Source organism: Limanda limanda, chromosome 17 (genome assembly GCF_963576545.1).
Source record: "Limanda limanda chromosome 17, fLimLim1.1, whole genome shotgun sequence".
Classification (NCBI taxonomy): Eukaryota; Metazoa; Chordata; class Actinopteri; order Pleuronectiformes; family Pleuronectidae; genus Limanda; species Limanda limanda.
The window spans coordinates 21,678,933-21,796,204 of NC_083652.1; the positions used below are offsets into that span (position 1 = coordinate 21,678,933).

The 117,272-nt window shown below is 46.6% G+C and overlaps 5 protein-coding genes and 1 long non-coding RNA gene across 8 annotated transcripts; 3 read left to right on the forward strand and 3 right to left on the reverse strand.

Annotated features, from left to right (window-relative positions):
• Nucleotides 1-6,891: 6,891 nt before the first annotated feature.
• Nucleotides 6,892-9,923, reverse strand: LOC133023587 (uncharacterized). Its single transcript, XR_009683068.1, has 2 exons — nucleotides 9,769-9,923; nucleotides 6,892-7,815 (listed from the first exon to the last, which is right to left on the reverse strand). It is a non-coding gene; the product is annotated as an uncharacterized LOC133023587 (long non-coding RNA).
• Nucleotides 9,924-23,012: 13,089 nt separating this feature from the next.
• casc3 (casc3 exon junction complex subunit) lies at nucleotides 23,013-30,271 on the reverse strand. The gene is made up of 11 exons (XM_061090500.1): nucleotides 30,086-30,271; nucleotides 29,007-29,031; nucleotides 28,703-28,758; nucleotides 27,984-28,274; nucleotides 27,574-27,722; nucleotides 26,375-26,548; nucleotides 25,345-26,249; nucleotides 24,862-25,035; nucleotides 24,594-24,692; nucleotides 24,339-24,505; nucleotides 23,013-23,911 (listed from the first exon to the last, which is right to left on the reverse strand). Exons 1-11 carry the CDS (start codon nucleotides 30,269-30,271, stop codon nucleotides 23,765-23,767), a joined length of 2,373 nt encoding a protein of 790 aa, XP_060946483.1. The 3' UTR covers nucleotides 23,013-23,764.
• Nucleotides 30,272-30,753: 482 nt separating this feature from the next.
• On the reverse strand, nucleotides 30,754-33,332 carry LOC133022976 (histone-arginine methyltransferase METTL23-like). Of its 3 annotated transcripts, none has more exons than XM_061089888.1 (5): nucleotides 32,532-33,332; nucleotides 31,849-31,953; nucleotides 31,543-31,780; nucleotides 31,341-31,425; nucleotides 30,754-31,095 (listed from the first exon to the last, which is right to left on the reverse strand). In XM_061089888.1, the coding sequence occupies exons 1-5, from the start codon at nucleotides 32,634-32,636 to the stop codon at nucleotides 30,927-30,929; spliced, it is 702 nt and encodes a 233-aa protein (XP_060945871.1). In that variant the 5' UTR covers nucleotides 32,637-33,332; the 3' UTR covers nucleotides 30,754-30,926. The 3 variants fall into 3 exon arrangements, with proteins under 3 accessions (XP_060945871.1, XP_060945873.1, XP_060945872.1); XM_061089890.1 differs by lacking the exon at nucleotides 32,532-33,332 and adding an exon at nucleotides 32,482-32,525; XM_061089889.1 differs by lacking the exon at nucleotides 32,532-33,332 and adding an exon at nucleotides 31,995-32,470.
• Nucleotides 32,904-38,098, forward strand: jmjd6 (jumonji domain containing 6, arginine demethylase and lysine hydroxylase). Its single transcript, XM_061089886.1, has 6 exons — nucleotides 32,904-33,323; nucleotides 34,747-35,135; nucleotides 35,551-35,837; nucleotides 36,803-36,938; nucleotides 37,400-37,532; nucleotides 37,948-38,098. The coding sequence occupies exons 1-6, from the start codon at nucleotides 33,195-33,197 to the stop codon at nucleotides 38,077-38,079; spliced, it is 1,206 nt and encodes a 401-aa protein (XP_060945869.1). The 5' UTR covers nucleotides 32,904-33,194; the 3' UTR covers nucleotides 38,080-38,098.
• Nucleotides 38,099-59,778: 21,680 nt separating this feature from the next.
• Nucleotides 59,779-99,864, forward strand: LOC133023774 (caskin-2-like). Its single transcript, XM_061090849.1, has 20 exons — nucleotides 59,779-59,903; nucleotides 73,463-73,514; nucleotides 79,801-79,898; nucleotides 80,306-80,451; nucleotides 82,766-82,861; nucleotides 83,290-83,420; nucleotides 83,690-83,798; nucleotides 84,230-84,338; nucleotides 84,578-84,672; nucleotides 85,999-86,116; nucleotides 86,543-86,716; nucleotides 89,274-89,404; nucleotides 92,919-92,982; nucleotides 93,240-93,337; nucleotides 93,527-93,637; nucleotides 94,752-94,853; nucleotides 94,934-95,072; nucleotides 96,141-97,769; nucleotides 98,847-99,159; nucleotides 99,368-99,864. Exons 1-20 carry the CDS (start codon nucleotides 59,810-59,812, stop codon nucleotides 99,462-99,464), a joined length of 3,906 nt encoding a protein of 1,301 aa, XP_060946832.1. The 5' UTR covers nucleotides 59,779-59,809; the 3' UTR covers nucleotides 99,465-99,864.
• A 2,591-nt stretch (nucleotides 99,865-102,455) lies between these two features.
• On the forward strand, nucleotides 102,456-111,575 carry mvp (major vault protein). The gene is made up of 16 exons (XM_061089555.1): nucleotides 102,456-102,521; nucleotides 104,053-104,223; nucleotides 105,104-105,299; nucleotides 105,643-105,766; nucleotides 105,993-106,124; nucleotides 106,237-106,331; nucleotides 106,453-106,689; nucleotides 106,871-106,996; nucleotides 107,907-108,116; nucleotides 108,275-108,708; nucleotides 109,009-109,153; nucleotides 109,234-109,445; nucleotides 109,589-109,705; nucleotides 110,245-110,371; nucleotides 110,454-110,642; nucleotides 111,282-111,575. Exons 2-16 carry the CDS (start codon nucleotides 104,060-104,062, stop codon nucleotides 111,393-111,395), a joined length of 2,622 nt encoding a protein of 873 aa, XP_060945538.1. The 5' UTR covers nucleotides 102,456-102,521; nucleotides 104,053-104,059; the 3' UTR covers nucleotides 111,396-111,575.
• Nucleotides 111,576-117,272: the final 5,697 nt, after the last annotated feature.

A 117,272-nucleotide genomic window follows, 5' to 3' on the forward strand; every position in this document is an offset into this window, starting at 1 on the left:
GAGACTGTGCTGCTGGTCCTTCACCAGGTTCAGCTCCCTGAACGAAAGCACAGTCAGCAGATCCACATCCTGGTTCTCTAAACCCTCTGCCCAGTCCAGAGTGAACTTCTGCACCGAGAAGGTTTTTCCAACGCCAGCGACGCCGTTGGTCAGGACGACTCTGATGCTGCTCTGCTGGTCAGTGGAGGCTTTAAAGATGTCGTGGCACCTGATGGGAGTGTCGTGGAGGATCTTCATCTTGGAAGCCGTCTCAAGCTGCCTCACCTCATGTTGAGTATTAACCTCTTCATTCTGTCCCTCTGTGATAAAGAGCTCAGTGTAGATCCTGTTAAGGAGGGTTCTACTTCCTGTTTCATCACTTCCTGTTTCATCAGTTCCTTCAGTCACATGTTCACATCTCCTCCTCAGACTGAGCTTATGTTCATCTGAACCCTCCTGCAGACCACGATCTGCTGAAAGACAAGAAACAATGTCAGACACAGAGAATCTGAGAATCTGCTGATTGTTTTCATCAGATACAGAAAAACTACAGAAAATAAAAGCTTTTTAACTTTGTGCTTTTCTAACGATGTTAAATGTTGATGCTGTATGAAGGAACAAAATAAAACCACATGTGCTGTTGTCAGAAGTGAAGACATCAGCAGACACATGTACAGTGCTGCTCTGACCGGCTGTCTGAGCTCCAGCTCCTGTTCTGGATCTTTGTCCACACTCGGGACAGGAGGAGTCTCCTGAAGAACCAGACTGGTCCCAGTATGAGGTGATGCACTGTCTGCAGAACCAGTGTCCACAGCTGGTGGAGACTGGATCCTTCAGGACGTCCTGACACGAAGCACAGCGGGACGACTGCTCCTCCTCAGGAACATGACTCCTCTTCCTCTCCCTGTGAAGACATGTCCTGATAACTCACATGTCACAGTCACAGGTTGTCATTACTTCTGTCAAGGAGGTTTTGTTTTCACCCAGTATGTTTGTGTGTTGGTTGGTTCGTTAGTGGGATTATAAAAAACAATTACGATTACCAGTAAACTTGATGGAAGGTTGTGGTCTGTGAACCAGATCGGGGGGGGGGGGGGGGGCATATTCAGAGGACTGATGTTTACCAGTGTGTGGAATTTGGTGCAGATCCAAATCAAAATGAGTCTCTAGTGGATTTCAAAGTGGTTTCATAAGGAGCGTGTTGGTTCTTGGTGGAGGTCTGAGCTCTTTGAGTGATTCTGAGAGATTAGTCACCAACTTCAATGAAGCTGTGTCCTAATGCAGGGGCCACACTAGAGGAAACTAGATCCTCTTCAGAGCAGGTCACAGTAGAAACAGTCTCTTACTCTGTGGGTGAGGGTCCAGGTTCATTACTGAAGAGTGGAGGAGGATCCATGGACCAGTCACTCTTCAGAGACAGACAGCTGGACCCTGGAGACTCTGCTCTCAGTCTGTGGTCCTCACCTCTGCAAACACAAACATGTTTTTATTCAGAACACATCATTCACTCGTTCATTCTGTGAGGATTCAGTTTGGAGCTTCACATGTTTGTAGCAGGTCTCTTACTTTGTGTGTGAGGGTCCAACTTGCTTTGAATTGTCCGTGCCCATGTTGCACCGGGCCGGCTGCGGCTCAGTTGTGGTTCAGGCCGCGCTGCTCTTCTAGATATTCAAGGTCTGGTCTATTTCCTTCTGGTTCTGCGCTCAGTTTACAGCAGAACTCAGTGAAATGATCTTTCACATCAGTTTCAATGTTTATCTGTTGAAAACGTCACAAACACAAATATTTGCAACACTTCCTGTAGCCGACCCATTTCCAAAATAAAAGTACTGCAGCGTTTCTGTCGACCGAATCCATTCATTTTTATTGTGAAATAGATACATGGTCTCTCTCTCTCTCTCTCTCTCTCTCTCTGTCAATCACCTGATTTATTCAACCAGTTTCAACCATTTCATTGAGAACATTATTAAATGAATAATATGATTATATGTTTTAGGGTACCAGTCAATAAGAGTGTGCTATTGTACAAGTACAATAATAAAGTTCCCTTTCATGTAATATTAGTTTATGTAATTTGTAAATCCACCAATAAACCTGCATAGCCATAAACAAACGTTGAATAACAAAGTATTTTGGCAACTTGAGCATTTCCTGATCTACACTCAAGCCAATCAACTACATTAAAGTTAATTAATAGAAGCTTGTAAAAGTTCCTGTGACCTTCAACCCCCGGCCACTAAGAGAAGGAAACTCAACATCTAGTATCATGTTCACGTCATAAAGGCTGGAAATTAATTACAGAACTTTATAGACAGTAACACTGACAGCACATCAGTGAGTGAGTGTGTGTGTGTGTGTGTGTGTGTGTGTGTGTGTGTGTGTGTGTGTGTGTGTGTGTGTGTGTGTGTGTGTGTGTGTGTGTGTGAGTGTGCTTGTGTGTGTGTGTGTGTGTGTGTGTGTGTGTGTGTGTGTGTGTGTGTGTTTGTGTGTGTGTGTGTGTGTGTGTGTGCTGTAACGTATGATTGTGAAAACACGTTCTGTTATTAAACACTTGATGAACAGATGAAGATAAAAAGTGAAACTGTGAGTAAACTCTGTTAATTTGTCCTTTGAAGTTTCTTTGTTCCAGACCAGCTGCTCACATCTGTCTCTGGGATCCAGTGAAAAACACAGACTGTAAAATAATATGAGTGAATAATATAAATGTAGCTGAACACTCACCAGCCTCAGACTTCACGTCTCCTCCGTCTGCTCCTTGAAGTTAGAACGAGCCTTTCACTGGAGGCTCCTCCCCCTTCCTGCAGTTACTGGAAATCACATGACTCTGTGCGTGTGTTTGTGTGTGTGTGTGTGTGTGTGTGTGTGTGTGTGTGTGTGTGTGTGTGAACCAAGGGGGGTTTGAAGAACATGGAGCTTCTTTACTACACTTTGCTTTTAGCTTGACTTTAAAACACTAATGACATCTTTAAAGAGACCAAGCAGGAGAAGTGACCACGAAGAACAGCTTGTTTAGGGCAGACTCTCCGTTCTCAGCCACGTGGCGCCCCCTGCTGGTCTTTGCCTTACACACATCTGTTGTCTCTCTCTGCGGAACCAGTGCTTATTCTGATTTATTTGTTCTTAGGGGGAAGATGATGATGTCAGACTAAATAAAAAACGAGTCAATTTTAAAATAAAATAAATATCGTGTATTTACATAATGGAACATGTTAATCATAGTTATTGATCTATGTTGTAACAAGGTTGTAATACAGAAAGAGAGATGGTGACGAGTTGAACATGGAGCAGACTCTCTGAATGTGTGACCACATGAGGGTGAAGGAGCTGAACGGACGTGTGACACTTTGCCAACAAGAATAAACTTTGGGGATCATGTTTCTTTACAAACAACAACATCCAGCCGGGGGGGGGGCGGGGGGGACAAATGAAAGTCCACTTCCTGTCCAGCGTGTGCGTTCACCTTGACCCACAAGTGACTGCCTCAAGTAAAAATGTCTGATATTCTATGTGTGGGTAGTCAGAGAGGTCCTGAACACAGTCATATCAGTCTCTCTCTGGAATTATGGTGCAAATTATTTTCATAGTACTTTGAAATATCCAGAAATTAGCTACTTGAAGCAGAACATGTGTGACTTTAATTTTGTAAAATGTGTTCATTGATACAGTAAAACTGCTATTCATAAAAATGACACAGGTAAGACGATATATAATTCTTCTGAATATAATCCAATCAATTTTACTTTCAATTATGCATTTTGTATATGCTCCATGTCAACAGTTTATTTTGAAAACCGGATGTTCTTCCTCTAACTTCGAGTACTCAATCGCTCGCTCCCCGTTCCCGTTCTGGGCGGTTTGGATGCGTTTACCATAAATATCAGTATATGGGAGCAGTTGAATTTCAGTGTCGGCTGATTTGACCAAAGAGTTGTGAGTGTCGGCTGGCTTGACCGCAGTCACAGGTGAGGCGTCACGCTGGTCTCCTCAGGTTCGCACCTTGTCTCTACTCTAACAAGAAGAAACCAACCTGTGGTCATTTCATGTTAAACAACCCTTGTTTTTATCATTTGAAATATAGTCAAATAAATGTATTCCTTGCGTCTGTTTTTATTCTGCTGGATTCCTCTGGACTGAATCTGTGTCACCTGGAGCAGAACAATCCAGTACCAGCACTTTGAAGATGTTGTTCCAGACCTGTGAGGTGGTCGGCCCTCTCCAAATGGTTTCTCCCACATTAGCAACAGTGGAAGCAGATTAAACAGTTTATACATGTTCAGAGGAGACAGGGGGAAAGTTAAGGCCAATTTATGCCTCTCCGTTTCTTCTATTACGGACAGATAAGACCGCCCTATCCGTCGTGAAACGCCCTCTCCGAGTGCTTCGTACAGCTTTTCGTACACGTCTGATTTTTCTAACTATCCGTCTTCATGTTGGAGACCCGACGGACCGCTCTTGGCTGTGATTGGTCCGCGAACGACATCATTTCCGTATGACGTCCTTTCCGTATTTCCGGACCTCAAACTTCCTGTTTACTTCCTGTTTACTTCCATGTAGCATCAAACCCAAACACAACTATGATTCTACGATTAATGTGACGTGTGTGTTAAGCCAGCGGAGTTGTCCGGCTGACGGTGGCTCGTTAGAGCACTGAGGGCATGTGTGCACGGTCACAGACGGTTAGAACGAGCTTTCAAAACGGCGCTAGCAGGCTAGGCTAGCGGGCTAGGCTAGCCACCATGCTAACTGCGGTGGTAACAGTGCATAACCCCGCCGTCACGACTTTAATTCCACTTCTATCATGACACTGTTTCTATAATACCGCCAGGTTAGAAGCAAACACTGGGTAGTAGTTAGTGTCGGGAGTCCCTGCTGACTGTGTGTGGAAGCTGGGGGGGAGCTAGCTCCGGGTAGCTTCTAGCTACATGTAGCCTCAAGCAGATTCAAGCTGTGGAATCAGCAACACAGTTCGGAAACAAGACCGGGGAACCGCTGCGCTAAGAAACGATTACATCAGCATCTTGACCCGCTGGGTGTCACTTTATTTAGTTCTGTTAGTTGCCATGGTTCAGTGTGTGGGAGGAGCTAACATGTCAACAGAGACACGTGGACTTCTTCTTCCCAAATGGGGTAGGCTTCTCTGAGCTCGTCTTCCGTTGCGCCACCTATGGGTTTGGCGGTGAATTTTTTCCGGACGTAGACTGACGGAGAAGTAAAAATCAAAAAGAGTCTTTGCCCCCTGTTGAGAACTCTCCGAGAAACGGACACGTAGTAGTATATAAGAGCCTTTAATGGTAATAAAGTCAAACTAAATACAATGAGAGAGAAAGAGAGAGAGAGAGAGAGAGAGAGAGAGAGAGAGAGAGACAAAGTCAGATTCAGATTCAGATTCAGATTTTATTAATATCAGTGAAAATAGCAGACTCAACGAACAAGCACTCGTCACCATTCGAAGTGTCTGGATCACCAAGGACGAGATGTTTCCACCTGTTTGAAGAGGAAAGAAACGCTGAGTCATGATTCCAGTGAAGTCGGTGGAAGGATGTTTATTGAGCATTAAAGCAGAGACAAGTAGAAACAGAACTTTTCTCTCTGAGATGTTTTTCTTCTCGTTACATCTGGTTTGTCACAGAGGAAATGATCCATGTGTTTGACTCATAGACTGAATATAAAGGCTTTGACTGGGATGTGCTTCTGTTATACACAGCGCCACCTGTGGGTCAAAAGTAGAAAAGCCACCACCGCTCTGCACCTGATGCAGAAATGAAAACGTCCCATTTTTAAGTTTAGAGTTTTGATCTTTTGTGTCAAAGACAAAAGTCTGATTTTAAACTCAAAGTGATTTCATTGTGTTGAACTTTGTGTTGAACTAAATCAATTTGTGACGTGAATCCAGGAACTGTGATGTTTTCAGATGTTTGTTTGTTTTGTGATGTTAGAATCCGGTTTGTGTGTTTTTCTTGGTGATGAAGTGAACATTGTGTGTAGCAGTCAAACAGTTTGTCAACATGTGACTGTTGATCCAGAGACACATAACCCATGTTGATGTAACATAACAAAGACAGGGGGGGGGGGGGCAGAAAAAGAAGAAAAAGATGAAAACACATTTATTGTCAGTTAAAATCTTTATTGATCCTCTGAGTGGACGACAACGTTCAACACACACTACACATCTTCATCCTCTTCGTCACAGTGAACTGTCGGGTCAGCTCAGGTCAAAGGTCAAACACGTCTTTAAACAGCAGCTCGCGCTCAACACAGGAAGTAGATTCATAAAAAAAAATAACCACTAAGGAACATCCAATCAGAACAGTCGATCAACACACCATGAACAAATGAGCTGAACCAGACTGACACTGCCCCCTGGTGTCTGGCTGCAGTATAGGTCATAAACCTCCTCCTCCATGTGAGCTGATGGGACATGGACATAAAAAAATAATCAAAGACGTTAAATATGTTTGTAAAAGATGTTTCGGTCATTTCAGTTCTTATCTCACTGATGTCTGTTCAAGTGTTTCTGATCAGTTTGGTTATAATATATTTGACTTCATGAACACTGTTGCACTTGCACTGCATTTTAGCTTAATTTATTTATATATATGTATATATAATATTTAATAACGAGATGGTGGTGTGTTATTAACAGTCTGAGTCGTGTGATGCTACGATCCATCACGACGCCTCCTCAACCCAACACGTCCATCATTCATGAGCTCACCTCGTCTGGCGGAAAGACGTTCAACTTTATTTCAGAAAGAAAAGTTTACAAAGGGTTCTTGAATTATAACCCAAAGTTCAAAAGAACAGTGACGTTAACGTAGTTCAAAATAAAACTTACGGCATCTCAAACCGACAGGGAAACAGACGAGAGCGGCCTCGGTAAGCTAACCATGGATACATCCCAAAAGAGAAAAGTCTGGGAGGAAAATATAGAGTTTAATTCTGCGTGGACAGATTCATTTGCTTCCACTGCCAACGATGCAGGTTTACCTGTATATGCTTTATGTGGCGAGGAATTGGCAAACAACAAAAAATGTAATGTTTAAAGACAATTTCAGAGCAAGCTCACAGCATTTGCTGAAAAGTATCAAGCTGGAAAGGAGCAAAAAAAAGCATAGTTCTGTGTTTCATTTATTTCAAAGTCGGCCTACACATGTATTTTGCTCTCCTCTTCATAAGAGTTTGGTGTTTTCCTTTTTTGTAACATGTAAAAATAGCAATAAAATGTCAACAGTTTATTGTCGTTCTATAATTTTATAAATGCAACAAACTATAGTTTTTATATATATCGTACAACTATATATATATAACTTTATAACTTTGGAACTTTAAGATCATAAACAAACATCTACACAGAATGTGGTTCTACACACATGGAGACATACTGAGGGACAAAGGTGGAAATTAATAAAGACAAACGTAAACACACTGTATGTGACTCTATAGAGGGTTTATATATTCTGCTTGTGTTGTGTCATTTCAATAAACACATTCTTCATGTGAATAAACACAACCGGGGCAGGAAGGTTGCTGGTTTGAATCCGGTTCAGATGGGTCTTCCTGTGTGGAGTCTGCATGTTCTCCACGTGTTTTCTCCAGGTGCTCCGGCTTCATCTCACAAACACATGCAGATTAGGGGTTGTGTAGATTGGAGACTACACACAAGCTGCTGCTGCCTCAGCCTCTGGATCCTCAGGACACAGCTCAGCCTCTGTCCACACACACTGTCCTCTTCACACTCACCTCCACTAAGACAACACACAAGACCGGGGGGTCTTGTGTGTTGTCTCCAACCTGTTAGTGTTAGGGTTATCTCTCTGATCTGATCTCCTATCCCACCTGTTGAGAGAAGAAGACATCAGTGTCACAGAGACTCACTTCATCAGCTGTGAGTAGAAAGTCCAGTAGAAAGAGCAGCAGGGACTTCAGTCCTGTTCAGAGGTGGAGCAGCTTCCTCTCTGCTTCATGTTCACGTGTTGGAATGAACACGCTAAGAGCTCAGTGTGTGTCCTCTGCATGTCAAAGTGCAGAGTGGACACCTGAGAGGTGGATTTACTGCTGTTACAGGTGAAGACATGTTTCACTGTGTGTTGATGAACATCTGCTTCTGACAAACTGGGACCAGATGAGACAGATGGACCTCAGCAGAGGTTCTGCTCTGTATAAAGAGCTCCTGGTTACCATGGTGATGAGGAGAGGCTTCAGTCCCACTGATCTCAGAGCTGTGACACAGATCCACCTGATCAGTTCTTCACTGATGAAGTGAGAGGACAAACTGTCTCAGATCAGATGAAGACGACACCGTCTCTGTCCCTCGTGTGAGGCTGTCAGCTGTGGTCCAGCTTGTGTAAGTTACAGCGCCCCCTGGTGGCAGCTGGTAAAAATATATTACGTGACCACGACATAATAACGTGTGAACGAGATAAATAACTCGAGGCCACGAGATCTGAATCTGTTGTTTACTAACAAGAAGAGTGGAAGAGAAGAAGACACTCACTGTCTCTGAGGACACACTGCCTCTGAGGACACACACTGTCTCTGAGGACACACTGCCTCTGAGGACACACACTGTCTCTGAGGTCACACAGTCACTACGTTTACATGATGGCATAAACCCGATTCCGGCTGAAGCCCGGTTTCTCTATCCATGGGGGGTTAACTGCTCTATCTCAGGGTACATGGCACTGAGAAATCCGACTCTTGTCCGAAAGCATTTCATACCCCGCTACGATAGGTGGCGCTGTTTTCATTACAGCTAGTGGTGATACAGCCATTTCCGCTTGACCTCGTCACCACTACAAACAAAAAACAACAACAGCCTTCAACTCAGCATGCGTTAAAGATGACGAACGGAGAGCAAGGTGAAGCTACGTCCCTCTACATGATGTTGTGCATGTTAACTCTAGGAGTACTGCGAATGCGAACGGCGCATTTCCGGGTCACGGCCAGGGAGGGAGGGGGGAGGAGGGGGGGCAGGATCTCAAGCATGCGCAAAGACGTCATCTCCAGTTGTTGTCTAGCTTCCAGAGTTACATGCGCGCGTTGTCCGATATACAGCCAAATCCGATGTACTTATCTGGGGGTGGTTATCCGACTTCAGTCGGACACAAGAAATCTAGATTTGTGGAGATACATGAAATGGATCTTCGATTGAAACCAGACAACGCCAGAAATCGGGTTTCAATCGGACACATGTAACCGCAGTGACTGTCTCACTGTCTCTGAGGACACACACTATCTCTGAGGACACACACTGTCTCTGAGGACACACACTGTCTCACTGTCTCTGAGGACACACACTGTCTCACTGTCTCTGAGGACACACACTGTCTCACTGTCTCTGAGGACACACACATGGACCTGTCTCCAGGAAGCTGACTGAGGTCATCTGGTGTTTTGTGGACAGGATGAGTCTGGAGACATTGAGATGTTCTGGGTGAGTTAGAGATCAACTGAACCAACCAGACGTTGATTTAAACGTCCCTTATCCGTCTCTTTAAGGAGAGTGTGCACCACACAACAGTGGAGAGTCACTGTGGTCAGTGGGCGGAGCTTTGAAATGGGTTGATCTCCAACTTAACCTGGAGCAGGCTAGCCATTCATCAGAAGTTACCATGGTGATTTACCTCATTAAGAAGTGGACGAGCTTCGTAGGACTGAAAAAACTAAACCTGAAGTTAACCTGATAACCACAAACCTGCTTGGTAGCACAGACCCTGGATCTGTGATACTGACTGTGTTTAGTAAAATACTGATGAAAGCAGCGTGGACTGACTCCACCCATCTACTGACCTCAGAGTCTCCAGTCGACAGGTTGGACTCTGCTGTAGATCAAGCAGCTCCTTCACTCCTGAGTCCTGCAGGTCGTTTCCTCTCAGATCCAGTTCTCTCAGATGAGAGGGGTTTGACCTCAGAGCTGAAGCCAGAGAAGAACAGCTGATATCTGACAGACTGCAGCTCCACAACCTGGATAAAGAATAACACTTAACTGTAAATTGAACTAAGTTCATGTGTGAAAATAACAGACACATATTCATGTCAGCACAGACTCATAACACGGAAGATAAATATGAAATCAGACATTTTGGACTAAACACGAGTCCTGATTCAGTACAAATATATTATTTGGACCCGGTCTCTGTCCTGCAGATCAGTTTAGGAAATCCAGAACTAAACTCAGTGTTTTAACAAGTCGCTGAATATTTAAAATGTCACAGATTAATTAATTAATGGATTCACGTTTTGGATGAAGAGGAATTATGTTAATTTATGATTAAATGAGATAAATTGTGAATAAATGCTGTTTTATAGATATGAGATCTACAAAAGTCAGTCAGTGAACTGACCTCAGAGTCTCCAGTCGACATGTTGGACTCTGTAAAAAACCACACAGCTCCTTCACTCCTGAGTCCTGCAGGTTGTTTCTACTCAGATCCAGTTTTCTCAGATGAGAGGGGTTTGACCTCAGAGCTGAAGCCAGAGAAGAACAGCTGATCTCTGACAGTCCGCAGCTCCTCAACCTGGATAAAGAAATATGAATATTAGAATGTGTCCTCCTGTTGTTGTGGATCGTCATCATGTCAACACAGACTCTCAACATGCTGCTGACCTCAGTCCAGTCTGTGACCTGAAGATAAATATCAGATCCGACATGTTGGACCATTGTTTCATTCATCAGCTTCTTCTCTGTGTGTTGGTCACTGAGCAGGTTTGTGTAATTAAACACTGTTTAAAGTAGGGACGGCTCCTGACATCACTTCCTGTTTGTTTCTATACTTATCAACTGTCCAACGTGTTTCAATCAGAATGTGTCTTATTTTGAAAACCTGAGGAGGACGAGTGCTCGGCCTCAGTCCACATGTTATTTACTGACACTTTTTCAGTGATCAGGAGCAGGTGAGTGCAGGTGAATGGAGTTGATGAGGTGGACGTGACTGACAGGCTGGGTGAGGGACAGATGACTGAGGGACAGTGAGCAGAGCAGAACTGAGACAATTTAAATAAATAATGACCCAATAAGAAAGAAAGTCTGAAAAGTGAAGAAGGATTTAAGGACCATAGAGACTCCAGTCGACAGTTTGGACTCTCCAGTCCAGAACACAGCAGCTTCACTCCTGAATCCTGCAGGTAGTAGTTTCCACTCAGATCCAGTTCTCTCAGATGTGAGGGGTCTGACTTCAGAGCTGAGGCCACGACTTCACAGTGAGTCTCTGAGAGGAAACAATCACCGAGTCTGTAATTAAAGAAAATATCAAATCTGTGAGAATTAAATCAGAAAACACAACATTCATACAAAACGTGATCATGTGACCCTCACCCTGGTAAATCCCCTCTTTGTTAAAAACTCCTCAAGAGAATCCTTTCAGATTTGGTTCAAGCTTTATTCAGACTAACAGAGGAACTCATTAGATTCAGGTGTTCAGAGGTCAAAGGTCAAGGTCACAGTGACCTCATGTTATTGTGAAGCCAACATGTCAGGAAACACACACACACCCCACACACACCCCCAGACACCCCCAGACACACACACACACACACTCACACACACAGACACACACATCCCCCCCACAAACACAGACACCCCCCCACACACACACAGACACACACACACGCACACACACACACACACACCCCCCCACACACACACACACACACACACACACACACACGCACACACACACAGACAAAGACACACACAGACAAAGACACCCACATCCCCCCCCACACACACAGACACCCCCCACACACAAACAGACACACACACACATTCACACCCTCCCTCCGACACACACACGCACACACCCCACCCACACACACACACACAAAGACACACACATCCCCCCACACACACAGACACACACACACAAACACACACCCCCACACACACACACACACACACTCACACACACACACAAATACACATCCCCCCCCACACACACACGCACACACCCCACCCACACACACACAGAAACACACACACGCACACACACACACCCCCACACACACACACCCACACACACACACACACACACACACACAGACAAAGACACACACACACAAAGACACACACATCCCCCCAAACACACAGACACCCCCCACACACAAACAGACACACACACACATTCACACCCTCCCTCCCACACACACACGCACACACCCCACCCACACACACACACACAAAGACACACACATCCCCCCCACACACACAGACACACACACACAAACACACCCCCCCCACACACACACACACCCTCCCCCCACACACACAAATACACACCCTCCCCCCCACACACACACGCACACACCCCACCCACACACACACACACATACACAAACACACCCTCCCCCCCCCACCACACACACACACTCACTCACACACTCACACACACACACACACACACACTCACCGAGCCTTCCTGCAGTTCCTCACAGCTGGGATCAGTCTCAGTCGACCCAGGTATGACGTGTTGAACTTCTGCAGGTCCAACTCATCCAGAACCTCCTCTGACATCTGCAGCATGTAGGCCAGAGCTGAGCAGTGGATCTCAGAGAGTTCCTCCTCTGATCTGTTCTCTGACGTCAGGAAATGTTTCATCTGCTGATGAACTGAGTGGTCGTTCATCTCAGTCAGACAGTGGAAGATGTTGATGCTTCTGTCAGGAGAAATGTCAACACTCTCCATCTCCTTCAGCTTGGTGATGACTATCTGGATGATCTCTGGATTGTTCTCTGTCCGACCCAGCAGGCCTCCTAAGACTCTCTGGTTGGACTCCAGACTGAGGCCGTGAAGGAAGCGAACAAACAGGTCCAGATGACCATTTGTACTGGTGAGGGATTTCTCCATGGTTCTCGTCAGGAGGTCATCCAGGGAGAAGGCACTGTCTGTTTTCTTACGCATTCCCAAGAGGGTCTTGAGTTCTTCTGTGTTCCTCTCGGTGTAACAGTGGAACATGTAGACTGCAGCCAGGAACTCCTGAAAGCTCAGATGAACAAAGCAGTAGACTGATTTCTGGAAGATGACACACTCTCTTCTGAAGATTTCATTACAAACTCCTGAGTACACCGAGGCCTCTGGGACATTAAGACCACACCGCTCCAGGTCTTCTTGGTAGAACATGATGTTTCCTTCCTCCAGATGTTTAAGTGCCAGCCTCCCCAGCTTCAGGAGAACGTCCCTGTCAGCCTCCGTCAGCTGCTGTGGAGTCGTCTCATGTCCCTCACCGTACTTGTTGTTCTTCCTCTTTGTCTGAACCAGCAGGAAGTGTGAGTACAGGTCAGTCAGGGTCTTGGGCAGCTCTCCTCTCTGGTCTGTGGTCAACATGTGCTCCAGAACTGTAGCACTGATCCAGCAGAAGACTGGGATTTGACACATGATGTGGAGGCTCCTGGACGTCTTGATGTGTGAGATGATTCTGCTGCTCAGCTCTTCATCACTGAATCTCCTCCTGAAGTACTCCTCCTTCTGGGCGTCAGTGAAGCCTCGTACTTCTGTGACCCTGTCAACACATGCAGGAGGGATCTGATTGGCCGCCGCAGGTCTGGAGGTTATCCAGACGAGAGCCGAGGGAAGCAGATACCCCCGGATGAGGTTTGTCAGCAGCACGTTGACTGATGACCTCTGTGTGACCTTAGACACAAGCTCCCTGTGGTTGAAGTCCAGAGGAAGTCTGCTTTCATCCAGGCCGTCAAAGATGAACAAAGGTTTACAGACAGCGAGCGTCTCTGCCGTGAGCTTCTGTAACGCTGGATGGAAAACACGGAGCAGCGTGAGGAGACTGTGCTGCTGGTCCTTCACCAGGTTCAGCTCCCTGAACGAAAGCACAGTCAGCAGACCCACATCCTGGTTTTCTAAACCCTCTGCCCAGTCCAGAGTGAACTTCTGCACCGAGAAGGTTTTTCCAACTCCAGCGACGCCGTTGGTCAGGACGACTCTGATGCTGCTCTGCTGGTCAGTGGAGGCTTTAAAGATGTCGTGGCACCTGATGGGAGTGTCGTGGAGGATCTTCCTCTTGGAAGCCGTCTCAAGCTGCCTCACCTCATGTTGAGTATTAACCTCTTCACTCTGTCCCTCTGTGATGTAGAGCTCAGTGTAGATCCTGTTGAGGAGGGTTCTACTTCCTGTTGCATCACTTCCTTCAGTCACTTGTTCACATCTCCTCCTCAGACTGAGCTTATGTTCATCTAGAACCTCCTGCAAACCACGATCGGCTGAAAGACAAGAAACAATGTCAGAGACAGAGAATCTGAGAATCTGCTGATTGTTTTCATCAGATACAGAAAAACGACAGAAAATAAAAAGCTTTTTAACTTTGTGCTTTTCTAACGATGTTAAATGTTGATGCTGTATGAAGGAACAAAATAAAACCACATGTGCTGTTGTCAGAAGTGAAGACATCAGCAGACACATGTACAGTGCTGGTCTGACCGGCTGTCTGACCTCCAGCTCCAGTTCTGGATCTTTGTCCACACTGGGGACAGGAGGAGTCTCCTGAAGAACCAGACTGGTCCCAGTATGAGGTGATGCACTGTCTGCAGAACCAGTGTCCACAGCTGGTGGAGACTGGATCCTTCAGGACGTCCTGACACGAAGCACAGCTGGACGACTGCTCCTCCTCAGGAACATGACTCCTCCTCTTCCTCTCCCTGTGAAGACATTTCCTGATAACTCACATGTCACAGTCACAGGTTGTCATCACTTCTGTCAAGGAGGTTTTGTTCACCCAGTATGTTTGTGTGTTGGTTTGTTTGTTAGTGGGATTATTTAAAACAATTACGATTACCAGTAAACTTGATGGAAGGTTGTGGTCTATGAACCAGATCGGGGGGGGTCTGAGCTCTTTGAGTGATTCTGAGAGATTAGTCACCAACTTCAATGAAGCTGTGTCCTAATGCAGGGGCCACACTAGAGGAAACTAGATCCTCTTCAGAGCAGGTCACAGTAGAAACAGTCTCTTACTCTGTGTGTGAGGGTCCAGGTTCTTTGCTGAAGTTTGGACCTTCTCCCATGGACCAGTCACTCTTCAGAGACAGACAGCTGGACCCTGGAGACTCTGCTCTCAGTCTGTGGTCCTGACCTCTGCAAACACAAACATGTTTTTATTCAGAACACATCATTCACTGGTTCATTCTCTGAGGATACAGTTTGGAGCTTCACATGTTTGTAGCAGGTCTCTTACTTTGTGTGTGAGGGTCCAACTTGCTCTGAAGTGTCCTCGTCCATGTTGCACCGGGCCGGCTGCGGCTCAGTTGTGGTTTAGGCCGCGCTGCTCTTCTAGATATTCAAGGTCTGGTCTATTTCCTTCTGGTTCTGCGCTCAGTTTACAGCAGAACTCAGTGAAATGATCTTTAGACCAGTTTCAATGTTTATCTGTTGAAAACGTCACAAACACAAATATTTGCAACACTTCCTGTAGCCGACCCATTTCAAAATAAAAGTACAGCAGCGTTTCGGTCCCGAATCAATTCATTTTTATTGTGAAATAGATGCATGGTCTCTCTGTCTCTCTCTCTCTCTCTCTCTCTCTCTCTCTCTCTCTCTCTCTCTCTCTCTCTCTCTCTCTCTCTCTCTGTCTCTCGCTCTCTCTCTCTCTCTCTCTCTCTCTCTCTCTCTCTCTCTCTCTCTCTCTCTCTCTCTCTCTCTCACCTGATTTATTCAGCCATTATTAAATTAATAATATGAATATATTTAACGCTCACGCTTTCGCCGTGTGACACACGCTTTTGCATGTTTTCACATGAGATGCAGTACAACTACAAACTGCAGTTTAATTTTGTTTCCAATTCTTAAGCACTGAAAATTGTTGAAAAATAAATTGTTATTTGAGGTTTTTAAATAAAACCAACATGGAAAACCAAATGTTAAAACTTCCTTCTATCCACATGCACACACACGCACACACGTAGGCAAGCGTGTGCGTAGGCACATCAGTGGGCCGCGGAGTACTTTCTAGTCAGAACGGTGGTCCCTGGGACAAAACCAGTTGTAAACCCCTGCTCTAGATACCAGTTTGATCGTCTTCTCGGCGCTCCGCCAAGGCCGATCCGAGGACCTCACTAAACCATCCAATGGGGAGTTGCGATGTGTGTGGGCAGGGACTTAGTCAACACGAGCACGTTCCCCATCCATCTATTCCCTTTAGAATTATCCAGGTGCTCATGCAGGAGTTCGGTTCAGTTCAGTCTTTAGTATTCTGTCTGAAATTTGGTAGCAAAACGAGACTGTGTCCAGTGATTTTCTCTTTTCTGTACTAGCACTGTGCAGGCTGTTAACAAAAGAGAAACTATCTCATTTTGTGTACATAGTTTCCCTTTGTTGAGTTATCATAAGGGGCATTGTGTATCACTCCTGCTACTGATGAGAGGTCCATGTTAAGTGATATTTACAGAATGTTTTAGTGGTTATACTGTGTTTTATTAATGTTCTTGGGCAGACACAAGAGGCACTTGTTTATAATTGATTCTTTGTTGTCTCTAGAAGTTCAGATGCGCTGGTCCATTACTATTTGGACCTCAGCATCTAGGGTTCAAAATTTGTAAAATTATACATTATATACCTTATTTGCATATTGTTGTTTTCATTTTTCAGTCAGTTGAGATAAATCTTGAGGAGAAACTTTTTGGGTTGTTTTGTGTCTCTATAGTACGGAGCCCCCAGGGGGCAGAGGGGAAAAAAATGATGGGTGAAAAAAAAAAAATAACGGACTTTTGCGAGATCTCGCAAAACTTTTGCGAGATCCCGAGAAAGTTTTGAGAGATCTCGAGATACTTTTGCGAGATCTCGCAAAAGTTTTACAAGATTTTAAACACCAGCACTGATCCGATCGGTCATCATCGGATAATATCTAAAAAATACATGTGATTATCAGTTTTAGTGAGGAGGAACAGAGACAAGCATACACACACACAACCCCCCCCCCCCCACAAACACACACACACACACACACACAGAGTCTCCCATGACAGACCCTGCAGTCAGTATCTCATAATTATGAGATACTAAGTCATAATAATGAGATGCTAAGTCATAAGACTGTGTGTGTGTGTGTGTGTGTGTGTGTGTGTGTGTGTGTGTGTGTGTGTGTGTGTGTGAGATCTCGCAAAAGTATCTTGAGATCTCGCAAAACTTTCTCGAGATCTCGCAAACGTTTTGCGAGATCTCGCAAAAGTTTTGCGAGATCTCGCAAAAGTCAGTTTTTTTTTTTTTTCAACCCATCATTTTTTTCCCCCCTGTCCCCTGGGGGGCTCCATAGTATAGGACTACTATAAAAAGCACTTGCATTTTTAATTTTGGTACTTGTGCTTTTACTTTTGATACTTAAGTACGTTTCAACACCAGATACTTTTCATACTTAAGTATTTTTAATATGAGCTACTTTAAGACTTTTACTCAAGTCATTGTCTGGCGGTTGACTTTTACTTTTACTGAAGTACCTTTCAGGTAAGATATCTGTACTTTTACTCAAGTATGGCTTTCAAATATTTTATACACCACTGGCCACAGGCCAGTACAACCTTGCCCACAGATCTTAATAAATGACTAACCAGCTTCTGATCTGCATCTGATACCTAATTTTTAGTTATTTTTGTCATGTTTTGATCCATTGTATTGCTTAAAAAGGCTATTGTTTAAGCACTTTATTTGTTGCACTTTTTTGTTTGATGGAACATGTGGTGGGAGGCTTTGAATAATGAAAAATATTTATCCCTAACTAATCTTGTGTAATTTTTTGCTGAACATAAATCATTAACTGCTCTTAAGAATGCAATTATTAACAATATAGGTTAGGTTTCAGTTAAGAATTAGTTGAATACCATTGTAATCAACATGTCAATCAACTATTAATAAGGCTATTTTGTGGTACATAGAGTCATTGAGGCACAACAATAGTTTTCTGGTTGAATGTTCAGCTCAAGTCTAGAAGGCCCTACAAGTCATGATCTGATGAACATGAATCAGAATAAGTTCAGGTATTGCACATCTTTAGCATACCACCCAAAAATCTTCACAGAATAGAACCAATGTTGTCCATCTCCAGTCTGCCGCCCCTATCAATGACTCTGTGCCCCACAAACCACAAGAATGCACAACATGGGCACAACGCCAAATTAATTCCTATTCCCTGATATTTGAGCCACCAACGTGTGTGGCTGCGTGCGCGGCAAAAATTTGGTCACCCCAGACAAAATCTCACTCCAAGGTTTTTTGAAAAGTTGGCAGCTCTGGTAGCATGTCCGCGATGTAGCCTAACCTAAACCAACTAACTTGACTTCGCACTACGTTACCCATGATTCATCGCACACACATGTAGACCAAACAAGCAACGTACTCCAGGTGTCTTCTTCTCTGGCCAGTGTCTCGGCTCCGAGCCGTAGCGGGGAGCTCCGCTCACAGGTTATCTTTTAGCGTCTTTTCCCACAATACCCAGGTGCACTACGTCAAGTACTACACTTTCCTTAAAGGGGAAGGCCACACCTGCAACACAACAGCTCTGGTCTCATATACAAATGGCAAGAGAAAGAGACGCAGACTCAGCAACTACAGCCGATGCACCTTATTATTATCTGAGGGATCTTTACACACTGTCTGATAAAGATTCCGACAGTAAAGGCAAGGGGTTGTGATGGATACAGTTCTTTAAAAAACAAGTTCAGTCTTTTATTCTCACTTTCCACCTTAAAACTATAAAATGAACTGAACTATGAACTCGTTCAGAATTTAAATGGTGAACTACAAACGTGAACTATTCATGTTTACTTGTATAAACTGAACTTTGAACTAGTTCATGAGAGGTGTGAACTTGCACAACACTGGTACTATTGTACAAGTACAATAATAAAGTTCCCTTTCATGTAATATTGGATTATGTCATTTGTAAATCCACCAATAAACCTGCATAGCCATAAACAAGCGTTGAATAACAAAGTATATTTGCAACTTGAGCATTTCCTGATCTCCACTCAAACCAATCAACGACATTAAAGTTAATTAATAGAAAGTGTAAAGTAAAGTTCCTGTGACCTTCAACCCCCGGCCACTAAGAGAAGGAAACTAAACATCTAGTATCATGTTCACGTCATAAAGGCTGGAAATGAATTACAGAACTTTATAGACAGTAACACTGAGAGCACATCAGTGTGTGTGTGTGTGTGTGTGTGTGTGTGTGTGTGTGTGTGTGTGTGTGTGTGTGTGTGTGTGTGTGTGTGTGTGTGTGTGTGTGTGTGTGTGTGTGTGTGTGTGTGTGTACTCACACCTCAGCCAGTGAGTCCAGAGCTTTACTGGGATCCACAGTGAAGACTCTCCACTGGTTGGTGACCACTGCTGAAACGTATGATTGTGAAAACACGTTGTGTTATTAAACACTTGATGAACAGATGAAGATAAAAAGTGAAACTGTGAGTTCACTCTGTTAATTAGTCCTTTGAAGGCTCTTTGATCCAGACCTGCTGTTCACATCTGTCTCTGGGATCCGATCACATGACGTCTGTCACCAGGTGTGAACTGACAAACTTAGAGTCATGTGATCAGCAGACGGATGTTAACAGCAGGTGTGAGAGTGAGACAGGAAAACTTTCAGAAAGTTGTGTTCACACTCACCTGCTCACTTTCCTTCCTTCTGCTCGTCCAGGTGAAAATGGAGTCTGACCGCTCCCTGTTCTCAGGCTCCTCCTCCTCCCTGTGGAACCAGTTCACTCTTGAAAACAAACAGTTCAAAGTCCAGTTCATACGCATGAAGATGAACTGGTTCACAGTTCATGTTTTATTGTGGTGTTATGATGTAGATAACAAACTTAGGATCATGTCCTTAATTAATAATGGACGGTGTGGGATCATGAATCCAGATCTTCACTTTCACACTGAGTCCTGACTGGGAGCGTCTCCTGGGACTGAGCCGTACAATGTGATTCATCCTGATGTTTAAATGAGCATCAGAAACTCTGGAGTCAAACACGTCTTCATCATGTGAACACGATGAAGACGTGTTTCCTTGAGATCGGTCTGATCCGTCAATAGTTTGTTAAAATGTGGAAAACTCCCAAACGGCCCAATGAAGCCTAAGCTCAAACCCATGTTTCCTCCTTTGATTTGAAGGTTGTTATATTTGGTGTTGGAGCTGAATGTGTGACTCCATCTGCAGAACTCTGCCACGTCAGGTCACATTTATACAGTCCAGTCACAGTGTTGGTTTATAGATCTAGAGAAATACAGCTGCATTGTGATGCATCATTTGACCTTTGTGTATTTCAATAATTGCTGAGATTTGCATCCCAACAGTAACAGTAGTGTTTGGCCACAAGGTGTCAGCAAAGAGCCAGAGTACCTGGCTGCAGACAACATGGTTTTACCATCAAGTCTAAACTGGATGAACTGGAATTCCACCATAGAAAATACTTTCTATGAAAAAATAAAATAACTGACTCTCTGGGTCCGAGGCTGAATTGTTCTTTGCTTTGCTTTGCTTTCCGTGTCTTGATGATGGATAACCCTGGTGGCTGATGGACACGAGAAACACAAAGATCAAATGAAAGTCCACTTCCTGTCCAGCGTGTGCGTTCATCTTGACCCACAGGTCAGGCATCACGCTGGTCTCCTCAGGTTCGCATCTTGTCTCTACTCTAACAAGAAGAAACCAACCTGTGGTCATTTCATGTCAAACAACCGTTGTTTTTATCATTTGAAATAAATTCAAATAAATGTATTCCTGTCGGGGAAAAAGGATCCTGATGCTGCGTCTGTTTTTATTCTGCTGGATTCCTCTGGACTGAATCTGTGTCACCTGGAGCAGAACAATCCAGAACCAGCACTTTGAAGATGTTGTTCCAGACCTGTGAGGTGGTCGGCCCTCTCCGAATGGTTTCTCCCACATTAGCAACAGTGGAAGCAGATTAAACAGTTTATACATGTTCAGAGGAGACAGGGGGAAAGTTAATGGTAATAAAGTCAAACTAACTAAAATGAGAGAGAGAGAGAGAGAGAGAGAGAGAGAGAGAGAGAGAGAGAGAGAGAGAGAGAGAGAGAGAGAGAGAGAGAGAGAGAGAGAGAGAGAGAGAGAGAGATTCAATCAGGAAGTGAGACTATTCAGATATGATGTCAAAGTAAGATTAGTGAGTAAGAAAGCAAAGTCAGATTCAGATTTTATTAATATCAGTGAAAATAGCAGACTCAACGAACAAGCACTCGGCACCATTCGAAGTGTCTGGATCACCAAGGACGAGATGTTTCCACCTGTTTGAAGAGGAGAGAAACGCTGAGTCATGATTCCAGTGGTGGAAGGATGTTTATTGAGCATTAAAGCAGAGACAAGTAGAAACAGAACTTTTCTCTCTTCTTCTCGTTACATCTGGTTTGTCACAGAGGAAATGATCCATGTGTTTGACTCATAGACTGATATATAAAGGCTTTGACTGGGATGTGCTGCTGTTATACTGCAGCGCCACCTGTGGGTCAAAAGTAGAACAGCCACCACCGCTCTGCACCTGATGCAGAAATGAAAACGTCCCATTTTTAAGTTCAGAGTTTTGATCTTTTGTGTCAAAGACAAAAGTCTGATTTTAAACTCAAAGTGATTTCATTGTGTTGAACTTTGTGTTGAACTAAATCAATTTGTGACGTGAATCCAGGAACTGTGATGTTTTCAGATGTTTGTTTGTTTTGTGATGTTAGAATCCGGTTTGTGTGTTTTTCTTGGTGATGAAGTGATCATTGTGTGTAGCAGTCAAACAGTTTGTCAACATGTGACTGTTGATCCAGAGACACATAACCCATGTTGATGTAACATAACAAAGACAGGGGGGGGGGGGGGGGGGGGGCAGGAAAAGAAGAAAAAGATGAAAACACATTTATTGTCAGTTAAAATCTTTATTGATCCTCTGAGTGGACGACAACGTTCAACACATACTACACATCTTCATCCTCTTCGTCACAGTGAACTGTCGGGTCAGCTCAGGTCAAAGGTCAAACACGTCTTTAAACAGCAGCTCGCGCTCAACACAGGAAGTAGATACATAAAAAAAATAACCACTAAGGAACATCCAATCAGAACAGTCGATCAACACACCATTAACAAATGAGCTGAACCAGACTGACACTGCCCCCTGGTGTCTGGCTGCAGTATAGGTCATAAACCTCCTCCTCCATGAGCAGATGGGACATGGACATAAAAAATAATCAAAGACGTTAAATATGTTTGTCAAAGATGTTTCTGTCATTTCAGTTCTTATCTCACTGATGTTTGTTCAAGTGTTTCTGATCAGTTTGGTTATAATATATTTGACTTTATGAACACTGTTGCACTTGCACTGCATTTTAGCTTAATTTATTTATATATGTATATATAATATTGAAGGAGATGTTGGTGTGTTATTAAGTCTGAGTCGTGTGATGCTACGATCCATCACGACGCCTCCTCAACCCAACACGTCCATCATTCATGAGCTCACCTCGTCTGGCGGAAAGAGGTTCAACTTTATTTCAGAAAGAAAAGTTTATAAAGCATTTTGTGAATTATAACCCAAAGTTCAAAAGAATAGTGACGTTAACGTAGTTCAAAATAAAACTTACAGCATCTCAAACCGACGAGAGCGTTAGAGTTGAACAGTTTACTGGAAAAGATCAAATAAACAACGTTTCCTCAGACATGTGAAACAAATACAGTCATTTCACTCCTGCTTTCACTAGTAATAAAAAAAAAAAGAAGAACAGTATTAGAATCATACAGGGTCGTGTCAAAAAAGAACAGAAACGAACATAGCGCAAGCCGCTCATCTTGTTGCCGTCGCTACTTCTCTAAATGAAATCCATCGTAACATTCCGAGTCCCTGCCGATGTGTTTTCTATCTGTTGCTCTAGCATCATTAGAATATGTTTGCTGCTCTATTTTATCTGCTTCTATTTACATTTAGGTTTTATTTACAGCGGCGATTAACGGCCCCGCCCACGCAGCAGCGCCGGTCAGACATTGTTTGTGCAACGTTTGTGTCTGCAATTGAATTTTCTCCAAAACGACGTTAAGAAGAGTTCTCAACGCCGCCCCCCCCCCCCCCCCCCCCCGTGTTCCTCAGTGACTGTGCAGCTGATGTCTGAGGCCGGCGGACGGACGGCGTGCACGGAAACAAGGCGGCGGCAAACAGTCGATTCCATTAAATTAACCCGGATTTCTGCTTTGGCACGTCATGTGACATGATGACCTGTTGACCAGACTCGAGTTCTTTGTTCTATTGATGAACCTGTCGTCTGTTTCATTGAAGGACCAGTTTCACACAGATGTTCAGTTTACTGACAAAGAAAAACGATAGAGAACCTGGACACAGAAAAGTCTCCACGATGACAAAAAGGAGAAGTCGCTCATAAACCCATCAGGAGATCAGCAGGTGTTAGAACGCGGTGGAATCATCAGCGAGGAACAAGAGCTGAATTCAAACCAGAAAAACAACCGGTCCACAGATTCTGGCGTTTGTTCTTCCTTGTTCACGTTTTCTATCGAGACCTCAGAGAGCGAACATGTAAACACGCCAACCGTCTGTTTCCTCTTTAACGAAACCAACGCTGTGAAGGAAACACAGAAAATAACTCGACCAGACAAACTCAGAGCGGTTGTTTCCTGGTCGACAGTAAACTTCAGGTTAAACCGAACTGGTCTGATGTCGACTCCGAGCGGCTCCACGTCCGCCGGCTTCCTCTGGTTTCTTGAATGTTGCTAAAAAAACACATCGGCTGGAATGAGCCTGTGTGCCGCCGCCATCACGGTCGATCTGCCAAACCGCCACAGGGTCGGAGACAGGGGGAGGGGGGTCACTCTGAGGCAAAGGGCACCTCTGGCGGGGGGGGCTTGACAGTGACGGGCTGGGACGTGCGGCGGGGGGGCGAAGGCTTGGGCTGAGCCTGCTGCTGCATGGTGTCGTAGTACGTCACACCTCCATAGGTCACCTGGGCCTGAGCCTGAGAGACACACACACACACACACACACACACAGTAGAATTAGCACAATGTGGCTGTGACTCGACAACATGTTCCTGATTCACACGATGAGGTCAGAGCTTTACTGTCTTTACTGTGAATCAGTTAAAGACTCAGAAGTTAGCAACAACCAGAGTTTATCTCCAATATTCAGCAGGAAACTTTGAAACATGAAGAATTCTGAACAGTTTGTGGATTTGTTGGAGCAGCAGCTCTTCTGGTTGAGGAAGCAGAGGATCATGGGTAATATCCAGCGTTCAGTTCAGCTCAAACTGTGGTTCACATCTGTAGAAACAACTCAGTCTTTTCACTTCGTCGCTCACAGACCAGCAGAGTTAATCCCCACGTGTGGCAGCAGGGGGCGCCGTTCATCAGTAACAGTTACATAGAGACAGTGGTAACTCCTACCTGTGGGGTGGGGTACATGGTGGGGTAAGGGAAGGTCATGACGCCCGGTGGAGGGTAGAAAGGAGGTGGCAGGAGTTGCTGCGGTTGCCCGGGTGACAGAGACACAGGTGGGCCGGCGTAGAGGGCGGGGTTAGCGATCGGGGCGCCTGATTGGTGTGGGTGGAGACCTGGAGACGAGTGACGCACAGAAAATAAAACACTTGATCACAAATAAATCAGCTTCTGAAACAGGTGAAGAAAACTGACGCCACTGACCCGGGTGGGGGAGGTGCATCTCAGGCTGCACCAGCATGCCTTGTGGTGGGATGGGGGGGGGGCCATCGCCATGAGCATAGATCGGCCCCTGGTACGACACTGAGGAAGAGAAACAAGTTACTAAACACAGAAGCTCTTCAGTGACCTCTGCTGGTGAGAAGGACAAAGTACAACTCGGTCTTCAACAGGTTTCTACACAAAACCTTCACTTGATTTTATAAACTTTTAAACTCTTCACACAAACGTATAAACTTCTTCTTCATCTCACTGGGTTCGTAGTAGTGTCCGTCCATCACTCCCAGGTGCATGGGCGGAGCCGGCTCAGGGACGGCCCTCTGGCGTTGGGAGGAGTAGCGTTTGGCCCGATTGGTGCCGACGCCCATCTCCTCCATGCTGGAGAACTGCGGCGGCCCCCCGGGGATGTGCAGGGGGCCGGGGAGGCCTGCGGACAGAGACATGATCAGCTGGGACTCGGGTTCCGATGGTTAATAGTTGCTGTTGACAGGAAGTGCGCTGCTGACATGACGTCGTGGTATCGTTTGTGTTCAGCCGGGTCGGGAACATCTGAACTCTTAGCTAGGTCTCTGCTGCTAGCGCTCACTTCAACATGGAAGCAGCTTCACCTCAAACATCTCGTCAGGACGTCAGGAGTCTTTCATACTCAGGAAAACCTCTGGTGTCATGTGACTTCATGTTAACAGATGAATATTTGTTTCAAATCAAAATGAGGAGTGAGAACAAAGTGACTCACCTCTCATCTCAGAGCTGATGTACGAGGACGGACTCCGGTTCCAGCTCTGTCCGGCCAGACTGAGTCGAGCCACGTCTGCGTCCAGCTCGGTCAGCCCCCCTCCCCCTCCACTTCCTGTCTGACTCGGTGCGTCTCCCGTCCAGCTCCTCCCCCCGGCGCTGACGGGGGGGGAGTTGTTCCCGCCCACTGTGGTCTCGTCCACAGACGGCTGTTTGCTTCCCAGGTCAGTGGGCCGAGAGCGAGTCCTGCGAGCCAGCGCGTAAGACTTGCGCTCCACCGGCCGCTCTGTGGGAGGAGAGGCTTCCCTATTGGCCACTGATGAGGATTGAGGGGAGGGGTCAGAGGAGGAAGCAGCCGATCCGGACACAGAGCGCTCGGCTCCGCCCCTTTGTTCCTTCTGCTGGCGTCGGGGTGAAGCAGACTGGTAACCGCCAGGCTGCGTCTTCACAGCGCTGGAGCTCAGGTCCTTTTCCTCAACACCTGATTGGCTGGTGCCGCTGTTCTCAATGAGCAGGTAGGGACCGCCCCTTCCTCCACCACCACGCCCTCCTCTGCTGACCACACCCCTGTCGCCTGCAGGCTCCGGATAAGCTTTCGGGCCCTGTCGCTCTCTGGGATGCATCTGGGGTGCGTTCGATTCATCGTTCCTGTAGTGGGATTGAGGTGGGTGGTGCATCTGGTTCTGGTACGAGGGTCTGCTGCGGGGGGGTGGCGGTCTGGATGAGTTGTTGCTGCGCTGAGCAGAGGAGAGAGGGACGGAGGAAGATGATGTGGAGGTGTGGATGGATGAAGGTGGAGGAACTCCTCGGTTCTGACCTCCACCTCCTCCTTGCCAGGATCGGACTGCTCGCTCGCCGCCCCCCCCCTCTCTCCAGCGGTTGTCTCTGCCGGGCGACACGCTCTGTCTGCAAAGACAAGACCACGACTCCACACGTTGAGCTCCTGCAGGTCAAAGTGGCCTCAACCCTCTGGACAGCCACGTGTTTTAATATATTTAAGAAATGCAAGTTTTCAGGACGTAGTTTCTCACCTTGGCCGGCGCTGTCTGTACGAGCGCTCTCCTTGGCCGCCGCCGTTTCTGATGTCATAACCATAGATGGCGATGAGCTCCTCGCGGCTCTTCGGCGCCTGTTCTTCCTCCCTGAACTTGTCGTGATTCCAGCGACCCTCGTCTTTCCACAGCTTCCCTTTCCGACCTTTAGGTCTGATGGGACACAAAGAGGACACGTGGGGAAGTTAAAGGCGCATTCCGCTTTAAACTTTGACATTCAAACATTTCACCACTCAGAAGTAGAGTTGGTGAACGAGCAGCCGTCACACGGTGAAGTCGTCAAAACCACAACTCAAACAAAGTGAGTTAAAACGGTTGTTTGTGTTGAATCTCATGAAGCCAGTCACTCTACACAAAGCAGAAAACCAAATGACCTGTTGGTAATTAGTTTTTTATCTTAAGCTTTATCAAATCTGTCAAAACGAGTAGGGGTGTCACGAAACCAAAAATTCAGTAGTCGGTGCCAATACCAGTAAAATAACACGATTCTCGATGCCAATTTCTATACCACGGTAAAAAAAAAGTGCATTCTTTGGATGTTGTTAATGTCATATACGGTAGTTCAAGGTGCTTGCGCATCTACTGAGGGTTATACGGTAATTGTCGTCGCATGCGAGTGATGCTTTGTTGTGAGACACGTTATGCATTAAATGATAATGCCACGGTCATCTGCCTCACGCCGTGTTTACACCGGACGCTGAAGCCTTAAATAACAGCTGGCTCCCATCCACTCCAATGTTAAACCTTTGTGCGGGTCCCACCGGAGCCTCCGGTGTAAATAACCAAGTGCCGGCGCGCTAGGGATTAGCGCGGCGGCGTTGCTTCCGTGTCCAGTGTAAACCCGGCGTCAAACGCAGAGTACTCACATACACAACTCTTTTTGGCTTTTTAATAAACAAGTCGAGGTGGTGGTGGCGAACGCTGCAGCCGCAGTTGCCGTCTTGGTTTTCTGAATGTAAACGTCGACTGGCGCAGCACCGATGCTAATGCTAAGTTGCTAACAGCTGGCATCGAAGTTCACGGTGCTTCAAAAAATGGGCATCGTCTGTGTTTTGTTATGTTAGTATCGACAGGTATCGTAAGTATCGGTTCTCGTGACATCCCTAAAAACGAGGCGATGTAATGTCACGATTGTTGTCCAATGATGACCTTAATAATAAGGTGGCTGCTTCCTGTACCTCTCCTCCTCCTGAGCTTGACCTCTGACGTCGTGCTCGAAGAACAGACCCTTCCGAGGGATGTACGCCGGGTTTTTTCTGTCCTCGTCATCGTCAAGCTTTTGACCCGGTTTCCCCCCCACTTTGGTTTCCGGGTCGTCTGTGGACTCCTGCACAGAAGAAGAAGAGAGCAACCGTTCAACCGTCGGTTGGCGACCAGCGCGGAAAAACCAACATCACGACACAAGCGTTTACTCGTAACCGTGGATTTGGACGGGAATGCGTCGATATGTAGCACAGTTTACATTCATCTTTTATTCGAGTACATAACAGTGGAATCATATTTTTAATTAAGGACCAATTGTGTAACTCATACTGAACATTTGCAGAAGTCGTGCAGGACATCAAACAGTTTGAAGCCGTGAGTTCACCTGTCCGTCTCCGCTCTGTCTCTCTCCGCTGAGGTTCTCCTTCTCCTCGGCTTTGCTCTCCTCCGTCCTCTCAGACCCATCCTCCCTCTCTGGCTCCTCCTCCTCCTCCCCCTCCTGCTCCTTCTGCTGAACCTCCTCCTCCTCCTGATGCTGCTCCTCCTCTTTGTCTTCTACCTGCTCCCCCTCCTCTCCCGGTGCCGGGTCGCTGGGCGCTGGAGGTTCTGACTCGCTGGCTGCTGCTGCTGGGGCTTCTTCTTCGTCGCTCTCGGCCTCCTCTTCCTCCTCCACTCCCTCCGGACACACAGAACAGGGTTCAACTTTTCAAAGATGCCACCAAAGACACACTTGCGCTTTATCAACGACACTTTATTTATTCAGTGTACATGTTTATATATTAATAACATTTATGTTTTGGTCTGTTCTGTGTTTAACATCAACCTTGGACTGCAGATGGAAATTAGTCTAAGAGCCTCTGGTACATTTAAATGAACCAGTGTGCTCATATAAATAAAGTACCAGTGTCCCGGCTTCACTCTGCTTCCGGGTCATTTCCCTTGGAGACACCTCATCACGAACAGAGCGCCCGGTCGGAACCTACACTTCAAAGCCTTTTACAGACTTTTCTCTTCTACACATTTCACTGGAACTGTGGGAAATGAGTGACACAGGTCTGAACCTCATAGAGCTGACGTCAGTTAGTTAGTTCGTCTGTGATCTACCTCTGAATGGGAGCCGTTGTCCTCAGGATCTGCACTTTCGTAGTCGGACAGGACAGCTGAACAAGAAGCAGAGACAGAGAGACAGATGAGTGCAAGAGGACAAACAGGATTCACAGCATCCGACCACATTTGTCTCCAAATGACGTCACCAGCACAAGATGGCAGCGCCTGTGTCTGACACATTTTGGCGTCTGTGTTTATTTACAGTCAGCAAGAACAACATGCTGTCTTTTAGATTCTGTTTATTGATCCAGCAGTTTAACAGTTATGCAGGTTATGGCTGTGGAGTAATGAATATATTTACCTTCTCCCACTCCATCTTCACTCTCCTGCAAAAAGATGGACAACAAAAGGAATTAGAGATTAAAACATTGGATCAAAAGCCAAATTGATTGAATTGACTCATTACTTTAGCTTGAAGACATTTGAGGGGAATTGTCTGTATATTTTATTTTGCACAATCATGCGTCACCTTCCCAACATCAAGGAAGGAAGTGAAGCGACTGAACGTTCTCCATCGCTGAGCGACTGAGGAAAACCTCATTTCATCCTCCTGGAGCGTGAGCAGCCTCACAGACCCGACCTGGCTTTAACCAGTCTGAAGCTGATGGTTTTATATTTGATTTGAAGGGAAATCTTTGAGCTTTGTTAATGAGACGTGAGTCTGTTTGATAGAAACTTTTATACTTTAAGTACATTTGAGAATCTGTACTAGATACTGTTCTGCAGTGAGGAGGTTGAGTCAGTGCTTTGACACCAGAGTCTACTGGAGCACAGATGAACATGTGACTGGTGTCCACCAGTCTGTCCAGTATAAAGCCCACAGGTCCTCTGAGATACACTGATCCATCACAACCAGGAGCTGTGACCTCAGGTCCACGGTACCTGCTGCGGGACTCAAGGGGAGCCTCCCCGGGTTCGAGCAGCCGGGTGCAGCTCGGCCTGTCCGGCCTGGAGGACCGGCAGCCTACCAGGAGACAAGCCGGAGACAAGCCGGGGACAAGCCGGAGACTACCCGGACACAAGCCGCGTCTGACCGCAGAGCAGGCGGAGCCGGTGGAATGGCCGCTGCTGTTTCCTGTGTGAACTTATTCAACTGGCGCCAACTCGTCCGGCTGTCCCCGGGACTCACGTCCCTGATGTGGATCAAGAAGTGAAGAGCAACCGGTTCAGCTGCGAACTAACTGACCCGGACTCCTCCGCTCACACACCGGGCTGCTTCATTAGGGACTACCGGAGGATTCCTCCGTGCACCGCGGGCCTGGAGGACCCGACCCGGGGGGAGGTGCTCCTTCCCGGGGCGGGTGTCCAGGCTGCTGCCGGGGACACGGAGCCAGCGGCTGGCGAAGCTAACGCTAGCTCCTGCAGCTAGCCGCTACTCACACATTCAGACTCCGCGGTGTTCTTGGCCTCGGGTCGGACCACCGGGACCTCCGCCGGCTCGGGCTCCTTCGCCCGGCTCTTGGTGGTCGGGGAGGCCGACCTCCCGCTGTCCGAACCCGAGCCGGACCCGTCGTCGTCCTCGCTGTCCTGGGACGCGCGCCTCCTCCGTCGCCGCCGGTCCGCCATCTTAGGACTCGAATGGTGGAAACCGGAAGCCTCAAAGCATTGTGGGTAGTAAGTTCTTCTTCACTGGTGTTTTTAAGGCTGCCTCAGACTCAAGTTTTTATCTACTGCCACCTGCTGGAGTGTAAACGTCAATGTCACTGACATTATTTCACCAGATTATATATTTAACACATTTTAGTAGAAAATCTGAAAAACTTTAACAATGATCTTTTGCTTCTTTGATCCTTTAACCAAGAATAGAAATACACAGAATAAATAGAAATAAATAGCAAAATATATCATCAAGAAGTATGTGCATTAAACTGCATTACACTGCAATATTAGACTGCATGGTTTAGCATCATCATATTGTGTTTGATTTTTGTTTCGGCAGCAAGTTTAGTTAGAATGACAAAGCATCTGCTGTGGTTCAAGACGCTAGTACGACATCTAGTGGCAGTGAATATTATATTTAACCTTTAAAATATCATGAAATACGACAGTTTGGGATTCAAAACATTTTAATCGGGATTCATTTTTAAAACACATTTTGAGAAACATATTAAATGGGATCTGCAAATAAAAACTTGACTCTTGACTGTTCTCCTGGGCGACGCACAGAGTCGCTCATCTGGTTATTTCACCGGACCGTCCTCTGGGAGACACGTTGTCCTCTTCAGTCCAAATCCCTTGTGTCCAGTGTGATGATCATCATGTGGACGCTGTGGCTGCCCGGCAGAGTCGATCCGGCCAGCTCAGATTTATCGGCACCAAAGTTTTCCAACTGGATGTCGACACAGTTCATGTTCCATCTGCGGAGCAACGGCTCAATCGACCAATCAGCGCTGAGACAGGACCAAGAGAAGGAGTGTAGAGGTGAGGCATTGACACAGAGCCAAACTGAAACCAGCTTCAAACACAATCACATCTGTTATAACAACTACCACAGAGACATGTGGTTAAAATCAGTTGTGTGTTTTGTTACTTATTGTTTCTATTCATTTATTTGTTTGGTTGTACTTCATTTTATTATGTGCTATATTCTATTCTTCCAGTGGCCTCTAAGGCCCACAGATCCTCACAGGTTCACCTTCTCTCCTGGTACGTGGTCCAGAACTGTGCTCTGGGATTTTTCCTCAGAAGAAAAGCAACAGTCACGAGAACGTCTTCGAAATCTGAAACAAGTTTCAAATGTTCGCTTAGTTTTGTGAGAAATATTGCATATTATATTGGACATAGTTTTCCTTTACAGCTGTGGTTAACTTGCATTCAGCTGTTGAACATGAACCGACCTCGAGGCTCGTAGAACACGTCAGATCCCAGGATGAAGTCCAGGTGAGGCAGCAGGACGAGGTCCGGGGACACCTCCCCCCAGGTGAGACCCACCACGACCACCTCACGGAGGCCGTTCGCTTCACAGCTGCGCCGGCAGTTCTCCAGACACCGCGGCGTCCGGGCGCTGTCCGACAGAATCACCTTCGCACCGCACCGCGCCGCCACCGCCCCGGGGAGACTCACACCGGCCCCGAGCTGTGGACAGAGGACAGGGCTTGAGTTCATGTCTGAGCCCCGGGACATCCAGGTGAAAGCCCCCCCACCTCCAGCACTGTGTGGTCCTTCAGCTCCTCCCGGTGGGTCCACAGGAACTGAGCCAGCACCACCGCACACGGCCACACGTACATGCCATACTGAGGGTCCAGGACCTGAGAGACAGGGGGACAGACCTCAGGACAGGGGGACAGACCTCAGGTACAGACACTGACAGACATTATGACGTCAGTTGATGGACATGTGGACAGACCTCAGGACAGACACTGACAGACATTATGACGTCAGTTGATGGACATGTGGACAGACCTCAGGACAGACACTGACAGACATTATGACGTCAGCAGATGGACATGTGGACAGACCTCAGGACAGACATTATGACGTCAGCAGATGGACATGTGGACAGACCTCAGGTACAGACACTGACAGACATTATGACGTCAGTAGATGGACATGTGGACTGACCTCAGGACAGACATTATGACGTCAGCAGATGGACATGTGGACAGACCTCAGGTACAGACACTGACAGACATTATGACGTCACATGATGGACATGTGGACTGACCTCAGGACAGACACTGACAGACATTTTGACGTCAGCTGATGGACATGTGGACAGACCTCAGGACAGACACTGACAGACATTATGAAGTCACATGATGGACATGTGGACTGACCTCAGGTACAGACAGACTAATGACGTCAGCAGATGGACATGTGGACTGACCTCAGGTACAGACACTGACAGACACTCTGCGCTGTTGTCTTCAAACGTGAACACTTTATAAGCTATGCTAGCCTCGTTAGCTTCGTTAGCTCCCGCGGGATCCATCGCTCCATCGCCGTGTGAATCGACCTCCTCCTCGGTCAGTGATCCGTGAGGCTACGGACGCATTCTCCTGTAGAAACATCAGCAACAGACACTTTGTCTGTTTCCTGTTTCCGCGTCCAGCCTATTACAGGACGGCAGCTCAACAGCCAATCAAATCGAAGTATACGCCTGGCGGGAAGGCACATTCCACCCTCTGACCAATCAAAGCTCTGCTTCCTGAGCCTTTGAAGCCAATCAGGTGTGTACTGTGACACATGGGCGTGTCAGTAGCAGAAGCATCGTGTGTGCAGGCAGCTAGCTGTTGTTAGCTACTGTTAGCTGTTGTTAGCTGCTGCTAGCTGCTGTTAGCACTCTATCATTAAAGAGCCCCTGTGGTCTGGGCTGTGCTGAACAGGTTTATCAGGTTGAAACCGCGGAGCCGCTTCTGCTCCGTGGAGGCTGAGCGGGTGAGAGCAGGCGGCGAGCCGGCGAGCAGCGCAGGCTAGTGGATGTGAGCGTGTGGTAGCCCCGGGTTAGCTTCACAGCTAACGGAGACCGCGACACAAGCCCAGAGGAGGAATGAACCATAAGAGCAAGAAGAGGATCAAAGAGGCGAAGCGGAGCGCCAGGCCCGAGCTGAAGGACTCGCTGGACTGGATCAGACACGGCTACCACGAAACCTTCGACCTGTCGCACCGGACCGTCAAGGTACAAGGAGCCCGGCGGCTGAGCTAGCAGCTAGGCTAGCAGCTAAGCTAACAGCTAGGCTAGCAGCAGGAGTGCAGCTGGTCACGTAGGCACCGGGAAGAGCTGCGGTGTTGCGACACATTCTGTGACCCCGAGAACTTACTTTACATCCAATGTTGTGTTGGCATCAAAATACACTTTAAAATAAAATGTGTTTGAAAGATAACGAGTGAAGATTAAATGTGTTCATCACATTAATGCTTCATCGAACACATCCGAGAGTACATCCTAGTTGTATATTAGGGGTGGGAATTGGCAAAAATGTGACGTTTCAATAGTATTGCGATATTTGGGCCACGATTCAATAGTATTGCGATACTGCAAGTACTGCGATTCGATTCTGCAATATATTGCGGTTCATGTCCCCCATATTATTCAAAGGCATTACAAAAAATGAGGAAAATAAGACTGCTCAACTCACTTCAAATGTCACATTTAATTCTGTGAACAACATTGTCTTCTACACATTAACTGAAGTGCAAAAACGTTGTCCTTGAACATTCAGGACACAGGACCTTTGTCATTATTTTCTGAATAGGAGACCTCTCACATGAACACTGAGCTCAATCATATAAATAAGAGGAACCTAGAGCTTCAATCAAATTGAGACCTGCAAGGTCATGACCCAAAATGTAGAATTAATTTGGGAATATTGGCATTTTTGTTCAGAAAAAGGAGTTGGTCAACATGCTCAGATGTTAAAGCTCCTCTGGGCCGTTACTATATCTCCTGCAGTGAAGAACATCCTTTCCACAGACACACTAGGTATCTTTTAAACTCTGAAACTCTCCTCGTCATGCTTTGCCAGCCAGGGGCTGTTACATATATAATTGTAAATAAATATTAAAAAAAAATCTCTCTCCCTCACTCACTCGATATAATCGCGGGCGCAAAATATCGCGATACTGAACAGAATCGATTTTTTCCCCCACCACTAGTTGTATAGTGGATTTATCATCTGCAGCATAAAGCGGAATACGATAACAACTGCTGAAATATAAACAAGTACATTAACTAAGTATTTAACTTCATTCATTTTAACATACTCATATTTAGTTAGATGTGTTTTCCTGCACTTCATCATTAGAACTAACGTGGTGCTGCAGGGATGGATTCACTTCTGTTCACATGATGTCACATCTACTCCGGTCAATCATTGGTCACAAACCAACATGATCACAGCAGCAATTCCACATAAAAACTAGTTTGTGGGATTTAATTAAATATCTGTCTAATATCCAAGCAGCTGTAGATTACGTGTGAGGTTCGTATGTTAATGATTTATCTTGCTGTGATTGTTCCTCCTGCTCCCTCACCAGTTCTGTAGTACTCAGTTTGTGCTCTGACATTGTGGACCAGTGAACTGATGTTTGCTGTGTTTCAGGACAACGTGGAGCGTGTGGACACCCTCCATCTCAGCCCTGAAGAGTTCATCCGGCGCTTCGAGCGACCCTACAAGCCCGTCGTCCTCCAGAACAGCCAGGAGAGCTGGCCCGCCCGAGAGAAATGGACTCTGGAGCGACTCAAGCGCAAGTACCGCAACCAGAAGTTCAAGTGCGGGGAGGACAACGACGGCTACTCGGTGAAGATGAAGATGAAGTACTACATGGAGTACCTGGAGAACACCAGGGACGACAGCCCGCTCTACATCTTCGACAGCAGCTACGGTGAACACGCCAAGCGCCGGAAGCTGTTGGACGACTACCAGGTCCCCGTCTTCTTCAGGGACGACCTCTTCCAGTTTGCAGGAGAGAAACGCAGACCGCCGTACAAGTAAACACCAAACCTCTGTGTAATCTGCCCACGTTCATATTTATTATCAAAGACATTAACATTAATGGTGACAATTACTTTAAATAAATATATGAACATGGACACAAAAACACCCAGTTTTATACTGACACATGAATAATCCTAAAAAACACTGCAGTAGAAATGTTCCTCAGTGTCTTCTCACTTCCTGTGATGTCACTTCCTGAAGAATCTTCTGATGCTTCCTATCTTTAAATCTTATAAAACCTCAGAAGTTTGAACAATAAATTCACTTTCCTACAAAGACCTGTAGACGATGATAAAAAGTGTTGAATTTAAGTGAAGTTTAAAAGACTACTTATATTGAACTCGTTGAAACCTGCAGATCCGTTAAATGGCTCTGAGATAAAGTGTGAAATCGTTTCCTCCACCACAGATGGTTTGTGATGGGTCCGGCTCGCTCGGGCACAGGGATCCACATCGACCCGCTGGGCACCAGCGCATGGAACGCCTTGGTTCAGGGTCACAAGAGGTGGTGCCTGTTCCCCACCAACACGCCCCGGGAGCTGATCAAAGTGACCCGAGAGGACGGAGGCAACCAGCAGGACGAGGCCATCACCTGGTTCAGCGTGGTCTACCCACGCACGCAGCAGCCCAACTGGCCGCCAGAGTTCACGCCGCTGGAGATCCTCCAGAAACCCGGGGAGACGGTTTTTGTTCCTGGTCAGTGAAGAAACACCGTTTTCTGTCTCCATCTTTATTTAAACTCTGTTCTCTTTTACAAGCCAACCATTCAGAAACCAGACTGGTTACCTTGTACCTTCTCAGTAGCTCAGCACCTGCGTGACCTAACGGGCGTGTGGACTGAAGGGACAGAGACATGTGACCACATGCAGGGACACGGATATGGCCTCGATCCCCTTAATGCCAACAGAGCTAATGTGATGAGCACAGATTAAACCCTCAGCAGCTCCTCGTGCCTCGGTCCAGGATCTGGACTTCACCTGTGTGACTGCAGATTAGAACTTGGTCACAGTGAGGACAACACGTGGTTCTGAACAGTTAAATGCAGCTTAATGTTTTAAAGATAGACGTTTGCTATTTAACTCACCAACCATGTTAATTTACATAAGACCCTTTTCATAATCATAGGTTAAAAAGTCTTTAATTAAAAAAAGCCTTGATGGTGTCAGAGCTTCTGACTCTTCAGTTCAGTCTGAAGCTGAACATCAGGTGTGACCGGTTCCTCAGAGCCGAAGAGGAGTTCTGGGTCTGGATCAAACTGAACCGGGTTCTGTTGCTTTGCAGTGAAAACACTTTGGGTAGTTTTGGCTTTTGGATCAATCACAGGAAGGAGAGACAGAATTAAACCATAGAAGAAGAAGAGGTCCTCACCTCTGACGATATAATGTTTGAACCATGAGGACGTTCAGTTGGTGCATTTGAACTAGTTGAACTATAGATGTTTTATTTCTGTTATTTTATTTTGTTCTGTCCACATTAAGTTCAGTTTTACCTGCACTGTTGAATTTAAATACAGATGTTTTGTCCTGTCACACGTTTCAACCTGAACCAACAAAGTATGAAGCGGCTCTAAATATCAGATATGATTTATTGTTAACGTCTGATTTCCAGTCGTTGAGTTATGTCCCCTCTGATGTTAATGGTAACCAGCTGTGTGTGTGCAGGTGGATGGTGGCACGTTGTTCTCAACATGGACACAACAATCGCCGTCACTCAGAACTTCGCCAGCACGACCAACTTCCCCATCGTGTGGCACAAAACTGTGAGGGGCCGACCCAAGCTGTCCAGGAAGTGGTATCGGTAAGATTCATCTCCGAGTCACTCACAGCTTCAATGTGTTGTTGATAATAGCTCGTCCATACCGGCCCTCATCACCAGAAGATCTGGAATCTCCTTGTGTTTCCAAGTTGACGTCTCCTCTTCTTCATCCTGAGATCTTTGTGTTCTTTCAGTTTCACGTCCGTCACGTGTTAGAAACCTCATCCACGAGGACATGTTACACACACTTTACCAGGAAGCTGCAGGAGAAGATCCAGGACATGTCCAGAGACACTGACTCAGACATTTGATCTCACAGACAGAACATGAGAGGAACATGTGAGGAACATGTCTGGAGCATGTCAGAATCGAGTTCAAAGTTCAGGGAAGATCTGAAAACCGCGATGAGTTTAAAATCGACAGTTTGAGGATGTGTCCTGATTCTTCTCCATCCGAAGTCGTGTGATTTCACAGGCTGACAGTTTGTTGTTTTGTGGTTTCAGTATCCTGAAGCAGGAACGGCCCGACCTGGCGGTGTTGGCAGACGAGGTCGACCTGCAGGAGTCGACAGGCATCGCCTCAGACAGCTCCAGTGACTCTTCATCATCGTCCTCCTCCAGCTCGTCCGACTCTAATGTACGTGCTCAAACACTGGATCTGTGAAGACAGATCTGTGGATATTTATATTAACGTCATTGCAGGTGGTGGAAGTGAAGGGAGATTACTGAGACCAGGACTAGTTAGTGGACACAAATGTCCCAGAGGACATGAAAGATTAAATCTAAATCTATCAAAGAAACTGTAATGTAAACACAAGGTGTTGGATTTGACAGTGAAGTTCAATTCACATGCACATTTCCATTTAAACACGACGAGGCGTGTTCCTGCCGTGTTTGACCGAGAGTCTGAAACTGTTGCACAGTCATCAGCTGTCACGTCAGCAGTGAGTGCAGCCAACAGGTGCTCACATGCGACACGCGTGTCCCGTCGCTGTAACCCAACACGTCTGTAGCATGATGTAACAGTGTGTCCGTACACTGTGTCCCTGCAGGCGGAGTCCGGCTCCGAGGGAGACACCATGTCCCACCGCAGGAAGAAGAGACGCACCTGCGGCATGACGGCCAACGGAGACACGAGCGGACAGGACGACTGCATCAGCAAGGAGAGGAGCTCGTCCCGGTGACGTCCCGCCTCCGTCCACCCCCCCCACCCCCCCGCGGGGACGCCTTCTCCAGCGGCTTCAGGTTCAGTGTCTGAATCCCAGAGGGACAGCCATCTGGCTGCCTTTAGAGCCAAGATGGCTGCCGCTGAGAAGCAAGGTGCAGATCAAGCAGGAGGATGGACACCTGCCACCATTGTGCTTTAAACACCAATCACGATTTTGTGTCTGATGTGTGAAGACAAATTCTAGCCAATCACAGACAGTTGTTGTTTGGAAGGTGGGTCTTTAAAACTCTGCTGTTTCCTTTTGTGAGCTTGTGCTGAGACGGAGAGAACGGGACGTTTCCGCGGGTTTTATTTAAGAATTTAATCTGTGGACAAGTTCTGCAGGTTAAATCTCTGAAGTGGTTCTGAACGAGATTATCTGTGCACGTAAAACTTTATTAAACTTAACAGAAAACATGTTAACGATGACGTCACAGCAACAAGTGTAAATCAGAGAATCTGCAGCTCAAGAAAACTCAATTTTTTTCCTTCAATTGGCCAAAAAAGGACTTAGAGATTTTAAAAAATTGAATTTATTTCACAAAAATATATTTCACGTCATGAATTAATTTCTGTATCAGTTATTGTTTGATTTGATGGTTTCTCTAGTGGTTTTTCAATCCAATACTTGAAGTCTGACTGACGGGAGTTAAATTCTGCTCAGTTTGACAATAACAACATTTAAAAAGTTACTAAAATAATGATTAAAGATAATTTGATGGTTGTCTGTCGTCTGAAGCTTTCTGTAATATTATAATGTAAACACAATCCTGGTTTTACGGTTGAGGAGCAAAAAAACATAAAATCACGTTAAGTTAATAATAAATCAACTTCGCCCCCTGGTGGCTGACTGCAGTAGAGCTCATAAACCTCTTCTCCTCCATGTTAGCATATGGGACCAAACAAAAAAATCTAAGTAGACGTTTAATAATTTAGAACTATATATTTAAATTGATAATTAACAGCTATCTAACTGATGTTTGTACTGTTTTTGATCAGTTTGGTATTAATTAGGTATTTGATGATATAAAATTAGGCTGACACATAGTGACTGACAGCTGAGACTGACTCCTGATTGGTTAAGAGCGACTCTTTGTCTATAGTATGAAATCTTCGAATGATCTTTTTTGTAAAACACCGAGACATAAAGATCAGATATGGCAGCAGAATAGTTGAGGAAACATGAGAGAAGAACCACTCGTTTTCAGAAACCTGTAAAACGTGACGTCATCAACAGTCGGAACCGGAGGAATCTTAAAATGATAAATGACGGAGGTGATGGTTTGTGTTGCACGTGCCAGCTGATGTCGTTTCTGTGGCTTTAGACTAAAGTGCCTATAAAGTTGGTTGTGGGTCTGTGTTTTTACCTGAGTCTTGTGTAACGGAGGCAGAGACCTGCTCGTCACACGGTTCCTCCTCCGGTGAAGCTCCGTGTGGGAAGAGGTTTCACTGAATGTGTGATTGTTGCTGCAGATTCATGTTGATGTGAGGATGAGACCCGGCTGTGATCAATAAAATCTTTTGTAATGACTTGAGCCAGTGTCACATTGTTTTAGTGACGTTTTGTCAGCCGACCTGTTTGTGCGTCTCTGTGCCGGAGACACCTCGTGGCTGCATGTGTCCACATGTCTGAACACAGTGTCTCAGCCACGCCTGGAGGGAGCTCGTTCAGATTTGGTACAAATGTTCATTCAGACCTAGAGAAGAACTGATGAAACTCCTGTGGTCAACGGTCAATGAATGTCCCTATATTAAGAGAATCAGAATCAGAAGTATTTTATTGCCAAGTACGTTTACACATACAAGGAATTTGCTCTGGTTATTGGTGCAAACAATGAACATAGAAACATAAAAACGCAATAAATACAACATGCATAGGAGAGCAATAAAAAATGGGAAACCAGTATATATTTACTCACTGTTTACTTCTTATTTACTCACTTTTTACCAATATTTATACAAAGTAACATTTATTTTGAGATAAACATTTCTGAATAAAAATATATAAAAAGTGAAGTAAAAAGTGAAATGCTAAATGCAAAACAGTTAACAGTGTCATATTGCAATATGCAATGTAATGCAGTATAATATAATATGATATGATATAATGTGTTAATTTAACACATCCTAGAGGTGTGGGGGTGGAATAAAAGTCCGAGTCAGGTGGGGGTCCCGGGCCTTGTTGATAAGACCAACTGCAGTCGGGAAGAAGAGTATTAAGAGTACATATAAAGAAACTGTGTTAAAGTTAAACGGTTGATTTAAAATGTAACTTCATTTTCTTTATTATCAGTCTTTTGGGCTTGATTTGTCCCTGACTCTTTTTTATTTTGAAAGGTCAACATAAGCCTTTCCTGTAGCGGCTTTGATTGTGAAGGGGAAGCGGATGTGTGGTCGGATCAGCTGTTAGTATGAGTGCGAGCAGTTGAAGCTCAGTGTGTGTGTGACAGCAGCAGGATCAACACACACTGACACACACGGACACACACTCTCTCCCTCACTCACTCATCATGGACCTGGACCCGAGCTTCGTGGTGCCCGCCCTGCTCTTCACCGCCGGGGCCGTGTACTTCGCCTCGTCGCTCCTCAGTAAGAAGCTCCAGGCCGACGCCGCCGCCGCTGCCGATGCCCGGAGCAAGAAGCCCCAGGTCGGCTACGGAGACATCGTCCCCCCGTCCCGAGCCCTGGGGCGGCCGAGCCCACCCGAGCCCGAAGTGTCCCCGGTGTGTCCAGCCCCGGCGGAGGAGATCCGCGTCGTCCCGGTGAAGGTCAGTTTAGATTTATGATTATTATTGATCAGAAGCTTGAATTAGTTGATTAGTGAACAAAACCAGAAAATCACATTTAAAAAAAGGACTTTAATTTATATACCTGTTTTAAAACAAAAACTTTAACTAAATATTGATTAATACATCTTTCTTATTCATGTATTACCTGATCAAATTAACTGAGAAGCAATCATTTAAATCAATAAACCTGAGATGAGTCAATTCATCGAATAGTTTTTTAACAAACTAACAAAAGGATAAAAGCGAATTAATCTCAAGTTCACTTCAATTAAACTTTGACAAGAAATCACAGTTTGACTTCATTTCAACTTTTTTTTACATAAATGATTTTTTATTCAAGACAACTGTGATTTCTTGTCAAAGTTCAGTTGAAGTGAATGTTAATAACTTGAGTTCATTGTGTTGCTCAGACCTTTGTTGAGTTCTGGTGTCGGTGTGAGAAACGAGTTGTTTAGCAGGTACGAGTTCAGTGATTCTCACGTTGATGAAACCTAAGAGAATTCTTAACATCTTGTTTTCCTATTAACAATATTCTTGTATTATGGGTCAGCCTGGTGTCCACACATGTCCAGCCTCGAAACCAGAACCTTCTGTGAACGCTGCTTCCTTTTACCTTGAGAGCTCCAGGTTTGATGGTTCCCACCTTGTTGGACATCAGGCGTGAACGGTTCCTCAGAGCAGGAGTTCTGGCTCTGCATCAAACTGAACCTGCTTCTGTTCGTTAACAGACGCTTTAATGATGTTACCATGGCAACCAAATGAAGCTTTATTCAATTCCACTTACTTACAATGGCACATCCTTATAGAACTTTGTAGTTAGGGCCCGAGCACCTCCGGTCCGGTGGGAGGCCCTGTTGAAATTGAAATGATGACTATTATTATTATTGATTATTTTTCCGACTATAGAAGTGGCTTTTTGAGGGCTTCAACGTGCTCAAAAAGTTGCTAAACTTTGCAGTAAATTAGAAAGTGGTGAAAATGTACGTATTCTTGAGTATTTGGAAATGGGCGTGGCAAAATGGCTCAACAGCGCCACCTGGAACCCAACCCCTAGGTTTCCACATAACTGATTTTCACCAAAATCGGGACAAAGGTGTAGTTTTGCTTTATCTTTGAAGAAATTGTACTTTCTTGATTCTTGTTGTTCTTGGTTTGTTCCCTCGGGGTTGATGCACTTATTGTGAGTCGATTTGGATAAAAGCGTCAGCTAAATGAAATGTAATGTAACTGACCACACCCCCACGTCAGATGGCGTCTACAGACCAATCAGAGTCAAGTGTAGGTAGACTCCGCCCACGCAGGTGATGACGAGAGGACGTATCTATTCAGACTTAATTCTTTAGTCCCTAAATTACAATGTGAAACCAAAACTACCAGATCAGATGGAGCTGGCTCTGACGCCCCCTGGTGTCTGGAAATAGTTAGTCCGTTGACCCCGATGTGTTGGATCTGTTTGACCTTTGTCCACTTCGAGCTGCGTCCTTTAAAAAGACAGAGGAATGTGCTTACTGCCGCTGAACATGCTACGGTTACATGGGTCCTATATTTACACATGTTGGTGGTGTCACATGTCTGAAATGGACTGTGGGGGAGGGTGTGTCCCCTCCACATGACGTTTGACAGCTGGGACACAACCCTGGGCTGGACGAGTCTCTGATTCTTCCACAGTGTCTTCAAGTCTCTGATTGTCCCACAGTGTCTTTACCAGAGCAGTCGTCCTCGAGCGATGGACACAGTGTCTCTACATGTCCTCATATTAACGAGCTCCACTGCTGGTGTGTTCAGAGTCCCGGAGGTTGAACCACAAAGTCTCGTCTCATGTTTTCATCTCAGCGTGAATCTGAAGCTCTGACTTTGTGGATTTAATGTTCAACCACCTGATCAGAGACAGTGTTTGTCTTTTGTCCCGACGGCTTCCTCACATGTCTTCTGGAGTCCCTGTTGTCTCTGATGTGTTGAATAAGAAGTGAGACCTTGTGAGTAATGATCCGTCAACACGCTGTCTGCGGACACGGTGGTCTGAGCCAAATATAAAACAGACCTTTTCTGCGTCTGCAGCCACACCCTCCTCCTCCTCCTCCTCCTCACCTTCCCCAGCACGCACACCCCTCAGCTGTCGGACCGCCGCCACACTGCATCATGGGACATTGTGACCACATAAAGGACGCCTGTGTCTGAAACACAGAGTCCTGTTGTTTAATGACTGAAGCTGTGACACAACATCAACGCCGCTGCTTCGACCTCTGCTGCACAAGTGCTCCTCCGGGGTCTGCAGCCTTATTTAACGTCCTGGGTATTTAAAACCTGAATTAAATCTGTAAAACCTCCGTTAAAATGTAAATCAATAACCATAATAAAGCATAAAATAACTGAAGTAGTGTCAGAAATTGAATAAATACATAAATGTACATTTTTCACCCAAATGTTGGGAGTTGAAGAGGTTCACACTTCCTGTGAGGAAGGGGGGGGGGGCTGTAGAAGAACTCTCATGTTTCCTGCAGAGTCAGTTTCTGAGTAACTTTATTTCTGTCTAGAACAAACTGAACCAACGTCCTCGTGCTGCACATGAAGGAGCACCGATGTTTCCATAAAGTTCATAATTAAATCATCAAAATGTAATCATCTAATCCTTCACAACATAATCTGATTACATATAATAATTATTACCTCGCTTTATTCTGATTATGTAATTCTGATTCTACGTAATCTGTTTACTATCCAGCATTGCACAAGCGTGATGTAAGTCAGTGTTTATTTAATTTGTTTTTCATCATCAGAATCAGGGTTTATTGCTCGTTAGGTTTACATATAAGATCAATTCTCTGCATAGATATAGAAATATAACAAATAGCAAACAATATAAAATATTAAAATAGTATAATCACTAGAGAATATAGAGTTTGACTGATCACATTGATGGTTCAAGTAAAAACGTGGATGAAACAAATGTCCTGAGGTCTGAGGACGTTTGTCTCATTTGGACGATCTGTTGGTCTTTAACTCTTAATGATCAAATGTCCAAACTGTCTCCTGGCGTCTTGCTGCTCACACACTCTCACGTGGACGACCCTGCAGGCGCATCAGCCCTCAGTTTGGCTCTTTGACATTTATGTTGTTAGCATGTTGTCCTGTTCCTTCTTCTAGAGTTACAGTCCGGAGTCTGGAGTTGGCTCCGCCTCCGGCCGGGCTGCAGCTGAATCAGGTGGAGAAGACACTGAAACTGTCTCAGAGTCTCAGGACGTTCGGCTCATCTGGTGGATGAATCAGTTTCAGATTCATGATGTGATCGGACTTTTAACTGTTCTTCTCTCGTTCTTTGAACGTGACTCACGAGTTGCTGCTGTCGGTTCAGATCCATATATGGAAACATGCGAGTCGGAGGCAGCTGATCTCACACATGCGTCTTCCTCATGTTCCACATCCCAGAGACGACAACAGAGCAGCAGCAGTGTGTGTGTGTCAGGGCCGCAAAAATGAAGTTGTGTCTCTAAAGTTAATTTGTCATGTTTCCAAAGTGTGTTCTGAGGAACATGTGGGAACATTGAGGCGAGGGGCGGAGCCTGTAGAGCAGCAGGAGGCGGGACATGAGGTATGAACTCTGAGAGTCCTGTCATTGGTTCAATCAAAGAGGCGACGCCTCACAGCTGAGAGGAGAGGAGTCTGTTTGATAGAAGCTCGGCCTCAAGAGAACTCTGGTTCTGTGATGTTAACCACGTCTGGTTATTCCTTCCCTGTCTCTATCTGAAGGAGACGTTGAAGGAGACGTGTCCCACACGTCAGATTCCAAACAACCGATTCACTCCGAGGTCACAGAGACATTTACTCTAACATTGTGTAGTGTCGTCATCAGCAGAGCTCGCCATGCTGGGGTCTCGTGGTGTTCGCCTCAGGCTCCTCCACTGGAACCACTTCCTGTTTAGCGTTTGCTGGACGTAGCTATGACGTAGCCAAGAGTTTTTCCATAATTTGCTCTAATGCTGCTTGTTTGATTCAGATCATGAGGAACTGACTCGAGTGCCCATCGTCCTGCTGAGTCATGAAACGATGAGTCAGCTCTTGTGTCTTAAAGACACAGGAGCTGAAACCAAGTGTTTGAGACAGAGGCTGAAAAGAGGAGCTGCAGCAATGGACTCGATGAGGAGAGTGGTGACAGAACTTTATTATCACAGAACTTTAATCTAACAGAACTTAATTCTAACAGAACTTTAATTATCACAGAACTTTACTAACAGGTAGACGACATGTTCATCGGCCTATGACCTCTGACCTCAGAATGAACCCTAATGACAAATTTTTCATTAACGTGAATTAATTTCCAAATACATCTGAATATGTCTTGGTTCAGTTCAGAGTATTAGCAGAGGATCGTCTGAGCCATGAAACATGTCCTTTTTTGAATTTTCTACTAAAGTTGACATGAATTTTAGAGACACAGAGTCAAATTCAAATCAGTTCAGAAAACATAAGTTCATAACCCACGTGTGTTTGTGTGGAGAGACCAGGACTCTTGAGAAAAGACAGGTGGGGTGGACGTCTCAAACACAGATGTGTGTGTGAGTCCTGAAGAGGTTTTGTTTTGTGTTGATGTCGGCGGCAGACGGCGGCTGCTCCTCAACGAGGATCTGCTCCTGACAGCCACCGTGCCCGAGGTCAGAGGTCAGCGTCCTGGTACCAGAACCTCTGTGCTGAGTGGGTTTCACACTCATCCGACTCCTCGTTACTTTCTGACCGAGACGTCAACGTCACATTAACGTGAAACTGAGGTTTCACAACGTGTCACACAGACTCACAATGCACTACACAACAAATAGATGATGATAAAAATCTCCAAACAGAAACTGAACACGATCTCAATAACTCACTGTTTCAAAACCTTTTGTCTTTTCAGGTTGAACCAGAACCAGTGAAAGAATCAGAACCCGTCCCAGAATCAGAACCCGTCCCAGAATCAGAGCCTGTCCCAGAAACGGTCCCAGAAAAAGTCCAAGTCCCAGAGACAGTACCAGAACCAGAACCAGTTTTCGCACAAGAAGTAGCTGCTGTATCAGAAGCTGTTCCAGAGCCAGAACTTGGGCCTGAACCAGTGTCAGTACCAGAAGATGTCCCAGAAGCAGAATATGTCCCAGAAGCAGAAGATGTCCCAGAAGCACAATATGTCCCAGAAGCAGAAGATGTCCAAGAAGCAGAATATGTCCCTGAAGCAGTTGAAGTCCCTGAAGCAGTTGAAGTCCCTGAAGCAGTGTACGTATATGATCCAGAGCCTGTGGTGGAATCTGAACCAGTACCTGAAGTGGTCCCAGTGGAGGAGGAGTCTTTACCTGAGCTGATACCTGGTTTTACAGAAGGAAACCTGCTGACTGAGAGAGAATCAGAATCAGAACCAGAGAATGTCCTGAACAACGGTAAGTCTGCTGCACCGGATCAGAACACACACACTTCTATCATATACAAATCTATACACTTCAAATAATCCGAAGATCAAGATCACAGGAAAAATAACGTCCGAGCGATCAGCAGGTTTATTTTCATCTGATACACATGAACTCTGTGTGTGTGTGTGTGTGTGTGTTTGTGGTGTGTGTGTGTTTGTGTGTGTGTGTGTGTGTGTGGAGCTGGAGCTGCTATTTGTTTTAAGAGGATGAAACTTAATCTTGATCAGTGAAGCTGCTTTAACAACAACAGCTGAATGACAAACGGATTAAGTCCAACCTCACAGCAGGTGTGTGTGTGTGTGTGTGTGTGTCTGTGTTGAGAAATAAATCAAATGAATTGATGTCAAAGTAAGATCATAAATCATGTTTTCATCAGACTCTTGTGATGTTGTAAGTTGCTGACGTGACTCGTTTGTTTCAGACGAGGCTGCAGCTGAAGATCAAGTCAAGTTCACACCTGGAAAGAAACAGAGCAAGTTTGAGACCCTGATGACCGAGGAGGAGACCAAGGAGGAGCAGAGGTCAGTTCACTGTCACTCTTCATCCTCACTGCACTCACATGACGAAGAGGATGGCGTGATGCTCGACTCTCAACACGCTAACGCTCACAAACACTTCCTGTTTTATTTAGTGTCTCCCTCGCATGAACTTAACTGGTTGAACCGAGCGGCTTGAGCTCGTTCAGGGAGGAACATCCGTCTGTCTGTGTGTCTGTGTGTCTGTGTGTCTGTGTGTCTGTCTGTGTGTCTGTGTGTCTGTCTGTGTGTCTGTGTGTCTGTGTGTGTGTCTGTGTGTCTGTGTGTCTGTGTGTGTGTCTGTCTGTGTGTCTGTGTGTCTGTGTGTCTGTCTGTCTGTCTGTCTGTCTGTCTGTCTGTCTGTCTGTTTGTTTGATTAAAATGATTTAATCAAACATCAGGTCCTTTGATTCTGTGGGACTCACAGGGTCACATGATCCACTGGGTCACATGATCCACTGGGTCACATGATCCACTGGGTCACATGTTCGTTTACTCTGAGTTTTTCAGGAGCAGCAGAGGAAAGAAAGTTTATTTCTCTTCTTGTCTCTGAGTTGTGTTTTGGGACCAAATGATGTAACAGAGGAATTCATATTTCATCTCAGAGTGAGACACTTCCTCATTCCTTCTCCTCTCTGTAAGTTTCTGTAAAGTCCGTCCACCGTCTGTTACCGTGCCGACACGGTGCTGCTCACCAGGGCTCCGCCCACTAACACACATCAGCAGCGTCCAGTCGCACCAATATGTTGTATGTCATATATCTAAATCTTCAGGATGCACGATTACAGCTGTCAATCATCACGTCTCAGCCTGTTTTCATATCATCAAATAACTGATTGAAACCAAACTGAACAGAAACTTGAACAAACATCAGAGAGAGAAGAACGACCTGAAATGACAAAAACATCTTTACAAACAAAACAAAATTTAACGTCTACTTTCATATATTTTAGTTTGATCCACGTCCCATCTGCTAACATGGAGGAGGAGGGTTTTATACTGCAGCCAGGCACCAGGGGGCGATGAGGACCCTTCACTTTGGAGGAGCCGTTCATATTATCTCAAATCATAAATAAATGTGGGAGCAAAAAGCTAAATTTGTTGAGAATAAAATCCTTTCGTCTCTGATCGGATTATAAAACGATTTCTTCTTAATTCACGACTGAAATCTTTGAATTGTTGCTCCAGTGTTTCATGTCTGACTTCCTCCACCTTTATCTTTCAGGATAGAGCTTACAACCGATTTTACTTCCCTATAATCCACCTCCGCTGAGTTAGGACGAGATGGTAAGGAGACGTTTCTCTTAAGTATAACCTGACGTGTTTCCCAAGCCTCCACCCAAACCTCCACCAAACCTAAACCTGACCTCCACCCTTCCTTAAATCAACCCCTTCAGTCTGATCAAACCAATCACAATGCCCGCATTTAGTGACACATGCGCCCATTTTTGGAATTGGAACTAAAATATTTTATTCAATATTTACAAAAACTGTTTTTGATTATTGCCCAGTGTTACTGACCCCTCCCATAGGACCAGGCCCCTCCCATATCAATCTGTTTCTATCAGGTTATATCTGTTATTGTTGTTTCCTTCAGATTTATTTCTTTTTGGCTCTTTGATCTTTTTCTTTTACAAAGTCTTTTTACAGGTTTTTTATTCAAAGCTGTTAAATCAATAATATTTCGTCACATCGCTGTCGAGCATATTCAAGGTTTAACAGCTTTGAATTCATGACTTTTTATTTATGTTCCGATAAGTTCACGACATCCGCAGGTTCCTTCCTGCGACTTTTGGTTGAATGTTGCGTGTGCATCGCGTGTCCAGCGCTGCGTCTCCGCTGCTAACCCTGCATGCTACCGCTAACACCACAGCTAACGGTGAGTCGCTAACATCTGTCAACACACTACATGTGTCAGTGATGCTCCACATCGCCCCCAAGGGACTTTCAGTGGTAGTAACACTGAAAGTCAATGTTTTATTACGTAAACTAAAGTTTAAAATATTTTAACTTTAACTATTTAATTGATTTTTTTCAATAAAGTACAGAGCCAAATTTATTTGAAAAAAGTTAAGTGGTAGAAAAGTGAAAGTGAAACACTTTAAAATAAAAACTGGAACATTAATAATAAAAACCTGTTATTGATCAACTGATCAGACTGTAATCAATGTCCGTTTTTCTTTTTGCTTCTCCAGACTTTTCATTCAATAATAACTTTAATTTAACTTTGATGAGAGGTTCAGAGTGAAACTAAACTGATGAATCAGCTGTTTCTCATCTAAACTGTTTAAAAGATACAAATGCTTAATGTTATATTTAGTAGATTTACTCGTTTGATCTTTTCTTAACAGAGCTCCTGAAAAATGATCCACACAAGCTTCATCTGTGTGTTTGTGATGAAGAGGAGGAGGACCAGATCGTGAAGACGAGGAGGAAGAAGAGAAGTTTGTAGAAAATTAAAAAACTGCTTTGTTCATTTGCTGTGTTTCCTCTTTGACTCCAGGGTTTGAAGAGAAAACATCATTAGCGTCATAAATCTGCTTTTTTTTTTTAACTTTCTTTCTGTGTTAAAGGATTTTTCTGACAAACCCTGAAAACTAAGAGTTGTGTTAACAGAAACGTGTGTGTGTGTGTGTGTAGTTGTGTTAAAGTGTAGAAGAATGATTGTGCTGTGATTTGATTCAAACTATTAGACTGTTGTGCAGAGTTCTTTAAACATGAAATAAAAGTGTGAAATGTGCACATGTCTTTTGTCGTGTTTGTTTTTGAGTCTTCACTAAATTCTGGATTATAAAATTATTAGTTGCTCAAATGTGAAATTGTATTATTCTCATAATTTACTTAAAGAACCTCATACGGTTTAGAAATGAATAGAAATGAAAACATTATAATCTAGTTGTTCCAGCTCACTAAGACTCTCTGCTCTTCTTCATGTGTCTTCATTAATGTCAAATGTTTTCATGCTCTAAAGCTCAGAATCACATTCCTGATAGTGTCTATCGCTGCAGCTCCTCTTTCAGCCTCTGTCTCAAACTCCTGGTTCCAGCTCCGGCCTCTTTAAGAAGCCCCTCCCTCCTGATGAAGCCCCTGATTGGTCAGCTGCTCCTCTCTGTTGTGATTGGACCTTCGCTCTCACGTTACTTGGCTTTGTTAGGGGGCGTGTCCGAGCCAGCCTATCAGCTTTTGCCTCTATATGAAAATTATTCCTATCTTTTCTCATTTAGTTTCCTGGTTGTTTTTGTTTATTTGTCTTAATACTGAATTAAAACAGATCAAAAAGTGAAAATAACAAAGAAATGTAAGTTCTCCGACACATAAACCCACGATGTCGTAAACGGGGTTTTCAGTGGATCTTTTCTTCGTTAGAACAGTCGTCATCATTCTGAACGCGTCCCAACAGCAGCACGTTCACGTTGTGTGTGTGTGTGTGTGTGTGGACTCATTTCCCAGGGTGCAACAGGAGCAGCTGGCGGCCATCTTCCTGCTGCTGAGGGAGAACCAGGAGGCGCTGGGAGAGGTGACGGAGGACGACATGGAGGAGCAGCTCAAGCTCTACTCACTCTGAGACGCCGTCCATCACTGTTACCATAGCAACGCAAACCTCCACACAACCGAATGTAAAATGTCGTCATTGAAACCTCAGACGCTGATTTATTATCGGATTATATTAATTTTTTTGTCTGAATCTGTAAAGGAACGAAAGTATTGTGTGTGTGGAGTAAAAATATGAAGCAGCACCACATGTAAATACTCACATGAAGTACCTCAGAACTAGTCTTTTTATTTATTTGATATTTTTTTAAGTTTTCAGTTTTTTTCTCTCTTGTTGTTTTTGTTAAGTTTTTTGTTGCTGAATAAAACAAATGTCCAAGTTTGAATGTCTTTATGCTAAGCTAAGCTAAAAGAAATGATTATTTGACTTTCTGATGTTAAAATAAATCTGTGAACTCTGTAGCTACACTGTAAAATAATCTCAGTCCCATTTATTCATCGGACTGAACTCGATGACACATCAGTTTTACAGCTTGTTTATCTTTAAATGACGACATAAACAACAGCAACATGGTCCCAAGTTTATGTTTCATTAAATATTAATTTTCTTTGGTCACATTTGTAGATCTTTGTTTTTGACATTTCAAACACAAAGTGACTTAATTCACATATGACTTGAATTTTTTTTTTCCAGAAATATATGGTTTTATGTCTCCTTAAATAGTTCACTTTTTGCTTTAGCTTTTTTTATGATATTATGTCTATAAAAAAATATTCATAATTTTCATGTGAATTTTTTTAAAAATACCAAAATATTACGCTCAATTATATATTTTTGAAATTATAAATTTTATATCAAAATATTTTAACTTTCCTGCATAATGAAGGTAAAAATATGATCAAAAACTTCTCTTGACTATTATGACTTAAAAACTCCTCTCCTAAAATTATTGCAAGTATTTTCTCTGTATTAATGAATATTAAGACGTTTCCTTTGTTACCACCTTTTTATGAGAATATTATATCTACTATTTTCTGTTTAAGAGAAAATAATTAGAATGTTCTCTTGCTTGTAGAGGCGACTGTTACTGCTGCATTCTGGGTAACGTAGTGTTTATTTACAGTTCTTGGGGATCGTGTCGTCCGTCACTGACAACCGAAGACGTCATGATTCTTTATACGTATACAATTCAACAAACTATATTTATTGTGAATTTTATTTCAGATTTTTTCTGAAATAACTTTTTTCTTGATAATAAAAATATTTTAAAAACTTGATGCTGTGGATTTATTCTGATGAAAGAAGGAAAAACTCTTGATTCAGTAAAACGATGCTAAATGTTTGTGTTAATTGTTGATGTGTAAAATTCAAACTGACATTTAGTGACATCTAGTGTTAAGGGTGAGTACTCCTACCTACTGAATGGATTTAAAGATTCTTAATGTCAGACGAATCAAACAGTAATGGAAAATCACTATTATTAAATATAATTGTTCCATTTCATCAGGACAATAAAGTGCAGCTTTAAACATCAGAATACATAAAGTGTCATTTTTTACAGTGAAAAATGAATTCAAAAATTAATTGTCAGACTCTTATGCAGACGCAGATGCAGAGTTCTTATTTTTTTGAGTTTCTGTGAAGATGAATGTTTTCAGTTGTTGATGAAGATGAAATGTTAAGATTCAAACGTTTTGATCCAACAATATGAAATCCAGTAATTTAATGTTTACGTTGTTTATAAGGAACCGAAAATGAGAACATGGATGAAACAGGTGAGCCATCATGATTGACAGCCGACACTGACTCATGATTGTTCGAATGTGTGTGGGCGGGACCTCGATTCCAAAGCCAATCACTGCTGCACAGACTCCGACTGTAAATGACATCACCACCACAAGATCGAGAGATTTTGGCTTAATTTCTGGAGTCATCTTTAATTACATTGTCTGATGTTTGATCGCCACCAGGGGGCGATCCAGATGTCTTCCCTGTAGGAGCCGTCATGTGAAGCATCTTTGTTTATTTCTCTGTTTTGTTTTGAGACTTTAGTCGATAAAGTTTTAAAGGATCCAGTTTATTCACAGTTTAAAGTTGTTTTTTTCAGTTTATTTAACTGAAACCTGTGTTTTATTTCTGATTTTAAACGTTATGTTTATTACAACACTGCTGCGTGTGTGTTTGTGTTGTCATGTCAGTGAGCAGACAGCAGGTGGCAGCATTGATCAGATGAACCGAATGTTCATTCAGCTCAGACAAAAACAAACTGAGTTTTTCTCTTTTTTCTTTGAGGTTTAAAATGATTTCTGTTGATAAACAGACACATTTTATCCAACAGAAAATATGAAATAAATGTTTTAAACGTAAAATCAATGAGAAACTCAGTTCCCCCATAAATCCAGATCTCCCTCTTCAGAAACTCTAATACTACTACCACAGTACTACCACTATTTCTACAACGGATAATAATAATTATAACAAAAAGAATAGAAACATTTTTATTATAACAATATTTTTATTATTATTATTATTATTATGTATTCATAAGCTAAAGTCTCATTATTGAAAAATGTAAAAGTGATGGAACACACTTGGAGAAAGAAGAAGAATTGCATCGTGTTCAGTGAATTAAAACGTTATTTGATTTAAATCAAAGGGAAAATATCTGGATTCTCTGAGAATATGTAAAATATGATCAAAGAAAAAAGAGCCAGAAGATCACCGGAAAAGGGGGCGTTTGACTCTTCAAAACAAAAGCAGCCAACATTGCATCTTCGTCTTCTATTGAGAGAATGTGATGAAGAATTTCTACTGCGCGGAACCATCCAAAAATAAACTCATGAAAATAATCACAGCATCACATACAAATGAATCTTAACTATTCAAAAATACAAAAAGTAAAGTATTAATGCACCTTTAGTTTTCAGTTGTGAGGTTTAAAAACTGCATCTGGTTATAAAATGAGCCCAGTGGAGTAGACAAGTTGTTTCTTACATATTTTGAGTAAGGCTACAACACATGAATAAATTAAATGTATTACAAACCCACAACTTATCCTAATTATTTATTTCAGCAAGTCAAGAATAATTAAATAAGTAGATGATGGTTTATTTTTGGTATTTTCATAGTTTTATTGATTCTGTTTGACTGATAATTTTTCCTTTAATTAAATAAATAAAATAAACATGAATAAAAAATACAATATTGAAAATAGAAGGATTCTGACTGATTTGAGTGAGAGAGTTTTATGTTGAAAGTGCCAGCCGGATGCGTGTTGTGTTCACGGCGCCTCGACCATCCGGACACTTGAGACTCGCTCGGGAGAAAGTGGACGAAGCTCCGGAGCGAAGCGGAAAGTGCGGAACTCAGAACCCGCGTCACGTGTCCGCACGTCTTTCCTCCGGAATCACGATCGAGATCCTGGAAAAGTTTGTGGAATAAAACCAAAGAATCCGAGTTGGTCCCCGAAGCTCCGGACTCACTGAGCCGGGTTCCGGTCACTGAGGGCGGCTGGAGCGAGTGTGACAGGCCGGAGAGGAGGTGGGTCCCAACCAGCTCACTCACCAGCTAACTCACCAGCTAACTCACCAACCAGCCAACTAACCAGCCAACTCACCAGCCAACTAAACATCTAACCAGGTTAGTTCAACTCACTAACCCGGGTCCACAGGCCGGAGAGGAGGTGACCGGGTCTGAACTCAACTAACTAAACAACTAACCAGGTTAATTCAACTAACTACCCTCTGTCCACAGGTTCGTCTCCATGTTAACCAGGTCCAGTTGTAGCTTAGCAGTTTCTGACTCACTAACCTACACACTGACTAACACACTAAACTACACACTGACTAACACACTAACCTACACACTGACTAACACACTAAGCGACACACTAAACTACACACTAACACACTAAACTACACACTAACCTACACACTGACTAGCACAATAAACTACACACTGACTAGCACAATAAACTACACACTGACTAACACACTAAACTACACACTGACTAACACACTAAACTACACACTAACAAACTAAACTACACACTAACCTACACACTGACTAGCACAATAAACTACACACTGACAAACACACTTACCTACACACTAAACTACACACTGATTAACACAAACTACACACTCACTAACACACTAACCTAACTAACTCAGAGAAGGAGCTCAGTGATGATGCAGCCCAGTGATGGAGTTCAGAGATGGAGGCAGCTCAGTGATGGAGTTCAGAGATGGAGCTCAGTGATGGAGTTCAGAGATGGAGGCAGCCCAGTGATGGAGCTCAGTGATGGAGCTCAGAGATGGAGTCAGCGCTGTGATGGAGCTCAGAGATGGAGCTCAGTGTTGGAGCTCAGAGATGGAGGCAACTCAGTGATGGAGCTCAGGGATGGAGCTCAGAGATGGAGCTCAGAGATGGAGCTCAGAGATGGAGCTCAGAGATGGAGGCAACTCAGAGATGGAGCTCAGTGATGGAGGCAGCTCAGTGATGGAGGCAGCTCAGTGATGGAGCTCAGTGATGGAGCTCAGTGATGGAGCTCAGTGATGGAGCTCAGAGATGGAGGCAGCGCTGTGATGGAGCTCAGTGATGGAGCTCAGTGATGGAGGCAGCTCAGTGATGGAGCTCAGTGATGGAGCTCAGTGATGGAGGTCAAAGATGGAGCTCTGAGATGGAGCTCAGTGATGGAGCTCAGAGATGGAGGCAGCTAAGTGATGGAGCTCAGTGATGGAGCTCAGTGATGGAGGCAGCGCTGTGATGGAGCTCAGAGATGGAGCTCAGTGATGGAGCTCAGAGGTGGAGGCAGCTCAGTGATGTAGCTCAGAGATGGAGCTCAGTGATGGAGCTCAGAGATGGAGGCAGCTCAGTGATGGAGCTCAGAGATGGTGGCAGCTCAGTGATAGAGCTCAGTGATGGAGGCAGCTCAGTGATGGAGCTCAGTGATGGAGCTCAGTGATGGAGGCAGCTCAGTGATGGAGCTCAGTGATGGAGCTCAGTGATGGAGCTCAGAGATGGAGGCAGCTCAGTGATGGAGCTCAGAGATGGAGGCAGCTCAGTGATGGAGCTCAGTGATGGAGCTCAGAGATGGAGCTCAGTGATGGAGCTCAGTGATGGAGGCAGCTCAGTGATGGAGCTCAGAGATGGAGGCAGCTCAGTGATGGAGCTCAGAGATGGAGGCAGCTCAGTGATGGAGCTCAGAGATGGAGGCAGCTCAGTGATGGAGCTCAGAGATGGAGCTCAGTGATGGAGGCAGCTCAGTGATGGAGCTCAGAGATGGAGCTCAGAGATGGAGCTCAGAGATGGAGCTCAGTGAAGGAGCTCAGTGATGGAGCTCAGAGATGCAGCCCAGTGATGGAGCTCAGTGATGGAGCTCAGTGATGGAGCTCATTGACGGAGGCAGCTCAGTGTTGGAGCTCAGTGATGGAGGCAGCCCAGTGATGGAGCTCAGTGATGGAGCTCAGTGATGGAGGCAGCCCAGTGATGGAGCTCAGAGATGGAGCTCAGTGACGGAGGCAGCCCAGTGATGGAGCTCAGTGATGGAGCTCAGTGATTTAGAAATATAAAACGAGACCAGCAGAGAGTTTTTAAATTCTCTGATTTAAAGGCTGGAAAACTCAAAATGAGTTTAATTATTACTTTTACTACTTTTATTAAAACTATAACTACGACTCTGGCTGCATGGACGCTAGGTGTAACCATGGCAACGGTGATGTTTTTAATAACAGAGACCTGAGAACAAAGCCTGTAAAGAATCGTCACATTTAAATTGAGATTTAATTAATAGACTGTGATGACCTGAGTTTAACTGGTTTAACTATGATGACCTGTGGTTTAACTGGTTTAACTATGATGACCTGTGGTTTAACTGGTTTACCAGTGATGACCTGGGGTTTAACTGGTTTAACTGGTTTAACTATGATGACCTGTGGTTTAACTGGTTTACCAGTGATGACCTGGGGTTTAACTGGTTTAACTGGTTTAACTATGATGACCTGAGGTTTAACTGGTTTACCAGTGATGACCTGTGGTTTAACTGGTTTAACTGGTTTAACTATGATGACCTGAGGTTTAACTGGTTTAACTGGTTTAACTATGATGGCCTGTGGTTTAACAGGTTTAACTATGATGACCTGTGGTTTAACTGGTTTAACTATGATGACCTGTGGTTTAACTGGTTTAACTGGTTTAACTATGATGACCTGTGGTTTAACTGGTTTAACTGGTTTAACTATGATGACCTGTGGTTTAACTGGTTTAACTGGTTTAACTATGATGACCTGTGGTTTAACTGGTTTAACTATGATGGCCTGTGGTTTAACTGGTTCACCTGTGATGACCTGAGGTTTAACTGGTTTAACTATGATGACCTGTGATTTAACTGGTTTAACTGGTTTAACTATGATGACCTGAGGTTTAACTGGTTTAACTGGTTTACCTGTGATGACCTTTGGTTTAACTGGTTTACCTGTGATGACCTGTGGTTTAACTGGTTTAACTGGTTTAACTATGATGACCTGAGGTTTTACTGGTTTAACTATGATGACCTGTGGTTTAACTGGTTAACCTGTGATGACCTGAGGTTTAACTGGTTTAACTGGTTTAACTATGATGACCTGTGGTTTAACTGGTTTAACTATGATGACCTGAGGTTTTACTGGTTTAACTATGATGACCTGTGGTTTAACTGGTTAACCTGTGATGACCTGAGGTTTAACTGGTTTAACTGGTTTAACTATGATGACCTGTGGTTTAACTGGTTAACCTGTGATGACCTGAGGTTTAACTGGTTTAACTGGTTTAACTATGATGACCTGTGGTTTAACTGGTTTAACTATGATGACCTGTGGTTTAACTGGTTTACCAGTGATGACCTGTTGTTTAACTGGTTTAACTGGTTTAACTATGATGACCTGTGGTTTGACTGGTTTAACTGGTTTAACTATGATGACCTGAGGTTTAACTGGTTTAACTGGTTTAACTATGATGGCCTGTGGTTTAACAGGTTTAACTATGATGACCTGTGGTTTAACTGGTTTAACTATGATGACCTGTGGTTTAACTGGTTTACCAGTGATGACCTGGGGTTTAACTGGTTTAACTGGTTTAACTATGATGACCTGTGGTTTAACTGGTTTACCAGTGATGACCTGGGGTTTAACTGGTTTAACTGGTTTAACTATGATGACCTGAGGTTTAACTGGTTTACCAGTGATGACCTGTGGTTTAACTGGTTTAACTGGTTTAACTATGATGACCTGAGGTTTAACTGGTTTAACTGGTTTAACTATGATGGCCTGTGGTTTAACAGGTTTAACTATGATGACCTGTGGTTTAACTGGTTTAACTATGATGACCTGTGGTTTAACTGGTTTAACTGGTTTAACTATGATGACCTGTGGTTTAACTGGTTTAACTGGTTTAACTATGATGACCTGTGGTTTAACTGGTTTAACTGGTTTAACTATGATGACCTGTGGTTTAACTGGTTTAACTATGATGGCCTGTGGTTTAACTGGTTCACCTGTGATGACCTGAGGTTTAACTGGTTTAACTATGATGACCTGTGATTTAACTGGTTTAACTGGTTTAACTATGATGACCTGAGGTTTAACTGGTTTAACTGGTTTACCTGTGATGACCTTTGGTTTAACTGGTTTACCTGTGATGACCTGTGGTTTAACTGGTTTAACTGGTTTAACTATGATGACCTGAGGTTTTACTGGTTTAACTATGATGACCTGTGGTTTAACTGGTTAACCTGTGATGACCTGAGGTTTAACTGGTTTAACTGGTTTAACTATGATGACCTGTGGTTTAACTGGTTTAACTATGATGACCTGAGGTTTTACTGGTTTAACTATGATGACCTGTGGTTTAACTGGTTAACCTGTGATGACCTGAGGTTTAACTGGTTTAACTGGTTTAACTATGATGACCTGTGGTTTAACTGGTTAACCTGTGATGACCTGAGGTTTAACTGGTTTAACTGGTTTAACTATGATGACCTGTGGTTTAACTGGTTTAACTATGATGACCTGTGGTTTAACTGGTTTACCAGTGATGACCTGTTGTTTAACTGGTTTAACTGGTTTAACTATGATGACCTGTGGTTTGACTGGTTTAACTGGTTTAACTATGATGACCTGAGGTTTAACTGGTTTAACTGGTTTAACTATGATGGCCTGTGGTTTAACAGGTTTAACTATGATGACCTGTGGTTTAACTGGTTTAACTATGATGACCTGTGGTTTAACTGGTTTAACTGGTTTAACTATGATGACCTGTGGTTTAACTGGTTTAACTGGTTTAACTATGATGACCTGTGGTTTAACTGGTTTAACTATGATGGCCTGTGGTTTAACTGGTTCACCTGTGATGACCTGAGGTTTAACTGGTTTAACTATGATGACCTGTGATTTAACTGGTTTAACTGGTTTAACTATGATGACCTGAGGTTTAACTGGTTTAACTGGTTTACCTGTGATGACCTTTGGTTTAACTGGTTTACCTGTGATGACCTGAGGTTTTACTGGTTTAACTATGATGACCTGTGGTTTAACTGGTTAACCTGTGATGACCTGAGGTTTAACTGGTTTAACTATGATGACCTGTGGTTTAACTGGTTTACCAGTGATGACCTGTGGTTTAACTGGTTTAACTATGATGACCTGTGGTTTAACTGGTTTAACTATGATGACCTGAGGTTTTACTGGTTTAACTGGTTTACCTGTGATGACCTGTGGTTTAACTGGTTTAACTATGATGACCTGTGGTTTAACTGGTTTAACTATGATGACCTGTGGTTTAACTGGTTTAACTGGTTTACCTGTGATGACCTGAGGTTTTACTGGGTTAACTGGTTTAACTGGTTTAACTGATTTAACTGGTTTACCATTGATGACCTGTGGTTTAACTGGTTTACCAGTGATGACCTGAGGTTTTACTGGTTTAACTGGTTTACCAGTGATGACCTGAGGTTTTACTGGTTTAACTGGTTAACCTGTGATGACCTGAGGTTTTACTGGTTTAACTGGTTTACCAGTGATGACCTGAGGTTTAACTGGTTTACCTGTGTGAGGATGAGGAGTCGTTCAGCCTGATGTGATGAAGAGTTTCTCTGCTCTTGTGGTTTTCGCTCTGACAGATGAACTGATTGTTTTTCTCGTTTCTTCTCCCTCTCAGTCCCGAGCACATCACCCCCCCGATGCCCTCTATGCCTCTATGCCCCCCCACCCGGATATAACCTCTCCCCCCGAAACTAAAAGTGAAAGAAGAAAAGTCTGATCAGGACACATCCCAGAGGAGTCATCGCTGGGTGTTTCCTGTCTGAGCGTCAGAGGGCGGGAGCGTCTCACGGAGGCGGGGCCACGTCTCCGCCGCTCAGCATGCCGCTCTGACGAGGCGGCGGGACGTTTAAAACAAGCCGGTCTGAAGAGGAGGAGGAAGAGGAGGAGGAGGAGGAGGGAGCATGGGGAAGGAGCAGGACCTCCTGCAGGCGGTGAAGAGCGGAGACCTGACGTCCACCCAGAAGCTTCTGTCCAAACTGAAGAGCAACAGAAACAGTAAGTGATGCTGAGGCTGGATATGATTATTACTGTACATAATGACTGTATATAGAGAGGATGTGTTGGTGGTGGTGGTCTCCTCTGACAGCTGACAGACGGTCACATGACTCCACCTCAACACGTTTTTATGTTTACACACTTTGACAATTTGTCTTTGACCCCCCCCTCATCTGGTGTATCTGTCCCTCACCAAATCACAAGGATCTCCCAGATGGTGCCTAGGATTAACAGTGTGTGTGTGTGTGTGTGTGTGTGTGTGTGTGTGTGTGTGTGTCTGTGTGTTGGGGGGTCTCGTTCCCACAGCTCTGTTTATAATCACCACACTGTGACTCTACTGTTGAATTAACCTCATTTTGAAACGTAGTGAGTTTTTCCCAGTGACAGATTTACAGATTTGTTTCTGATTGGTACAAAATGAACACGTCCTTTTCTTTGTTGAGTTTCTGAAAGTAATTAGAAAGTCTTAAACTTGATTTTCAGAATTTAAGATTCTAAAAGCTTCATCTCCTCCAGACGACCTCATATCTCGTCTTGTGGGTTAAATCATTTCATTTCAGTCTGGTCTCAGATTGAAGTGGGAGAGAAACACTCACTCGTTTCTCTTCTCTTTTTCATTTCAGTCTGAAATATCATCCTCTTCACTGCATTAACCTAGAAATATCGAAAACCTATTTCCTCAAATTCATTCCCTTAGAGCAGCCACAGGCTTTTAAACACTGAACCACAGACAGAATCAAATGAGCCTGAAACGTCCACATCTGTCCTTCTGAACGTCCCTGTTTGTGTGGCAGCTCATCTCTGTCCCATCAGCCTCGGGAACCTGTCGTCCCTCCACGGGGGGGGGGGGGGGGGGGCGCCGCTCCACTCGCTCTATCTCATGTCTTATTCATGAGTCTGGGTTCAAACTCAGCTCAGCCAATCATCTCGCAGGATCCTCCCTCTCTTTCCTCTGCAGCTCCTTCAGCTCTGAAGACTCATTTCTACAGAAAGAGATTCGTCAGCTTCAGTCCCTGGAACCGTCTCCACGGGTCCTTTTGTGTTGGCTTGGTTGTGAAGCAATTCAACCACTAGAGGCAGCGCAGAGTCCAGAGTTTCTCAACAGGCCGCGAACATTGTGGCGGCGGGGGGAGGTTGTGATGGTGAAGTAACATCGTACAGGCGTCTGAAGTTTCTCCTCACAAAGTTCCACCATTATTTAAATGTCTTCCTCGTGTCCAATGGTCATCTCGCTTGAACTGTAGCGTCGCTGCCCCCTCAGGATTTCCTGTGGTACTGCTCCTTTTCGTCTGTTTCTGTATCGGACGTTTAGTATGAATGAGCCTTAAAGCTGTTTTCACATGTGTGAATAGTGTGTGTACATGTTGTGTAGGTAGTGTTTGTCCTGTGAAGCAGCAGCAGGAGATTTACAGCTCCTCCACACCGGCGTCGGCCCTCATCACCAGAAGATCTGGAATCTCCTCGTGTTTCAAGTTGACGTCTTCGTCTTCTACGTGTCCGGCTCCTCTTCTTCATCCTGAGATGTTTGTGTTCTTCCAGTTTCACGTCCGTCACGTGTTAAAAACCCAATCCACACGTCCACTCGCTCACTGGGAAGCTTCCACACATTGTCCTGCTGGTTCCTCTCATGGACTCTGACATGTTACACACATTTTACCAGGAAGCTCAGGAGAAGATCCAGGAAAAAGGTCTGTTGACTTTGTGGAACACGTGATTGTATTTAGAGTCTTTGGAGCGGCCGGTCAACATCAACATGAATCTGTTCATAACAGCTGAGATGATGCTGGTGTTGTTATTGTTTTCTCTGATCTGCTTTAACTTTCTCTGGAGAAAAATGCATCTTTGTTCATAAAATAGTCTGAGTGTAAATCTCTGCTTGGCTGTGGAACGCCTCGTGTTTCCTGCTGACAAATGTGGAACAACAGAGTCAGTGACAGGCCTCATATGTAACTGGAGCAAATTCTGAGATTCACATCCGAGTGCTCTGAGGAAAACCCAGAAACAGGATGTTTCCCTCAGAGTCTCGGCTCGGCTCCGTGGAAAGGTCACGCAAATACAGAAGAGTGTTTGTTCAGTCACTTCTTACTCTGCTGACGTTTTGCTCTGTTTCCGTCTTCTCATCACAAAACACCAAACTACACATGGAGGAGATAATGAGGAGGGAAACCTCTGAGGCAGGTTTGAGGGAAAGTGTTAAAGTCTCTCAGACAGTGCATGAGACTGAGCCTCAGTGTTGGAGCTGATGATGTTTGCTTGTCAACTCTACTGTTGGTGTGTTAAATGTTTAATTGAGGCACTAAACACACAGGAAGACTTCAGGCTTTAAAGTAGGCCAGTGGTCCTCTGACAGGGAAACAAAGCTCCGGTGTGTGTTGGGACCGAGGGGCCACTCAGGACCTCCGGCTGTCACAGGTTTGAATCCTCACTCCGACGTAATACAGAAATATTCATATTCATCTCTGGCTTTGAAATTATAAACCACGACTTTGTTGTCATCAGGTTCCACTTAGATACAACACTATTTTATGAAACATTAAAAACCTCAGTCAAGGTCAGTCCCCTTTTATCAACACTATATAACTTTATTAACTTCAAACCAGTTGAGTCTGATGCGTGAGTGTGAACCAGAGAAAGTTTCCTCCTTCTCTCCCTGAGCGTCTGTTCTCTGTGACTCTGGTGAGTGGGTTCCATCTCCTGAGAGAAGAACTGACTGAGAGTCACAACCTGTCACAACCAGCTGCAGCTGAAGAGTGAAGCTGAACTGAGATCAGTTAGAAACCCTCTGAAGTTATTAACAACCAGAGTTTATCTCCAAGATTCAGCAGGAAAGTGTGAAACATGAAGTATTCTGAACAGTTTGGTGGATTTGTTCCAGCTGCAGCTCTTCAGGGTCAGGAAGCAGAGGATCATGGGTAATATCCAGTGGGACGACACAGTCAGAGCTCAAAGATGGATTCTGTCTTTTCAGGTTGTTCTCAACACACTGAGGTTTGCTCCAGTGTTTTATAGAGACAGGCTGAGACATCAAGATTGACAGCTGACACTGACTCCTTATTGGTCGAGCAGGTGCATGGGCGGGACCTTGATACCGTTGCGTTCGTATCTGAGATATTTTAGCTTAATTTCTGTGCAGAGGGGGGGAAGTGGAGACATGTCTCCTTCTCTGGAAATACGCTGATACTCTTCATAAACTGCAGCCGAGTCTGAGTTGAACGAATGAACCCAGGTTCCCCCCCCCCCGCCTCTGGGACGTCTGCTGAACCAACACTCTGTAAACGCCTTCCCCATGTAGCTGGATTTGTGTTTCGCTGTGAGGAAGCTCCCTGCAGCCGCACATGGAAGCAGACCCTCTCTTTTTATAGTCTTTGAAAAGAAGGAGTAATGAATGTAGTCTGAGGCGATGTCCTGTGTGTGTTGTGTAGCAGGAGACAGTGAGTGCAACCCACTAATGGCTGCTGCACTGTCCTTTATCTGCAGAGTTATGTAATGGATGTTGTGCACCAGGTTTTCTGTTGAAACCAGCTCTCTCTTTTTATCTGTGCAGTTCAGAGGTCACATGACCGAGAGGCTTTTACACGTGACGTTTACACTATTCTATTCTATTGAAAACATTACCCAGAATCCTCTTTGGTGATGTACGCAAAGCAAATGTGTTCCTTTCTGCACAAGTCGTCTCACTCAGTCTATTGCTGAGTCGCTCGTCTTGATTTGTGTCTGAGGAACGTTTCTCAGTGGATTTTAGAAAACACTCATTTGGGTCAGAACTGTGGTACGAGGCTAAAAATGTTATTTTTTTCCTCTGTGAAACTTTGCGTTTTTCAGATGCGTCACATGACGTGTTTTCAGGCTTGTTAGTATGAACAGGGACTACAAAGCGTCGTATGGATGCAGCCTGAGAAGACTTATTCATTTAGTGTGTGTGTGTGTGTGCGTCTGTGTGTCTCTGTGTGTCTCTGTGTGTGTGTGTGTGTGTGTGTGTGTGTGTGTGTGTGTGTGTGTGTGCGTGCCAGCCATTGTCAGAGCTGAGGAGTGAGTGTGAACGCAGAGGGGAGAATGGAGGTGGTGATGTCATGGTGTTGGTATGTGGACCCCATAGCAAAACCTGCTATCCCCTTTCTCAGGCTGGAATTTGACTCCACTGAAATACAGCGGACGTTGAGTGTTTCCTGGGTTTTCGCCCGGTGACAGACAGAGAGAGAGAGGGAGAGAGACAGAGAGGGAGAGAGACAGAGAGAGAGAGAGAGGGAGAGAGCGTGGCCTCATGGGTATTTGAACACTGAGCAGCAGACTCTGTTCTCAGCAAGGATTTAAGACGACTTCACCGAGTCTCGTCACTCAGAGGCTGAAGAAGTGCTTCGGTTGTTTGTGCTGGTGTGGATCTCAAATCTAATTTATAGTCTTTTCAAATACAAATTTGTTGAAACTACAAGAGCCACTGGACGAAGTGAAGGAAGAAGTTCTGCTGCAGTCAGTTAGTGGATATGCTCGGACCCTGTTTTCTCAAGGGAAACTGACTAGAGCATGAAAACCTTGTTCAGACCTTCGAACTTCTCCGTTTAGTCTGAACCAAAAAGGTGAACCCTCCTCCTCCACCCCCCAACCCCCCCCCCAACGCCCTCTGACTCAGGTGAAGGTTCCTCGGATCTCGGTCCACAACAAAACTTAGTCTGACCAGTAGAAGTGGTCTGGATCACACTGAACCAGGAGGATGTTCATTTGGTGCATTTCAACTAGTGTGGAGTACCTTGGAGCACTGTGAAGTACTACGGAGTACTACGGAGTACTGCGGAGTACTGTGAAGTACTGTGAAGTACTGTGGAGTTCTGTGGAGTACTGTGAAGTACTGTGGATTACTGTGGAGTACTGTGAAGTACTGTGGAGTACTGTTGAGTACTGTGAAGTACTGTGGATACTGTGGAGTACTGTGAAGTACTGTGGAGTACTGTTGAGTACTTTGGAGTACTGTGAAGTACTGTGGAGTACTGTGGAGTACTGTGGAGTACTTTGGAGTACTGTGAAGTACTGTGGAGTTCTGTGGAGTTCTGTGGGGTACTTTGGAGTACCCTGCCTGAAGGTGCTGATGCTGCTAGTAATACCATGGCTATGTTACCTTGGCAACCAGATGAAGCTTCATCAATTTTCTCCATTCAAACTGAAAGACTAATACCCCCCCCCCCCCCCCCTGAACTACAAAGTGAAACCAGAACTAACAGATCAGAGGAAACAACAAACACATGAAGCTTCAGAGTTTGATCTGCCTGCTGCTGTTATGATGTCACCTTATCTCTGGTACTGTAATTGGAGGCTTGACCTGCCGCACCCACTCTGAGACCAAAACAGGCCCCGGTCACATGTCCAAGGCCGAGGGAGGGGGGAGGAGGGAGGTGGGGGGGGTCTGGGTGCCGTGAGGGAAAGTCCATTATGATCGCAGGAGGAAGGGGTGTGGAGCTGAGCTCACATCCCTCTGAACAATAAGTGTGGAGCGCTGAGCCGTTTGTTGTTCTCGGTTCAGATAGAAACCGGAACCCCCCCGCCCCCCTGCCCCAGACTCTGCACCTCACGCAACATGAAGCTTCTGTTTGGTTCCTGAACTTAAATCAAGATGAAAAGGAGGTGAAGTTCTGGCTCTGAGGAATTTGAAAGCTTCGTAGTAGAAGTCATCAGGACCAGTGTTGGCACATTACAGGAAATGTGTGCGATGCTTTAACTGTGTTTAACACAAAAGCCAAGTTGAGAATTCAGAGACTGATTTTGTTTAACACACACAACATCTGTCAGCACATCTGTGTGATAATCTGAGGATCTGGTTAACTACACAAAACTCAAAAGGCGTCCACACAGAAACATCTGTCCAGGCACCGAGCTCCTGCTGTGGAGCTCAGCTGCTGCTGGACCCAGAGGAGGAAGCTGCTTCTCAGGCTGATCCTCAGTTCAGAACAACTCTGAGGGAACTGGAAGCAAAGCAACAGCTCATATGCTCCAGCATTTTATTCTTCTGTAAATCTGCGACTCATTTACTGGACAAACTGTTACAGATTAACTTTGTGATATAAATGAACATAGCTTGTTTTTCTTTGGTGATGATCCAGAGCAGCGAAGCCACAGCCTCGCTGAGCAGAACCTGGCAACACGGAGAGGAATCTGCGTCTGTGCTCGTCTGCAGCGTCGGGTCTTTCCTGCTCCGACTGGTTACAAGTGTGTTTTGGTTGCTGTTTGCCAGGAGGCCAGAGTCAATAGAGAGTAATGAGCACTCGGAGAAGGCTTTCCCGTGTGTTGGTGCAGCTGGAAACTGCCGACAGCCGCTCCGGTCTCAGTTCTCTGTGGAAGACAGCGTGGAGACAAACGTCCTCATGAACATGGGCCCAGAGGGACAGCAGCTCTCCAAGGAGACGTGAAGCTCAGCACGTTCACACTGGAAAACGAATCCAAACCTTTGAGTTGTTGTTCACGCTGAATAAATGGACAGACATGTCGGAGCAGATTTTTTTATAACCAACAGATTAAAGAAGTTAATCCTATAATACTCAGCCGGCAGGGTTTTAAACACAAGACTGAGCTTCAACACCAGGACTACATCCTAAAATATAATCAAATATGGACGCTCCCAAAAGTGAAACCAAATAACCTCTATCGCTCCCTGGTGGCTGGTTGCAGCATAGGTCATAAACCCCTCCTCCTCTATAGCTGCTTGCACTCCTGAGACCTCCTCCACCTGACCTTCTCTGCCGGACCTCCTCCACCAAACCTCCTCCACCAGACCTCCTCCACCGGACCACCCCCGCCAGACCTCCTCCGCCAGACCTCCCTTACCGGACCTCCTCTGCCGGACCTCCTGCACCAGACCTCCTCCGCCAGACCTTCTCCACCAGACCTCCTCCACCAGACCTCCTCCACCGGACCTCCTCTCAGGCTGGACCTCCTCTGCCGGACCTCCTCCTCCGGACCTCCTCCACCAGACCTCCTCCACCGGACCACCCCCGCCAGACCTCCTCCGCCAGACCTCCTCCACCGGACCTCCTCCGCCGGACCTCCTGCACCAGACCTCCTCCGCCAGACCTTCTCCACCAGACCTCCTCCACCGGACCTCCTCTCAGGCTGGACCTCCTCTGCCGGACCTCCTCCACCGGACCTCCTGCACCAGACCTCCTCCGCCGGACCTCCTCCACCAGACCTCCTCCGCCAGACCTTCTCCACCAGACCTCCTCCACCGGACCTCCTCTCAGGCTGGACCTCCTCTGCCGGACCTCCTCCTCCGGACCTCCTCCACCGGACATCCTCTCAGGCTGGACCTCCTCTGCCGGACCTCCTCCACCGGACCTCCTGCACCAGACCTCCTCCGCCGGACCTCCTCCACCAGACCTCCTCCACCAGACCTCCTCCTCCACCGGACCTCCTCCTCCACCGGACCTCCTCCGCCGGACCTCCTCCGCCAGACCTCCTCCACCGGACCTCCTCCGCCAGACCTCCTCCACCAGACCTCCTCCGCCGGACCTCCTCCACCAGACCTCCTCCACCAGACCTCCTCCACCGGACCTCCTCCACCAGACCTCCTGCACCAGACCTCCTCCGCCGGACCTCCTCCACCGGACCTCCTCCACCAGACCTCCTCCACCAGACCTCCTCCGCCGGACCTCCTCCGCCGGACCTCCTGCACCAGACCTCCTCCACCAGACCTCCTCCACCGGACCTCCTCCACCAGACCTCCTCCACCAGACCTCCTCCGCCGGACCTCCTCCACCAGACCTCCTCCGCCGGACCTCCTCCACCAGACCTCCTCCACCGGACCTCCTCCACCAGACCTCCTGTTATAAAGTCTGTAGAAACTAACTTTAATTGACTAAAAATAATTGGATACAGAGTTTATCCAGAGTTCGTTTTTCACACATAACACATCGGAGGATTTCTGTAGAGACGCCTTCACAACAGCAACAAATCCCCCCCCCCCCCTCAGTAGAGGATCTGAGTGTGATCCTCAGAGAAGATCCAGGGGAGTGAGGAGCAGGTCTGAAGCAGCCTGTGTGTGTCAGACGGTGTTGAGCTGGAACCGTGACTTGGAGTCAGAGGGCGGGGGGGGGCTGGTGGGGGGGCTGGTGGGGGGGCTGGTGGAGGGTAATGTTGTGTTGACGGAGGCTCTCGAGGCGTGGAGCAACTCTCAGGAACAAAGCCAGGACTCGGAGCCGGGCCCCTTCTACACTTCCTTTCCCAACGTTATTGTTCCACAGAGCGAGAGGCAGAACACACCCTTCCCCCCCGAGGGAACAACACACACACACTGAGTGTGTTGCTTCCCCCCCCCCCCCCCCGAGGGAAGCAGCACTCGCACTGAGTGACAGGCGCAGCTCGACTGATGCGCTGGAACTTACCGACCTCCTCTCATCTTCACAGCTTCCTTCCTCCCTCGTTTATTCTCCGATGGATGTTCACGCTCCAGTTTTCAGCTTCACAAACACTCAGCTTCAGTGTTGGTCGTCCGTGGAGCCGCTGGCCGACCGTCACGGAGACACGAGGAGAATCAGAGAAGAAGCAAAGACTGAAAGTTACAGTCCAGTGGGAGAGTCTCGTCATAATTGTTTTTCAAAGTTGTCTGCATTGATTTAAAGAAATAAAGAGTCTCTGGTCTCCTGCTCCTCATGTGAAGAGTGAAACCACAGTGCTGCTCCCTGTGGGAACTGTTGGGTTTCTTTATACATTTTAAAGTCCAGCTGTCAATCACATCTGGTGCTTTATGGTCTGTTTGACTCTAAATGATCATAATTCACTGAACATCAGCTGTTTGAAGAAGACGTGAAACTAGAGACTGAGACAGAAACTCCTGAATGTTTACTGACGTTACAAAGTGAGAAGTAGAGTCGCTTTCTATAGAAACTACCAGTGGAGTCGCCCCCTGCTGGTCACTACACAGAAGACAACGTTTCAGGTTTTTCTGCATTGGCTTCAATTTCTGGACCAGCTTCTAAATCTGTGATTAGAATGAATCAGTGCTTCATAAAGCATCAAGTTAATTTTTTTAAATCATTCTTTCATTAGGAAGTCAGATCTGACATCTGGACGGATCCACTTCCTGCATCTTAACGAGGTCATTAATGCTCAGATCTTATTTTAAGAGTCACCTGCAAACACACAATTATATTCACATGGAAACAACTCCTGTTGATCAATGCTACAAAACCTCAGAATCCCTCCTTGTCCTTCTCCTTGGAGAGCGTCCTTCTCAAGCCACGTTATCAGCTGACGGGCACGAGGCGATAACGGCGACGTGATAAGACCGGCTTCCTTCTCCGTCACCCTCATAATTCAACCTGAACCTCCATCTTCTCCTCACAGCCCAGAGCGCCACAGGAATGTAAACAACGTGTCTGTTGGCCGTCGCCGTCTGAAGCCGACGTCTTTTAATGGCACCTAAAGTTTGAGAGCTGAAGAGGAGTGAAGGTCGAGGTCCTGCTCTGTCCCACTGGTCCGGAGGAGGAGGTGCAGGAAAACACAGCAGCTCCAACACAACAACAACATCAGTTTGAATCACACTCGACAAATCTGCTCAATCTGTGTCCTGGTAACAAGGTTTGGTTTCAGTGGGGGAAAGAAAAGATTCACTTGCTTTTGATTATTTATCAAGATTTCTGTAAGATTATCTTGTTTTTGATTTATCATTTAGTCTTTGACTCTTCAAACAGTATAAGACGACGGAAGCAGAACATCACAGGATGTCTGGAGCAGCTTCTGTCTCTGTGATGTTCATCTGTGTCCAGACGCCGAGTCTGAGCTCGAGGAAAAAACCTCCGTCATGTCCTCGAGTCTCCAGAGGACAGATAAGATACAAGAAGAGCTCATCCTCACATCCCGTCCTCATTCAGTCAGCAGATAAGAGACAGACGTGTCCCGCTGCTGCGTTGGACAAACACTTCCAGAGCTTCCTGTGTTCCTGAGCCAGAGAGGAGAGCTGCTGATTGGTTTCCACGTTTCCCTCCGAGACCTGGAACCTTCAAACAGAGCTGCAGCATCCAACTCACCCACAATCTCAAAGTGACTATCACTGAAGGACAGAGAGACACAGCTGAACCTTCTTTTCTTTATATTTAGTTATTGTAATGACATTAATTATTTTTATTTCTTTATTATTCCTCCATTCACTGTTGTGACACATCAAGCTGTTTTCAGCCGAGCTGCGGAGGATCTCTGGAGAATTGAGACTTTCTCCTCAGTTTCCATGTCACACATGAAGCGGCAGATTCTCAGCAGGAGTCAGGTGATGGGCGGAGCCACAGACGGAGGCAGGAAGTGACGTATTCATTCTGCTGTGGAGATCACGAGATTGTATTTACAACACATCAACACAGCTCTTATCACCACAGACTCATGACGTCATCTGTCACTGCGGTTACATGTGTCCGATTGAAACGCGATACCTGGCGTTGTCTGGTTTCAATCGAAGATCCATGTCATGTAACTCCACAAATCTAGATTTCTTGTGTCTGACTGAAGTCGGATAACCACCCCCAGATAAGTAGATCGGATTTGGCTGTATATCGGACAACGCGCGCATGTAACTCTGGAAGCTAGACAACAACTGGAGATGACGTCTTTGCGCATGCTTGAGATCCTGCCTCCCCCCTCCCTCCCACGCTGTATCACCACTAGCTGTAATGAAAACAGCGCCACCTATCGTAGCGGGGTATGAAATGCTTTCGGACAAGAGTCGGATTTCTCAGTGCCATGTACCCTGAGATAGAGCAGTTAACCCCCCATGGATAGAGAAACCGGGCTTCAGCCGAAATCGGGTTTATGCCATCATGTAAACGTAGTGACTGTCTCCTTCGTGAGTCGCTCCACTTCTCACCAGAGAGGGGGGGGGCAGGAGGAGAAGGTCCACAGTAACTCCGGAGGCTCTCAGTTCAGTAGATGTCTGAAAGCAGGGTCAGGGTTAGACCAGACCTGAAACACTGTCACATGACCAATCCTGTTCACATCCTTGCAGAACACTGAGAGTTAGCTTCACTTAGCTTCTGCTCTGATAATGTTACGTATGAGAGTTTAAGAAAGTCTGGTTTCAGGTTCACCAGGTGAAACTAGTGGTGCTGGTGTCCACACTCGTTCGGCCTCTTGTGGTATCTGAGTGGATTTCACAGTAAACGAGTCAGAAACCACGTGTGGATTCCGTACGGTTTCGTTAAGCATGATTTGATTTTCTCTCTCTCTTTCAGCAGCTGCGTTCGGTGGGTTTATATTTAGACGGCGAGCTGCGATGTGCCGTGGAGCCGCTGAGTGGGCGGAGCTCGGCTGCGTTTCGGGGAACGGTTTGTGACTGGAGTCGGTTGCGTTGTGGTTGGAGCTCGGCCAGCGCTCTGAACTGCTGCTCGGCCGCTTCGCTCCACCACAACCAGAAGAGAGAGAGTTTGTTTATCGTCCTGACTGCAGCCGCTTGAGTCCTGAGAAACAAAGGGATGTGTGAGGCAAAGCCCGCGGACGTGTAATCATAGTTTTGATACTTTGCTGTGGTCGTCTAATTTTAGTCGTTCTTTTTTACGACAGATTTTCTCTCAGCCTGAGACTCTGAGGCCTGATCCCAGGGAGACTTCTGCTCCTGCAGGAGAAAAGCTCCTCCTGCTGCATTCTTGTGGCAGAAAGATCCCGTTCGACTTTCAGCTGAAGTTAGAGAAGAGTCTTTGCAGAGAGCTGCCCCCCCGCCTCGCTCCATAAACAGCAGTAAAAATAACTTTGAACAAATGTGCAGCAGATGATGATGATAAAGATGAAGATGGCCTTATGAAGTCAGCTCGACATTTAGCATCAACTGCTTATTTCCCTGTCAGTCACCAAAGAGGGTTTAACATCAATCAGGTTTTTACACAATTGAACTAAAACCATCAAAATACAATGAGTCGTGGACCTGGTCTCTGGACGTGGACCTGGTCTCTGGAAGTGGACCTGGTCTCTGGACGTGGACCCGGTCTCTGGACATGGACCTGGTCTCTGGACGTGGACCTGGTCTCTGGACGTGGACCTGGTCTCTGAATGTGGACCCTGTCTCTGGAAGTGGACCTGGTCTCTGGACGTGCACCCGGTCTCTGGACGTGTACCCGGTCTCTGGACGCGGACCCGGTCTCTGGATGTAGACCTGGTCTCTGGACATAGACCCGGTCTCTGGACGCGGACCCTGGTCTCTGGACGCGGACCCGGTCTCTGGACGTGGACCTGGTCTCTGGACGTGGATCCGGTCTCTGGACGCGGACACGGTCTCTGGACGCGGACACGGTCTCTGGACGTGGACCCGGTCTCTGGACGTAGACCTGGTCTCTGGATGTGTCACACACGGAACCTGGACTTGTTTTCGTGACTCTTATTATCGTTGTGAGAAGACAGATCTGAAGACGGAGGTTCTGAGGCTCCTCTGTTTGTTCATGTCTCGCTTCATGTGCTGATTTATTCCTATGAATTCTAAAATCCAGGTCATTATCAAAGCAGCAGCGTCCCCACAGGAGACGCCTGCTGCATCTCCTCAGGACCTTCAACACTTCAAACGCTCTGTGGTGTGTGCCGTTGATGGTGGAGGTTTATTTTGGAGGTGTGGGGGGGGGGGCTGTTATAGACGACATGCAGCCCCCAGTCCACGGGCACCCGGCCCTGCAAAGCTCCCTGCTGTCTGACCTTTGACCTCCCATTTATTTATTCATTTTGTTTTTGTTTGGTCCATGTCCCATCTGCTAACATGGAGGAGGTGGGGTTAACTACATCTATTGCTGCCAGCCACCAGGGGGCAGAACTGTGATTGTGCAATGATCAGAAGCATCAGTGCGGCCTTCGAATGCAGATTCCTGAGCGTGGCGTTTTAATGACGTGCTGATGACACTCAGGCCGGGCTGCAGGGGGAGGAGCTACTGGACTTCCCTGTTGATAGTGTCAGTGAGCAGAAGAAGAAGAAGAAGAAGAAGAAGAAGAAGAAGAAGAAGAAGAAGAAGAAGAAGAAGAAGAAGAAGAAACAGGGAGTCTTTGTCTGGCTGCAGATCAAAGATCTGCTGAGCTTCACTCCTCAGGATCCTGGTGGTGAAGGATCCTGAGGAGTGAAGGATCCTGGTGGTGAAGGATCCTGGTGGTGAAGGATCCTGGTGGTGAAGGATCCTGGTGGTGAAGGATCCTGGAGGTGAAGGATCCTGGTGGTGAAGGATCCTGGTGGTGAAGGATCCTGGTGGTGAGGGATCCTGATGGTGAAGGATCCTGGTGGTGAGGGATCTTGGTGGTGAAGGATCCTGGTGGTGAAGGATCCTGGTGGTGAAGGATCCTGGTGGTGAAGGATCCTGGTGGTGAAGGATCCTCTGACCCGGTCCAGGAAGTCGACCCGGGGTCAGAGGCTGATGAGGCTTCCTCAGGACCAGGGAGACACACAGAGGAGGATCTATGACCATGTGTCTCCGTCCTTTGAGTCAACTCTCAGCAGGACACATCAACATGTCTCCGTCCTCACACTGAAGCATCATGTCTCTGTTAATGTCTCACAGTGTTAACGTCTGACCAGGAATCATGAATCATAATAATAATGATTAATTCTGTGTTGTTCTGTGTTTCAGAGCTGCTGGGCTCCACCAAGAGACTGAATGTGAACTACCAGGACTCGGATGGGTGAGTGAGTCAGACCAGTGCTGCTGTGTGTCCTTAGACTGGTCCCAGTGTTCCCACTGCTCCCATCCATTGCTCCCAGTGCTCCCACTGCTCCCAGTGTTCCCACTGCTCCCAGTGTTCCCACTGCTCCCATCCACTGCTCCCATCCACTGCTCCCACTGCTCCCATCCACTGCTCCCATCCACTGCTCCCATCCACTGCTCCCATCCACTGCTCCCATCCACTGCTCCCATCCACTGCTCCCACTGCTCCCAGTGCTCCCAGTGCTCCCAGTGCTCCCACTGCTCCCACTGCTCCCACTGCTCCCACTGCTCCCACTGCTCCCACTGCTCCCATCCACTGCTCCCACTGCTCCCACTGCTCCCACTGCTCCCGCTGCTCCCACTGCTCCCATCCACTGCTCCCACTGCTCCTCCCACTGCTCCCAGTGTTCCCACTGCTCCCATCCACTGCTCCCACTGCTCCCATCCACTGCTCCCACTGCTCCCAGTGTTCACACTGCTCCCACTGCTCCCAGTGTTCCCACTGCTCCCACTGCTCCCATCCACTGCTCCCACTGCTCCCAGTGTTCCCACTGCTCCCACTGCTCCCACTGCTCCCATCCACTGCTCCCACTGCTCCCAGTGTTCCCACTGCTCCCATCCACTGCTCCCACTGCTCCCATCCACTGCTCCCACTGCTCCCAGTGTTCCCACTGCTCCCACTGCTCCCACTGCTCCCACTGCTCCCATCCACTGATCCCAGTGCTCCCACTGCTCCCACTGCACCCACTGCTCCCACTACTCCTCCCACTGCTCCCACTGCACCCACTGCTCCTACTGCTCCTCCCACTGCTGCCAGTGTTCTGAGGACTCATTCACACCTTGTTTGTTTCAGACCTTCAGACTTTTCAGTCTAAATCTAAATATCAGGTGTGAAAGGTTCCTCAGGCCAAACCAGACCTACTACCCCCCCCCCCCCCCGTAGGTAGACTCCGCCCACATAGGTGATGATGACAGGACAGACGTATGTCAGACAAAAATTCTTTAGTCCCCGATTTACAAAGTGAAACCAGAACTAACAGATCAAATGAAACACAAGCTTGTTCAGACGCCCCCCCCCCGTTACCTCATCAGTCTGTGAAAAGCTGGCTGCTTACATTTCCCCCTCGGAGCTTGTTAGCCTGGAAGAACCAGAAGATGAAGGAAGTGAAGCTCTCGCTCCTCATTAATATTTCTCTTTGTTAAAAGTTTTATTCTAACTTCTCACTGATCCTCCGAGTCGTCTCCAGCTGTTTGTTTAGTCTCGACACTTCTTTATTTCACCGCTGGTCACATGACTGAAATATACACGAGGGCCAAGGAGGAATGTCAGAGAACAAGCAAAACCTAAACATCATTTAAGTTTGATACCTTTGTCGTGACAAAACCTCAAAGAGACGACGAGCGGACGGACGTTTGACCACCGCGTCCATCCTGAGATGTGTTGGACTCCTTTGTCAGAGGACTGGTCCAACCAATTAGAGAAGGTTTAGAGAGCCTGGAGGACTTAATCCAGCAGAACCTCCCACGAGGAGGAGAGACCATGAGACCCACTGATCTGAGGAGGAAGACGGAGAAGACGAAGACGTCCACTTGGAAACACGAGGAGATTCCAGATCTTCTGGTGATGAGGGCCGACGCCGGTGTGGAGGAGCTGTAAACAACAACACTGATCCTTCCACAGCAGAGTTCATACGTCATGTCCCGCCCCTGCTGCTCTACAGGCCCCGCCCCTCTACCAAAGCCCCGCCCCTCGCCTGGATGTTCCCACATGTTCCTGTGTGAACGAGTCGGAGCTGACAACCTGCTGCTGCTGCTCCACAGGACAAACACAGACTCATATTTCATGTTAGAAAACATCTGATCAGTTGCAGATTAAAACGTTTGTGACTAGAAGAGTGAGGCTGATGTTCTGGGCGCTTTCCACTTGATTTAATCATGTGATCATTAAACTCTCTGGAGGATCTGGAGTCTTTTGTCGAGCAGCTTGTTGGAGACGCAGTTATACTCTGAACAAGTGAATAAATAAAACTGTAGCACTGAGGACGGAATGAGAGCAGAAGAACAGAGCCGGGGGGGGTTGTTTAATGAGAGAGAGAAGGATCCAGCTCGGCTCCGTCTCACAGCTGACATACTTTCCTCCGGCTCAGATAGTTTTCATCAGCGATCCTCCGCTGCAGATGAATCACACCCAGGCTGAGGATCTCCCTCCTCTCAGGTGCAGCTACAGACACGCAGCTGGTTCTTTATGACTCACGGCGAGATCGCAGTGACGGTTCGGTTCATGCAGAGACGCATCAGAGTGGACGTGCAGACGGACAGACAGACCGAGGAGAGCCAATCAGGGTTATGACGGGCGTGTTGGTGTTTGTGCAGACCGGTCATTCATCACTGAGAATATGTGTCTTCATCGCCATGCATGCTGATGTGTGTGTGTGTGTGAGAAACAAACACACACTGAGGATTCAGGAGGTTCCTTCTCTGCGTCCCCATGAGACAGACGAGTGTGAGCGTCTCGGCGGCCTGTTGGCTCCTCGTCTCGATGGGTTTCCATGGAGACCAGAGCTGGAACGGGTCCCTGTGAAGCGCTGTGGTGGTTTGAGCTGGAGCGCCGAGCTGCCAGCAGCCGTCACTCAGAGGAGGGGGGAGGAGCCGGCGTCCGCCATCACCACAGAAACACGTTCCATCAGAATCCATCTGGAAGGTCCCATAACGTTTCCTCGGTTCGCACTTTACTCTGAGCAAGAACACGATTCAACTAGGCCTGTCACGATAACACATTTTTCTGTGCGATTAATTGCCCCAGAAATTATTGCGATAAGCGATAATATTGCCGTTTTGACACCATTTTCAACTTATATAATGATAATGGCATAATAATGCAAGTACACCCTTTCGAAGATGAATAAACTTTTATTTTTAAAGAACACTGGAACTGGACATCTGGAAGACATTTAAGAAAGACTTTTTTATTGCCAAATATATTAACTGTTTAAAGTAGATTATAAATATAAATAAATACAAAAACTTTTTAACTTAAAACTATGAATAATATATGAACTGTTAACAAAAGTTTACACTATACTTAAATAAATAAAAATAAATACAAAACAGACACACTCTGACTCGTGACTCTGACTTCGGTGCCTGAGCCAATTGAGACCCCGTGTCTCCGCGGAGACCCCTGTGTCAGACCGACTCTCTCCCAGTGTGAGCGAGTGAGCACTGATGATCCCTGTGGGATTCTTAAGATTCTCCATGTTTGTCAGAGATCTTCCTGTGAATCAGCAGATCACTGGTCTGGTGAAGAGCTGAGGCTGTGAGTCTCTCCATCTTCAGGCTGGACTCCGAGTTTATCCTCTTTCAGGGTTAATACAGATGAAGTCTAATCTAACAAAGAGAAGTCTTTAGTTTAGTGTCTGTTTTGTTGTGTAAGAAGTTGAATAGAGAAGTTCAGTTTGTCTCTGTGTTGAAATGATCAGCAGCTTGTTCAGTTAATTAACAAAGTCCTGGATGTTTAGTCCCGTCAGCTCCACCTGGTCCTCAGGATCTGGACTCTGTGTGAGAGACCGGGTCGTGAAGACAGAACCAAACTGTCTCTGTGGTGGAGGAGGACTCGTCGACTCCTCCCCCGAGGAGGTTTAAAGCTCTGTGATAGGTCGGGACTCTGCAGGAATGTGACACTATCAGTAGGAATGACATGTGTCACTGGGGGGGGTGAGGGAAGGTGGAGGGAGGTCAGGATCTCTGTTGAGAGGGTCACAGCTCTCTCTCTTCTTTCGGGGTGACGAGGGGTGAGGTCACCGGGGGGTGGGGGGGGGGGGGACGACATTATTACACACTGGACCGTTGCTGTCCCCTGGAGACATGTCCTCTGCTGGATCGTCTCTCAGCTTCTGCTCTTCCTCAGGAGAAGACGAGTCAAACTGATAATTCTGCTCAAACGCATGGAAACAATAACAAGCCAGTTGTGAGGAGAGCAGAGTTCAGAGGAGAAACATGAATACTCAAGGAACAAACAGATACCTGAACATGTACAGTAACTAAGTATTTGTACTTTAAACTGTGGTTTAAAAGACAATTCACGTGTCCTGCGGCTGTGGAATCTGAAGCTGTGATCAAACATCTGATCAAACATCTGATTGGTTAAAACGTTCAAGTCTCCATGAGAAGAAACCTTCAGTCCACTCAGAACACATGTGTCTCCAAGCTACAAGGCCTGACTCCTCCTGCTCCTCCTCTTCCTCCTCCTCCTGCTCCTCCTCCTGCTCCTGCTCCTGCTCCTGCTCCTGCTCCTGCTCCTGCTCCTGCTCCTGCTCCTGCTCCTGCTCCTGCTCCTGCTCCTCCTCCTCCTCCTCCTGCTCCTCCTCTTCCTCCTCCTGCTTCTGCTCCTGCTCCTGCTCCTCCTCCTCCTCCTCCTCCTCCTCCTCCTCCTCCTCCTCCTCCTCCTCCTCCTCCTCCTCCTCCTCCTCCTCTTCCTCTTCCTCTTCCTCCTCCTCCTGCTCCTCCTGCTCCTGCTCCTGCTCCTCCTCCTCCTCTTCCTCCTGCTCCTGCTCTTTGTGACCTGTCTCAGGAATCATCCATTACTGCTGGAGCCGCCCTGAGCGCTGCCCCCCCCCCCCCCCCCCGTGCCCACATGAATGCCATCGCTCACGTTACGCAACAGAAAGAAAGGAGGCACTACCCCCCTCCTCCTCCTCCTCCTCCTCCTCTCTTTATTCATCTCTTCTTCCTCTAATGTCTCTGCCTGGCTTGTTACTCACAGACCTCCTCATGTCGCCTGAGGCCTCCTCTCCTGTCTGAGCCTCACATGGGGGGGGGGGGGGGGGGGTTTAACACGAAGCAGGAGCATGAAATAAAATAACTTCTCTATAAAAGAGTCGTAGCTGCAGCTAATTGTCGTCATGTGTGTGAGTTGTGTAGTTTGAGTGTGTTTGAGTGTCTGCTGTGAACGGGGGGGGGATGATGAGTCACACGTCCACCTGCAGGTACAAGTTAACCATGACTCATGGAAAACTACCACGACTCGTTCATCATGTTATCAGGATGGTAAAATCTTTACGGATGTTTTTAACAACGTGTGATGACTCACAATCCAGAAACTAAACAACAACACAACAACTGAAACCTGCTGCAGGAAACACAACAAACGTGTTACCAACAAACAGCAGCATATAAAAGTTACTGTTGTAAAAAGGAAAAGATCATTTGACCATTCTTCTTCTGTCCCTCCTCTGCTGCTCGCTCACTCCTTCATTCTTCTCCTTTAATCACACAACATGTCATCTTCTGTTTGTGAAAGTCTCTGTTTTCAAGGCAGGAGACATTCTGAGACGTGTGGACAATTGAATGTAGCCTGATTGTCTCTCTCTCCCTCCCTCTCTCTCTCTCTCTCTCTCTATCTCCCTCTCTCTCTCGCCCTCCTCTTCTCTCTCTCTCTCTGTGTCTCTCTCCCTCTCTCTCTCTCTCTCTCTCTCCCTCCCTCCCTCCCTCCCTCTCCCTCTCTCTCACACTCTCTCTCTCTCCCTCCCTCTCCCTCTCTCTCCCTCCCTCTCCCTCTCTCTCTCCCTCCCTCTCTCTCTCCCTCCCTCTCTTTCCCTCTCTCTCTCTCTCCCCCTCTCCCTCTCTCTCTCTCTCCCTCTCTCTATCCCTCTCTCTCGCTCCCTCTCTCCCTCCCTCTCCCTCTCTCTCTCTCTCTCTCTCTCCCTCCCTCTCTCTCTCTCTCTCTCTCTCTCTCTCTCTATCCCTCTCTCTCTCCCTCCCTCTCCCTCTCTCTCTCTCTCTCTCTCTCTCTCTCTCTCTCTCTCTCTCTCCCCCTCTCTCCATCTCTCTCTCCTTCTCTCTGTCTCTCTCTCTCCCTCTCTCTGTCTCTCTCTCTCTCTCCCCCTCTCCCCCTCTCCCTCTCTCTCTCTCTCCCCTCTCTCTATCCCTCTCTCTCTCTCTCCCTCTCTCTCTCCCTCCCTCCCTCTCCCTCTCTCTCTCTCCCTCCCTCTCCCTCTCTCTCTCTCTCTCTCTCCCTCTCTCTCTCTCCATCCCTCTCCCTCTCTCTATCTCTCCCTCCCTCTCCCTCTCTCCCTCCCTCTCCCTCTCTCTATCTCTCCCTTTCTCTCTCTCTCTCTCTCTCTCCCTCCCTCTCTCTCTCCCTCCCTCTCCCTCTCTCCCTCCCTCTTTCTCTCTCTCCCTCCCTCTCTCTCCCTCCCTCCCTCTCTCTCTCTCTCTCTCTCTCTCTCTCTCTCTCTCTCTCTCTCTCTCTCTCTCTCTCTCAGGTTCTCCGCCCTGCACCACGCTGCCCTCACAGGGACGTCCGTCCTGCTGTCCGTCCTCCTGGAGGCGCAGGCCAGCGTGGACGTCAAGGACAGCAACGGTTAGACACACAACCTGAGAGCTGTATTTGTGTAACAGTTTTTATACAAACATGTGGCACAGAGTGCTTCACGTGGCAGAATGTAAATAGAATTTAAGCAAGATTAAAAGTCAATGGTATCAAATAAACACTATGGATAAAATGAAACCAGTTAGAAGAATGATATTAGTAAGAATAAAAATGTAAATATGTGTCTGAATGTTTGAGATTAATAATGAAGTGTGTCTTTGTGTTGTAACTGTTCTGCTGATATTCACATTTAAAATGACTGTGGATTTCCTCATGAAGCTGAAAACCACACGAGAACCGATCATCGTTGTGTCAGTGTGTTTTAAACTGTGAGTGAATCTATTGTTTAGAGGAAGTTGTGTTGAAGTTGTGTTGAAGTTGTGTTGCGCCCGGGGCAGGAATGCGTCCGCTGCATTACGCCGCGTGGCAGGGGAAGGCCGAGTCCGTCCTGATGCTGCTGCGCTCCGGAGCCTCGGTGAACGGCGTCTCGCTGGACGGACACATCCCGCTGCACCTGGCGGCGCAGTACGGACACGATGAAGTGGTGAGTGTCCTCATCCAGGTTTCACCGATCGCATCCTTCTCATTGGTCGAGAAGATCGAACCTTTGTCCTTGTTCTGCTGCTGATTTCACACGTGTGACGTTAAGAGTAAAGGATTCGATCAGATTCACATCATCATGTCTGCTCCGAGGAAACATGAGACCACGGCTGTCTCCACTCAGTCAAACAACCGTCTCTTGTCATTTGTCCACGTGTCCATGAAAACACAACATACACCTGAGGTTCCGAAAGGTAAAATATCAACACAAGGCAACAAAGTAAAGAAAAGTACACAACAAACAGAGGAAGTAAAGTTTAGCTACAACGTCCGATCAAAACTCTGAGACAATAAACTTTATTTTTCCGCCATCTAGGGTTGCAAAGGGGCGGAAAGTTTCCAGTAAATTTCCGGAAACTTTCCATGGGAAGATTAGCTCGGGAATTTTGGGAATTTTGGAAAAAAAAAACTACGCAAATTAAACGCTGAGCAATAAAAACATCATTCAAAACTCTATTTTAAAGATGTATGGAACGTTGAGTTTCAACCCTCCACTGTGCATTCTTCCATCACATGCACAGATAACTCCCAGCATGCTTCACTCTACAGCAGGGCTATTGAGGCCTGCTGTAGAGTGCAGGACTAGTCAGGTAAGTTTCCATGATATTACTGGGGAAAATATATTAGCATTCTGATTGAGGATTGTTCATCTGTTCATCTAGCCTATTTCCATTCATTTATCCATCAATTGTAAAATATTTTCACAGACGATTCCAATTGTTTGGCTAACTATTTATATCTCTGGCATTGCATTAGTGTTTTTTTTACAAACTTTTTTCTCATCTTATTCTACAGAACAATGCCACGTGCACTCTCTCATGTGTGGAGACATTTCACCCCATCCAATGTAGAAGGAAAGGCTGTGTACATTTGCAAATACTGTGCAAAGACCTATGTTAAGAATGACACAACGATGCAGAAGCATATAGTCAAGTGCCCAAAGTTTCCTCAGGGCTCAAATCAGCCTATGACACAACAAAATCTTTATATTTACGTCTGTATATGACAAGGTAAATACAGTTAGTATAAATGACCCACAACATTTCCAGTTTATTCCCGTTAATTCCCGTATATTCCCGTTAATTCCCGTTAACTCCCGTTAATTCCCATGGAAAGTTTCCAACTTTGAAAATTCCCGGAATTTTGCAACCCTACCCCCATCCCATTCCCCTTCTGCAGCGTCACACTGGTGCCACGCTGTGAGCGCCCCCTGGAAGTCCTCTGCTGTAAGTGCATCATTGTAGACTCCAGTTTTATTTTGGTGAAGGGGTCGCAGGAAGTCACATCGGACATGTGTGTGATGTAGTTGTTGTTGTGTCATCACACAACCACAGTTGTGTAGCACAGTGTGATTGTGACGCATCGTCTGTGGGAGTCAGACGTGATGAGGGAGGTGTTGAGTGGATTTGCTGTGATCAGATTTTGGGGTGATTATGAGTGACCTGTTTAAGTAAGTGTGTGTGTGTGTGTGTGTGGTGTGTGTGTGTGTGTGATGTGGTGAAGTGAACACTGGTCTTTGTGTTAATCCTGAGATCAGATCTCACCATGACTCCTTTCTCCTTTAGTCCAGGATTAGGACGAATGTAGGTGAACTGAACTCCAATCTGTTTCCAGACTCCTCACGTCCTGATATCAGGAATCAAGAGCTGAAACCAATCAACATGTCTGGAAAACAGATTAGAGCTGGTTCTTGTTTTGCTGGAGCCATCGTGTGTCTGGGTCGTCCGTCTCTCGTGGACCCGACACGTCTCTGGGACACCTCGTGGACATCGTGGTCATAACATCAGGAATTAAATACATATGTTTATTAAATTATGTTTATTATGTGGTGGTTCGGCCATCTGATCCGGAACCTCCTGAGCAGGACTACATGTCCCATCAGGCCTGGGGACAGCTCAGTGTCTGGAGAGAGACGTCTGGAATATCAAACTGACCCGACTTCCTCTGCAAACGGTCTCGGGTCAAATGAAGAAATGGAACATACACTTATGACAAAATCTAATTATATCTTTCATAAAACTAAAACCACATTTTACAACTTATAAATCGATTTAAACTGTAACTTCACTCTTTGGTGGAGACACACATTCTGTTTTTTTCACACTCACACACAGACAGACACGTGCATTCCACTGAGTCGTTTTTTCTTTAACTCTTTTCCTGTTGGGTTACAGTTACATTACAGTTACATTTTAGTTACATTACTGTAACTTCAGTGTGTAATGAGAATGAAAGCGACGTGTGTCTGTGTGTTTCAGTCGGAGATGTTGCTGCAGCATCAGTCGAACCCGTGTCTGGTGAACAAGGCCAAGAAGACGCCTCTGGACCTGGCCTGCGAGTTCGGACGAGTCAAGGTGAGCACTTCCTGTTTGACCTGTAAACGTCATGCCTGTTGCTATGGTAACGCCTGGTGGAGTTTTCCAGCCTCTAAATCAGCTCCTTGTGTAAACTGGTCTCGTTTTAGTTTGAACAGAAACTGAGACTTTTGTTAACGATGATGACGCAGACGTCTCCTTCCTGATTGGTTCTTATCAGTCACATGACTCGACTACCAGCGGTTAATACAAAGGAAACAGAGGAGACATCTACTTCCTGTTTACATCACATGACCAGTGTAGTTGAACGGTCATGTGACATGCGTTTCAGTTGTAGGTTGTTTTTTTTTAGGACAGAGCAGAAGTCCATCACTAACAATCATCTTCCTCCTCCTCCTCCTCCTCCTCCTCCTGCTCCTCCTCCTCCTTCTCCTTCTCCTCCTCCTCCTCCTCCCCCCCCCTCTCAGGTGGCCCAGCTGCTCCTGAGCAGTAACATGGTGGTGGCGTTGTTGGAAGGAGAGAGGAAGGAGCCGACGGACTCGGCCTTCACCACGCCGCTGCACCTCGCCGCCCGAAACGGTCACAAAGACATCATAAGGTGAGACAGCAGCTGCCACCATGACACCCCCCACTGGACGGTACTAGCTGTCAATCACACTGTGCCCCCCCCCCCCCCTCTGTTTGACTCTTAATGATCATAATTCACTAAATGAACTTCAGCTGTTTGAAGAAGACTTGAAACTAGAGACTGAGACAGAAACTCCTGAATGTTTACTGACGTTATTCAGTGTGTGTCTGTGTGTGTCTGTCTGTGTGTGTGTGTCTGTGGCGTGTCTGTGGGTGTCTGTGTGTGTGTGTGTGTTCCAGGCTGTTGCTGCAAGCCGGTATCGACATCAATAAAACCACCAAGTCCGGTACGGCGTTGCACGAAGCTTCTCTCTACGGGAAAACGGAGGTTGTGCGCCTCCTGCTGGATGTGAGTCCATCACACGCCTCAGTGTGTCACATGGTCACTCTGACGCCGCACACACGTGCACGAGAATCAAGACGACAACAGTATAACGAGCACATTCGTGTTTCCTGTTGCATACAACACACAAAATTCAACTCAGCAAGATGATCTGTAAAATACTATAGTTCTAAATGACATGCCCAAGTTAACAAAGGAGATTATGACCTGATGGAGTTTCAGCCTCAGGTAACGCATCACTGTTACTATGGTTACGACGGGATCGCCCTCTGGTGGCTGGCTGCAGTATAGGTCATAAACTCCTCCATGTTAGCAGATGTGGACCAAACACAAAAAAAATGAAGAACACATTCAAACACTTTTGTTTTACATCAAAGACACAAGATGAGTTCCCTTGTGAACACGGAACATGTTTGTGATCTGTCTCGTGCGCTCAGGCCGGAGTGGACGTCAACATCCGAAACACGTACAACCAGACGGCGCTGGACATCGTCAATCAGTTCACCACGTCCCACGCCAGCAAGGACATCAAGCAGCTGCTCCGAGGTCCCGACTGCTCACCGATCTCACATTCATACAAATTGACATGTTCTCCTTTTACTTTTAATCTGTTGTTTGTTGCTCTGTTTTTTAAGTGTCAAGTTTTTCTTCATTAACTTTATTTGTGTGAGCTTTATTACCTCCAACCGCAATGATGTATTCACTCCATCACACAATCTGATGTGATGGTCTGGTGTTGGACTCGTGGTCTCAGTCTGATGTAACTCCAGATGTTTCCTGCACAGATGCGACGGGGGTGCTGCAGGTCAGGGCCCTGAAGGATTACTGGAACCTCCACGACCCCACCGCCCTCAACATCCGAGCCGGTGACATCATCATGGTGAGACACCTGAACCGCTTCACTCCTCCTTCACCTCCTTCACAGGGACAAGTCTCCGTGGCGCTGGTGGTGTTTGTGTTTTCTGCCAGAACGAGTCGACGATGAGGGAAACGTGATCTCTGAGGTTCAGGATTAAAGTGAGATTCGTCACATGGGAGCATTGAAAAGGTTTTATCTTGTGTACGATATAGTGGTGGGGGAAAAAATCGATTCTGTTCAGTATCGCGATATTTTGCGCCCGCGAATATATCGATACTGTAAAACAAAGTATTGCAATATTTTTTATTTTTTTTACAATTATAGCCCTGGTTGGCAAAGCATGACGAGGAAAGTTTCAGAGTTTAAAAGATACCTAGTGTGTCTGCGGAAAGGATGTTCTCCACTGCAGGAGATATAGTAACGTTCCAGAGGAACTTTAACATCTGAGCAGGTTGATCAACTCCTTTTTCTGAACAAAAATGCCAATATTCCCAAATTAATTTTACATTTTGTGTCAGGACCTTGCAGCCAACTGGACTGGACTCTAGTAGTACACATTTGTTTATTTTTCTCAATTTGATTGAAGCTCTAGGTTCCTCTTATTTATATGATTGAGCTCAGTGTTCATGTGAGAGGTCTCCTATTCAGAAAGTAATTACAAAGGTCCCATGTCCTGAATGTTCAAGGACAAAGTTTTTGCACTTCAGTGAATGTGTAGAAGACAATGTTGTTCACAGAATTAAATGTGACATTTGAAGTGAGTTGAGCAGTCTTATTTTCCTCATTTTTGTAATGCCTTTGAATAATATGGGGGACATGAATCGCAATATATCGCAGAATCGCAATACTATTGAATCGTCACATTTTTGCCAATTCCCACCCCTAGTACGATATTTGTCCCACCAGAGTTCGGGTGTCTCTTCTCTCATGAATGTCAATCAATCAATCACATTCTATTGTATAGTCTCATATTCACAGGTCACAGTTTGTCTCATCGTCTTTAACAAGTCGAGACGTCCTCTGTCCCTCAACAAGAGTCAAACTACTGAAACCTTTAACAGGTGAAGAAGGTAGAAACCTCAGAGACACGTGTGAGGACCCGTCTCCAGGACGGACACGAGTCCAACAGATGTCCCGTGTGACAGAGGACATCAGAGAGATCAGAGTCTTTACAGCTTTGATTAGAATAAACAGTTGTGATCATAATCCACGATCAGGATAAATCTGAGAACTATCGATGGACGTTGTGATGACTCGTCCTCGACGCTCTGACTCGTGATGTGACGCCGTCTGTTCTGCTTCCTGTGTCTGTGACTCACATGAGATCACCTGTGACTCCGCCCACAGGTGATGGAGCAGCACGTGGACGGACGCTGGAAAGGACACATCCACGACAGCCCGAGAGGGACGGACCGGGTGGGCTTCTTCCCCCCCTCCATCGTGGAGGTCATCAGCCGGAGGAACGGTCAGTGTCACCAGCCGCTCAGATTCTCATCAGACGTCAGATCCGAGGTTTCACTCGTGTTTCCAGAATCAGAATCAGAATTCTTTTATTTGCACAAACAGGAAATCCAGATGATTTATTTCACGTTTTCATTTTGCACAAATAAAAACTCTTGAGAGGAAAACATTTTATTATAAAATTTGAACACATGAAGAAGTTTTGAGTCTTAGAGGTGAAGCGTTAGAGAAGCCCCCCCCCCAGCCCCCCCCCTTGGAGTCAGGAACTAATCCGCCTGCTTCCAGATCATCCCATGCCCCCCCCCCCCCCCACCCCCCCCTCCTCACCTCCTGCTTCATCCCTCCATCATCGTCTTAATCACTCACCTCCACCTTAACCATCAGCTTGATAACCCCCCCTCCCCCTCCTCCTGTTGTCCTCCCCCTGTAGGGGGCGCCCTGTCCCGGCACGCCTCCCTGCCCCCCCAGCGCCAGCAGACGCTGTCCAGAGTCCCCCCCCCCTCCGGCCTCAGCTCCGCCCCGCAGACCGACGACTCCTACACTCTGTACGCACCCCCCACCCACGTGGTGCTGCCGCTCGCCAACGGCCTCACGACCAGCAGAGGTACACACACACACACACACACACACACACACTCAGAACACACACACACTCAGAGCACACACACACACACACTCAGAGCACACACACACACACACTCAGAGCACACACACACACACACACTCAGAGCACACACACACACACACTCAGAGCACACACACACACACACCCAGAACACACACACACACACACACTCAGAACACACACACACACACTCAGAACACATACTCACACACACACACTCAGAACACATAGTCACACACACACACTCAGAACACACACACACACACACACTCAGAGCACGCACACACACACACTCAGAGCACACACACACACACACACTCAGAGCACACACACACACACACTCAGAGCACACACACACACACACCCAGAACACACACACACACACACACACTCAGAACACACACACACACACTCAGAACACATACTCACACACACACACTCAGAACACACACACACACACTCAGAACACATACTCACACACACACACTCAGAACACACACACACACACACACAAACACTCAGAACACACACACACACTCAGAACACACACTCAGAACACACATACACACTCAGAGCACACACACACACACACTCAGAACACACACACACACTCAGAACACACACACTCAGAACACACACACACACACACACACACACTCTCAGAACACACACACACACACTCAGAACACACACACACACACACACACTCAGAACACACACACACTCAGAACACAAACACACACACACACTCAGAACACACACACACACACACTCAGAACACACACACACACACACTCAGAACACACACACACACACACACACAGAACACACACACACACAGTGTATCACTGCGCCTCCTGGTGTCTGAGCTGAAACTCACTGAGGATGAATACACACACTCATTATGATTTATGACTCATGTAAATACACGTCAGCTGCTTTTCTTCTGATGTGTTTTTTTATTCATTCACTGGTTTATTCTCCTCTTCACTGCTGCTGCTTGAACCTGAACTCCTAACTCTAACCACACGGGGGGGGGGGGGGTTTGTGGAAATGCTGTGTTTTCATTTGCTGAGGGTGGAAGTTGGAGCGCTTGTTGTGAGGTGATGGAGCAACGCACGGTGTAAACATCTTCTCCTGGATATTGTCAGACACCAGGACGTAACCTCCACACTGCCCCCTGCAGTCCGCCCCTGACACTACACAGTCTTTGTGTCTGATAGGTTTGTCTCCGAGCCGCCTGTCTCAGTCTGGGTGTCCCTTCGAGGACATCTGGGTCCTCAGAGACTCGTGTCATGGTAAGAGACGACGGCTTCTCCTGCCCCGGCTGCTCTGAAGCTGCATCGCTGCCCGGCTCAACGCTCTGCATCAGGCGCCACGCACTGAGAGCGCCGCCCTGCCGCTGTCGACGACATGTGACAGCAGCTCATGAGGTGCCATGAAGCATCATGAAGCATCATGTGACCTCATGGCGCCTCATGAATCGCCAAGAGGCCTCATGACACCTAATGAGGCCTCTTGGTGCCTCATGGCGCCTCATGTAGCCTCATGGTGCCTCCTGAGGCATCATGTGACCTCATGCAGCCTCATGGCGCCTCATGGCCCCTCATGCAGCCTCATGGCGCCTTATGTAGCCTCATGGCGCCTCATGCAGCCTCATCTAGCCTCATGGCGCCTCATGATGCCTCATGTAGCCTCATGGTGCCTCATGATGCCTCATGTAGCCTCATGGCGCCTCATGCAGCCTCATCTAGCCTCATGGCGCCTCATGATGCCTCATGCAGCCTCATGGCGCCTCATGATGCCTCATGTAGCCTCATGGTGCCTCATGTAGCCTCATGGTGCCTCATGGCGCCTCATGTAGCCTCATGGCCCCTCATGGTGCCTCATGGCCCCTCATGGCGCCTCATGCAGCCTCATGACGCCTCATGGCCCCTCATGTAGCCTCATGGCGCCTCATGCAGCCTCATGACGCCTCATGGCGCCTCATGTAGCCTCATGGCGCCTCATGTAGCCTCATGGCGCCTCATGGTGCCTCATGGCGCCTCATGTAGCCTCATGGCGCCTCATGTAGCCTCATGGCGCCTCATGGCGCCTCATGTAGCCTCATGGCGCCTCATGTAGCCTCATGGCGCCTCATGGTGCCTCATGGCGCCTCATGTAGCCTCATGTGACCTCATGTAGCCTGATGGCGCCTAATGGCGCCTCATGTCAACTGGCGGTCTTGGTGCGTGGAGTCCAAACACTCTTCACTGGTCTGCTTCAGTCCCCCCCCGCTCTCCTCCTCCGTGCTGCCATAGCGACGGCAGACTGACATCACATCCTGTTCTTCACTTCCTGCAGTGGAACGAGGCGTTGTGATGAGGATCTTCATATGATCATGATGTTTACAGTAACATTTAAACCCCGCCCCCCTGCCCTGCATCCTGCCCGCCGCTCGGCCTGCTGCTTCCCACAGCCTGGCTCCGCCCCTCGCTGCTGATGCAGACCCTCTACGTCCACGTGGTCAGTTTCATATTTGTTGTCTCGTTTGCAGCAGGCGACAGAAACAGCGTCGGGAGCACGGGCAGCGTGGGCAGCACGCGCAGCGCCGGGAGCGGACAGAGCACCGAGAGCAGCCACGCCCCCAACGGCTTCCCCCACCACAGCGGTCACCATGACAACAAGGTACACAGAGAACAGTCAGACTTCATGTTCATGTTTTAAAATCTGCTTTTTATAGAAAGTGTCAGATGTGACAATGATCTTTCATTCAGTCAAATACTTTTTAAAGTTTTAAAGTTAAACACATTAAATGTGACGAGCACAAACTCAAAGTCAAACTGTGATTTGGAATGTATTTGCTTGAATATCACTCTATCACCACAAATGTCATTTATTCTTATTGTAATGTATCGCCCACCCTCCTCAAATAATGATTTTTATGAAAAATTCCAAAACATGCTCAAGGAATGTCATTTTAAGAAAGAGGTCATAATAATGGGAGATTTTAATGTAAATTGGGAAGATAGATCAATTAGAAAGAACCTCAAACAAATAACCGATGGGCTAGATCTCTCACAGCTGATTAAAGGTCCAACAAGAATAACCCAATCCACCAGAACTCAGATTGATTTAGTGTTCAGTAACAGACCGGAGAGAACCTCAAAAACATGATAACTGGGCTATCTGACCACAATCTAACTCTTGTGGTCAGAAAGTTAACAAAAAAGAGATTTAGCTCCTCTACTAAGGAACATGACAGCATTAGAATCCCCAAGAACATGCAAGAGTCTTTTAAAAACACTATTCATAGTTTTAACTGGAATGATCTGTTATTTGGAAAAAACCTGAGTGAGGGCAGTCAAATATTCTCAAGTAAAATTCAGAGTATAATTGCAGAATTTTCCCGTAGCATTAGGAGTAGGAATAAAAAGAACAGTCTTCCCTGGATAAATGCAGACATTTTGAAACTAATGAAAGAACGTGATCTTGCATTAAAAAAGGCCATTAGAACAAAATTTTATCATGACAAATATCACTTTGCCATGTTAAGAAATAAAGTGATAACAGGTCTGAGGAAAGCTAGGGCTGATTTCTTTATTGCTATAATTAGTGAGGCACGGGGTAATCCGAAAGTAATATGGACTCAGTTAAAAAAACTCATGGGACAACATCATAGCGCAGGAAGGTCAATTGAACTTGACTTGAATGGAAAGCTGACCAAGGACCCATCTGAAGTAGCAGTAGCTCTTAATCGATACTTTGTTGATTCTGTAGCAACTATTGCAAAGGGCTTCTCGACTGATCATGTTAATGTGTCTTCAGTAAACACAATGGAGCCAGCCTTCAGTATAAACACTGTCTCAGAAATAAAAATCACAGGTATTATTAAATCTCTCAAACCCTCAAAAGCTAAAGATTAATTTGGTATGGACTCAACGATGCTTAAAGATATCGGTTCATCATTAGCCAATCCCATCACTAAAATTGTTAATCTTTCAATATCCCAAGGGCAGTTTCCAAGTATTTGGAAATCTGCAATTGTCACGCCAATTTTCAAATCTGGTGATCATCATTCCGCCTGTAACTATAGGCCGATCAGCATCCTCCCTATAATGTCTAAAGTAGCAGAAAAGTGTGTAGCTGAGCAAATCATACACCACCTGAACAACAGCTCATTCCCCCTTCATCCAATGCAATTTGGCTTCAGATCCAACCACTCAACCGAGACGGCTAATTGTTTTTTCATTGAGAAAATTAAATCACTGTTGGATAAGCGTGGCGTTGTCGGTGCTGTCTTTCTTGATCTCCGCAAAGCATTTGACACTGTGAATCACAAGGTTCTATTATCCAAGTTATCCAATTTTAATTTTTCTGTTGAGGCACGTCAATGGGTTGAATCATACCTTTTTAACCGAACTCAAACTGTTCGAATAAATAACCAGCAATCTGACACCCTCTCCTTGTCCACTGGTGTACCACAGGGATCCATACTGGGTCCACTTTTATTTTGTTTGTATATCAACGACTTGCCGTCTGTGTGTCCAGAGGCCCACATTCAAATGTATGCTGATGATACTGTGCTGTATGTGCATGGATTGACAAAAACCGAAGTTGCTGCCAAACTCACAAAGGCCATGCTGAAAATTACAGCATGGCTCAATCAGTGCTGTCTCCAACTAAATGTGTCTAAGACTGTTGGTATGTTCTTCTCCAAAACAAATGACTGTAGTGAAAACCCAGATGTTCTTGTGTCAGGAGAAAAATTAGAAATTGTTAAGGAATTTAAATACCTTGGCATTATTCTGGACTCCAACTTTAATTTCAGGGCACATGTAAAAACTGTCTGCAAAAGGATCAAATTCAATCTTGCCAATTTCAAATTTATACGAAACTCTATGTCCACCGAGGCAGCCATGATGTACATGCATTCAATGATATTCTCTCACATGAGCTACTGTCTGACGAGCTGGTCTCAGGCTAATCACACAACACTAAAACCACTACAGTCTTTGTATAAACAAACACTGAAAGTTCTGGACAAAAAACCAAGGCAATTCCATCACTGTGCAATTTTAAGAAAACACAATCTAGTGAGCTGGGAAAACATGATTAAGCACAAAAATGCATGTCTCTTTTACAAAATCATACATGGCATGGCCCCTCCTCCACTTAGAGAATTTGTAACTATTAGAACAAACCAACATCGGATCACAAGAGGAGTCATGAAAGGGGACTGCATTATTCCATTTAGGAAAAGTACCTTTAGTCAGTCAGCCTTCTCTGTTGCAGCCTCACGTGAATGGAATAACATCCCAACATGTATCAGAGACCTAAACACATATCGGTCATTTAGTTCTAATCTGAAACAGTGGCTGTTTGATAATATGATCTGCCAGCACTAAACTTGACCCGCCTGCTCTTGCCTCCTTGTGTCAGCGTGTCTGTGAATTTGTCCTGCAACTTACTTTGTATGCTTGCTTGTTTGTATGCTTTTTGTAGCTCGTTCTATGTCTCTCCTGTGCTGCTTCATGTACTATTGTCATGTCGACTTTTTGTTAGTTTGTTGTGCATGTACTGTCTGCTTTGGTGGGCTACTGCCTCGATGTCTAACACATATAGATGTCCTCTATAAGTCCTAGTCTACCTTTTCAATTTGTGTTTGTTTGATGCTGACTCTTGTTTGTCCTGCATGCTTCATGTATTTTAATGCTTGAACTACTGAATACTTGTATGTGGTTATAATTAATGTTTTATCTGTTGCTTTTCTATGTTCTTTTTTAAACTCTTTCTGTTATTTGCTTATTTGCTTTTTAGGGAGCCTATTGTTACATCTGGCCAAGGACTGCAGATGGAAACTAACCTTCTGGCTAAATCTGGCATATTTACAGAAATGTCTATTAATATGCACTGTCCCTGTCAAAATAAACAAACAAACAAAACAAACAAATGAGCTCAGTAATACAAACTGACAAAAAATGTGAGATTAAAACTTACAAATATATAAACATGAAAAATCGAATAAATAAGTGAAAAATGGAACTAAATAACAGAAATAAACATAAGATAATAAACATTACATAAGAAAATGGAGAAGGATCAAAATAAAGAATGAGTGTAACTCTGAGGTCGTTCCACACGTCGATATCTATATTTCTAGTTCTGTTCATATCTGTGATCTGTTGTTTTTCCTTTGCAGACGGCGCCCCCTGCTGCTGATTCCGGGCACTCAGATCTCAGCGACCAGCCCGATCTCCCTGCAGGTGCTTCACTCTCTGCTCATCATTAATAAACTGTAAACTTATTATATTTGATCACATTTTGTCAAATGTAGTTTCCCTTCACGTGAACAATATTTATAGGTTATTTTAAAAGTTTCAGATAAATGAGAAAGAAAAGGGGATTGTTTTTAGATTTCCTTCATCTCCAGAGAAATTAAAGAAATGATACGATTTTGTATTTGGAGCCAAATAATAATGAATAATAATAATATGAATCTAAATCTTTTCTTTGACTTCAGGTGGAACTCCTCGGAGACAGACGGTGACGGTGCAGAAACCGGCGGAGCAAAGCTTCTCTCAGCAGTTCGCTCGCCCTCAGCAGCTGATGGAGGGGAAGGTAGAGATCTCTCCATCCGTCACATGACCTCCAGCTGACTGACAGGAATAAACAATAACACAAAACACACGTGGAGTCACTGAACCAGTCAAACTCTTGATGTCACAAAGGATAAGAAACGTTTTGGTTACGGACCGAACGAATCACAGGTTCACAGCTGTTGCATCACTTCCTGTTTCTGTGCCTCAGGACGCCGAGGCCATCTACCAGTGGCTGAGTGAGTTCCAGCTGCAGATCTACACCGGGAACTTCCTCAGTGCTGGGTACGATGTTCCCACCATCAGCAGGATGACTCCTGAGGTAACACACACTCAGGAAGACAGACACACTCACTCAGACAGACACACACACACTCACACACATGAACAGACACACTCACTCAGACACACACACACACATGAACAGACACACTCACTCAGACACAGACACACACTCACTCACTTAGACAGACACACTCACTCACACAGATACACACACACACATACTCAACCACACACACACTGACACATAGTCACAGACACACACTCACACATTCACTCACACACACACAGACACACACACACATACTCAAACACACTGACACATAGTCACAGACACATACACACACTCACACAGACACACATACACACACACTCACATAATCACACTCACGAACAGACACACTCACTCAGACACACACATACACACCCACACACACTCACACATACTCACACAGACACACTCACACACACACTCACACATAATCACCCTCACACACACGAACAGACACACTCATACACACACACACTCACACATACACACTCACACACAGACACACACTCATACACACCCACAGACACACACTCATACACACACTCACACACACTCACACACACACACACACTCACACATACACACGCACACACAGATGCACACTCATACAAACACACAGCAACACACTCATACACACACACGCACACACAGACACACACTCATACACACACACAGAAACACAGTCATACACACACTCACACACTCACACACACAGACACACACACACTCTCACACATACACTCATACACACACTCACACACACACACACACTCATACTCACACATACACACTCACACACAGACACACTCACACACAGACACACACTCATACTCACACATACACACTCACACACACACAGACACACACTCATACATACACACTCACACACACTCACACACACTCACACACACACACTCACACAAACACACAAACACAGACACACACACTCACACACACATACACACTCTCACACACACTCACAGACAAACACAGACGCACACTCACAAACAGACACACACTCACTCATCACTTAAAAACAGGGGAACCATCTTGTGAACCATGACTCAGCGTTCTCGGTGCTCGTCTTGTTTTCCTGGCGCAGGATCTCACGGCCGTGGGCGTGACCAAACCAGGCCACCGCAAGAAGATCTCCATGGAGATCAGCGACATGAACATCCCCGAGTGGCTGCCCGAGTACATCCCAGTAAGTTCACCAGTGACCTCACTGATCCGTCCTCACTGTGACTCCAGCTGGTGACGCGGCGTGCTCTCTCTCTCTCTCAGTCGGACCTGGGCGAGTGGCTCAGCGCCATCGGACTCCCTCAGTACCACAAGAAGCTTTCAGAGAACGGCTACGACTGCATCAGCATCGTCAAGGACCTGACGTGGGAGGATCTGCAGGAGATCGGCATCATCAAGCTCGGTGAGGACACGCGTCACATGGTCACATGCGTGTCACATGGTCACGCGTGTCACATGGTCACGCGTGTCACATGGTCACGCGTGTCACATGGTCACGCGTGTCACATGTTAACACACGCGTGTCACATGTTAACACACGCGTGTCACATGTTAACACACGCGTGTCACATGGTCACGCGTGTCACATGGTCACGCGTGTCACATGGTCACGCTTGTCACATGGTCACACGTGTCACATGGTCACGCGTGTCACATGTTAACACACGCGTGTCACATGGTCACGCGTGTCACATGTTAACACACGCGTGTCACATGGTCACGCGTGTCACATGGTCACCCGTGTCACATGGTCACGCGTGTCACATGGTCACACATGTCACATGGTCACGCTTGTCACATGGTCACGCGTGTCACATGGTCTCGCGTGTCACATGGTCACGCGTGTCACATGGTCACATGTTAACACACGCGTGTCACATGTTAACACACGCGTGTCACATGGTCACGCGTGTCACATGATCACGTGTCACATGGTCACACGTGTCACATGGTCACGCGTGTCACATGTTAACACACGCGTGTCACATGGTCACGCGTGTCACATGTTAACACACGCGTGTCACATGGTCACGCGTGTCACATGGTCACCCGTGTCACATGGTCACGCGTGTCACATGGTCACACATGTCACATGGTCACGCTTGTCACATGGTCACGCGTGTCACATGGTCTCGCGTGTCACATGGTCACGCGTGTCACATGGTCACATGTTAACACACGCGTGTCACATGTTAACACACGCGTGTCACATGGTCACGCGTGTCACATGATCACGTGTCACATGGTCACACACGTGTCACATGGTCACGCGTGTCACATGGTCACACGTGTCACATGGTCACGCGTGTCACATGGTCACGCGTGTCACATGGTCACCCGTGTCACATGGTCACACACGTGTCACATGGTCACACACGTGTCACATGGTCACACGCGTCACATGGTCACACGTGTCACATGGTCACACGCGTGACATGTGACCGTGGTTTGACGGTTTCTTTTCCTGCAGGACACCAGAAGAAGCTGATGCTGGCGGTGAAGAAGCTGTGTGACATCCAGAGGTCGATCCTTCACGCTGACCACGACACGCTGCGGCGCAGAGGCCCCGGGGCGCTCCACCTGGTCGCCATCGAACCGGCCGACTCAGACTCCTCCCCTCGCACCCCGAAGATGCTGAGCTTCCAGGACAGCGAGCTGAGCGCCGAGCTGCAGACCGCCATGTCCAGCCATTACGGCGGCTGCGAGGAAGGTTTGGCCTTCAAGCACGCCGTGGGAATGTCCCAGAGCCAGGAGAGCATCGACACGCGGTCCCGGGGGTCCGGCCGCTCGCAGGAACCGCCCACCGCCTCCGTCCCCCCCCACAGCTGGTCGCAGGAGAGCCTGGACGACGCCTCGGCCAAGGAGAGGAACCTCCCTGAGGGCTGGGAGCAGCGGCTGAAGCAGGTTCCTCTGGGCACGGCCACGGTGTTCAAGTACCCGCCCATCCCGGCCAAGCCCCGCCTCCCCGGCTCTCGTGGCTCCTCCCCTCATGGCTCGCCAGCGCTGAAGGGTTTCAGCTACCTTCACTCTCACTGTGGCTCCACAGAACTGAGCCGGGCGGGCCACGCCGCCACCCTGGCTCCGCCCAAGAGACGCACCCAGAGCATGACCCGCTACGCTCTGTCCGACGGCGAGCCCGACGACGAGGATGACGAGCCCGCCCTCCACTCAGGAAACCTGCCGTCCTACGCCACGCTGACCCGCAAGCCCGGGCGCAGCCAGCTGGCTCGACTGCAGGCGAGTCCGGAGAAGAGCGGCAGCGTGGGGCGGAGTCAGTCGTTCGCTGTGCGCGCCCGGAAGAAAGGTCCGCCCCCACCCCCCCCGAAACGCCTGAGTTCAGTCAGCAGCACGACCAGCGGCGAGCTGAGCGACAGCAGCACGACCTCGTCGTCAGGCCGCGTGGCGTCGGACAGCCCGGGCAGCGTGAGGAGCATCGCCGGCGCTCTGGAAAGAAGCCTAGAGGGGAGGAGCTCCCCAGGACCCACGCCAGAGCTCGGCCACCAGGAGGCGCCCCCCCTCGTCTCCGCGGGACAGGAAGTGAGAGAGGCCTCAGGGGTGAGGAGGCGGGTGCAGAGCGAGTGCGTCCCCGCCCACAGCGGCGCCGAGCCCGACCGGGGCGTGAAGTCGGACTCTGAGGAGGACGGACCCAGCGGCCTGGCGAGCTCGTCCTCGCCGCAGCACAGCTCCAGCGAGTGCCTCCCCTTCGCCGAGGAGGGGAACCTGACCATCAAGCAGAGGCCCAAGGCGCCGGCGCCGCCGCGGGCCGAGGCCGTGCTGGAGCCGCCGGAGCAGCACGCCGCCACGAGCCTGGAGCCGCCCGAGTTCAACCTGAAGGAGTCGGACACGGTGAAGCGCCGACAGAAGCCCAGAGACAAGGAGCCGGGGGGGGGCTCCCCCAGCCGGGAGGGGGCGGGGCCTCCGGGCTCGCCGTGCGGCAGCCGGCCTCAGAGCCGAGAGGGCGTGGCTCAGAGGATCGGTGACACGGAGGCAGAGCGGCCGGCCAGTCCGACGCCGGGGTCACAGGTCAAACCCCCCCTCTCCCCCAAACCCCCCATGGTCGCCCCCAAGCCTGTACGCCACAGTCTGCTGGCTGCACAAGGTACGACACACACACACAACACACACACACACACACAGACACACACACAGACACACAACACACTCACACACACACAGACACACACAGATAAACAACACACACAACACACACACACACACACAGACACACACACAGACACACAACACACTCACACACACACAGACACACACAACACACACAACACACACAACACACACAACACACTCACACAAACACAGACACACAAAACACACAACACTCTCACACACACACACACAACACACTCGGACACACACAGACACACAACATACACTCAGACACACACAGACACACAACACACTCGGACACACACAGACACACAACATACACTCAGACACACACAGACACACAACATTCAGACACACACAACACTCAGACACACACACAGACACACAACACACAACATACACTCAGACACACACAGACACACAACATACACTCAGACACACAACACACACTCACACACAGACACACAACATACACTCAGACACACACAGACAAACAACATACACTCAGACACACACAGACACACAACATACAGACACACACTCAGACACACACAGATACACACACACAACATACACTCAGACACACACAGACACACAACACACAACATACACTCAGACACACACAGACACACAACACACAACATACACTCAGACACACACAGACACACAACACACACTCACACACAGACACACAACATACACTCAGACACACAACACACAAACACACAACATACACTCAGACACACACAGACACACAACATACAGACACACACTCAGACACACACACACACACAAAACACTCAGACACACAGACACACAACACACAACATACACTCAGACACACAACACACAACATACACTCAGACACACACAGACACACAACACACACTCACACACAGACACACAACATACACTCAGACACACACAGACACACGCAGATACACACACTCGCACACACACAGACACACACAGATACACACAGACACACACACACTCGCACACACACAGATACACACACATCGTTTCTCATTGTGGTGGTCTTGGTCCCCAGCAGCTGGACCCTCGACCCCAGCTCTCACCGTCAGCGGGGGGGGTCAGAGTTTGGCCTTCAGCTCTTCGTCCTCTGCTCTCCACGGACCCCCTGCTCTGGCCCCGCCCCCGGCTCTGGCCCCGCCCCCGGCTCTGGCCCCGCCCCCTCAGAGTCCGTCTCTGACGGCGGCGAGGCCTCAGGTGTGCGTGGTCGGTCCGGATCTGGTCCCGGAGCCCGAGGTGGTTCAGCAGAGACTGGATCAGACCAGCACGTCTCTGGAAGCAGCTCTGAAGGCCGTGGAGAGGAAACTGAACCTGGACGACAACTCAGACGGGTGAGACACAAACTGTTTGTGCGTTGAGGTTTCTCACGTTCAGTTTCCCAACGAGGGAAATATTAGGACTTCAGGTTAATGAAGCTTAATGTTCTGTTCTGTATTTTAATAAACTGGATATAAACTCAGTCGAATCAGGAAACTCTGTTGTACTTTTATTTTTGTGTATTTGTCACTAATGTCTGTTCATTGTGTCTTTTCTCACCAGCGGAGCGAACTCGGTGAAGTCTGCAGGAACCATCCTGGACGACATCGGCAACATGTTCGACGACCTGGCCGACCAGCTGGACGCCATGTTAGACTGAGGACTCCTCCCACATCCATATACAAATATATTTATATATATATATATCCAGCCTCAAGCTCAGGAAGTGAAGCACAGAGAGAGAGAGGAGGAGGGATGAAGGAGGGATGAAGGAGGGATGGAACACCAGCGCTTCTTCTCCTCCTGTTTGCTTCAGACTCTCACACTCGACCTTCACTCAGGTCCGGTTCGGTTCGGAACCAGCATCTTCTCCTCGTGTCTTATCGAACAGGAACCAGACGCTGGAGCAGCATCCTCACATTATCATGATTATTGTTAAACACTAAGATTGAAACATGAAGTTTTTTATCATTTTGATTTTTGCAGAGCTGAAGACCTGACATCCTTACTGCCATAGATTTATATATAAAGGCTAGATGTCTCGTTCGAAGGAGCCGGACGTCCGCACATGGCGGCCATCTTGCTAGGGGGCATCTCGCTCACCCATAACATTGTGTTGGTAGTGGTAAATAACCATAACTTGCTCAATTTTCAACCGATTTTTAAACGATCTGGTTTGTTATAAACGTCAGAGATGTAGTTATGACACTGCATAAATAATTCATTTTTTTTAGAAAATAACATAATCATTCATAAGTATGCAGTGTCATATCTACATCTCTGACGTTTATAACAAACCAGATCGTGTAAAAATCGGTTGAAAATTGAGCAAGTTATGGTTATTTACCAACACAATGTTATGGGTGAGCGAGCTGCCCCCTAGCAAGATGGCCGCCATGTGCGGACGTTCGTCTCCGTCGGCCGGCAACGCAGACGAAACATCTAGCCTTTATATATGATATCTATACTTACTGCCACTTCCTGTTCCTGAAGCATGACACTTAACTCAAACCTTTACTGTCGGATCACGTGATGGATCACATGACTGCTCCTTCGCTAAAGGAGCCGCTTTGCGTCTTTTAGCTCAGTTTTGGTTTTTGTGTTTTCATTTAATCATCGAGTGAATTAGAAAAGTTGCTGTGTAGTGTGGTCACAAGGGGGCGCTGTAGGTCAGGAAACCAATCCAGACGCTGATCAACCAGAGACGAGGAAATGGTTCTTTCTTCTTCTTTGATTTCTGTTAAGGCAGAAACAGCCGATCAGTCACATGAGTTTAATGTTTTCTTCGTCAGAACTTATTCATAAAAGAGCATTAACTCCTTTTTTTTAAAAGTCAAAAACTGAAAGTAAAAAACATTGATTGATGACAGTTCTTTTTAAAATGTCAATGTTTCCCTCAAACTGTTTTGACACGATGCCTCAAAACTAATATTAAAAACAGGCTCCTCCCTCTTAAGGTGGAGGAGACCAAATCGGAGATAAAAGAGGAAACACTTGTCACTGTCTATTAGTGGATGTTGCTGCAGCGCCCCCTGTGGCCGTGCAGCGTGTTGCAGTTTTATATTTGGATTCAGCTGCATTTCTTTTTCTTTGTAAACCACAACATCAACTAGAGGAAATAGTTAAAACTGACATATTATGAATATTATAGATAAAATATATTTAATAGTTTCCTCTATCATGATCCAAACCACAGACTGAATACGAGTCTCACTTCCTCCAGAAAAGAAGCTAAAATATCTCACATTGGAACGCTGCCACCTTGTGGTGAGGTCGTCATTCGGAGTCCGGGTCTGTGCAGTAGTATCACTACCGGCCACCAGGGGGCGATAGAGACGCTTTGGCTTCACTTGTGGGAACAATCATGTCGTCCATCTTAACATTAGTGTCGTTATTTCTGCACGTTTCAGTTTCACTTCTGGATCGAACTCGTCTGAACATTTCAAATGTTACGTTGGAAATATTTAAGAAGAAAATCTATTTTATACCAATTGATCTTTAACCACGTGTTGTTCTTCCACCTTTTCTACAAATGTGTGTTTGTTTGAATCAACCTGTGAAAATGGAGTTTAAACAAAGGGAAGAGAAGCATGTTCGCTCATTTCATGTTTGTTCAGTGTCATGAACATAATATACAGACTATTTTTTGATATTTTAGCCACGTTAGTATTTAAATGAGAGTTATCTAAATATGTATATTGAACACTAGAGGTAAATCCAGGAGCAGATACTCAACCAAAGGTCTTTGCACAGAAATGTTCACATATTTACTTTTAAGAAAACCGAATCCTGAGCTTCCTCCTCGTTATTCCAGCTTGTTTATGAAATGTATTTAGCATGTACTCGTGAACATGTTTATCTGAGAAGAACATTGTTCAAACTGGTGTGTTTGGTTTTGTCCTGTGATCATGTGACCTCTGTGAGAAAGAGACGTTCTGTGTTCGTCAGCTCAGAGTCTCAGGAAATTCCCCTGGACCTGAACGCATCGCAGCTCCTGCTCAAAGTGTGGAAGAAGCAGTTTTACAAAGAAACACGTTCTTTTGTACGTTGATGTAAATACACGTCTTTATAGTATATGTATATTTACTGTGGCCTGATTAAACTGTTGTAAAGGAAAAGTATTCAGCTTCTTGTATCCACACACATGCATATAAAGTGATGTTCCATTGCTGACCAGCAGGGGGCAGAATATTATTAAAAATGTCTGAATACTACTAAATATGCATTATTAAAACCAAAACTTTCATAATTTGAAGTTCCTGCACATAAACCTTGATAATAAATAGTTAGAAATGAAGTTATTTTGCTTTCGGAAGTTAAGTTATTGGCAACAAATGATTTCTTGATTTCTTCAGCGTGGACTGAGAAGTATGAGAACATGAAAATACATAAAGAGACGAGAGAACTGTTTAAAAACTCAAATGAAAAACACATCTGGGAATCATTGTGTTTATCAGCATCATGATGACGTTACTGCACCAGTGTCCGTAAACCACGTGACTGCTGATCATGTCAAAAGGTGCCACGCCCACCAGCTCAGAGATCAGCTGCAACTTTCTTCCTATTTCCTGCAGGTCGCTCAGTCTGACAGGACCAGGACCAGGACAGAACCAGAACCAGAACCAGAACCAGAACCAGAACCAGGACCAGGACCAGACCAGGACCAGGACCAGGACCAGACCAGGACCAGGACTGCTACCTATCTCACAGGAACGAGGTAAGAAATCTCCGATCTCCGATTTTAAAATCTCGTTATTTTAGCGTCATCAGTGAAACGCGGTGATTTCTGCGTGATGGAGTGAAACGTGCGGTGTTTTCAGGATGAAGCAGATTAACTCTTCGCTTCGGCTCCGGTTTCCTGCACCGATCAGATCTTTGTTTCTCTGGGTCTCAACTTTCCCAACAGTTTGTCGTCAGGTCTCCGCTGCGGAAACACGAACATTCACCAGTTGTCAGAAGCGATTAAAAGATGTTTGATGAAGCTTCGTGTGAAACCTGAGCTGCTCAATGTTTAATAAAACCCGCCGAACTCTGCTCAGCTTCATGTGAGTTCATCTCAGACTCGAACAGTGACTCTGCGCTTTGTCCACAGGGTCGAACCCGGAAGACACGTTTCATTCACTGCGAGTGTAATGGAGGTTCGGTGCTGCGCACTTTGCTTTTCCATCCAGGAAGCTGGCTCATGTTACCTTTTCTATTTTTTACTTGAGCTTTATTAGTGTCAGACAGTTTGGACATCGATGAAAAAAGTGAATAAAAACTTCACTTCTTACTTTAAACATTTGGAAACGAGAGAAATAATCTGAACTTTATCAGTAAAAGAAAAAAGAAACATATTTATTATAAAATCGAGTCTTTATTCAGCTTGAATCTTCTTTAAATCGGCTCATGTTAACCAGGGTAACCAGTAACTAGATAACTTAGTAACCAGTTAACCAGGGTAACCTGTAACCAGGGTAACCAGTAACTAGATAACTTAGTAACCAGGGTAACCAGGTAACCTGTAACCAGGGTAACCTGTAACTAGATAACCTAGTAACCAGGTAAGCTGTAACTAGATCACCTAGTAACCAGGTAACCAGGGTAACCAGTAACCAGATAACCAGTCACCAGGGTAACCAGGTAACCTGTAACTAGATAACCTAGTAACCAGGTAACCAGTAACCAGGGTAACAAGGTAACCAGGTAACCAGTAACTAGATAACCTAGTAACCAGGGTAACCTGTGGCTTTGTTCTGAGGTTATGATTCTGTTTAACCTGCAGGAAGGAAACAGTGGAGGTGAAGAACAAGTTGTTCTCTCACTGAGACCCCCCCCCCCTTCCACCCACTGGGTCCGCCCCTGCTGTGTAGAGACTCAGCACCGTCAACCGATCTGAAAAGAGTTTATCTGGTGACCTTTGACCCCAGAATTAGATTGTATATAAAGATCAATGTAGAAAATTCCTATGATCTTACACAACTTTTTTTGCATGCACTTATTAACTCTCAGCCATCTCTCATGTACTATCACTGTTATTTCTTTATTTCAGTTGTGTCATTGCTTCTTTGGGTTTTCCCGTCTCCTCCCTCCTGAAGTCAGGTGACCCCTTGACCCTCAGGCTGGAGAACCTCTCCCCCCTGGTCCTGGTCCTTGGATGTTTTTGGTCCGGTTCCAAAGTTGGAGATCGTATTGATTTCCTGTAAAGAAGACGACAGTGCGTTTAGCTAATCTAAAGAGGTTTGATGGAGTCTCTCCTCTCAGCTCAGGTGAAACATGTCGAAGAAGGGAGGAAACCGAGGGGCGGAGTTTGAGGGGCCGGTGGAGGCGTCGATCATCCGGATCCCGCCTCATCACTACATCCACGTCCTGGACCAGAACACCAACATCGCCCGCGTGGAGATCGGACCGCTCACCTACATCCGCCAGGACAACGAGAGGTCCGACACTTCATTACTCTGGCTCTTAAACAAGGCTCCGCCCACACTGACACCTGTTTAGTTTTAACTGCACAGGACACAATCTACTTCCTGTTTGAAGCTGCAGAGTACACAATCTACTTCCTGTTTTCCAAACGCTCCCACAGCGATCATCAGCTTCTTATTTTCCCACAATCCTCTTCACCTTCACACAGACTCCTCCTGTGTGTTGGAATCTCGTTGTGTGTTTTGTTGGTTGTGTTTGTGGTGATTGATGCGTGTCCACATACTGTGGCACGTATGAGTCACATGTTAATTATAACATGTTGAGTAAGAGTCTGGAAAGAAAAGCAGATAAACCTGAAGCTGTCAATCAATCAGTGTGACTGTGGATCTGAGGATCATTGTTGTCAGTAGGTGGCGCTGACAGGACTTTGACCTGTCGTCATAGTAACTGATTATCTCTCACTGTGATTACGACTGTTGGACGAAGAAACCACTAATCAGATCTTTGTCTCGTGTTCTGTGTCACAGTAAACACACACAGACCCACCCACCCACACTCGCACAGAGACACACACTCACACACTCGCACAGAGACTTATACACTCACACAAAGACAGACACACCCAGACGCACACTCGCACACACACTTTACTTTAGCAGTGTTTAAAACCCTTTTTGATCAAAGCCATTCAAAATGCAGCAGTGACTTTCTGACGTTTTCATTATTGTTCACTTTGTTTATAAAAAGTCATAAAACTTTTAAAAAGCCTTCACAGGTTCACGTTCTTAAATTTCCTCTTTTACGAGATGAAAACACAAAATGATTAAACAACATAAAACTATGAAGAGCTGAAAGTTGATGTGTGATGATAAATTCTCTGTCTTTATTTCCCAGAGTGCTCTTTGCCCCGGTGCGTATGATCATGGTGGCGCCGCGTCACTACTGCGTGGTCTTTAACCCGGTAACCCGTGACGACCAGGGTCAAGTCCTGTTCGACCAATCGGGTCAGGCCAAGCTGCGCCACGCCGACCTGGAGATCCGCCTGACCCAGGACCCGTTCCCCCTGTACCCGGGGGAGGAGGTCCAGCAGGTCTGTGAGCGCACACACACACACACAGACACAGACACACACACACACACACACACACAGACACACACACACACACACACAGAGTTTGTGTGAATCTCAACATTGACGGTTTTCAACACAAGTTACTCTTCGATTTCACACAGGAAATAAACAAATATGTTAAATTACAAAGTTTGATTAGCTGCACAAATAGAAGACATTTTAAATTACAAAGAAGTTTAAACATTTTTTTAGAATCTGATAAAACTTTAATGTTAATGAGGACTTTATTTAAAATAAACAAAACTTTATAAAATGATCAAATCTCATGCGGTTGTCCTGACGTGTGGTGTTTGTGCGACAGGAAGTGACGGCGCTGCAGATCGTGTTTCCCGACACGGCGCTGCGTCTGCAGGCGCTGCTGGACTTCGAGGAGCAGGGCGGAGAGAAGAGAGTCGCCGGAGACGAGTGGCTGTTTGAAGGACCCGGTACGATTTAATGATTACTGTCTGTACCAACATGGACGTATGTATAGAATATATATATTTAAAAAACTCAATAAATGAGTCGGAGAACTGTTTTAGTTCAAGGAACAAACCAAACACATAATTAACATATGTTCATTGTGTGGGTGTGTGTCTGTGTGTCTGTGTGTGTGTCTTTCTGTGTGTGTGTGTGTGTGTGTGTGTCTGTGTGTGTGTGTGTGTGTGTCAGGGACGTACATCCCGAGGAAGGAGGTGGTGGTTCTGGAAACCATCAAGGCGACAGTGATCAGAGAGAATCAGGCCATCAGACTGAGAGCTCGTAAAGTGGGCGTGGACAGAGGAGGAGTCCGCAGAGTCACAGGTAACACACAGCGAACACACACACACACACACACACACACACACAACCACACACACAACAGACGTCAAGGAAATATTCCAACCGAATGACCGTCCTGACTCTCGTGTGTCAGGTGAGGAGTGGCTGGTCAGTAAGGTGGGGGCGTATCTACCCGGAGCTCATGAAGAAGTCATCGACATCGTGAACGCCTTCATCCTGACGGACAAGGTGAGCGGCGAGCGACTGGGAGCTTCCCAGTGAGCGACTGGTTTCTAACACCTGAAACTGGAGGATCACAAACATCTCAGAGAGAATAAACCCGACTTCCTGTTTTGTTCCGTGTCATCAGAAAGCGCTCCATGTTCGCGCCCTGCGGCCGTTCAAGGACGCCGCGGGCCGCGACCGCCGCACGGGGGAGGAGTGGCTGGTGACCATCTGTGACCGGGAGGCGCACATCCCCTCGGTGGCGGAGGAGGTGGTGGGCGTGGTGGACGTGACCACGCTGAGCAGCCGTCAGTACTGCGTCATCCTGGACCCGGTCGGCGCCGATGGGAAACCGCAGCTCGGCCAGAAGAGGGTGGTGAAGGTGACTAGTTTTATTTTAATTTCAACACGATGTTAAGATCATCGTTTGTCGTAAGATATTAGCGTAACTGGCTGTTTAACGTAAACTGAGACTCCGTTAGTGTTCGGTCAGGAGCAGATATTAAAATACACAAATGAGAGTTTCTGTAATATTCTCTCTCTTTGTGGTTTCTCTCCGTCAGGGCGAGCGCTCCTTCTTCCTGCAGCCTGGCGAGCGCCTGGAGCAGGGAATCCAGGACGTGTACGTGCTGTCGGAGGAGGAGGGGCTTGTGCTCCGAGCCGTGGAGGCGTTCAACGACGTCGAGGAGGTGAGGACCGCCCCTGTGGTTACCATGGTAACAGCGGGCAGGTTTGAACATCCGCTAACGACTGTGACTGACACAGACTAAATAAAGATGGACGACATGACGGCGAAGTGAAGCCAAACAATCTGGATCGCCCCCTGGTGTCTGGCTGCAGTATAGATCATAAATCTCCTCCATGTTAGCAGATGGGACACGGACCAAACTAAACCTGTAAAGTGTCTCCTCTGGAAAGAGGGCGGAGTCACCACGTGTCCGTTTGCACTCGGCTGCTCCGGTGAAACCGGTCGATGAATGAAAAGAGATTTGAAAAGCAAACAGAGGCGGAGTCGTGTGTGAGCTTACCTCAGGAATGTCTCGGAGACGGGAGGGGCTCTGAGGACGAGATGTTCTCTGTGGTGCACCCACTTGTCCACCGTGCCTCCGTCTCTCCGGCTCAGCACTCGGGTGAAGATAAAGTGATTGTGAAACAAATCACCACACGACCTTTAAACGTCCAGTTATTAAACATGTGATGAAGACATTTGGTTTCTTCTTGACCTTTAGGACCACAGCTCAGGCCGAGGGCCCCTGACCTCTGACCTCTGGGCCCTCGACCTGAGTCAGGATTGTCCTCCTCTGTCTCTTCCCTCCTTCCTAACCTGGTGAACTCATTATACCTCCACTCTCTTCTTCTTCTCCTCCTTCATCACCCCCCCCCTCTCTGGACACATGATCCCTCATCATCACATCCTTTCATCTTCTTTTCCTCATTTTCATTTATTTTCGTTCACCTCCTGGTTTTTTATTTGACTATTAGCTCCTCCCCCCGCCCCCCTCCCCTCCTGTTCCTCCCCCTCCTCCCCCGCTCCAGTGCACCGCCATGTTAACCCTTCTCTCCGTCCTCCTCCTCTCTGTCCACCGTTCTCTCTGCCAGCTCGAAGACGAGGAGGCCGATGAGGAGCAGCCGGAGAAGGCCAAGCGTCCCCGGAGGGGCGGAGTCCAGCGTCGCCCTGGAGACCGCTGGATGCTGCGCGGCCCGCTGGAGTACGTCCCGCCCACGGCCGTGGAGGTGTTGGTCAGACGAGACGCCATCCCGCTGGACGAGAACGAAGGAATCTACGTCCGGGACATCAAGACCGGAAAGGTCCGAACGCTCACAACCTTTATTCTGAAAGTCTTTTTATTCTCTCTCTCTGTGAATCGAGTGATTTTGGATCCAGGAAAGTCTTTTCAGTTTGTGTTTGGATCCTAAAGACACACACACAGTTGTCGGTTGTTCAGACTCTGTGTGTGTCCTCTCAGGTGCGAGCTGTGATCGGCCACACCTACATGTTGACCCAGGACGAGGAGCTGTGGCCCAAGCAGCTTCCCGCCAAGGTGGAGGCGCTGATGGCGTCTCCCATCGACCCGCTCGCCAACCGCTCGGACCGCAGCACGAGCGAGAGCAGCACGCCACGGGACAAGACCCGCGTGGTGTCCTACCGGGTCCCGCACAACGCCGCCGTGCAGGTGTACGACTACAGGGAGAAGAAGGCCAGGGTGGTGTTCGGGCCGGAGATGGTGATGCTGGGACCTGACGAGCAGTTCACCGTCCTCTCGCTGTCCGGAGACAAACCCAAGAGACCCAACGTCATCAAGGCCGTGTGTCTCCTGCTGGGACCCGACTTCTGCACCGACATCATCACCATCGAGACCGCCGACCACGCCCGCCTGCAGCTGCAGCTGTCATACAACTGGTGACACACACACACACACACACACACGGACACAGACACACACACACACACACACAGACACACACACACACAACTGGACAGAAGAGTCGATAATAAACAGAAAACAACGAGATCTTGTCACAACTTTTCGACTGATATCTGATATAATAACTAAAATCACTATAAATAAAGAAAAAAAAAACAAATACAACAACAAATGTATAAAACTTGAATTAATAAATTAAACATTTGATGTAAAGTATAAACATGAACATTATTCAGTTCTGTCTTCGTCTCTGACCAGGATTCTTTTCTCTTCAGGCACTTTGATGTGAAGTCTCGTGTCGACGCCGGCGATGCAGCCGCTCTGTTTTCTGTTCCCGACTTCGTGGGCGACGCCTGTAAAGCCATCGCCTCGCGGGTCCGCGGCGCCGTGGCCTCGGTGCAGTTCGACGACTTCCACAAGGTTCGTGTGTCCTCGTCCTCTCAGACGCCAGCAGCTTCAGACAGAAGCAGTTTGACCCTCGTTCTCTTGTTGTTCTGCAGAACTCCAACCGGATCATCTGCTCGGCCGTGTTCGGCTTCGACGAGAAGATGGCGGTTCGCTCGAGTCTTCGCTTCAACCAGAACAACCTGGTGATCAGCAGCGTGGACATCCAGTCCGTGGAGCCCGTGGACCAGAGGACGAGGGACGCTCTGCAGAAGAGCGTCCAGCTCGCCATCGAGATCACCACCAACTCCCAGGAGGCCGCTGCACGGTCCGAAACACACACACACACAGACACACACAGACACACACAGACACACACAGACACACACACACACACACAGACACACACACAGACACACAGTGTTTTTTTCTGTGCGATTGTTTCTAATCCTCTCCGTGTGTTTCTGTCAGACATGAGGCCGAGCGCCTGGAGCAGGAGTCTCGGGGGAAGCTGGAGCGGCAGAGGATCACCGACCAGGCTCAGGCGGAGCGAGCCAGGAGGGAGCTGCTGGAGCTGGAGGCTCTCAGGTCAGTACCCCCCCCCCCCACCACCACCACCACCACCACAGTCACCTGAGCAGAAGATCTGAAATGAAACGTCTTTACCTTAAATCAGCAGCTTGAGTAAAGTGAGTGAGAACAGTAGAAAGTTTCCTGTGAGAAGAACTGACTGAGAGCTGGCAGCAGGGGGCGCTGTGGACACGCTCCAGCCTCACAGTGTGTCCCAGATTCACTTTCAGTGTCGACACTGAAGTGTTTGTACTTTTCTTACTGAAGCGTTTTCTTGCCTCATGTTTGAAACTTTGATCGGATCTTTCGATGAATCGTGAACAGAAACAGTTTCAACTTGTTTCAGGTTCATATTGTTTGAGACGAGACGTCACATGGACAAACATGTGACCAGGGACAGTTTGTATCAGCGTCCATCTTGGTTCCGTTGTGTAGTTTTGTTTCACTGTGATTTAACAATCACATTTAAATTTCCTCAGAGACACTTTAAGTCCTAAAATCAATTAATTAATGAATTAACAATCAAACGTGTGTGTGTGTGTGTGTGTGTGTGTCAGTGCGGCGGTGGAGAGCACGGGCGCAGCGAAGGCGGAGGCTCAGTCCCGGGCGGAGGCGGCTCGTATCCAGGGGGAGGCGGCTGTCAACGAGGCCAAGCTGAAGGCCGAGGCCCAGTCCATCGAGGCGGTACGTCCTGACCTCTGACCTCTGACCTGTATGTGTGTGTTACTGAGCAGTGCAGATATGAGATGTGAACGTGTGTGTGCAGGAGGCGGAGCTTCAGCGGCTGGCGAAGGCCCGAGAGCAGGAGCTGAGCTACAAGAAGAACATGGATCATCTGGACGTGGAGAAGCAGGAGCGACTCGCTCAGATCGAGAGTCAGAGGTTCAGTCAGCTGGTGCAGAGTCTGGGCGCCGACACGCTGAAGGAGATGGCGAGAGCCGGCCCTGAGCTGCAGGTACTGTACATACAAGTACACACTGTTAACATACAAGTACACACTGTGAACATACAAGTACACGCTGTTAAGTTACAAGTACACACTGTTAAGATACAAGTACACACTGTGAACATACAAGTACAAGCTGTTAACATACAAGAACATGCTGTTAACATACAAGTACACACTGTGAAGATACAAGTACACGCTGTGAAGATACAAGTACACGCTGTTAACATACAAGTACACGCTGTTAACATACAAGTACACGCTGTTAACATACAAGTACACGCTGTTAAGAATCAAGTACAAGCTGTTAAGATACAAGTACTTGCTGTTAAGATACAAGTACTTGCTGTTAAGATACAAGTACACGCTGTTAAGATACAAGTACACGCTGTTAAGATACAAGTACACGCTGTTAAGATACAAGTACACACTGTGAACATACAAGTACACACTGTGAACATACAAGTACGCAGACGAGTCACGTGATGGTTGAACTTTCCTGAGACGCTATAACTTGAACCTGCTGCCTCTCATGTCAGTGTTTAGCTTCAGGCCGGGTGTGTCCTGCAGGTGGCGCTGCTCCTGATCATTTCATTGGAGGATCTGAGTCATTACAGTTCATCAGTTAAATCCTGGTTTCTCCTGCAGGTGAAGATGCTCCAGGCTCTGGGCCTGAAGTCCACCCTCATCACTGACGGGTCCTCACCCATCAACCTCTTCACCACAGCCAGCGGCCTGCTGGGGGCGCTGCCGGGCCAGTGAGGAGGAGGAGGAGGAGCCAGAGGCAAAAGCTCAGAAGAAGCTCGTCATGTGATCTGAGTCGTTACATTCTCTTTGTGTGTTTGTTTCTCTGACAGATTCCTGTTAAAACTCCGTCCACAAATGAAGAAGAAAGTTTCTGTAAACTACGTTCAGTCCAAATAAAACTCTGTTTACATCTGAGACGTTTCTGTTTCTGTGGTGATAACATGAAGATCAATAACCTTCAAAAATTATAACTCTGTTAAGAACTTTAAAAAAAAAAAACATTAATTAAATTTCCTGAACTGAAAACCAAATTTACTTGTGTATTTTGTATTACGAGATATGATCTCTGTGCTGGTTCGATTGATCCAGAACACAGTGTTTAAATGTGCAGAGGAGCCGTTGTGTCATCAGGACTCGTGGGGACATCATGGGGACATCGTAGGGACATCAAGGGGACATCCTGGGGACATCGTGAGGACATCCTGGGGACATCATGGGGACATCATGGGGACATCATGAGGACATCATCAGGACATCCTGGGGACATCCTGGCGGACGGCAGCAGATGAGGATCAGGCTGAAGAGGCGACTCCTCCTTAATTAAATCCATCGATCAGATAATTGAGTCGGAGGAGGATAATGAAATCCCTCAAGGTCGACTGTAATTCTCTCCAACTGTCTCCTCTCCTCCTGTCTCCTCTCCTCCTGTCTCCTCTCCTCCTGTCTCCTAACCTCCTGTCTCCTCTCCTCCTGACTCCTGTCTCCTCTCCTCCTGTCTCCTCTCCTCCTGACTCCTGTCTCCTCTCCTCCTGTCTCCTCTCCTCCTGACTCCTGTCTCCTCTCCTCCTGTCTCCTCTCCTCCTGTCTCCTCTCCTCCTGTCTCCTAACCTCCTGTCTCCTCTCCTCCTGTCTCCTCTCCTCCTGTCTCCTCTCCTCCTGTCTCCTAACCTCCTGTCTCCTCTCCTCCTGTCTCCTCTCCTCCTGTCTCCTCTCCTCCTGCCTCCTCTCGTCCTCCTCCTCCTCTCCTCCTGACTCCTGTCTCCTCTCCTCCTGTCTCCTCTCCTCCTGTCTCCTAACCTCCTGTCTCCTCTCCTCCTGTCTCCTCTCCTCCTGTCTCCTCTCCTCCTGTCTCCTAACCTCCTGTCTCCTCTCCTCCTGTCTCCTCTCCTCCTGACTCCTCTCCTCCTGACTCCTCTCCTCCTGTCTCCTCTCCTCCTGTCTCCTCTCCTCCTGTCTCCTAACCTCCTGTCTCCTGTCTCCTCTCCTCCTGTCTCCTCTCCTCCTGTCTCCTAACCTCCTGTCTCCTCTCCTCCTGTCTCCTAACCTCCTGTCTCCTCTCCTCCTGCTTTCTCTCCTCCTGTCTCCTCTCCTCCTGTCTCCTCTCCTCCTGTCTCCTAACCTCCTGTCTCCTCTCCTCCTGCTTCCTCTCCTCCTGCTTCCTCTCCTCCTGTCTCCTCTCCTCCTGTCTCCTCTCCTCCTGACTCCTCTCCTCCTGTCTCCTCTCCTCCTGCTTCCTAACCTCCTGTCTCCTCTCCTCCTGTCTCCTCTCCTCCTGTCTCCTAACCTCCTGTCTCCTCTCCTCCTGTCTCCTAACCTCCTGTCTCCTCTCCTCCTGCTTTCTCTCCTCCTGTCTCCTCTCCTCCTGTCTCCTCTCCTCCTGTCTCCTAACCTCCTGTCTCCTAACCTCCTGTCTCCTCTCCTCCTGTCTCCTAACCTCCTGTCTCCTCTCCTCCTGCTTTCTCTCCTCCTGTCTCCTCTCCTCCTGCTTTCTCTCCTCCTGTCTCCTCTCCTCATGTCTCCTCTCCTCCTGTCTCCTCTCCTCCTGACTCCTCTCCTCCTGTCTCCTCTCCTCCTGACTCCTCTCCTCCTGCTTCCTCTCCTCCTGTCTCCTCTCCTCCTGTCTCCTCTCCTCCTGTCCTCTCTGGATCTTCTGCTCCCGTCTCAACAAGCAGCTTCACAGAGGAAACACAGTGTTGATATGTTATTAATATAAAACTCATCCGTCCATCAATCTGCACCAGATCACACACACTCGTAACAATCTAAATATAAACATCAGTCTTCTGAACATGTCGGATTATTTCCATCAAGATGTTTGAGGTCGTTAAAGTTTCTAAATTGTTTACAGTTTACATCTGATGTGTTCGTCACAAACAAACAAACAAACAAACAGATCGACTCCGAGTCCACGAGCTTCAACCTGCTGTGAAAACTTCCTCACATCCTCCTCCTCTTCCTCCTCCTCCTCCTCCTCTTCCTTCCTCCTCCTCCCCCTCTCCCTCAGCTGCATTATGACACACCTCCTCCCCCTCCCTCCTCTCTCTCTGTCTTCTGATGGATTTTGCACCTTTTGTTTCCTCTGCTTCTCTCCTTGTCATTCCTTCTTTCTTTCTTCCTTTCTTTCTTCATCCTGTTTTTTTCTCTCACTCATTTTCAAGCTTTAACTTTTCAAACCTTCACAGAAACAATACAAATCATTTTTCCTGTTTCATCTACCCTTCCTACCCATCCTCTCCTCTCCTTCCCTCCTTATCTCCTAACCTGCGTCTGTCTCTTCTTCTCTCCTCCTGTTTCCTCGGAGCTCCACTCTCTCAATAATTTATAAGAATCTAAAATTCAAATGAAGGAGAGAGAAAGAGAGATATTTTATTAACGGAGAGGAATCAGACTCTCTCTCTCTCTCTCTCTCTCTATCTCTCTCTCTCTCTCTCTCTCTCTCGGTCTCTCTCTCGGTCTCTCTCTCGGTCTCTCTCTCTGTCTCTCTCTCTCTCTCGGTCTCTCTCTCGGTCTCTCTCTCTGTCTCTCTCTCTCTCTCTCTCGGTCTCTCTCTCTGTCTCTGTCTCTCTCTCTGTCTCTCTCTCTCTCTCTCTCTCTCTCTCTCTCTCTCTCTCTCTCTCTCTCTCTCTCTCTCTCTCTCTTGGCCCAATCCCAACACCATCCACCGCATCGCACTCCCTTGCCAATGGTTGCCGTGACAACCCGCCCTCTCATCCTAGAAACAGACTCCCCTGTCATGTCTACTTCATGTCACATTACAACACCTACAAAGTAAAAGCACAGACGTTTAATAAAGTGATGAATGTCATTTCTACAAACTGAATTAGGATTTTATTTAGAAGCATCCACTCACTTCCTGTAGGTTTGTGACTACAAATCAGAGCTGAGGCTTAAATACTGATCTGATTTTTCTCTGTTCAAAAGATCGATGAGGATTTAAAGTTCAGACCTTTACAAACTGTAGATGTATTATTATTTCAGTTTATCTAATTTTAAACCTGTGAGTCAGAACAATGTGAGCTTCTATTGGAGTTTATAACAGAGTTGTACGCAGCTGCAATCTGTCACGTTTCAGGATGATTCATGAATCCACAGACTTGGAGGAGTTTGTATTTGACTGGAATTTATTCCCTTCAATCATCTTTGATAAATGTGAATATAGTGTTATAAACGTTAGTTTAAGGCATGCACAGGCACAGTCCAGTGTGTGGAGCATAAACAGGAGGTGACGGTCGACTCATGCTTACAGCGTCCCCTCACTTTGGCATTTAAAAAGAGCAAGCAGGAAGCAGGTTATACCGAGCTTTACAAACAGTAGATCACCATGTCGATACAAAAGATCCAGAGGATGAGAATAGAAATATAAAAATACAAAGGTCGGGTAACCAGGTCTCAGAAGAGCTTTTACAAAGGAGATGAAAACCAAAGAAAAGTGTCATTTAAAATACAGCTTCTACCCAGAGTGAACAGGAGACGTGAGTTGAGAAATTAAAAGTTCTCTGAGAAGATTCACCAGGTCAAAGTTTTATATTTCTGTATTGTAGTTCCAGTGGAAGTTTATTATTTCCCCGACGGCTCTTCACCTTCATCATGTTTCAGATTCTCTCTTCCAGCTGTTTCTCCTCATTTTGTTCCCAACACAGAAATGGTTGAATCAATAACTAGATGGAATATTCAGACCATACTGAAGGAAAAAGTTCAATAAAGTTCAGTAGAAAGAAAATTTATATTATTTGTTCATATTTATTTCTCAGCTGCTTTGTGTTCGAATCAGCCGCCCACTTCCCCGAGAGGGAGAGAATTCCAAAAGTTTGATTTGTTACTGAATGAAAATGTTATAGTTTTATCTCATATCATTCAAAATGACTGATGATTTAGATTTTGCTGATAAATCTCCCTCAGAACTTTTCATTTCTTCATATAACACAATGGAATTTGATATAATATACATGTATACACACACACATATATACATATACACTACAGGAGTTTTTCCATGTACAGAAATTGTGCCAGAAGAATTGAAGGTAGACGTCTGTATAAATGATAAAACCCTGCACATTATAACATGATAACGATGTTTGAGTTCCAACAGTAACACAACAGATCCAAACAATAGTTTTAACAGTCAGTTCAAATCATCAAACACGTGAGGCGACTCTGAGAGGCAGCGCAAGCAAAGTCCGTAAAAACTGTACGAGTCCGAGCGGAACTCAGAGAAGCTTCATCATTCGTACGACACGGAGCGGATTTCATGTTGCATAATGTGATTAGTAAACAGGCATGCTACATACAGGAGGAGGCGCCGCGTCCACGTCAGGACGTCTGCCTCAGCATCGCCATGACAACTCCTACATTCATCTGAAAACCCTGATTTATTCTGAGAACAAACATCGACATCATCATTCTACACAAATTGAATGGATGTGATTTTTATATCGTGTTTTAATCCTCAAGCGACTTCAATGACGTCAACACCTACAGGTCGTTTCCATGTCATGTGACGTGAACGCAGAGTGACCTTACTGACCTCACCCGACCTCACCCGACCCCACCCGACCCCACCTGACCTCAGCTCAACTCAACTCACCCGACCCTACCCAACCCCGCCCGTTCCCACCTGACCTCAGGGACTCCGTCTGATTGGTGCAAAGTTCAAACGTTGAGTCACTCAGCAGCAGCGACATTTTCTAAAACCCACAGTTTGTGTGTGAGTGGATTGTGGGTCAGTTACTGTTCACAACAATGAACACTGTTTATTTACAAAGTGCTACTCAGTTAGCGCTCGTGCTAAATGAGGCTACGTCGGATGTAAAAGCTTGTTGTAATAAATACTGTAAACATGCACAGGGCGGAGGAAGTGACGCCCTAATTTATCAGATCACCACACGTGTGTTAGCGACACACACGTTGAAACACAGCTAATGTGAGTGTACCGCTGGTGCTAGCACTGCTATTGTGAATATAGGAAGTAAAATATTTTCAAAGCGTTTCAGAGATGGATTCTCACGTTAGCTGTTTAACTAGTTTCCAGTCGTAAATGTAGTGGAAGCATTTTGTGTTGATGTATGAAAGTAAACCTCCTTTTTTCAGAGCGACGTCGTAAAGCAGCTGACGTCAGGACTTCAGTCTCTGTGATCGACCACCAGGGGGCAGCACTCTACTGCCTCGGTGGTTGTGCGGTACAGACGACGTTTAGATACTTAAAACGTCTCAAATCACACATCAGTGCGTTTTTCTTTTTCTTTCCTTCGTTCACGTTGAAGAGACGAACAGTTCATCGCTTCAGCTTCGGATTCTTTTGGCATCAAAAAGTGGAAAACACGTCCGTCAGTTCACACGATGTCCGAACTGCGGCACAGAGATTCATTAACACATCAGTTTCGATGGACATGGATCCAGTCCATTGCCATGACAACAGATGGGACAGATTGTAGCGAGAGGAAGCGACGAGGAGGTTTAATGAGGCGTCCAGGAGGGGGCGCCGGTGTCGGGTTGGTTCGTTGGTGATGTCGGAGGTAGAGCGTCCGGTGGAACATGCTCATCGTGCAGCGAGAAACAACAGCAAAGAACAGGAACAGATTTTTATAACTCGTTTTTCATCCGGTGCAGGAG

Coding starts and splice junctions, on each gene's coding strand:
- casc3 (XM_061090500.1), bottom strand. CDS start 30,271: ATGGCGGACCGGCGGCGACGGAGGAGGCGCGCGTCCCAGGACAGCGAG. Junction 26,549..27,573: donor CAAGCTCAGGAGGAGGAGAG/GTACAGGAAGCA, acceptor GTGTCCCATCAG/ACCTAAAGGTCGGAAAGGGA. Junction 24,506..24,593: donor GATGCACCTCCCCCACCCGG/GTCAGTGGCGTC, acceptor ACTCGTCTCCAG/GTCTCCACCCACACCAATCA.
- LOC133023774 (XM_061090849.1), top strand. CDS start 59,810: ATGGGGAAGGAGCAGGACCTCCTGCAGGCGGTGAAGAGCGGAGACCTG. Junction 80,452..82,765: donor AGTACGGACACGATGAAGTG/GTGAGTGTCCTC, acceptor TGTGTGTTTCAG/TCGGAGATGTTGCTGCAGCA. Junction 84,339..84,577: donor CATCAAGCAGCTGCTCCGAG/GTCCCGACTGCT, acceptor TTTCCTGCACAG/ATGCGACGGGGGTGCTGCAG.
- mvp (XM_061089555.1), top strand. CDS start 104,060: ATGTCGAAGAAGGGAGGAAACCGAGGGGCGGAGTTTGAGGGGCCGGTG. Junction 106,332..106,452: donor CCTTCATCCTGACGGACAAG/GTGAGCGGCGAG, acceptor CCGTGTCATCAG/AAAGCGCTCCATGTTCGCGC. Junction 109,154..109,233: donor AGTTCGACGACTTCCACAAG/GTTCGTGTGTCC, acceptor GTTGTTCTGCAG/AACTCCAACCGGATCATCTG.
- LOC133022976 (XM_061089888.1), bottom strand. CDS start 32,636: ATGGATCCCGCGGGAGCTAACGAAGCTAACGAGGCTAGCATAGCTTAT. Junction 31,426..31,542: donor CGTGTTCTACGAGCCTCGAG/GTCGGTTCATGT, acceptor AACTTGTTTCAG/ATTTCGAAGACGTTCTCGTG. Junction 31,096..31,340: donor ACCACGTACCAGGAGAGAAG/GTGAACCTGTGA, acceptor GTCCTGTCTCAG/CGCTGATTGGTCGATTGAGC.
- jmjd6 (XM_061089886.1), top strand. CDS start 33,195: ATGAACCATAAGAGCAAGAAGAGGATCAAAGAGGCGAAGCGGAGCGCC. Junction 33,324..34,746: donor TGTCGCACCGGACCGTCAAG/GTACAAGGAGCC, acceptor GCTGTGTTTCAG/GACAACGTGGAGCGTGTGGA. Junction 36,939..37,399: donor CTGTCCAGGAAGTGGTATCG/GTAAGATTCATC, acceptor TTGTGGTTTCAG/TATCCTGAAGCAGGAACGGC.